This window comes from Callithrix jacchus, chromosome 5 (assembly GCF_049354715.1).
Source record: "Callithrix jacchus isolate 240 chromosome 5, calJac240_pri, whole genome shotgun sequence".
In the NCBI taxonomy this organism is placed as follows: domain Eukaryota; kingdom Metazoa; phylum Chordata; class Mammalia; order Primates; family Cebidae; genus Callithrix; species Callithrix jacchus.
The window spans coordinates 50,986,065-51,130,243 of record NC_133506.1 but is presented as its reverse complement, the minus strand read 5'-3'; the positions used below and the strand labels follow the sequence as shown (position 1 = coordinate 51,130,243).

At 37.8% G+C, this 144,179-nt stretch overlaps 2 long non-coding RNA genes across 2 annotated transcripts; one reads left to right on the top strand and one right to left on the bottom strand.

The window, feature by feature from the left end:
- Positions 1 to 48,697: 48,697 nt before the first annotated feature.
- Positions 48,698 to 96,904, top strand: LOC118154064 (uncharacterized). Its single transcript, XR_013536277.1, has 3 exons — positions 48,698 to 48,925; positions 94,474 to 94,607; positions 95,720 to 96,904. It is a non-coding gene; the product is annotated as an uncharacterized LOC118154064 (long non-coding RNA).
- On the bottom strand, positions 90,744 to 95,041 carry LOC103792960 (uncharacterized). The gene is made up of 3 exons (XR_619902.3): positions 94,838 to 95,041; positions 91,461 to 91,661; positions 90,744 to 90,978 (listed from the first exon to the last, which is right to left on the bottom strand). It is a non-coding gene; the product is annotated as an uncharacterized LOC103792960 (long non-coding RNA).
- Positions 96,905 to 144,179: the final 47,275 nt, after the last annotated feature.

Here is a 144,179-nt window from a genome sequence, read left to right as displayed (position 1 = left end):
TTTTGTTGTTGTTTCTTTTTTTTTTTTTTTTTTACAAATTGAACGTTTGTAACAACTCTGCACTGAGAAAGTCTGTCAGGGCCATTCCAACACTCTGACAGCATACGCTCCTTTTGTGTCACATTTTGGTAATTCTTACAGTATTTTAAGCTTTATGTTCATTATTATATTTGTTATGAGAACTGTGACCAGTGATCTTTGATAATACTATTTTAATTGTTTTGGGCTGCCAGAAAGCATGGCCACAGAAGACAGCAATCCTAATTGATAAATGTGTATGTGTGTTCTGACTCCACTGACTGACTTCACCGCCCCCTTTCCTGGTGTTTCCCTGTTCCCTGAATCTCAACAATACTGAGATCAGGCCAATTAATAATCCTGCAACGGCCTCTGCATGTTCAAGTGAAAGAGTTGCATGTCTCTCACTTTAAATCAAAAGCTAAACATGATTATGCTTAGTGAGGGGGTCATATTGAAAGCTAAGGTAAGTCAAAAACTAGGCCTTGTTTGCCAGTTATCAAAGTTGTGAGTGCAAAGGAAACATTCTTGAAGGAAATTAGGCATAGTACTACAGTGAACACAGGATAAATAAGAAAGAAAAGCAGTATTACCATAGACATGGAGATCATTTTAATGGTTTGTATAGAGGATCAAAATCAGCCACAATATTTTCTTAAGCCAAAGCCTAATCTAGAGCAAAGTCTGAGCTCTCTGCAATTCTATGAAGGCTGAGAGAAGTCAGGAAGCTGCAGAAGAAAAGTTCCAAGCTAGCAGAAGTTGGTTCATGAGGTTTATGGAAAGAAGCTGTTTTCATGATATAAAAGTGTGAGGCAAAGCTGCAAGTGCTGGTATAGAAGTTTCAGCAAATTACCAAAAAACTTTAGCTAAGATCATTGATGAAAGGGGCCACAGTAAGACAACAGATTTTCCAATGTAGATGAAACTTTGTATCAGAAGAAAATGTCTAGAACGTACATAGTTGAAGAGAAGTTAATGCCTGGCCTCAAAGCCTCAAAAGACAGGCTGTCTCTCTCGTTAGGGGTTGATGCAGCTGGTGACTTTAAGTTGAAGCCAATGCATACGTACCATTGTAAAAATCCTAGGTCCCTTAGGAATTATGCTAAATCTACTTTGTTTGTGCTCTCTAAATGGAATGAAAAAGCCTGGATGACATCACATGTGTTTATGACAGTATGGCTTACTGAACATGGATTAAGGCCACTATCGAGCACAGAAGCTCTTTAATTAGGTCCAGTTTGTCCATTTTTGTTTTGTTGCAATTGCTTTTGGAGTTTTTCTCATGAAATCGTTGCCAGGGCCTATGTCCAGAATGGTATTGCCTAGGTTATCTTCCAGGGTTGTTGTAGTTTTAGGTTTCACATTTAAGTATTTAATCCATCTTGAGTTGATTTTTGTATAAGGAAGGGAAGCATCCAGTTTCAATCTTCCGCATATGGCTAGTTATCCCAGCACCATTTGTTAAACAGGAAGAGTTTTCTTTGTCCATTGCTTGTTTTTTCTTGACATTGTCAAAGATCATACAGTTGTAGGTGTGTGACATTATTTCTGGACTCTGTTCTGTTTCATTGGTCTGTATGTCTGCTTTTGTATCGGTGCCATGCGGTTTTCATTACTGTAGCATTATAGTATAATTTGAAGCCAGGTAATACGATGCCTCTAGATTTGTTATTTTACCTTAGGATTACCTTGGCTATCCAGGCACTTTTGTGGTTCTATATAAATTTTTTAAATAGCTTTTTTATTTCTGTGAAAAATATCATTGGTAGTTTGATAGGAATAGCATTGAATCTGTAAATATTGTTTTGAGTAGTATGGTCATTTTAACAATATTGATTCTTCTCCATGAGCATAGAATATTTTTTCATTTGTCTGTGTCACTTTTATTTCTTTCAGCAGTGTTTTTTAATTCTTGTTGTAAGACATCTTTTTTCTCCCTGCTTAGCTGTATTCCTAGGGTGTGTGTGTGTGTGTGTGTGTGTGTGTGTGTGTGTCTGTGTGTCTGTGTGTCTCGTAAATGGAATTATGTTCTTGATTTGGCTCTTAGTTTGGATGCTGTTGTATAGAAATGCTACTGATTTTTGTACATTTATTTTTGTATTCTCAAACCTTGCTGAGAGTGTTTATCAGGTCAATGAGCTTTTGGATAGGGACTAAGGGTTATCTAGGTATAGAATCATATTGTCTGCAGACTGGGATAGGTTGACTTCCTCTCTTTCATTCTGGATGACTTATTTCTTTCTCTTGCCTGATTGTTTGGGCTAGGACTTCAACTACTGTATTGAACAGAAGTGGTGAGAGAGGCCATCCTTGTCTTGTTCCAGTTTTCAAGGGGAAGTATTCTAGCTTCTGCCCATTCAGTATGATGTTTACTGTGGGTATTTTATAGATGGCTTTTGTTGTTTTTGAATATCTTTATTGTATAGTTTGTTGAGGATTTTTAACATGAGGGATGCTGAATTTTACTAGAAGCCTTTTCTGCCACTATTGAGATGTTCACGTGGTTTGGGTTTAGTTCTGTTTATGTGATGAATTGCATTTATTGATATGTGCATGTTGAACCAACCTTGCATCCCAGGAATAAAGCCTGCTTGGTTAAGGTGGTTTAGCTTTTGATGTGCTGTTGGATTCACTTTGCCAGTATTTTATTGAGATTTTTTTTCATCTATGTTCATCAAGGATGTTGATCTGAAGTTTTTTATCATTGTTGTTGTGTCTTTGCCAGGTTTTTTTTAATCAGGGTGATGCAGGCCTCATAGAATTAGTTGAGAGGAGCCTTTCATCCTCAATTTTTTAAATTGTTTCAGGAGGAGTGGTGCCAGCTCTTCTTTGCATATCTATTAGAGTCAGCTCTCAATTCATCTGGTCCTGTGTTTTTTTCTGGTTGATAGGATTGTTATTATCGATTCAATTTGAAATTCATTATTGGTCTGCTCAGGAATTCAATTTCTTCCTGAGTCATTCTTTAGAGGTTGTATGTTTGCAAGAATTTATCCATCTCTTCTAAGTTTTCTATCTTGTGTGCATAAAGGTGTTCATAGTAGTCTTGGAGGGTTTTTCATCTTTTCAGGTCAGACAGTTCCCTTCAGGCTAAAATTTCCTATGGGTTCCTGGCCATGTTTCACTGCAGATATTCCTGCACCAAACCTGCTGGGCTCTGCACAGGCTGGAATCCTTCCTCTAGCATCTCTCTAAGCAGCTCTTCCTGCCAGCTCAAGTGTCCACTGAGGGCATGGGGTCTCTTGTTGCCAGGACTCCAGAGGTCCATAGCAAGAGTGGGCCACTCCCTGCCTGTTCAAGTAATTGTTTCCTCAGGAGTCTCTGGGAACCAGGAGTGAGTCCTGATGCACAGTAGCCCTGTGCTGGATCCGCAGCTTCCTCCCTCTTCAGCGTAATGTCTGTCCTCCCTCTGTTCCCTCTCAATGCCTTCTCCGCAAAGATCTGCTTGGAGTGTGCCACTCTTCCTGGTGTTCTGGTCCCTCTTTGGCAGATGTTCCTCCTGTGTCTATTTGGCCATCTTTCCTATAATCAGGGCACCTATTTTTGCTCAGAAAAACAGATTATTTTCAAAATGTTACTTTTCATTGATAAAGTGCCTTTTCATTCAGGAGCCCTGATGGAGATATGTAAGGAGATTAATGTTGTTTTCATGCCAGCTAAGACAACATCCATTTTGTAAACCATGGATCAAGGACTAATTTTAACTCTAAGTCTTATTATTTAAGACATACATTTCATAAGGCTATAGCTTCCACAGACAGTGATTTCTCTGATGAATCTGGGCAAAATAAACTGAAAACCTTTTGGAAGGGATTCACTAATCTAGCTGCCATGAAGAACATTTATGATTCATAAGAGGAGGTCAACCTATCAACATTAACAGAAATTTGGAAGAAGTTGATTCCAGCCCTCATGAATGACTTCGAGGGGCTTAAGACTTCAGTGGAGGAAACAACTGAAGATGTGTTGGAAATAGCAAAACAACAACAACAACAACAACAACAACAAAATAGAATTAAAAACCCATTAAATTAAAAGTTGATTGAATGAGGAGTTGATCTTTATGAATGAGCAGAGAAAATGGTTTCTTGAGAAGGCATCTACTTCTAGTGAAGATACTATGAACATTGCTGAAATAACAACGAAGCAGCTAGAATCTTACATAAAAGCTGATAAAGCAGTGGCAGGCTTTGTGAGGGTTGACTCTAGTTTTGAAAGAAGTTCTACTGTGGGTAAAATGCTATCAAATGGCATTACCTGCCGCAGAGAAATATTTTATGAAAGGAAGAGTCAATTTACGTGGTAAACTTCATTGTTGTTATTTTAAGAAATTGCCACAGCCACCCTAACCCTTAGCAACCACCACTCTGATCCATCAGCAGCCATCAACAATGAGGCAAGACCCTTTGTCAGCAAAAAGATCATGAGTTGCTAGGGACTGAGATGATCATTAGAATTTTTAAGCAATAAAATATTTTTAAACTATGTACCTTATTTCCCTAGACATAATGTATATATACAGTAGTCTATTGAACACCTAATCGACTATAGTATAATGTAAATGCAACTTTTATATGTACTGGGAAACAAAAAAATCGTCTGACTCCTTTTGTTTCAATGTTTGCCTTACTGCAGTGGTCTGCAATCAAATCCACAATAAAAGTGAACAGTGGTTTGCAGATATTTTTAATCTTCAAAGTGAATCAGAATCAGCAATTAGATGAACAAAACAGAGATGAGGCTCCTAACGGTCTCAGTCACTTTCTGATACAGTAAATTATGTAGACTTGGAGGAACGTGGTATTAGCTATGAAACAGGAGCCTAATCCTTGGGACACCTATGAACTTTACATAGCTTGCCACATGTGTTACAAAAAGTATGGAGCTCGAGGGGGCTTTTGAACACTTGCTAACAATCTTTTTCACAGATCCAAGAGAGGTTTAGTAGGTCATGGAACTAAAAAGACCGTAGCTACCGAATTTCCAGCACAGCATAGTTAGTGGTTAGGCTTATGTCACTAGCACAGTCTCTCTTGCTTACACTCACTCTTTCTGTTTCTCTCACTCGCATTCCCACGTGTTGACTGCAATCTCAGTTGGATTCCTTGGTCAAGGTTGCAAAGCAACTGCAGCAGCTCCAGCCTTTAAATCCCCTCCTGTTCTGGTCCAGAGGTCAAGAGTATCTGCTCTGTCTTGGACGCCTCAGGAAATTCTTGGGCATCTCAACAATCTTGACACAGTGACAGATTCATCTCAAAACCAATTAATATCACCATTGAAATTAGTCTCATGATTGACCAGGCCAAAGGGACATGACACGTTTGGGACCAGGAGTAGAATCAGCTTCATGGAAACTATATAAATCTGGTGGAGGATGGATGGATGTTAAACAAAATTTAGGATGATTTCCTTGGAGTGACTTGAATCTGAGGGAATCCAGGTTTCGAATTTATAGGCACCATCATGTGGAACTTGGGAATTGAGGCTAACGTGAAGCAGGGCAGCAGAGCCCAGTGACAGGCTGATTTCTGAGAGAGGACTTGGAGCTTTGTCTGAAAACTAAACCTCCTTCTACCCATTAGTTTTATGTTTTCTCTTGCTTAAGCCAGTTTGGGTTGTATTTTCTGTCACTGTCCCAATATCATAAAGAAGCTGTACGAATCAGAAGAAGCCCCATGATGCTGAGACACTGGGCAGAATTTTAAATCTTTAAAGTTGCATTTTCCAAAAGCTGTCACAATCAGATGTTTGATCTATAGATCTCTAGATTTTTCACTTATTGGCCCTAGAGAGAAATACACATGCTGATATTGTGGGTAAAATATAAACGCGTATGTGTGTGTGCACACGTGCATATGCGCTCTGTGTGTGCTGTGTGCATTTTTCTTGGGACGGTGCAGACTATTAAGAGAACTGGACAAATTCTAAACTCTGTCTGGTTCAGGTATAAGTGTCCTCTGTAGCCTTGGAGTTTCAGTTCACACTATCCCTCAAGTCCTAGAACACCACCCATTATTTTCTCTTGGGCAGGTTAGAAATTAGTCACCAGCTCTCACCTCTGCTCACATTCTTGATACTCCCTGTATCCTGAATACTCTTTCTTCTTTCTCTCTTTGAACAGTAACTCTCTCCTCCCTATCCCAACATTAACAGAAGTCCTGTTTCAGATTGTCTAAATGTAAAGCCTACTTGTTCTTCAAGGGTCAGCTTACAGGGTACCTCTTCTCAGAAATCCTTCCTCTTCTGCCTAGGATTCAGATAATCTGGAAATATAAACCAATTATTGCTTAATTCTTGAAGAAATTGCAGAATTAATGCACTGTTTTTCAAAGAATGCATATAATTTGTAATACATGAAATGATGCCCTAGGGAATACATAGAGGGATTGTTTGAATTATAGTATTTATTTTAATCTGTTAAAAGTATCTATTAATATATTACTCACCTGTGGCTTCTGACAATTATTGCTTGGGATAAGGGTAAATTTCAAAACTGATTCAATTTAAAAATAATCTATAATCAAAGGCAATTTAGCATATAAAAATGACAAAAATTTCAAAAGTGGTGCACCAGTGGCTTATTTTAATGCATGAAGAACATGTGTCCAAGGTTTTAAGTGATAAATTCATCAAAATGTTAGGGTATTAGTAGTAAAGCCAGTTTGGAACCCCAGTCCACTGATATTTCCAATGTTTCCCTCTTGTGTAAATCTTCATCCTCTCATGTATTTCCTCTTTTCTGTAAGACTCCGGTCCTTATAGGTGTATCTCTAGCAATGAACTTCACACTCTAGAGCTTGCTAAGTTTGTCATCCTCATTGTTTCACATAGATCTCACAACCGCCTCAACAATCCTGTGAAATGAGCACTATAGTCACCTTTATTCTACACCCTTGCTGCTCAGAGTCAGCTTCCTACAATTGTAGCATCAGCATCACCTGGGAATTAGTGAGGAATGCCAAGCTTCTGGGCTTACGCCAGATCTATGGAGTCAGAAACTACACTTTAACAAGAACCCTGTGTGAATCATTTATACACTAAAGTTTGAGAAGCACCTCAGGTGCTTTGTGGAAAATGAAGCTAACTGAGTTACGCAGGAAGAGGCTTCTATTAGGTCTAGCAAAGAACCAGGCACAAAACATGAGGGTACATTGGTTTAAAAGAAAACAGGGATAAATTTTAAAAATTGATCAGTAAATGAATTTGAGTGACTTGAAGCCATTCAGTCTTTTGAGTCTCACCTCCTTGTATGGTGTCTGAGGATGAAAAAATGAGAAATTTGCTGGGTATTTAGAGTTCTACTTCTGTTTCTGTCATGTGCAAAGTAGATGCCACAGTGGACCCAGGCAATCATTATCAAAATCAGAGTTTGCGTGGTTCAGCACTGATTAACTGGGACAATATTATAAGTGTTATGTTGTAAACCTGAACTCTTCTGTGGGAGCTACGTTAATTGATTTATTCAGATAGCATTTTCAGTTGGACTAATTGAGTAATTAAGAATTTGATTGCTAATTATCTGCACTGGGGAATAAGTACAGACAAAAGCCTGGGGTGAGAAAGTGGAGGGTTTTGTTGGACTCAACTACAGCTGGGGAAGATCTGGGTTTCTGTTGCTGTGAAATAGTTTAACTGCTGCTGCAGAGGGTACAAGAAGGATGATTGAATAAGAGCCCCTTTGGAAATCATTCTTTCTCTGGCAAACTCGTGCTGTTTTTGGTAATTTGAATTAACTACTATTATTTTTTGGATCTTTTAAAAAAAGATATTTGTCTTCATACATGTGAAATTATTTCTGAAAATTTAAAGCACTCAAATTGACCATAAATATTAAAATCTGATAATAGCAAGTATTGAATTTGCTTATATTATTCATCAAGTACTAAGTACCTTCATGTATTAGTAACTCATTTAATCTCCTCAACAACGGAATGAGATAGATCGCTTTTAACATTATTAGTTAGAAAGGTAATTTATTGAGATTTGGAACTATCACATAGCTTGTTCAAGGATACACAGATACTAAGTAGTGGCCACAGTTTAAATCACGTTGTCTGACTCTGTAACCCACGTTGTCAGAACGTTAAAGCTGTTGCTCCACTGTCTCCTGGCCTCCATTATTTCTGAAAATAAATGTGTGGATACATAAATCATTGTTTCCCTGTATGCAATGTATCACTTTTCTCTGGCTGCTTTCAAGGTTCTCTTTTTTTGTCATCAGTTTAACTACGATGTGTCTATATGTTGTTTTATTTGTATCAGTCTTCCTTTGTGTTTGTTGAGTTTCCTGTCTATAAATTGACTTATCTCACCAAATTCGGGAAATACTTGACCTCTTCTTTATTCTTTCTTTTCTTACTCCCTCACTTCTTCCTTTTGTTTTTGTTCTATTATCTCTCTACTTCTTCATTTTCTAAAACTCTAATTATATACAAATTAGACCTCTTCCTATTTTCCCACAGGTCTCTGAAACTCTTATCATTTATTATTTAACTTTTTTTCTGTGTTATTCAGATTGAATAATTCTATAGATGTATCTTCACATTTGCTATTTTTTATTTTTATTTTTTTATTTCTTTGAGACGGAGTCTCACTCTGTTGCCCAGGTGGGAGAGCAGTGGCACGATCTTGGCTCACTGCAATCTCCGCCTTGTGGGTTCAAGTTATTCTCCTGTCTCAGCCTCCCAAGTAGTTGGGATTACAGGTGCCCACCATCATGCCTGGCTAATTTTTCTATTTTCAGTAGAGATGAGGTTTCACCATGGTGGTCAGGCTGGTCTCAAACTTCTGACCTCAAATGTTCTGCCTGCCTTGGCCTCCCAAATTGCTGGGATTATAGGGGGCCACTGCACCCAATCATTGCTGGTTCTTTTTTTTTTTTTTTTTTTTTTTTGCTTCCTTCTTTATGTCATTAAGCTCATACAGTGAATTTATTATTTTAGGTGTCATGTTTTAAAATTTTAGAATTTTTATTTTAATAGTGTCTATCTGCTAAGATTTTCATTCCTTCTATTGCAAGAATATTTTTAAGTTTTTCAGATTAGTTTTCAGAGTTATTAAAAAATCTCTATCTGCTAATTCCAATACTAGATCAATTTGGGATTAGTCTCCATTTATTGCCTTTTCCATTGAGGGTAACTCATATTTTCTTGTTTCTTGAAATATTGAATAATATTTTATACTTGACATTGTAAAAAGTATGCTATAGAAACTTTAGATTTTCTTGTGTTCCATTTAAGGGTCCTGAGGCACAGTACTGGGAGATAACAAGTATGTGTTATTTTAAGCCATTCATTTTATGGTAATTTGTAATACAGCATTGAAGACTAATGGCTACAAAGCAAATATTTTTTTCTACAGAATCCATACAGACTTTACCAAAGAGGCATATACAGCCTTGTTAAGGACTCAAACCTCCCACCTAGGAAACAAGGAAGGACAGTCTCATCATGTCATATTGGCAAAAATATCCACTGATTGTGAATGTTCAGCAAAAAAAAAGAGATGCATGTGGGCTTGAGCAATATAATATGATATGGAAAAAAGCCATTTTATCCCACACAACCTCATTCATCATTGTTGACTGTTTACAAATTATTGTGAAATGCTTTACATAAATAAAATCGTTTTGCTTGTCTGCTTGTTAACTACCTCAACACAAAAAAAGAATAAAAACGTTGTGGATAATGTTTACCACATTTGACAGGCATATTTGTGACATGCTGACTTAGATAGAGGGTGTGGCATGCTCACAAAATATATTTTGTGGGATGTGGGGTAGGAGGCATCTCAAGGTTCTAACAGTCATTCTTCAGAGCAAATTCAGCCATGGTCTACTAAGATTTCACCTCTTGAAGCACGATCTACAAAGTAGATGCATCAGCCATACGTAGCCCCTAGTTAGAAATACAAAATGGTGAGCTCTACTCAAAACTACTGAATCAGAACCTGCATTTCAGCCTGATCCCTGGGCAATCTGTGTTCCTAATACATTTTGAGAAGCCTAACACCAAGAGCCCCTGTGATTCCTATAGGGGAATAGTTACTATATACAAGGTGCACTGGGCACCTTAATAGTGGTTTTAAACATAAGCCCCTAGTTGAAAATTTTGAGGTCGGGGACCCTGGTTAGACTTTTTCATTTGCTGTTGAGCTGCTTCTCTTATGGGTGTCATTATGTGCAGTGTGTGCTAGGAGGAGAGGGAGACCAAAGGTGAATAAATCTCTCTAGCAATCAAGAGGAAGTTAATTTGTATAAAATATAGCAAACCAAATCCAGTAGCACATCAAAAAGCTTATCCACCATGATCAAATCAGCTTCATCCCTGGGATGCAAGCCTGGTTGGACATATGGAAATCAATAAATATAATCCATCACATAGAGAACCAATGACAAAATCCACATGATTATCACAATAGATGCAGAAAAGGCTTTTGATAAAATTCAACACTCATTCATGCTAAAAAACTCTCAATAAACTAGGTACTGATGGAAGGTGTCTCAAAATAATAAGAGCTATTTATGACAAACAAACTCATAGCCAATATCATACTGAATGGACAAAAATTGTAAGCATTCCCTTTGAAAACTGGCATGAAACGAGGATGCCCTCTCTCACCACTCCTATTCAACATACTATTGGAGGTTCTGGCCAGGGAAATCAGCCAAAAAAAGAAAGAAAGGGTGTTCAAACAGGATGAGAGGAAGTCAAATTGTCTCTATTTGCAAATGACATGATTGTATATTTAGAAAACCCCATTGTCTCAGCCCGAGATCTCCTTAAGCTGAGAAGCAACTTCAGCAAAGTCTCAGGATACAAAATCAATGTGCAAAAATGACAAGCATTCCTATACACCAAAACCAGACAAACAGCCAAATCATGAGTGAACTCCTGGAATTCACAATTGCTACAAAGAGAATAAAATATCTAGGAATACAACTTACACGGAATATGAAGGACCTCTTCAAGTGTAACTACAAACCACTGCTCAAGGAAATAAGAGGGGACACAAACCAATGAAAAAGCATTCCATGCTCATGGACAGGAACAATCAATATTGTAAAATGGCCATAGTGCCCAAAGTAATGTACATATTGAATGCTATTCCCATTAAACTACCATTGACAGTCTTCACAGAATCAGAACGAAAATACTTTAAATTTCATATGGAACCATAAAAGAGCCTGCACAACCAAGACAATCCTAAGCAAATGGAACAAAGCTGGAGGCATCACTCTACCTGACTTCAAACTATACTTACTACAAGACTATAGTAACCTCAACAGCATGGTACTGGTACGAAAACAGATATATAGACCAATGGAACACAACAGAGGCCTCAGAAGTAACACCACACATCTACAACCATCTGATCTTTGACAAACCTGACAAAAACAAGCAATGGGGAAAGGATTCCCTATTTAATTAATGGTGTTGGGAAAACTGGCTAGCCATATGCAGAAAACTTAAACTGGACCCCTTCCTTACACCTGATAAAAAAAATTAAGTCAAGATGGATTCAAGACTTAAATGTAAGACCTAAAACCATAAAAGCCCTAGAAGAAAACATAGGCCATACCATTCAAGACATAGGCATGGGCAACGACTTCATGACTAAAACATCAAAAGCAATTGCAACAAATGCCAAAATTGATCAGTGAGATCTAATTCAACTAAAGAGCTTCTGCACAGCAAAAACAACTATCATCAGAGTGAACAGGTAACCTATAGAATGGGAGAAAATTTTTGAAATCCATCCATCTGACAAAGGGCTGATATCCAGAATCTATAAAGAAGCTAAACAAATTTATAAGAAAAAAAACAAACCTATGAAAGAGTGGGCAAAGGATATGAACAGACGCTTATCTAAGAAGACATTCATGCAGCCAACAAACATACGAAAAAAAAGCTCATCACTGGTCATTAGAGAAATGCAAATCAAAACCTCAATGAGGTACCATCTCATGCCAGTTAGAATGCTGATCATTAAAACGTCAGGAGAAAATAGATGCTGGAGAGGATGTGGCAAAATAGGAATGCTTTTACACTGTTGGTGGGAGTGTAAATTAGTTCAAACATTGCAGAAGACAATGTAGATATTCCTCAAGCATCTAGAACCAGAAATACCATTTGACCCAGCAATTCCATAACTGGGTAGATACCCAAAGGACTGTAAATCATTTTACTATAAAAACACATGTACACATATATTTATTGCAGCACTGTTTACAATAACAAAGACTTGGAATCAACCCAAATGTCCATAAATGATAAACTGGATAAAGAAAATATGGCACATATACACCATGGAATACTATGACATAAGCTCATCCTTTTTTATGTCTGCATTTTCAGGGACATAGATGAAGCTGGAAACCATTATTCTTAGCAGACTAACCCAAGAACAGAAAACCAAACACTAAATGTTCTCATTCATAAGTGGGAGTTGAACAATGAGAACACATGGACACAGGGAAGGGAATATTGCACACTGGACATGTCAGGGGCTGGGGGTCTAGGAGAGAGATAGAATTAGGAGAAACCCCTAATATAGAGGAACGTTGATGGGTGCAGCAAACCACCACGGCATGTGTATACCTATGTAACAAACCTGCAAGTTCTGCACGTGTACCCTAGAACTTAAAGTATAATAAAAGAAAAAATATATATATAGCACTTCCTGATAGACAAGCCTTTGGTTAGCACCAAGTGAATTTTTGTACCTCTTCCTCTGACCCTGAGACATTAACCACCATCTAGGTTCCTAATTCAGGAAGCCTGGGATACACAGAGACACTCAGCTCTCACTCAAACAAACTAAACCTCAATTCTGGGCATGAGCCTTGGGTATGGGTACTGGGATTTAGTACTAGGTGTTTGAGAGAAGAGTATCTTACTCTAAGGTAGAGTTCTGCAACTCCAACTAATGGGTCAAATCTGGCCCACCGGCTGTTTTGGTAAATAAACTTTATTAGAAGATAGCCATGTTCATTCATGTAAATATGGCCTATTTCTGCTTTCGTGCTACAACATCATGGACTGCAGGGCTAAACTATTTACTATCCAGTGCTTAAAATGTTCACCAACCCTGTTCAAAGGCAAGCTCATATAATGACTGGTAAGAATTATCCACAAAACCACCAAACACAAGAAAATAACTATTTGCCTCCTTGATTCTAACATGTAATGCATTGAGGATTTTAGCAAGTTCCCATATTGAGATTGAACTATGTATTTTTTCAAGGACTTCTGGTTATATAGCCTTTTGCATGAAGAAAAAAAAACTGTGATGTTTCATCTAGCCACTAATCACAAGAATTCAGCTACTTGTTTTAGAGAAAGCATTTCCTTCCAAAAACAAAAATAGACCATTTTATAAGCTATGTTGGGTTTTGTCCATTTTTTAATAAGAAAAAGAAAAGACCACATGTTTTATTAAAATAGAGTACAATCGCCTCTTGAAATCATACAACCTCAGAATATAGACAAAAACATCATCTAATATGTGATTCCCCAAAAGAGGTCCCTGCATTAGCAGTATCAGCACCACCTAGGAAAGTGAAAATTTTCAAGCCTCATGCTAGATCTAATGAATCAGAAATGCTGGGGGTGGGGTCCAGAAATATGTGTTTTAATAAGCCCTCCAAGTAATACTTGTGATGCAAATAAGGTTTGAGAATCAGTTATCTAATAATTATCAAAATTAGTTACCTAATAACTACTCATGATTACATGTTTTAAATACTTAATCACTATATTTCCATATGTATTTTATTAAAAAATAGTTCCTGTGCTGACACATACCAGGTATTCTGATTTGTTCCAAAAATTTTTAAAGTGTCACTAACAATTAGAAAAACTTTGCAGAGTTCAATAAAAATCTAAGCAAGTGTAGCCATAGAAAAGATACCAGGATTTATTGATTTGAGTTTCTGTTTATCTTTTATGATCCAATTTTTATTCTGCTAATTCTTATTAACACTGTAATTATAAAATTATTAATACACTTAAAAGTTAATTTTGAACCAAATATTTTAAAGCAACAATTTGGCCAACTGAAAACCTAAAAATATGTAATTGTTTATGAAATTTGTTATTTTTGGCGAACATTTTGCAGGCAATAAAAATATTCACTCTGATTTATGGCTGACTTTTAGCTTATTGGAAAATCATTATGCCCTAAACACTGGAATCACAATAGATTGTATCCCTGCCCTTAATCACTTTTCTTGCATTAAGATTTCTAAGTCATCCCTATTATTCAGCCTGTGTTTGTGAAAGGTTAAGACATCTGGTTGATTTTGCTTAAACAAGGACAAAACAAACAAAACAAAAATAAAGCACAACAAACTGAAGCCAGCAATTTGCTGTTGTGTAGACCAAGATAATAGCAAGCTGATCGTTCTCGTCATTTTTAAATTGCCACAATCTCATGTGTAGGATATCTATTGAGTCAGGCATTCTTAAAAGAAGGGCAACTTCAAATTGCATTTCTTCAATAATGTGATATTGGCCACTGTTTCCTAAACCTATTGGCCATTTGAAGAAATGTCTGTTCAAGTCCTTCCTTTTTCAATCAGGCTGGTGGCTGTTGCTATCAAATTGTACAAGTTCCTTAAACATTTTAGAAATTAACCCCTTTGCACATATATAAGTTGAAAATATTTTCTCCCGTTCTGTAGACTGCTTTTTTACTCTATTGATTATTTTCTTTGCTGTATAGAAACCTTTTAAGTGTGATGTGGTCCCATTTGTCTGTATTTGCTTTCATTGCCTGTGCTTTTACTGTCATATCCATCAATTAATAGCCAAGACCAACGTCATGAAGCTTTCATCCTATGTTTTCTTCTAGGAGATTTATGGTCTCAGGTTTTAATCAATTTTGAATTGATTTTTTTGTGTATAGCATAAAATAAAATTTCAATTGCGTGTGTGTGTGTGTGTGTGTATTTCCTGTTTTCCAACACCATTTGTAGAAAAGATTATCCTTTCCCCATATACATGCCACTCTTGTTTAAAATCAGTGACTGTGTACATGTATGTGTGCCTCTGAACTCTCTTCTATTCCACTGGTCTATTTGTCTGCTTTTATGCTAGTACTATACTATTTTAATTAGGATAGATGTGTAATTTCTAAATAAAAGCCAGTAAGTATGATTTCAGCTTTGCTCTTCTCTCAAGATTGTTTTAGCTATTTTGTCTTTTATAGTTCCATATTGTTTTTAGAATTGTTTTTGTCTAGTTCGTTAAAAATGCCATTAGCATCATGAAGGAAATAGCATTGAATCTGTAGGGTGCTTTGGGAAGAGTGGATATTTTCACAATATCAATTATTTCAATCCATGAACATGACATTCAATTTATTCATGTTTTGTTAAATTTTTTCATCAATGAAAGTATGTTTTTTACCTCCTTCATTATGTGTATTCCTATGTATCTTATTCTTTGTGATGCTATTATAAATGGCATTGTGCTTTTTTTTTTTGATATTTTACTATTAGCATATAGAAGTGCAATTGATTTTTGTGTGTTGATTTTGTATCCCGAAAGTCCTGAATTCACTTATTAGTTCTGAGAGTTTTTTGTGACATGTTTAGGGTTCTCTACATTTATCTACCAACAGTGATTATTTTCTTTCTCTCCTGATTTTGATGCTTTTTCTTGTCTAATTGCTCTGCTGGAACTTCCAGTGCTATGTTGAATAGAAATGATGAGCGTGAACATCCTTGTTTTGCTTCTGATCTTAGAGAAAAAACATTTTGTTTTCTCTACAGTGAGAATGATGTTAGCTGTGGGATTTTCATGTATGGCCTTTATTATGTTGATATAGAGTCCTTTTATACCTACTGTGCTGAGCATTATATTAAAAGGATGTTTAATTTAGTCAAATGCTTCCTTTGCATTTATTGTGATGATCATGTGACTTTTACACTTTATTTGTTAAAGTGGTGTGTCACATTTATCACTTTGCATATGTTAAACCATTTTAGGGACAAATCCCACTTGGTAACGGTATATAATTCTTTCATTGAACTGTTGAATTTGGTTTGCTAGGATTTTGTTGAAGCTTTTTACATTCTATGCTTATCAGGGATATTAATTAGCCTTTAATTTACTTGTACTGTTTTTGTGTAGCTTTGGTATTAGGGCATTACTGGCCTTATAAAATGAGTTTGTAAGTGTTCCCTTCTCATACGGTACCACCTCAGACCTGTGAGGATGACCACTATATAAAAAAATAAGAAGAGTTGGCAAGGTTGTGGAAAAAAATTAAAGCCCTTGTACAGTGTTGGTAGGAATGTAAAATGGTATAGCTGCCACAGGAAAACAGTATTGAGGCTCCTCAAAAAAATTAAAAACAGAACTACCATATGAGCCAGTCACCTCACCTCTGGTTATGTATCCGAAGGACCTGAAGTTAGAGTCGCAAAGTAGAACCTGGGCTCTCGTGTTTATTGCAGCACTATTCCCAATCACCAAGACATGGAAGCAACCTAAATGCCTCTCTACAGATAAATGAATAAAGAGAAAAAGAAAACTTGATGTGCACATACAATGAATATTATTTAGCCTTAAAACAAAACCAAGAAATCTTACCATTTGCAAGAACATGGATGAACCCGGAAGACATTATGCTAAGTGAAATGCCTGTCCCAGAGGAAAAATTACTTCATGATTTTATTTGCATAAACTGTATTAAATAGTTGAACTTACAGAAGCAGAAAATAGAATGGTGGTTTCCAGAAAATGAGGGAGAGGGAGAAATAGGAAATAGTTAAATAGTATCAAGTTAAAACCATACAAAGAAAGTTCTAAAGATCCGCTGAACACAGTGTCTGCAATTAACAATGTAGTATTGTACACTTAAAAAACCATGACTGGGTGTGGTGGCTCACACCTATAATCCCAGCGTTTGGGAGGCAAAGGCAGGTGGATCATGAGGCCAAGAGATCGAGACCATCCTGGCTGACATGGTGAAATCCCATCTCTACTAAAAATCCAAAAATTAGCTGAGCGTGGTGGCATATGCTTATATTCCTAGCTACTCCGGAGGTTGAGGCAGGAGAATCGCTTGAACCTGGGAGGAGGAGGTTGCAGTGATCTGAGATAGCACCACTGCATTCCAACCTGGTGACAGATTGATATTCCGTTCCCCCCCTTCCCAAAAACACACTGTACTCATAAAATTAAGACTAAAAAGAGGTAAAAACATTTAAGAGAGTATAGTAGATTTCATGCTAAATGTTCTTACCACAAAAAAATATAAAGGAACACATAAAAAATTAGAAGGTAATGGATGGTTTATTATTTTATGATGCTGGTATCATAGGTGTATGCATACGTCCAAACTCATCAAATTTTATACATCACACGCATGCAGTTTTTAAATGTCTCTTATACCTCAGTAAAGCTGTAAATATAACAATTTAAAGTCAGAATTTTAATTTTTGAATGTTAGGCCATTTTCCTTAGTCAAATTGTTGGTGATCAGATTTTTTTCCTTCTTATTAAATTTCAGTCCTTGAGGGTGGGGCCCACACTTTTTAAATAAACAAATCTTGATTGCCAATTAATGTTTATTGTGGTTAATGAATCCTGATGTCAGCAATGTCTCAGACGCATTAGATTGGAACATAGTGGATGTGATGAGAACCACCCAACACGTGAGGTGAGCAGGAGGGTTCTGCTTCCTCTTTTGGTCACTTCCCAGACATTACATCATCTCTAGCTCCAATAGTCTCAGATAATACTCAGCTCAGGATGCCTCTGGTTATTCAGCCTTTCCATTGAGTGTGAGCCATCTATCTAGGTAACACTCCTGGTTAGGATGCAAGACAACCCACGGTCCTTCTCTTTCACTGGGATGCCACTCGTGTTGTGTATTGAGCATTCATGCACTTTTGTTGTGGCAAACCCAGGGATCAAAGGCCATTCCTTCACAGCAACTGTAAGGCCAAGTGGCTAACTGCATAGACAGGATCCTTTCACATTTCTCAGGCCTAGTTGCAACAACTGCCTCCTTTGTCCCACAAGATCCAAAACACAAGAAGTCTCCACCTCTTTCACTAGGATTAAGGTGAGGGAAAAGTACTCCATGCCTTCCTAGCTGGGGTGAAAGGGCTCACAGCATACCTATGGCTCTCCCAAAATCCTCCTCTCCTCTCCAACTCTTCTGTCTCAGCCCCTCAACCTTTAGTTAAAACTGGATCAGGATACACAAAAGCGATTCCCAACTACCTGCTTTGTAAGTTTGGATTTTGGAATATCACTTTGGAATAGAAAAGTACTTTCCATATTGTCTCATTGCCTCAGCCAAACTGGAGGAGAGAAAAAGCCCATTTTACTGTATTTTTATAGAGAGAAAAGTATTACTTATTTTCTTCGGCAGCTCATATCTTCTTTTTTTTTTTTTTTGCCTATGGATTCTTTTCTATCTTTACCTGAGGCCTATTCATTAAAATTCACCTCTTTTATCAAAGTGGTTCAAAGGAGTTTTCTTTGCAAAGGTAGTACCTTCCTTATGAGAGATTTGAGGCCACCTACATGAATGCAACAAACCTCACTGGCTATTCTGAATTTCCTACCTTAGAGCCAAGTGGTTTTGGATAATTAACCTCTCCCAAAATCTCCTTTCCCTTTGAGCAAATGCTAACAGTGACCTTTTAAGGAATGTTTTGAGAATTAGTCATGCAGGTCATAAAGACTCCAATGGGCACAATAATGACAGTTTCTGCTATTTTACTAAGATAATTTCTCTGTTATTCCTCTTGTTTCTCAACTTCTCCCACTGACACTGGGGGCCAGAACATCCTTTGTTGTCCTGTGCACTAAGGGATGTGGACAGTATCCTTAGCCTCTCCCAACCAACACCAGTAACGCCTCTTCCTACTCATTTGTGACAACCAAAAATGTGTTCAGACACTGTCAAATGTTCCTTGAGGGGAAAATCATTCCTGATTGAAAGCCACTGCTTTAAAAAGAGAAATTCCAGCAATTTTAATGTGTATATATACATGTTTGCATGTGTGTAAGTATGTGTGTTTATGGGTTGTCAAAAAAAGGTGATTTCTAATTTTGTCTTTTTATTTATTTTAATTAAATTTTTTTAAATTGCATTTTAGGTTTTGGGGTACATGTGCAGAACATGCAAGACATTTGCATAGGTACACACATGGCAGTGTGTTTTGCTGCCTTCCTCCGCTTCACCCACATTTGGCATTTCTCCCCAGGCTATCCCTCCCCAGCTCCGGCCCCCCCGCACTGTCCCTCCCCTCTTCCCCCCAATAGACCCCAGTGTGTAGTGCTCCCCTCCCTGTGTCCATGTGTTCTCATTGTTCATCACCTGCCTATGAGTGAGAATATGCGGTATTTCATTTTCTGTTCTTGTGTCAGTTTGCTGAGAATGATGTTCTCCAGATTCATCCATGTCCCTACAAACAACACAAAATCATCATTTTTGATTGCTGCCTAATATTCCATGGTGTACATGTGCCACATTTTCCCAATCCAGTCTATCATCGATGGGCATTTGGGTTGGTTCCAGGTCTTTGCTAATGTAAACACTGCTGCAATGAACATTCGTGTGCATGTGTCCTTATAGTAGAACAATTTATAGTCCTTTGGATATATACCCAGTAATGGGATTGCTGGGACAATTGGAATTTCTATTTCTAAGGCCTTGAGGAATCGCCACACTGTCTTCCACAATGGTTGAACTAATTTACACTCCCACCAACAGTGTAAAAGTGTTCCTTTTTCTCCACATCCTCTCCAGCATCTGTTGTCTCCAGATTTTTTAATGATCGCCATTCTAACTGGCGTGAGATGGTATCTCAATGTGGTTTTGATTTGCATCTCTCTAATGACCAGTGACGATGAGCATTTTTTCAATAGCATTGATTCTGTAAATTACTTTGGGCAGTATAGCCATTTTCATGATATTAATTCTTCCTAACCATGAACATGGAATGTTTCTCCATCTGTTTGTGTCCTCTCTGATTTCGTTGAGCAGTGGTTTGTAGTTTTCCTTGAAGAGGTCCCTTACGTTCCTTGTGAGTTGTATTCCTAGGTATTTTATTCTTTTTGTAGCAATTGTGAATGGCAGTTCATTCTTGATTTGGCTCTCTTTAAGTCTGTTATTGGTGTAGAGGAATGCTTGTGATTTTTGCACATTGATTTTATATTCTGAGACTTTGCTGAAGTTGGTTATCAGTTTCAGGAGTTTTTGGGCTGAGGCGATGGGGTCTTCTAGGTATACTATCATGTCGTCTGCAAATAGAGACAATTTGGCTTCCACCTTTCCTATTTGAATGCCCTTTATTTCTTTTTCTTGCCTGATTGCTCTGGCTAGAACTTCCAGTACTATATTGAATAGGAGTGGTGAGAGAGGGCATCCTTGTCTAGTGCCAGATTTCAAAGGGAATGCTTCCAGTTTTTGCCCATTCAGTATGATATTGGCTGTTGGTTTTTTGTAAATAGCTTTTATTACTTTGAGATACGTTCCGTCAATACCGAGTTTATTGAGGGTTTTTAGCATAAAGGGCTGTTGAATTTTGTCAAATGCCTTCTCTGCATCAATGGAGATAATCATGTGGTTTTTGTTTTTGGTTCTGTTTATGATGTGGTGAATTACGTTGATAGACTTGCGTATGTTGAACCAGCCTTGCATCCCCGGGATGAATCGTACTTGATTATGATGGATAAGTTTTTTGATGTTCTGTTGCAATCGGCTTGCCAGTATTTTATTGAAGATTTTTGCATCTATGTTCATCATGAATATTGGCCTGAAGTTTTCTTTTCTTGTTGGGTCTCTGCCCGGTTTTGGTAACAGGATGATGTTGGTCTCATAAAATGATTTGGGAGGGATTCCTTCTTTTTGGATTATTTGGAATAGTTTCAGAAGGAATGGTACCAGCTCCTCTTTGTGTGTCTGGTAGAATTCGGCTGTGAACCTGTCTGGACCTGGGCTTTTTTTGTGTGGTAGGCTTTTAATTGCTGCCTCGACTTCAGACCTTGTTATTGGTCTATTCATAGTTTTGGCTTCCTCCTGGTTTAGGCTTGGGAGGACACAGGTGTCCAGGAATTTATCCATTTCTTCCAGGTTTACTAGTTTATGTGCATAGAGTTGTTTGTAATATTCTCTGATGATGGTTTAAATTGCTGTGGAATCTGTGGTGATTTCCTTTTTATTGGTTTTTATTGCATCTATTTGGTTGTTCTCTTTTTTTTTTATCAGTCTGGCTAGTGGTCTGTTTATTTTGTTGATCTTCTCAGAAAATCAGCTCTTGGATTTATTGATTTTTCGAAGGGTTTTTCCTGTCTCTATCTCCTTTACTTCTCCTCTGATCTTTGTTATTTCTTGTCTTCTGCTTGGTTTTGAGTTTTTTTTTTATCTTTCTCCTCTAGCTCTTTCAATTTTGATGATAGGGTGTCAATTTTGGATCTCTCCACTCTTCTCACATGGGCACTTATTGCTGTATTTTCCTCTAGAGACTGCTTTAAATGTGTCCCAGAGATTCTGGTATGTTGTTTCTTCATTCTCGTTGGTTTCAAGGAACTTCTTTATTTCTGACTTCATTTCATGTTTATCCAGTCAACATTCAAGAGCCAGTTGTTTAGTTTCCATGAAGTTGTGCAATTCTGGGTTAGTTTCTGAATTCTGAGTTCTAACTTGATTGCACTATGGTCTGAGAGACTGTTTGTTATGATTTCAGTTGTTTTGCATTTGCTGAGGAGTGATTTACTTCCAATTATGTGGCCAATTTTAGAGTAGGTGTGATGTGGTGCTGAGAATGTATATTCTGTGGATTTGGGATGGAGAGTTCTGTAAATGTCTATCCGGTTTGCTTTTTCCAGGTCTGAGTTCAAGCCCTGGATATCCTTGTTGATTTTCTGTCTGGTTGATCTGTCTAATATTGACAGTGGAGTGTTAAAGTCTCCCACTATTATTGTGTGGGAGTCTAAGTCTCTTTGTAAGTCATTAAGAACTTACCTTATATATCTGGGTGCTCCTGTATTGGGTCCATATATATTTAGGATCGTTAGCTCTTCTTGTTGTATTGATCCTTTTACCATTATGTAATGACCTTCTTTGTCTCTTTTGATCTTTGTTGCTTTAAAGTCTATTTTATAAGAGATGAGAATTGCAACTCCTGCTTTTTATTGCTCTCCATTTGCTTGGTAAATCTTCCTCCATCCCATTATTTCGAGCCTTTGTGTATCCTTGCATGTGAGATGGGTTTCCTGGAAAGAGCACACTGATGGGTTTTGATTTTTTTCCCAATTTGCCAGTCTATGTCTTTTGAATGGTGCATTTAGCCCATTTACATTTCGGGTTAATATTGTTATGTGTGAATTTGATACTGCCATTTTGATGCTAGCTGGCTGTTTTGCCCGTTAGTTGGTGCAGATTATTCTTTTTTTTTGATGCTCTTTAGCATTTGGTATGTTTTTGGAATGGCTGGTACTGGTTGTTCCTTTCTATGTGTAGTGCCTCTTTCAGGAGCTCTTGTAAAGCAGGCCTGGTGGTGACAAAATCTCTGAGTACTTGCTTGTTCGCAAAGGATTTTATTTTTCCTTCAGTTATGAAGCTCAGTTTGTCTGGATATGTAATTCTCGGTTGAAAGTTCTTTTCTTTAAGGATGTTGAATATTGGCCCCCACTCTCTTCTGGCTTGTAGAGTTTCTTCCAAGAGATCTGCTGTGAGTCTGATGGGCTTTCCTTTGTGGGTGACCCGACCTTTCTCTCTGGCTGCCCTTAGTATTTCCTCCTTCATTTCAACCCTAGTGAATTTGACGATTGTGTGCCTTGGGGTTGCTCTTCTTGTGGAATATCTTTGTGGTGTTCTCTGTATTTCCTGGATTTGAGTGTTGGCCTGCCTTGCTAGGTTGGGGAAATTTTCCTGGATAATATCTTGAAGAGTACTTTCCAGCTTGAATTCGTTCTCTTCATCCCCTTCTGGTACACCTATCAAATGTAGGTTAGGTCTCTTCACATAGTCCCACATTTCTTGGAGACTTTGTTCATTCCTTTTTGCGCTTTTTTCTCTAATCTTGGTTTCTCATTTGATTTCATTGAGTTGATCTTCAACTTCTGATATTCTTTCTTCTGCTTGGCCAATTTAGCTGTTGAAACTTGTGCATGCTTCATGAAGTTCTCGTGTTGTGTTTTTCAGCTCCTTTAATTCATTCATATTCCTCTCTAAGTTATTCATTCTTGTTATCATTTTTTCAATCTTTTTTCAAGGTTGTTAGTTTTTTTGCATTGATTTAGAACATGTTCTTTTACCTCACAGAAGTTTCTCATTACCCACCTTCTGAAGTCTGATTCCATCATTTCGTCACAGTCATTCTCCGTCCAGCTTTGTTCCCTTGCTGGTGAGGAGTTTTGGTCCTTTGTAGGAGGCCAGGTGTCCTGGTTTCAGGTGTTTTCCTCTTTTTGCACTGGTTTCTTCCCATCTATGTGGATTTATCCACCTGTCGTCTGAGTAGTTGCTGACATTTTGATTGGGTCTCTGAGTGGATGCCCAGATTGTTGATGATGAGGTATTTCTGTTATTTGGTTTTTCTTGTTCCAGTCCAGCCCCTCTGCTGTATGACTGCTGAGGTCCACTCCAGGCCCTGCTTGTCTGGGGTACACCTGTAGCAGCTACAGAACAATGAGGGATGCTACCAGTTTCTTCTTCTGCTATCTTTGTCCCAGAATGAAGCCTGCCTACTATTAGTCTGATCAGTCCTTTTTGAGGTGACTCTGTATATACAGGCATCAGGGAGCTGCTTGAGGAGACAGTCTGTACTTTATAGGAGCTCAAGTGCTTAGCTGTGAGCTCTGTTGTTCATTCAGGGCTGTTAGGCTGCTACGTTTATGTCTGCTGCAGCAGAACTCTTAAAACCCCTTTTTTTCTAGATGCTCTGTCTCGGGGAGTTGGGGCTTTCTTTATGAGTGACCGTTGCACTATCCTGCCCAATTAGGAGGCAGTCTAGTCACTATTTGCCTGCCGAGGCTCTGCCCTGCTGATGTGGAGTCCGCCCTGTTGCTGCGGGCTCTGCCCTTCAGTTGTGGGCTCCGCCCTGCTGCCACAGGCTCCACCCTGCAGCGTAGTCTCTCTGTTATGGTGGGTTGCCTCGGCAATGGCAGGCTGTGTTAGCAATGGGAGTGTACCTCAGTAGGGGTGGATTGCCTCGGTAATGGCGGACGCCCCTCCCCCACTGAGCTGCAACGTCCTGGGTTCATGTATGCCCGGAGTGAAACTCTCCACCCAGAGCATTTTGAGTGGCCGTTTTGTTTGTCCCTGTGGGGGTGAAACCCACCGAGCCTTCTCACCTGGCTCCCTGCCTCAGATCGCCTTTTTTTTTTTTTTTTTTTTTTAAGTTTAACGGATGGCTCTCTCCCAGGTGTTTCAGTCGCCTGCTGTTAGGGCACCAGGATCTGTGTGATTTCCCCTGCAGCGAGTCACTGCGCTGTCTCAAATGCCACTTCCCAGGAATCTCCTGGTCTGGCTCACTGTCCAAGTCCCGTTTAATCAGATGGATATGCTAATCTGCCCTCCCAAATCTCAGATTGCTGGTTCAGCAGGGCACCCAGGCCAGTGTGTTTTGTGTGGATTGTTGTGGAGTGCCACTGCATTGCGGCGCCAGCCGAAGCAGCTGCAACAGCCAAGACTGCTGCGCTTGCGTCCCATGTCTGTCCTACACCTGGGAATTTCCCGTTCTGTGGGCAACAAAGATCCGTCTGGAAATGTGGCTTTGACTCACCCTCTGAGCGTTCACTGAGAGCTGTGATCCTGAGTTGTTCTTACTGCACCATCTTCAATTTTGTTTTTTTAAATTATCTTCAACAAATGTAATAGGATTCATGCCTTGTAAATCCTCTTTTTATTTCACATTTTCTTTTATGAAAGGCTGCGTGGGCCTTACTTAGTTTCTTAACCTCATGGTGCTGTCTCTGCAGGGACACTGATCACATGCCCTTTCTCCACCAAAGAGCACCATATTTCATGTTCAGCTCTATTCCCATTACTGACTGACAATATGCTCTTGAATTTCAACACAGGGCAGCAGCTGATGGGGTCAGAAAGTTTCCAAGGTGATTTAAATAAAACTTTGTAGGTCCCAGATTGTTTTATATGCCTCAATATATCCATCATCTAGAAGTCATTTTAATCAAGAAGAAAACTGGACATATCTCAAATTCTACAACCCAACACCATATGGTAGGACCTCTGAAGTGCATCCTAGTTCTAAAATTCCCAGTATTTATAGTCATAACCACAGGTTCCCTAACCCTTGCTCTCTCCTGTAGCACCTTCCTGTCTCCCACTTTGCTGGACCCCAAGAAACCTAAAATACTCAAAAATATCCTCTGTGTCAAAGAGGCAGAAATGATCTAGAAGGCAGGGAATTTCTTCAATTCAAAGCCAGAGTTTTTTCTTTTCTTGAGACAGATTCTGGCTCTGTGGCCCAGGCTGGAGTGCAATGTCATGATCCCCACTTGCAACCTCTGCCTCCCAGGTTCAAGTAAATCTCCTGCCTCAGCCTCCTGAGTAGCTGGGACTACAGGTGCATGCCATCATGCCTGGCGAATTGTTGTATTTTTAGTAGAGTTGGGATTTTGTCATGTTGGTCAGGCTGGTCTTGAACTCCTGATCTCAAGTGATCCTCTTACCTTGGCCTCCCAAATTGCTTGGATTACAGTCATGAGCCACCGCAACCAGTCTTAAAGCCAGATCTTTTCCTTTTGATGTTATAGCACAATTTGAAAATATTTTTCTTTGTACCTATCTCTAAATTTTATATTTCCTTTGAGTTCCTCAACTCAAATTTTTCCTCCTGCCTTCTAGGGTGGATTACTCTCTCCCGCCTTGTCTCTTCCTCCTCCCTCTCTCCCCTTCCCTCCTGCTTTTCCTCTCAGTGTCTCTCTGTCTTTCTCCTGCTCTCCAAGCACACGTTCATAAGCTTTCCACCATTTTTTGTCCTTGTTACCTGTGACAGGCACTGTGGACTCTGGCTCTAAATTAAACATCGTGCTGCAGATGTTGTAGCTTATGAGGTTTAGGGCAACAATTTATCTTTTCTTCCCCCCCCCACCCCCCGGTGTTGTCAGTGCTGCCCTCCAATTCTCCATCTTTCAAAATTAGGGACAGAGAGGATGAGCAGCTGCTTTTCCTGCTGCTCTGAATAATTCATGCCAGTTTAGCTTAGCTTAGTAATATCATTGGCCTTGTTTAATACCAAGGGGAAGGAAGAGCCTCTTGAGGTTTCTCAAAGTGTTAATTTTTAAAGAATAAAATGTTTTTCACCTCCAGGTTTTTCAACATTTTGCTCCAAAAATAAAATAAAATTGTCAATGGAACATGAGTTCTTTCCAAAACTTTTCCTGAATATGAAATTAATTGAGCGTGTTACTTATCTTTCATTTGGGAATTATGTTATCCAGTCCATAATATGTATTAGATATTTTCTATGCTACAGGTTCTCTGTTGGGCACTGGAGGGGCAATAAAAATAAGTGGATCCTACCCTAAATGAATTCATGCACTAGGGGAGGAGGTAGATGGATATCAAGATTACCTCTTAAAAGACTGTGCACCTCCCGGTAAAACAGGGGCACTTACATATTAATTTATTCTACAAATACTTATAATCAAAAGCTATGTACCAGACACCCCTAGATGCTGAGAAAGCAGCAATGAGTGAGCAGGAAAGACACAATATTTTCCTCTATTGATCTATAGTCAAGTGCAGGATTCAGATATTAATCAAATATTCACATGCACATAAAATCACAATCTGTGATAAATTCAATGAAAGAGAGTTTTCTAGTATATTTCTGGATGTTCACATACATCCATTTATCCTTCATTCATTTAGGCAGTGTTTACTAATTTCCTTCTCTGTGCTAGGTACTTGGATTTTATACTCAGCTAAGTTAGGTGTGTTTTCTGTTCTCATGGAACTGCAGTTTAGTGAAAGAGTGAGTAATCAAAAATGCAAAGATACAGTGCTTAAATATTTACAATTGAGATTCGCTGTGGATCTAGATTACAAATAGGCAATATGCTAGGATTTTTACATGAATTATCTTATTTAGTGCTTCTAACTACACCTGTGCTATGATTGATTTTTTTTTTCACTCATGCAAAAACTGAGTCTGAGAGTCAGAGGATGTTTTCAAGACACAATCTGACCAAGCCCCATGCAGGCACCACTATCCATGGCTTTCTACTACTTAAGGATAAAGTTCAATCTATCACCTGCTTAGAAGGCCCAGTATGAGCTGCCCTTGTGTTCAAAGACACTGGCAGGATGAGGAAGAGACTACTGACCATATATGCAAGGCATAGATTGAAAGCAAAGACCTATTTCTGATGCTAAATGAATTCCCTGTCATACATAATTCTGTGCCTCTTAAAAAAAATGCCTGTTCAGTCCTAAAATCTCACAAAGCTTCAGCTTCACTCTAGTTTACTATGACTTAATTCTGTGCCAGGCTATAAGGGTCAATTTTATTTATTATTTTACACCTCTAAACAGTCATGGCACAGTAACCAACCTGGACAATAATTGGGAATAGTTACAAAACCACCCCACAGGAAGTAAATTGACAAGGTATTTCTATATATACATCCAGAGGAGATATCTTGACCCGTCTCAGAAGCAATCGGATAATATTCGCAAAACTACGAAATTAGAATGAAGCCTGATATGTCCAATCTGTATCACCCTCAGGCAATTTTCATTGAAAAGAATAATTATACTTTTCATAAGTTAACCAGCCTCCAAGCTTGGAAGAACAGGGCTTGCAAGAACCGGCTGCAAGTCTTCCAGAATTGCCAGGGGGCTGCACCTGTGAGATGATAATTGTATCCTAACACTCTATATGTCCACCTCAGTCATCAGAAAGTTTCTCTTGTGCATTATGTTCTAATAAATATGTATTTTAATGAATTAATCATAGCATTGCTTTAGGACTTGAATGCATTCGTTTTACTGAACATTCTGTGTAAAATACGTGGTATATAGGCACTAAAAATGTCCATTCTTCCTTTCTTTGCAAAACTATTAAAGGTAATAGTTTTGCACCATTTCTAATCAGATGTGCCTTTTTTTCCATTTAATAGTAAAGAGTGATTATTTAATGAATGACTAAAACTCTTTGCCCATGCAATTTACCTAGATAAATGGCTATATTTGGGTACATAGGGAAGCTGAGTAACCAGGTAGTCATTAGCATCATTTTCTACCAATAGACTCATTAAGTTTAATGGGGCAAATAGGTAACCAAACTGAAGGTCACACTGCTCCAGCCTGTTGTTTTGTGCAGGGATGTGACCACTGCATGACCAGATAATTTTCAAGGGAATCTAATTATGTAGATATATATGGAATGTCTGAGTATTGTTAAAGATTGGTCAGAAAATACATTTAAAGTAACACACCAACCTTCTGCATCTGGCTAAAATGTAATAGAAACTGGATTTATCATACCCCTTGAAACAATAACAAAAAACCCAGACAGATACAATACTTAATACAATGTTTTATAAAACATTAGGAATACTTAATGAAAAATAGTGATTTCTGAAAAGCAGGAACATAGGAGAAAATCCATGAAAGAAAAAGTAATACATTTGACTTCAAAATTAAAACTTCTGTTTTTCAAAAGACTACATGAAGAGAATCAAAAGACTGGCACCTATCTGATAAAGTACATGTGTTCAAAATATATAAAGAACTCTCCAAACTCAGTAAGAAAAGAAATAATCCAATAAAAATAGACAAAAGATTTGAACAGACTTCATCAGAGAAGATATACGAATGGCAAATTAGCACATCGAATAATATTCAGTATTATTAGTCATCAGAGAAATGCAAACTAAAACCCCAATGAGTACCACCACTATTACAATAGTTGAAATTTAAAAATTGACAATACCAAACAATAATAAGTATGTGAAGGAATTAGAACACTAATAAAATGATTAGAGATTAAAAGGTTGGGAGCACTTTGGAAACACAGTTTAGCAGTGTCTTAAAAGCCTAAATACACCTACCATATGATCTAGCCATTCTGTTCCTAAGTATTTACTTAAGAGAGAAGAAAGTATATGTGCACACAAACATTTGTACACAAATATTCAGAGAAACAATTTGCAGTAGTCAAGTAAAAGAAATAACCCAAATATCCATCAATAGGTATGGTAAACAAATTGTGGTATATCCATGCAATGATATGCTACTCAGTAATAAACAGAAATGAACAATTAATACCTGCTGAAACATGGTGGATCACAACATAATTACATTCTGTGAAAGAAAACAAAAAAATTATACATTCGATATGATGCAATTTTTATAAACCTTTAAAGAGAACTAACATACAGTAATAGGAAATACATTGGGTGTTGCTTACAGATGGCAGTAGAGCATAGAGAGGCAAGAGAGAGGTAATAGACACATGAGGATATATTTAGAGGTGATGGATATGTTCACTATCCCGATTGTGGTGATGATTTTGCAAGCATACACATACACAAAATTCTATCAAGTTATGCTTTTATGTCTGGCATTGAATGTTAATTACACCTCAATAAAAAATGTTGTAAAACAGCATGAGAAAAAAAACGAAACAGCATTCTGGTAAACAGTGATCCCTGGGGCTATGAGTTTGCAAATTCTGACATTTATGTATATGACTTGCTTTTGGGGAAATACACATGGCCACAGATACATATACTAAAATGAAAAATGAAATGCTTGCTAATTGAAGGCTCTTTGGTTTTATTCTTTCGAGCAGTACACAGATGTCATTTCTAACTGTTTTTTGAATGGTCCAGACCAAGGTTCCTCTTTGTGAGTGGTGTGATGGCTCCCTTTCAAGGTTCATGATTAAAATCCAAAATCTCTCAATAACAAACAAGAGCATGTCAGGCAGACCTCGTTTTGCTTTTGATGTTCACATATAATTCCTATTCATATAAATAGGAATTACAGGTTTAATAGTGCACCGAATCTCTGCTCATGCAGTCCCTTTTTTTTAACATGACTTTTCCCTGTAGAAGAGATTCCTTCATTGACGTTGTGTTTTTGTTCATAAAGAGTGCAGAAGATATCTTTCTGAAAGATTTCACAATACTTAAAAAAATATGAACTCTTTCCTCAGAGTGTTTATAAATGTATGAGATAGAATAAAAAATTAAGTAAGTGGTAGAAACTTATTTAAAACTATAATCTACAGATTGAACAAACTGGACTTAGCAGAGTGTGAAAAGAAAATTTTATTCTTTTTATCTTCTGCTCCTTCAAACTCCTTTTCTGTGCTATCCCCTTTTCTATCCTGAATTCAGTATCTTGCAAAACATAACTTTTTCTGTTCCCTCAGTTAGAAGAAGAGTAATTTTGGTAAATAAAAAGTTCCATTCATGCTATACTAAACCACCAGTCCTTCAGCAATCTTAATTCCCCTCTCTCTCTTTCTCTCTCTCGACTTGTAAACTGGGTTTTCCTTTTTTCTTTTTAGTGTCCCTTCCTCCTTACCAGCTGCTACTCTACGTATGGTTCCTATAGGGTTGGGTACATGGAGAAGAGAGGAGCAATAAGGAAACCAGAGATCTTACCAGAATGCAACTAATGTAATTGGCTTTGGACCATCTCTACCAAGTGGAGGGCCAATGTCTAGAGTATTCTTAAGTCTCTTAGGGGGCGTCCTTCTGGAGTGTCCAAACTCGTTCACTTGACAAGAACAATGCCTTCTCTCTCAGCAACTGGACTTTTTCCTCTCTGATGACATCACAAGAGCCCTGGTCCTCTTGTCTGGGTCTCTTGTAAGAGAGTCCTGGAACATCTCCTTTCAGGCATAGCAGGCAATGTGTGGTCCACGGGAAGCACACACTCTCACTCTGCACTTAATGAAGGGACAGTGAGCTTGCAATGCAGCTTGCACTCAGTGCTATTTTACCCTCTCCTTCCTCTTTAGATTTCTTCCACTGAACCTCAGACACCAACTCCTATGTTCCCCAAACTCGAGGAGGGCATAGGTCTAGTTCCCAAAATGGTACTTTTAAGAAAATCTTTATCTCAGTTGGCTGAAGGTAAAAAAAAAAAAAAAAAAAAGATGCACCTTATTTTATTTTCCCATTGTGGAATAGTTATAAAACATATAGCACAACTACTGTTCTCCCTCCGATAGACCGATTTACTGGCCCTTCATGCAGCTGGACTCTTAAACAACGAGTAGTGAGGAATGAACTACTTCTGGCAGAACCTCCAGGGTCACGATGTTTTGGCAAACCCTGCACAGCTTGTCATAAAAACGCCTCTTGTCCTGTTCTAAGCTTTGGAAAAGAACCAAAAGGCAGCAGGAGGCAACCTTAGAAGTCATATTTAGGTGCACAACTTTCCACAGGAAAAAGCTACAAAAAGGAACGATAGTTACAACGAGCTCATGTCTTTATAACTCTTTGCTCTACTTTCCAGTCACCCTGTGATGAGATTATACTCCAGCTTCCAAACTCAAAATTCGTTTCATGAAAATCTAGCTTTTAAGACGTTTTGAACCTTTCCTTACATTCCCATTGATGAAAATCTGTAAAAACTGGCCTAGAGTAACTTAAGCTTCGTATTTCAATGAACGTAATCTCATCTTAAGTTGTCAACAATATCCAAGGGAAGCATTTCCATCATCTCAGATTTTCTCTGCTAAAATATCCAAATGTTGAAGAGGAGAGTAGTTTGGCAGGACTGTGCTGTTTTTGTTTTATTTAAATTAAATAATTGGACAAATTACCATTTCTTAAAAGACTTGGGGAACTTAGTCTAGATCGTTTTCACTTCCTGTTAAATAAGGAACACTTTCAAAGAACATGGGCTAGACTGGGTACTTGCTGAGCTGCCACTTTATACTACCTGTGCTAGACCATTCTTGCACTGCTACAAAGAGATACCCAAGACTGGGTAATTTATAAAGAAAAGAAGTTTAACTGGCTCATGGTACCATAGGCTGTACAGAAAGAAGGGCTTGAGAAGCCTCAGGAAACTTACAATCATGACAGAAGGCAAATGGGAAGCAGGTACATCTCACATGACTAGAACAGGAGAAAGAGAGGGGAACAGTGCCACACACTTTTAAACAACCAGAGCTTCTGAGAACTATATCATGAGATGTATGTAATGTAATCTCATTACATAGCAGTACACAGATGGCGCTAAACCATTAGAAATTTCCCCCACAATCCAATCGCCTTCCACCAGGCCCCGCCTCCATCATTGGGGATTACAATTGAACATGAGATTTAGGTGCAGACACAGAGTCGAACCATATCACCACCTGATTATATACTTGTGATATGGTTTGACTGTGTCTCCACCCAAATCCCATCTTGAATTATAGTTCCCATAATCCCCACATCATGGGAGGGATTTGGTGGGAGGTAATTGAATCATGGGGCAGTGATTTCCATGTTGTTCTTGTGATAGCAAGTTCCTTTGTCATCTGATTGTTTTATTAAGAGCTTTTTGTCCTTTGCTTGGCATTCATTCTCTCTCCTGCCACCCTATGAAGAGGTGCCTTATGCCATAATTGTAAGTTTTCTGAGGTCTCCCCAACCATGCAGAACTGTGAGTCAATTAAACCTCTTTTCTTATTAATTACCCAGTCTTAGGCAGTTCTTTATAGCAGCATGACAACTGACTCATACAGTAAATTGGTACCAGGAGTGATGTAACCCAGTTCCAAAGTCACTTCCACATTCTTGTGGAAAGTCAGTTCCACAAGACTTTGGAAGTGGGTAACAAGCAGGGGTTGGAACAATTTGGAGGACTCAGAAAAAGACAGCAAAATGTGGGCAAGTTTGGAACTTTCTACAGACTTGTTGAATGGTTTTGACCAAAATGCTGATACTGATATCAACAATGACATCCGACTGAGGTGGTCTGAGATGGAGATGAAGAACTTGTTGGGAACTGGAATAAGGTGACTCTCGCTATGCTTTAACAAAGAGACCAGAGACATTTTGCCCCTGTCCTAGAGATCTGTGGAACTTTGAACTTGAGATGTAAGGTATCTGGCAGATGAAATATCTAAGTGGCAAGGGGTTAAAAAAAAAAAAAAAGCAGAGCATAAAAGTTTAAAAAATGTGCAGCCAGATGATGGATAGAAAGGAAAAGCTCATTTTCTGGGGAGAAATTAAGCCCACTACAGAAATTTGCATAAGTAATGAGAAGCCAAATGTTAGTCACCAAGATAATGAGGAAAATGTCTCCAGGACATGTCAGAGACCTTCAGCATCTCCCATCACAGGCCTGGAGGTGTAGGAGGGAAAAATAGTTTTATGTGTCAGGCCTAGGCCCCCCACCCCCACTGCTCTATGCAGCCTTGAAACATGGTGCCCTGTGTTCTGATGGCTTAAGCTGCATCAGCATGACCTGGATATGATACATGGAGTCAAAGGAGCTCATTTTGGAGCTTTAAGATTTGACTGTCCCACTGGATTTTGGACTTGCATGGGGCCTGTAGAACCTTTGTTTGGCTAATTTCTCCCATTTGGAGAGAAATGGGTGCATTTACCCAATGCCTATACCCCAGTTGTTTCTAGGAAGTAACTAACTTGCTTTCAATTTTATAGGCCCATAGGTGAAAGGGACTTGCCTTGTCTCAGAGGAATCTTTGGACTTGGACTTTTGGGTTAATGCTGAAATGAGCTAAGACTTTGGGGCACTGTTAGAAAGGCATGACTGTTTTGAAATGTGATGAGATTTGGGAGGGGCCAGGGTGGAATAATATGGTTTGGCTGTGTCTCCACCCAAATCTCATCTTGAATTGTTTGCATAATCCCCACGTGATAGGATAGGGACCTGATGGGAGGTAACTAAATCATGGGAGCAGTTACCCTCATACTGTTCTTGTGATAGGAAGTTCTCATGAGATCTTACAGTTTTAGAAGGGGCTTTCCTCCCTTTGCTCAGCACTCATTCCCTTGTTGTGCTGTGAAGAGGTGTCATCCACCACAACTCTAAGTTTCCTGAGGCCTCCAAGCCATGTGGAACTGTGAGTCAATTACACCTCTTTTTTTAAAAAATAAATAAATAAATAAATAAATTACCCAGTCTTGGGCAGTTCTTTATAGCAGTGTGAGAACAGAATACCCCTTTTTATATTCTTAAATGACATATTCAGTTTCCCTATTAAACAAAACAATGAGCATAAATATAAAAGGGCAACTCTCTCCCATCACTGTCAGATCTTAATATCTGTCACCTCTCAAAGAGAAATACTGTGAATGACTTAGCTAGTATCTGTCCAGACTTTATTTATACACACACAGACAGGTACAGACCTATACATACATGCATAAACAAACATGCACTGGCACGCACAAAAATATAAACACACACAGTGCTTGCTATTTTAAATAAAGGACTATGTTAATTTTGCAGTTGGCTATCTGGTTTTTGTTTTGTTGTGTTCTTTCCCCCTCACTTCATAAATCATGGCCCTCTTTTGGAATAGGTGTGTATCATCTGTGTTCCTCTTTAATATGGCTCATCTCGCTAATATTTATTATTTACTAATTCTATTCTTGACTTTGGGGCAGTTTGTACATTTATACAATGCTGCAATAAAGGTCAATAAGATTTAAAATATGTATGTGACATGTCCTTTTTTTAGGGTTATCATCACCTTTAATTTTGAAACTTTAAAAAAATATAAAATTGAAACAATAATCAGGAATGATGATGAATTCAAGAGTGAAGAAAAGGGATTGCATCAGAGGAGGAGGTTTTTTGTAGTATCTTTGGTTATGATCAGGCAAGAGAAACAGAATGACTTATACCAAAATGCTCTCCCAAGTGGGATAGCATGTTTGCCCTTTGCTCAGACTTATTTGGAGACATTGCATTGTAGGTACCAGATGGCCTGTAATACTTTGGATTTATTTTATCATTTTAAAAGGTTAGAAAGAATCAGACATTCAGGCTGTTCCTCTGCTGGACATGAAGGATGTTATAAATTTTCCATGGTCCCAATGAGGGCCAACTGACCTTCGGTCCCTCCGCAAGTCCTAGAGAGATTATCTTTGTCCTTGGTAGAGAGCGAGTTTGCCTTCTGCCTATGCTCATTTTGGGAAATATGCTCTTTATTAATCCAGACACAGTTCTCAAGCAAATGGAATGAGCAAAAAGGGACCACCAGATTAATGACAATAAGAATCTTCTGTGTATATAGATAAGATAAAGGGGATTACATTATCTACATGTATACATTCAATATTCATTTTTTCATATAAATAGGTCTATTTAATAAGTAACGGCACTGTAGTCCATTAAGTTTTGGGGCTAATACATCCCTCCTCCCTCTGAATCTTGTTTAAATAAAAACATTTGGTTGGATAATATGACCAATGTACCTTAGGGTAGCAATTTATGGTACTCTCTTATCAGAAATTGCTTCCAAATGCCTCATATCCACATTAGAAATTCTGCAGGCAACAATTTTCCTAAATCTCACAAATGGAGCTACATGGCATATTGCTTCAATTGACTTTATCAAGGAGCAAATAAAGAATACATAGATAAAAAAGAGGAAAACCAAATAGAATATGTGTATCAATTTTTACAAGGTTGTTTATTACATAGAATTTTACAATAAGCATTTTTAATTAGCCTATTTTAAGCAACATTTTACTTGTTAATATTATCTCAAGAGTATTGGCTAGAGCTATGCTTTTAAAAATAAATGTATACAAATATTATGTAGATGCCTTTGGATTTTGTTCCTTCTTAATTCCCATAAATCCCTTTTATGAGGCTGCATCAGGCTCAACGTTTGGTTATTAGTTAAATTCACTTCCTCAGGTTAAAAAGGACAGTTCTGAGTCAATTGGCAAATTTAGAATATGGATTGCTTTGAGATTATAGTTTTGTATTAATGTTAAATGTCTTAAATATGATATTATGTACTGGTGATGCTCCACATGGCACCATTCTTAGCAAATACACACTGAAGGATCTAGAACAGAAGGGTCAAGATAACTGTAACTCTCAATTGTTTCACAACAACATTGAGATAGAAACATACAGAAAAGGGCAAAGTGTTAGCAATTGGCTAAGTAAAGCGTAAGAAATATGGGAGTCCATTATACCATTTTTGCAACTTTTCTGTAGATTTGACAAGTTTTCAAAATAAGCAGTTAAGAAACAAAATCACTTCCTAGGAGAAGCCGTCCCAGCTAGGGCTTATGTTGGGACATAATGCCATTGCTGCTCCATGTACTCTAAGAACCTTACACAACACTGTCATGATGTTTATTCATAACTTTATCTGCTCTACCTTCTGGATGTAATGGAGGCAGACTATTTTAATCATGACTACATCCTAATTGTCTAGAATGATGAAAGATGCTACAAGAATATTTTTGAAAAATCTGAATAAATGGCAAATTCATGTCAGTTACCCAACATGTTTCTGAGATTTCTGTCCTTACAAGGACTGTACATTCTCAGGAAATGCAGACACTTCAATGTGGACATACAAGATGTTTAACTTCAACACAGATACACATAGCACTAAACCATGTGTATAAACATGGCCGAGAGCATGGTGCATCATGGAATCCAATTTTTAAATTCACCTACTATTTTGCATTATCCATGCTATTGATTTCATTCATTGGCAAAAGAAAAATAGTAATTATCTAAATTTTCTTTAATAGGTGCATTAAAAGCCAGCATTAAAAGTATCATTGGTATAACCATTGGAACACTGAGGCAGTGTTACTGTTTACATATTTTATAAAAAATTTTAGAAAAATTATACATGTTCAGAAAAGATTTTTTAATTGTACTTTAGGTTCTGGGGTACATGTGCAGATCATGCAGGATTGTTGCATAGGTACACACATGGCAATGTGGTTTGCTGCCTCCATCCCCCCGTCACCTACATCTGGCATTTTGCCCCATGAAGGTGGGGCAAATTATCCCTCCCCACCTCCCCTTGCCCTCTACTGTCCCTTCCTTGCCCCCTCAACAGACCCCAGTGTGTGATGCTTCCCTCACTGTGTCCATCTGTTCTCATTGTTCATCACTGGCCTATGAATGAGAACATGCGGTGTTTGATTTTCTGTTCTTATGTCAGTTTGCTGAGAATGATGGTTTCCAGATTCATCCAAATCCCTACAAAGGACACAAAATCATCATTTTTTATGGCTGCATAGTATTCCATGCTGTGTATGTGCCACATTTTCTTTGTCTAGTCTATTGTCCATGGGCATTTGGGTTGGTTCCAGGTCTTTGCTATTGTAAACAGTGCCTCAATGAACATACATATGCATGTGTCTTTATAACAGAATGGTTTATAATCCTTTAAGTATATACCCAGTAATTGTATTGCTGGCTCAAATGGAATTTCTATTTCTAGGTCCTTGAGGAAGCGCCACACTATCTTCCACAATGGTTGAAGTAGTTTATATTCCCATCAACAGTGTAAAAGTGTTCCTATTTCTCCACATCCTCTCCAGCATCTGTTGTCTCCAGATTTTTTAATGATTGCCATTCTAACTGGCATGAGGTGGTATCTCAATGTGGTTTTGATTTATATTTCTCTAATAATCAGTGATGATGAGCATTTTTTCATGTTTATTGGCCTCATATATGTCTTTTGAAAAGTGTCTGTTCATATCCTTCTCCCACTTTTGGACGGGTTTAGTTTTTTCTTGTAAATCTGTTTTAGTTATTTGTAGATTCTAGATATCAGCCCTTTGTCAGATGGGTAGATTGCAAACATTTTTTCCCATTCTGTTGGTTGCTGCTTCACTCTAATGATTGTTTATTTTGCTGTACAGAAGCTCTGGAGTTTAATTAGGTCCCATTTGTCTATTTTGGCTTTTGTTGCCAATGCTTCTGGTGTTTTAGTCATGAAGTCCTTGCCTATGCCTATGTCCTGAATGGTTTCAGAAAAGATATCTGCTCAAAACAGGCATATGTGTGAAACATTATTTCTCTTTGTCTGATACATATTGAGGAAAGACTAGCAGCATGCCATTTCTCTGCCTTTTTAACAGAAAACTTGTGGCCAGTGTTTATTCTCTTTCTTCCTAACCTTAACTAATTTTCCAGCATGAATTATACAATTGAATCCGATTTGTGTTTATTTTACTATTTTGAATATTTCTTTCTTTCCTTTGGACAAGTAATATTTATTTTTCACCAAAGAATAATAATGCAAATGTTAATGTCCAATGTCAGTTATCAAGCCAACTTTATGTAACACATGGTATACATACTTTTATGCGTTGGAGTGTTTTGATTTTTGTTGGGCAAAACAGGCATCTGGCACATCAAAGAAAATAATCCCAGTAAATTGAAAGGATCCCTCAACCTAAAAATAATGAGCTTCATGTATGTAGCTCATTTTTTAGTTAATTACCCTTAATTTATTCAGCTGAAATGCCTCACAGTTTTCTATGATTAAAGGGCACAATGTTTGATTTGTCATTGAATTAGTGTGATATTGATACAAATGAGGTATAAAGTATCTTCATGATTGCTTCCTGAATAATGTGAATGGATTTTCTTTTGTTACTTGCTCAATAAAGAATGAAATATACCTAATCTTTGGGTTTTGAAACAAATCTTTTGCAGTTTAAAAATGAAGGAAAGGTGGAATTAATCAGCAAGGAATGTATTTCCACAAAGAAATTAATAAGCTTCCACTGGTAATGAAGGTTATTTATTGCAATGCAAAATGAATAATGGTAGACAATTCCATTTCCATTTTAAACCTGATAGAAATATTTTGGAGACTAATGCAAGAGCATTGCTTAAGACTAGGAGTGAAGATCAACCTGGGCAACATAGAGAGACCCTATCTCTACCAAAATAAATAAAGTAGCAAGGTTTGGTGGCTCGTGCCTGTAGCCCTTGCTACTTGGGAGGCTGAGATAGGAAGATTGCTTGAGCCCGGGACTTTGAGGTTGCAGTGAGCTACAATCACAACACTATTCTCCAATCTGGGCAACAAAGTAAGACCTTGTCCCTAACTGCCCCCACCCTACCTCCATGCATAAACCAGACAGAAATAAATCTCCATAAAAATGAAAACCAGTCAGATAAAAGCATACATAAGAGACTCTGTACTGAGCAGTGAGTGACCTAATCTACAGTATCATATTTACCAAATCTACGATTTCCTATAAATGTGTGTATTAGGGGCTATACAAAAAGTTGTTTTACTCTATGATGATTTAAAAAATAAATTAGAAAGAAAAAATATATGTCTTGTTAGGCATGTCTCAGGTAAAAATAACTTACCTTTACTAAAATTTTGCCTATATCCTTAAGCTATAGAGGAACCTATTTGTCAATGACAAGAAGCATACAATTCAGGGCTTATAACATATATGCAATAGATTTTTTTTCCCTATAGAATAAGAAAGACACATTGAAAGGAGAACAGCTGGTAGCCTCTAAATGTTGATGTATTGCCCCTGAAAACACTGAGATGCTTCCATTCTCTCTCTCACTTCAGTGAATTTTCCATGTTTCTAAGAGATGAACTGGTAGCCTTTTGGAGAACATATCTAGAACTTCATACCTGACTACACCAATTCACACCCCTTTATTCCATTACCCCTCTCTCTTTATATCTGACCACGTCTTTGTAACTTTTACTTGATCATGAATCTTTTTGTTTCTGGTTACCTTTACTCACCTTGTCATAGAAAATCTAAGTTAACAGTGTCCAATAAAAACATGAGCCACAGATGTCATTTAAATTTTCTAGTAGTTGCATATTTTAAAAAAGTAAAATGAAGAAACTAACATTAACAATATATTTTATTTAACCTAATATATCCCAAATATTGTCATTCTATTATATATTCTGAAAATTAATTAATGATATTATGCTTTTCTTTGATACTAAGTCTTTTTTTTTTTTTTTTGAGACGAAGTGTCACTGTCACCTAGGCTGGTTGCAGTGAGGCATGATCTCTGTTCACTGCAACCTCCACCTCCGGGGTTCAAGCGATTCTCCTGCTTCAGCATCCCAAGTAGCTGGAACTACAGGAGCATGCCACAACGCCTGGCTAATGTTTCCATATTTAGTAGACATAGGGTTTTGTCATGTTGACCAGGCTGATCTCAAACTCCTGGCCTTAAGTAATCTGCCTGCCTAGACCTCCCAAAATGTTGGGATTACAGGCGTAAGCCACTCAGCCCAGCGAGATGCTAAGTCTTTGAAATCTGATGTGTACATTATGCTTACAATGCATCTCAAAACTAAGGAGCCACATTCAAGAAATCAAAAGTCCCATGTGGCCTGTGGACACACTGGACAGCACAGCTCAAACAGAAATCCAGAGAGGGCTGGAATTGACTTCAACTTAGGGACTTGTAATTGCCTTCCATCAACCACACAGAACCTGTTAACAGAGGCACTTAACACATAGGCCATAGATTTCAAATCCTGAAAATAAACAGCTCCGGATAGATTATATTAAGCATTTGCTCTAACTCTAAGACTATGATACCATTATATAATGAAGACACTTTTACTTTCTGGCTTCCTTGGGGTTGCTCTGAAAAACCATTCCCCATGGTTAAGTAAATAACATTCCTGCTGTGACCCACCAGCTACACAGATGTGTCCTGTAAAGAGCAGCATTCTTGCAAATCAGAGCCTGCAACTAGGTGGGCCTGCCCCAGCGGTCTTTTTTTTTTTTCCCATAAATTAGAAGTTTATATTTGAGGTCATTAAGTTTTGTTTTCATTTTTTATAGCATCTTAATAAACATGACTTGTCTCTTGCAAATACAAAGGTTTTGAACTGTATTCAGTTTCACATGCCTTGGATTCTGCTGAGGGTCTCCACAGAACTAAAAAAGTACATTTTTGCCTGTCATTTGTCTACAATTGAAGTGAATTTTTTCTCAAAGTATCTTCCAAATACTGAAAATCCAGTCATGTTTCTGTGATTATGTTGGATGTAGAAATTTCATTGTACTTACTTAAGATAGAACTTAACCATACCGCATGCTTTTTAAATATTTGGAGTCTCTGCTAATTTACAAATAGTCATTGAAAATTCAGCTAGCACAACTCTCACAAATGGTATCAATGTTATCTTGGTAAGTGCACAGAATTCATTTCATTTAGTCTTCAGTGAGGAAAGAGAGGTTTAGAAAGAGCCAATAATTTGCTCAAAATCACCAAGTCATTTACTGATGAATTTAAGGCTGGAATGGACATTTTATTTCTGAAGAAGTAGAGGAATTTCTGAGCCACTATATTATTGCACTCTACGGCACCTTTGATTAGGCGATTCAGGCATGTGAATAGCCAGGCTCAGGTTTGTTTCCTTTTTAGATCAGTGGTTCTCAAACCTGGCCTTATACTAGAATCACCTAAGGGGCTTTTAAAAAAAATACTGACCCCTCCCAAGGCATCCAGACCTACCGAATTAGAATCTCTAAGGTTAATTTGGTCTTGCATGAGGCCTGGAGCTGAGTATTATTTCAAATCTCCCCGAATTTCTAATATTGCAAATCAAAGCTGGGAACTACTTTAGTCCAATGTAAAAAGGAAAACTTAGCCTAAGGAATGGATATTTTTATTCTGCTCATTAAATGTATAGGCCTGCACAGATAATGGGAAGTAGATGACAAAAAGAATTGTGTGAATATGAATGTGTTAACAGAGGCACTTAACATATAGTTATTTTAATATATACTCATTTTTTAAACTAAAAGTCTAAAAGTATGAGGATTCTCTGTGCATGTGTGTGCATGTGTGCATGTATTGAAAATTTCAGTTTAAGTATTTGGTTTGTCTACAGACATAACCAACTTCAAATACTTGGTGGTAACTCTATGCTTAATTCCCGCCCAATTCTTCCAACTCTTCTCCTAAGCAAGTTTCATCATTCACTTCACACCTTTAATTAGGAATTGCATTTACCCATGAAGAACTAAAAATCTGACTAACACATATTTTTAAGTAAATTTGCTGTGCATTTTTTTCCCCCCTCACATAACAAGAAGCCCAGAGTTAGCTCAGATTCCTTTACACTCTGCTTTATGCTACTTGCCTCATGGTCACAGATGACCATGCTCCTAACTGATAAAAAAAGGAACCACTCTTCAAGATGGTGGGGTAGGAGCAGCTTGGGGTTGCGGCTCTCAGTGAAGGCTCAGAGGGTGAGTTCAAGCCGTATTTTCAGATGGATCTTTGTTGCTCACAGAATGGGGGGGATTCCCAGGTGGAGGAGAGACACAGAGCGCCGCCATGGCTGTTTTGGCCGGCACTGCCGTTGCAGCCAGCGCAGCAGCGCAGTGGCACTCCGCACAAGGCGCACTGGTCTGGATGCCCTGTTAAACCTGCAATCTGAGATTTGGGAGGGCAGATTAGCATATCCATCTGATTGAATGGGACTTGGACAGTGACCCAGACCAGGAGATTCCTGGCAGGCAACATCTGAGCCAGCGCAGTGGGTCACTGCATGGGAAATCGCACGGATTCTGGTCCCCAATCAGCAGGCGACTGAAATACCTGGGAGAGAGTCAACCTTTCAACTTAGGAAAGGGAAAAAGGGGGGCCCTGAGGTGGCGAGCCAGGTGACCAGGCTCGGCAGTTCCCACCCCCACAGAGACAAGCAGGGCAGCGATTCCATATGCCCAGGGTTGAGAGTTTCACTGTGGATGCAACTGAGCCCGGGATGGTGCAGCTCTCTGGGGGAGGGGTGTCCCCCATTGCCTAGGCAATCTGCCCCTATGGAAGTATACTCCCATTGCTGTCGCAGCCTGCTGTTGCCAAGGCAACCTGCCATAACAGAGAGACTCTGCCAATACAGAGGCTACAGAGTGGAGCACACGACAGCAGGGTGGAGCCCTCAGCAAGAGGGTGAAGCCCAAGGCAACAGAGCAGAGTCTGCCACAGTAGGGTGGAGTCAATGCCAACAGGGCAGGCAAATAGTGACTAGACTGCCCCCTAGCTGGGCAGGAAACTGCAATGGATACTCATAAAGAAAGCCCTAACACCCGAGAGAGAGCATCTGAGGGGGGAAAAAAAGGGTTTTATGAGTTCTGCTGCAGCAGACTTAAAAGTATCTGCCAAACAGTCCTCAATGAACAACGGAGCTCACAGCTCAGCACTCAAGCTCCTATAAAGTACCAACCGTCTCCTCAAGCAGCTCCCTGACCCCTGAATATCCAAAGAGTCACCTCAAAAAGGAATGATCAGAATGACATTTGGTGGGCATCATTCTGGGACAAAGATAGCAGAAGAAGAAACTGGTAGCATCCCTCACTGTTCTGCCGCTGCTACAGGTGTACCCCAGACAAGCAGGGCCTGGAGTGGACCTCAGCAGTCATACAGCAGAGGGGTTAGACTGTTAGAAGGAAAACTAAGAAACAGAAATACTTCACCATCAACAATCTGGGCGTACACTCAGAGAACCAACTGAAAAGTCAGCAACTACTCAGACCACAGGAGGATAAACCCACAAAGATGGGAAGAAACCAGCGCAAAAAGGATGAAAACACCCGAAACCAAAACACCTCGCCTCCTACAAAGGACCAAAACTCCTCTCCAGCAAGGGAACAAAGCTGGACAGAGAATGAGTGTGATGAAATGACGGAATCAGACTTCAGAAGGTGGATAATGAGAAACTTCCATGAGCTAAAAGAACATGTTCTAAATCAATACAAAGAAACTAAGAACCTTGAAAAAAGATTTGAAAAAAGATTCAAGGAAATAACAAGAATGGATAACTTAGAGAGGAATATAAACAAATTGAAGGAGCTTAAAAACACAGCATGAGAACTTCGTGAAGCATGCACAAGCTTCAACAGCCGAATTGACCAAGCAGAAGAAAGAATATCAGAAGTCAAAGATCAACTCAATGAAATAAAACAAGAAACCAAGATTAGAGAAAAAAGTGCAAAAAGGAATGAACAAAGTCTCCAAGAAATGTGGGACCATGTGAAAAGACCTAACCTACATTTGATAGGTGTACCAGAATGTGATGAAGAGAATGAATCCAAGCTGGAAAATACTCTTCAGGATATTATCCAGGAAAATTTCCCCAACCTAGCAAGGCAGGCCAATATTAAAGTCCAGGAAATACAGAGACCATCACAAAGATATTATGCAAGAAGAGCAACCCCAAGGAACATAATCATCATATTCACCAGGGTTGAAAGGAAAATAAAATACTAAGGGCAGCCAGAGAGAAAGGTCAGGTCACGCACAAAGGGAAGCCCATCAGACTCACAGCAGATCTCTCGGGGAGAAACTCTACAAGCCAGGAGAGAGTGGGGGCCAATATTCAACATCCTTAAAGAAAAGAACTTTCAACCCAGAATTTCAAATCCAGCCAAACTGAGCTTCAGAAGTAAAGGAAAAATAAAATCCTTTGCAAACAAGCAAGTACTCAGAGATTTTGTCACCACCAGGTCTGCTTTACAAGAGCTCCTGAAAGAAGCACTACACATAGAAAGGAACAACTAGTACCAGCCATTCCAAAAACATACCAAATGCTAAAGAGCATCAAAAAATAAAAGAATAATCTGCACTAACTAACAGGCAAAATAGCCAGCCAGCATGAAAATGGCAGTATCAAATTCACACATAACAATATTAACCCGAAACATAAATAGGCTAAATGCACCAATCAAAAGACACAGACTGGCAAATTGGATAAAAAGCCAAAACCTATTGGTGTGTTGTATCCAGGAAACCCATCTCACATGCAAGGATACACAAAGGCTCAAAATAATGGAATGGAGGAAGATCTACCAAGCAAATGGAGAGCAATAAAAAGCAGGAGTTGCAATTCTCATCTCTGATAAAATAGACTTTAAAGCAACAAAGATCAAAAGAGACAAAGAAGGTCATTACATAGGGGTAAAAGGATCGATACAACAAGAAGAGCTAACGATCCTAAATATATATGGACCCAATACAGGAGCACCCAGATATATAAGGCAAGTTCTTAACAATCTACAGAGAGACAGACTCCCACACAATAATAATGGGAGACTTTAACACTCCACTGTCAATATTAGACAGATCAACCAGACAGAAAATTAACAAGGAAATCCAGGACTTGAACTCAGACCTGGAACAAGCAAATCTGATAGACATTTACAGAACTCTCCACCCCAAATCCACAAAATATACATACTTCTCAGCACCACATCACACCTACTCTAAAATTGAGCACATAATTGGAATTAAAGAACTCCTCAGCAAATGCAAAGCAACTGAAATCATAACGAACAGTCTCTCAGACCATAGTGCTATCAAGTTAGAACTAAGAATTCAGAAACTAACTCAGAACCACACAGTTTCATGGAAACTGAACAACTGGCTCTTGAATGTTGAATGGATAAACAATGAAACGAAGGCAGAAATAAAGAAGTTCTTTGAAACCAATGAGAATGAAGAAACAACATACAAGAATCTCTGACACATTTAAAGTAGTCTCCAGAGGAAAATATATAGCAATAAGTGCCCATATGAGAAGAGTAGGGAGATCCAAAATTGACACCCTATCATCAAAATTGAAAGAGCTAGAGGAGCAAGATCAAAAAAACTGAAAACCTAGCAGAAGGCAAGAAATAACTAAGATCAGTGCAGAACTGAAGGAGATAGAGACATGAAAAATCCTTCAAAAAAAAAAATCAATAAATCCAAGAGCTGGTTTTTTGAAAAGATCAACAAAATAGACAGACCACTAGCCAGAATGATAAGAAAGAAGAGAGAACAACCAAACAGATGCAATAAAAAATGATAAAGGGGAAATCACCATAGATTCCACAGAAATTCAAACCATCATCAGAAAATATTACAAACAACTCTATGCACATAAACTAGTAAACCTGGAAGAAACTGATAAATTCCTGGACACCTGTGTCCTCCCGAGCCCAAACCAGGAGGAGGCCAAAACTATGAATAGACCAATAACAAGGTCAGAAGTTGAGGCAGCAATTAAGAGCCTACCACACAAAAAAAGCCCAGGTCCAGATGGGTTCACAGCTGAATTCTACCAGACACACAAAGAGGAGCTAGTACCATTCCTTCTGAAACTATTCCAAATAATCCAAAAAGAGAGAATTCTTCCCAAATCATTTTATGAGACCAACATCATCCTGATACCAAAACCCAGCAGAGACTCAACAAGAAAAGAAAACTTCAGGCCAATATCCATGATCAATATAGATGCAAAAATCTTCAATAAAATACTGGCAAGCTGATTGCAACAGCACATCAAAAACCTTATCCATCATGATCAAGTAGGATTTATCCTGGGGATGCAAGGCTGGTTCAACATATGGAAGTCTATAAATGTAATTCACCACATATACAGAAAAAACAAAAACCACATGATTATCTGAATTGATGCAGAGAAGGCATTTGACAAAATTCAACAGCCCTTTATGCTAAAACCCTCAATAAACTCGGTATTGATGGAACATATCTCAAAGTAATAAAAGCTATTTACGCCAAACCAATAGCCAATATCATAATAAATGGGCAAAAACTGGAAGCATTCCCTTTGAAATCTGGCACTAGACAAGGATGCCCTCTCTCACCACTCCTATTCAATATAGTACTGGAAGTTCTAGCCAGAGCAATCAGGCAAGAAAAAGAAATAAAGGGTATTCAAATAGGAAAGGTGGAAGCCAAATTGTCTCTATTTGCAGACGACATGATAGTATACCTAGAAGACCCCATTGCCTCAGCCCAAAAACTCCTGAAACTGAGAAGCAACTTCAGCAAAGTCTCAGAATATAAAATCAATGTGCAAAAATCACAAGCATTCCTCTACACCAATAACAGACTTAAAGAAAGCCAAATCAAGAATGAACTGCCATTCACAATTGCTACAGAAAGAATAAAATACCTAGGAATACAACTTACAAGAAACATAAGAGATCTCTTCAAGGAAAACTACAAACCACTGCTCAATGAAATAAGAGAGGACACAAACAGATGGAGAAACATTCCATGTTCAGGTTAGGAAGAATCAATATCATTAAAATGGCTATACTGCCCAAAGTAATTTACAGATTCAACGCTATCCCCATCAAGCTACCATTGACTTTCTTCACAGAACTGAAAAAAACCACCATGAACTTCATATGGAACCAAAAGAGAGCCTGCATAGCCAAGTCAATTCTAAGCAAAAAGAACACAGCGGGAGGCATCTCGCTACTGGACTTCAAACTATACTACAAGGCTACAGTAATCAAAACAGCATGGTACTGGTACCAAAACAGAGACATAGACCAATGGAACAGCACAGAGGCATTGGAGGCAACACAACATATCTACAACCATACAGTCTTTGATAAACCTGACAAAAACAAGCAATGTGGAAAGGACTCCCTGTTTAATAAATGGTGTTGGGATAACTGGCTAACCATATGCAGAAAGCAGAAACTGGACCCCTTCCTGACACCTTACACTAAAATTAACTCCAGATGGATTAAAGACTTAAATATAAGACCTGGCACCATAAAAACCCTAGAAGAAAATCTAGGCAAAACCATTCAGACATAGGAGTAGGCAAGGACTTCATGAACAAAACACCAAAAGCATTGGCAGCAAAAGCCAAAATAGACAAATGGGACCTAATGAAACTCCACAGCTTCTGCACGGCAAAAGAAACAGTCACTAGAGTGAATCGGCAACCAACAGAATGGGAAAAATTTTTTGCAGTGCACCCATCTGACAAAGGGCTGATATCCAGAATTTACAAAGAACTCAAACAAATTTACTTTACACTGTTGGTGGGAGTGTAAATTAGTTCAACCATTGTGGAAGACAGTGTGGCGATTCCTCAAGGCCTTAGAAATAGAAATTCCATTTGACCCAGCAATCCCATTACTGGGTATATATCCAAAAAACTATAAATCATTCTACTGTAAGGACACATGCACACGAATGTTCATTGCAGCACTGTTTACAATAGCAAAGACCTGGAACCAACCCAAATGCTCATCCACAATAGACTGGATAGGGAAAATGTGGCACATATACACCATGGAATATTATGCAGCAATCAAAAAGGATGAGTTTGTGCCCTTTGTAGGGACATGGATGAATTTGGAGAACATCATTCTCAGCAAACTGACACAAGAACAGAAAATGAAATACTGCATATTCTTGCTCATAGGCAGGTGATAAAAAAAGAGAACACATGGACACAAGGAAGGGAGTACTACACACTGGGTTCTACTGCGGGAAATAGGGGAGGGACAGTCGTGGGGGGAAGGGGGAGGGATAGCCTGGGGAGAAATGCCAAATGTGGATGAAGGGGAAGACTGCAGCAAAACACACTGCCATGTGTGTACCTATGCAACTGTCTTGCATGATCTGCCCATGTACCCCAAAACCTAAAATGCAATTAAAAAAAAAAAAGGAACCACTGAGGGTGGAAGAAACAATGTTTCCATCTCCTCCTATCTGATTGGTCTGATCTGTACTACATGCCATGCCTAGTTGAAAGAGATTCTGGGAAATGTAGTTCTTTTAAGAGGGCTATAATTCCACTGTCACCACTAGCAACCCACTGCTCCCAAACAACAATAACTGTAGTGTCATTGCCAAGGAAAATAAAGAAATTGGATATAAAGAAGACAACAGTATATTCCATCCCCTCATTTTGGTACTGTCATTTTCTTCCACTACATGTCAGCACTTGACATTTCGTAGTGGTATATTCATTTATTTACTTCTAAGTCTCCTTCTTTATTGTCTCTATATTACTCTTTGTCCCCATAGGTTCTATGTCTGTTTTACTCACCAATGTCTACACATCACCTGGCATACTTCTTAGTGTCTAGAAGAAACCTGACAAATACTGGCTCATTAAAATGAAGTGAATGATATTGCCGAGAAGGAAAAGTAGGTAAGAACAAGGGGAAACAATATTTTTCTTATATTATTTAGGTATACTCTATTCTATTTAGTTAATTTTTTAAAATCAAAATATCTTTAGTGTGTTAATGCCACCTTCCTTAAAACAGAGTTTTTATTGTGTTTACTTTTGATATAAGTTTTGGAATAAATTCTCAAATCTTGAATTACAAGGAAGATCTTGTATATAAATTAGGTAAAGTGTTTTTTACAGAGTTCACATAAAATTGATTACATTAAAAATTTCATAAAATAGCATAAAATTTAATGAAATATTTAAAATGCATACTCTATAGTACCACTGAAGTGAAGTCTACATAAGCCAAAAATATAAATCAGTCATATTGCAACTAATGTTAAATATATTGACTTGCATCACTCTAGAAACTTGTAGATGCTTCATCAGGGTATACAACTTAATTCCACATAAAGCCAAACATCACAAAAATCTTTATACATAGCTCTGCTGTTTAGTCAGGCTGTCTGAAACCTGTTGTGTGGATCACCTCTTTCTGCTCTCTCCTACACGCTCTCAGCATTCCCTCCACTCTAATCTCTCTCTTGACCCTTTTCCAATTGCAGGTCAACAGCGAATGCCTTAAAAGCTGGTAGGGATGTTGCTCATGCATGCTCAACAAAGACATGGGTAAAAAACAGACTTGGGGGTAAATCAGGAAAGGAATTATACTCATGCTTATTGGAAAGATGAGTTTTAGCTTAGTTTGCAGAGAGTATTGAAAAAAATCACTCTACCACATTGTGTATTTTAGCAGCAATTTTACACAGGATTCTTTTCTCTTCCATCAATTATTAAACAAAGAGAGCTTCAGCTGAGACGCAGCCAATGCTTGCTGGCCATCCTGCAAAATCCTCTATTTTCCCTTTTACCCAAATGACCTTGGATAGAGCAAATAGCCTCTCTGAGCACCAGTTGCATTCCTGATACAGTACTAAAGCTTAGAGTTCAGGTTTGTGGTGATGGTTGAATGAGGTAATAGAGGAGATGGACATTGTTTATTGTAAAACAAATACTCTTATGATGGGTCATGCTACTCTCATGTTTAAAACCCTCCAAAGGCTTCCCATTGCTCTTCACATAAAATCCACATTTTTACTGACCCCTCTGCAAATCTGATTCAATCATCTCCTGTTCAACCCAGCACACTTAACTTGTTCTTGTTCCGTCAGCCTCATCTGATCACAGTTCTTCTTTACATAGGTTTTACCCCCAAATTATCCTATCTCCTATGTCATAATTTAAACCTCAATCCTAAGTCTTTTCAGAGAAGAATTCCCTGACCATCTTTACTAACAGATCTTCTTATCCAATTTTCTGCCGAGACCCTCCCTAACCAAACACCTTGGTTAACATTCTTCATAGCACTATATGAAAAACTTTTGTTTGCCAAATGCTTATGGTCTATTTATCTGCCTGACATGAAAGATCCCCAAAGGTAAAGACATTGTCTACCTGGAACAGTGCATTGCAAATAGTAAATATTTAGGATAAAGTACATTAAATGAGTACAATTTGGGCACAATGAACATACAACCAGTCTAGTTTACTACACTCACAATCTCAGTGAGCTAAAGAGTTCTGCCAGAGAACTTTGAATGATGCCTGAATAGTTTTCAAGTAAATACTGCTTACCTATATAAAGCCTGAGATAAATGAAACCTGGATGTCGGCTGTGATTGCATTCATTCATTCATTCATTCATTCATTCATTCATTCATTCATGATTCTTTTGTTTTTGTAAAGTGCCAGTTGCTAGACTGGGCACAGAGACATGATGGTGAGTTCACACTGGCTTGAATATTCCATTCCATGCTTTGTGGACATGTTGAAGACTCAACATTTTGTATACATTCTGCATTGGGTACGGAATGAGACAGAGTAACCCCCTGCTTCTGGAATTCCAATTTCTAGATATGAGTCATTTTTTTTTTTTGCCCACAACCCATGCCCACAGTCAGGATATTCACTTTCTTAATGACCATTCATAAAAACTCCCACAGGTCCAACAGATTCATTAGTAAAATAGATTTTGTGATAGGGTTGGAGTTACTTGATGGGAAGAGAAGAAGTTTCAACAAAGCAAGAAAACTTAAAACTGAATATGCTTATGCTTCAAAAATCCTCATCCACCCCACACTGGCTCCCATTCTGCAGTTTCCCACACCATTGGAAAATCTTTTTTTTTTTTTTAATTTCCCTTCCTTTCTAGACCTTCTGATCTCTCTTTTCTTCAGCTTTGGGGGAAATTCTCCATAATGTCTTGAGCAAAGCATATCTCACCTGTTGCTTGAGAACCACTAGACAGTTTCTCAATATTTCACCAACAAGGTACATGGTTTTAAAAATAACTTTACGAATAAAGTAATATAGGCTGGGTGTGGTGGCTGATGCCTGTAATCTCAGCACTTTGCAAGTACCCACAATGTGGATGGGTCACTTGAGGTCAAGAGTTTGAGGCCTGCCTGGCCAAGGTGGTGAAACCCCATCCCTACTAAATACAAAGATTAGCTGGGTGTGGTGGTGTGCCTGTAGTCCCAGCTACTCTGGAGGCTGAGGCAGGAGAATCCCTTGAACCTGGCAGCAGGAGGTTGCAGTGACCTGAGATCATGCTACTGCCTTTCAGCTTGGGTAACAGAGTGAGACTCTGTTTAAAAAAATAAACAAGTAAACAAAGCAATATTCCCTCTAAGAGGCATTCAGTGCCCTCAGTTACCCTGCTTATAGTGTTTCCTCGTATTATCCTCATGTACACCTTATGAGAGAATGAATGGCCAGGAAAAAAACTAGTAGCAAAGATATCAGGACAGAAGATTACTAATGATACACTTAATGGGAATGTTTTACACTAATAAAAGCAATTAAAACATAACAATGGCAAAGTGAACACTTCCTATGTGCCGGACACTGCTTTAGGCTGGATACATGTATTACGTTATTTGATCCTTGGATTTGCCTCATCTGGTAGGTACTATATTATCCCTGTTTTACGGATGAAAATGAGGCACAGATGGGTTAAATAACTTGCCCAGGATTACAAATCCCTACAGATGTTTTTGTTCGTCACTGCTCTAAGATTATGGTTTTCAAAAGCAGAGGGTCAGAGGAATTATTCTGATTCTCAGTGAACTGAAATTGTTTCTGCAAACACTGGTGTCTTTCCTGAAGAGAAAGGAATAGAAGTCCAGGCACAGAATCTGATGCAGAGTTTCAAGGTCATTTTAACAATTAGAGGCCAGTGTCTACCACTGCTTAGTACACGGTAGACAGTTAGATTATGTCAACCACTTTAAAAGCTTAATCACATTTTAACCCCCAACAGGTTTCTAAGGCCAATGCTATTATACCTTATTTCATAAATGAATCTCTGACAGCTTACAACCCTTAGGTCACAAATCTGGTGAGTGGCAGAACCTGACATCCACTCCAGGTGACAAGAATTTCTAATCACTGTCCTGCATGCTTCCCTCAATGCCTGGCTCTAAGTTTACCTGGGACAGAGTTCAGACATTTGATTCTTTGCTGGTATACCACTCCTTCCTAAGGTTATGTCCACCGAGCATCTCACCCCTTCCTTTGAGTTACTGGCATACATTTCATGTGATTTTATTTCTCTTTTATTAAAAAAGTGAAAGCAATTTAAAAGAAAAGGCAGGTATTGATAAAATCATTCTTATTAAGCAATATGCTTCCCATTTCACTGCATTTCAGAATCACATAATAATAACAAACTCATGCAGGCTAGATGCAATAACTTGTTGAGACTTTAACTCTGACTTCAGATTTAGAACAGTATGGTGTCTTGGCAGATTTGTAACAAATCTTTTCTGTAAAATAATTTTTAGAAATGTCATTTTACTTTAGAAGCTTAATATCAGTTCTATTAGTTCATTTTCATATTGTTATAAAGAAACTGCCTAAGACTGGATACTCTATAAAGGAAAAAGTTGTAATTGACTCACAGTTCATCATGGTTGAGGAGGCCTCAGGAAACGCAGTATCATGGAGGAAGGCAAAGGGGAAGCTAGATACCCTTTTCACAGGGTGGCAGGAAGGCTATGTGTTGAGTGAAGGGGGAAGAGCCCATTATAAAATCATCAGATCTCGTGAGAACTCACTCACTATTACGAGAAGGGCATAGGAGAGACCACCCCCATGATTCAATTATCTCCACCTGGTCTCTCCCTTGAGGTGTGGGAATTATGAGGATCATGGGGATTAAATTCAAGATGAGATTTGGGTGAGGATACAAAGCCAGTGATAGTCTGTTAAATCTAAATTAATGCAAAGTATCAATATTTGGTGATGATAATAATGAGGGGCTTTCCATTTACTTGGGTTCAGGTGTGCTGGTTTTATATGCTTTTCTCTTCTGAGTGTCCTGATATATTCCAACCAGCCATACATCAGATATATTTGAGCACAGGCAGTGGGTAGTCTTATAAAAGAGGATATAATCTTCAAAAAGAAGACATAAATTTTACTACCGGTGGCTCTTTTGAACAATTTCACAATGGTTACTTGAAAAATGCTTTCTTGCTGTGGGTGATTGCACTAAGGCTTCAAGTTACAGGTGCTGGACCACGTCTTACAAATTAAGAGGCACACGGCAAATGTTTCCTTTTTGGAGTTGTTTGCACATGAATTGTTCTTAGAAAATTGACTTTGGAGCCACAACATTTAGTGTTCTGAATACCTACTGCCACATAATAAACCATCTTGAATCTCAGTGCTTTATAACAACCATTTATTATTAATCTTCATAATTCTCTAGATGGACTGGGCTCAGCTGGGGCGTTTCCACCCAGATTCTCCCATGCAGTTGCCATTAGATGGTGACCAGAACAGGAGTCATCTCTAAGATTCACCACTTAATTGGGATGGAGGTACCCAATGACTCACAAATGTGTCCAGAGCTGCAGCTATGGGGAGCTCAAATGAGGCTGTTAACTGAGCACTTACACCTGGTTTCTCTGTGGGTTTGGTGCTTCTTACTGCAAGGAATTTCAATCCCTTGAGAGAATGTGCTTAGACTATATGTTCAAAGGGATTCTAGGAGAAGTTTCAGGGCTTGTTAGGTCTTGTCTTCAAAAGATGCAGATTAACACATCTTCCACATTCTGTTGGTCAATCAATTAAATACGTAAACAAAGAAACAAACAGACAAATAACGTGTGGTCATTTTTCCCCTCTGCACTGAGGTCTGCAACAGCAACATACCATTGCCCTTGTGCTTGAGCCTATGGAAATATGGCATTATTACCCTCGAGATAGAATCTAGCCTCATAATCCTTCCAAGCGAACGGTTTCAGAAATTTTAGATTAGTGAAGGAAAATAAGATGAAGCCTCTTTGGAGTCTCACATTTATAGTTGAGGCAAAAAAGCTTCTGATTCATTTTTTACTTTTAAAATAAACTTTTTGTTATAGATTAGAATTCGATTTATTAAAATTTACAGATCTTACAGGGAGTTCCCAAATGCCTGTAACACCCAGTTCTTACAGTTCATATTGTACAGACGTTTGTCACATTAAATAATTAATATTGATTAGTATTATTAACTAAAACCCATGCCTTATATAGATTTCCTTAGCTTTTACCTAATGTCCCTTTGTTGTTGTTTTTCCAGGATTGCATCCAGGATTCTTCATGTTATTTGGTTATCATGTCTCTTTAGACTCCTCTTGGCTGTGATAGTTTCTCAAACTTTCCTTGCTTTTGAAAACTCTGGCAGTTTTGATGTTTACTGGTCAAATACTTCTTATGAATATCCCCTCAATTGAATTCATGTGATGCTTTACTCATGATTGGATTGGGGTTATAGTTTATTGAAAAGAAGACTCTGGAAGCGAAGCACCCTTCTCATCACATTATGTCAAGGATTTATGTTATATATATATATGTATATATATTTTTTGCCATGAAGTCTTGCTTTGTTGTCCAAGCTGGAGTGTAGTTGTGCGATGATCTTGACTCATTGCAACTTCCACCTCAAAGGTTCAAGTGATTCTCCTCCCTCAGCCTCCTGAGTAGCTGAGATTGCAGGCCAGCACCACCACACCCAGCTAATTTTTGTATTTTTAGTAGAGATGGGGTTTCACCATGTTGGCCAGGGTGGTCTCAAACTCTTGACTTCAGGTGATCTGCCCACCTCATCCTCCCAAAGTGCTGGGATTAGCAGGCGTGAGTCACCATGCCCAGGCAAGGATTCGTACTATCAGCATGACTTATTACTGCTGTTAATTTTGATTGCCAGGCTGAGGCAGTGTTTGTCAGATTTCTTCACTGTGAAGTCTTTCTTTGTTTCCTCCTTTCCATAGTGAACTCTTGGGAAGGAAGTCACTATGTCCAGCTCACACTTAAAGCATGGGGAGTTAAATTTTTACCTTCTAATTATTTAGAATTCTGCTGCATAGAAGATTTTCCTATTCTCCCTTATTTTTTTGATCATTTATTTGTATCAGCATATATCATGCATATTGACTTTATACTTTAGATTGTGATCCAGTACGACTTTGTTTTGATGCTTGTTTTTTGGTTTTGGTCATTCAGAGCTCTTTCAGGTGACTGTTATGTCTCCTTGACTTATCCCATTAATGTGGGTTTTTTAGTTGTTTGTCTATTTTTCTTTATGGCACCACAAGGCTCTCCGGGATCATTTTGTGTATTCTCTGTTCTAGTCCTAGAATCAACCATTTTTTCCATTAACCCCTGAGTCCTTTTACCAGGGAATGGAATTACAGACCAAATTCTGGGCCCTAGATGTGCTCATTGCTGCAAGGGTTTTGTTGTCTAGGCCCTCTCAGTAGATACAGCAAGGAGATACATGTGTATATACTAATCTGTGCCTATAAATATTTCTACATGTAATCATCTATATCTTTGTTTGGCGAAACATGAGTTCACACTAATGACTCCCACTCTAATCTATTACCACACGGACATTCTAGTCTGTAACTTCCCACTCCAACAATGAGAAGCCCATCTGCCATCCATTTACTTAATCATTCAGCTCCAGACACATAGATAGAGGATCCAGAACTGTTAACTCTTTCCTCTGTGGAAACATCCTTACCAACTAGAGAGCTTATTGGAAGTTCTTTTTGCCTTTAATCTTATAGATTCTACTCATTTCCAGGGTTACTTAGATCAGCACCTTTTTCTCTCACTTCAGGGAATTTGCTTTACATATTTGCCATATAGTTATATTTATTCGTCACAGTCTTATTCCATCCTGAGAGTCCCTGATCTCTTAAATACTTTATTTTCAGTTTGCATAAATTAGTGCTGACTCTTAGTACTATAAAGTTCTATGGATTTTTGGCAAACACATAGTATAATGTATTCAGCATTATAGCATCACACAGAATAGTTTCACCTCCTTATAAAAAGAAAGTCAACTATGCTTCACCAATTTTATCATTTCTCCTTTCAGTCCCAAGAACTTCTGCTGTGTTTATCTTCTACTGATCTGTTTTGCTTTTTGCAGAATATTACATAAATGAAATTATACAGGTTGTGATATTTTCAGACTGATTGCCTTACAAATTTTGAAAGTAAAAATTAAGGAAAAAGTTAACAAAGAGAGTAAATTACCCTTTAAAAATGCATGCAGTAAAAATGATGAATTTTTAGGGAAAAAATACCTTTGATTTTCCAATTAAGTATACTATAAATGCAGACTGTAGTTAAATAACAAGAGTATAGAAAATGATAGTAGAGAAAGGATAAACATATAGATCAATAAAAGAGATTAGAAAATCCAGAAATTGACTCACAAATTATGGTTAATTGACTCTTAAAAGTACAAAGTAAAATAAATCAGACTAGATCATGCACTTGAATATGAAACCTAGAAACACAGCATTCCTAAAAAAAAAAAAAGAAGAAGAAGAAAAGAAAAGAAAATCTCTGTGACCTTGAGGTTTCAGCAAAGATTTATGAGGCATGACACCAAAGACGTGATTCATAGACTAATTTAAAAAAGGGTAAATTAGACTTCACCAAAATTAACTAGATTTTTCTTCAAAAGAAAAGAGAATGAGAAGGTAAGGCATGGATTAGGAGAAAATATTCACAAAACTCATAACTGATGAAGTCTTTTATGCAAAATGTATAAAGAACTTTCAAAACCCAATAATGAGAAAGCAAATAATTTGGTTAGGAAACGGGCAAGATACTTGAACAGAGATTTCACCAAGAAAATATAAGGATGGCAAATAAGCACATGGAAAGCTACTCAGCATCATTAGTGATAAGAAAAATGCAAATTAAGTTCACAATATATAATATATACTTCATACCTAATACAATGGAAGAAAAGAAAAAAAAAAGACCACCTACCTGACACTTCTGAGATGTGAATGACACTCAGCTGTGAAAGAGGTGCAGAGCAATTAGAACACTTACTCTTCACAAGTAGAACTATAAAAGGGTACAGCCACATCCACTCTGAAAAACATTTTGGCTATTGGCTTCAAAAAAAATTTTCTTTATAGTGTTAAATATACACTTGTCTTTTGATCTAGCAATTTCCATCTTAAGTGTTTATCAAAGTGAGATAGAAACCTATGTTCACACAAAAACCTATTCAGAAATGTTTGTTAGTTTTCTTCATAATTTCTAAAATCTGAAAATTATCTCTCAACTGCAGAATGGGTAGAAAATGTGGTACCTCTATGCAACAGAATATTTTCCAGTAATAAAAATAAGCAAATGACTGATATATGCAACAACTTGGATGAATATTAAATGCATTGTGTGCTAGGTGAAAGAAGCTAGACTTAAATGGCTACATATGTATGTTTCTGTTTATACAATATTCTTGTAAAAGATGAACTGAAGGGATGGAAAACAGAATAGGGTTTGCCAAGGGTTGATAGTGGAGTAAAGAACTCACCAAAAAAGAGAAACACAGGGGAATTTTTGAAGTTTGAAATGATGAGAATTTCCTGTATCTTTGCTCTAGTGGTAGATACATGATTCTGTGCATTTGCCAAAACCATAGAACTGTACCCTGCAAAAAATGAATCTTACTTTATATATCTTAAAATAAAAACCACCAACAACAAAAGTGTCACAGAGGCTAAATAACAGATTATTAGAAAGACACACAGCTCCAGTTTTCCATTCCCTCAGTTCCAAGTACTATGTTAAGTAACTTTCAAGGCCGCACCCATTTCGGGCCAGTGATGGGTAAGGTGAGTCTGGGGAAAGAGCTAGTATTTAGGCTGGAGGTCTTAAAAAGATCTTAGGCCAACTTGCTCTGCAAATCAACCTGAATCTACTCAGGCTGTGAACACTGAATTGTTCTTGTTGTTTTCCTAGTTCAGAAATGTTCACTCCACTGCCCTCTATGTTTGTGGCAATCTCCTGTCTTTATCCAAGTCAGGACTTGTCCCTTGAGGCAGTGGTCCCCAACATTTTTGGTACCAAGGACTGGTTTCATGGAGACCAATTTTTCCTTGGACCAAGGGGTTGGGAGGATGGTTTTGGAATGATTCAAATGCACTACCTTTTTTGTGCACTTTATTTCTATTATTATTACATTATAATATATAATGGAATAATTATATAGTTCACCACAAGGTAAAATCAGTGGGAGCTCTAAGCTTGTTTTCCTGCAACTAAATGGTCCCAGCTGGGGGTGATGGGAGACAGTGACAGATCGTTGGGCATTAGACTCTCATAAAGAAAACACAACAGAGATCCCTGGCATGTGTAGTTTGCAACAGGGTTTGTGTTCCTATGAGAATCGAATGCTGAGGCTAAACTGACAGGAGGCAGAGCTCAGGCGGTAATGCGAGTGATAAGGAGTGACTGTCAATACAGATGAAGCTTTGGTTTCTTGCCCACCACTCACCCCCTGCTATGTGGCTTAGTTCCTAATAGGCCACAAACTGGTATCAGTCCATGGCCTGGGGGTTGGGGAACCCTGCCTTGAGCCTCCTGTTTATGGCTGGATACCAAATGGGAGGGCTCAAAGTATTTTAAGAAACACCCCCTTTAGCCCCCCTCCTTTGCCTTGTTGTTGGGATGCTGGTGGAAGTTTGTCAAACAGGGACACAGAAATAACTGAATTTTCTAAGTACATCTGAGATTAAAAACTTATGGGCATATACTTCTGAAAGTAAGTACCTTCCTGTCAGATGCTGCTTAGGCATCATTTGTCAGAAGGATGAATGACCATAATAACAATTAGCATATACTGTAGTCCACACCCTTCTCCCACACTAGGAACTCATAAGCCCCAGAAATTTCATTCCAGAGTTATGGGAAAAGGAGATATTCCTTTCTACCCACAAAAGAGCCATGTGGGAAGGTGTCATGAGATAGGCTTTTCTGGTATCTATGTTCTACTGAGGAAATTCGAATCTGCTATAAAGAGAATTTTAAACATCTCAAGCTTCCTTCCCCTGATTTTCAAGAAACCCTGTAAACAGCTTCTGAAGTTCTTTCATTCCATGTCAGTGCACACCAGCATGGCTTGTTGCCCTACACTTGGAAGAAAAAGTTGCAGGTTTTCATATCTTATGCAAGGTCAGTATGTCACAGACACTGTCCACACATACAAATATGAAATTGTGTACAGTGTTTGCCATGGCTGTGAACTGCAGGGGTAGAGTGAAAGCTGAGATGGAGACAAAGTGAAATTGCTCTTTCAAGAGAGTGCAGAAATGCCCAGGAACACAGAGAGGCACCCAGCATCTCCTAATTGTATCCAGTCTGTACTGGTGATGCCACCTCCCAAGGTTTCCTCCAGCTGAGTCCGTCCCTGAATGAACAATGAGGACGTTTCCTTTATATATTTTTTCTCCTGTCAATGTTGCGGATTCATTTTGACAGAAACATGGCAGGGTGATATTGTCCAAAAGGTGATTTGACAGTGATACACAGACTTTCTCTGTAGCTTGTTATCCACTAAAATGATTTAAGGGAAAAAGGAAAAATACGGTGATTTGTAGTTGAAAGAAACCAAATAGTAAATTAATGTCTCTTCAGAAGGGTGTAGTAGAAAAACTACTAGAAAAAACACAAGAATATGGTCTCTAGTCTTGCCTGTTTTTCTTACTTGCCCCATGAACTTGGATAGTCCGCTTAACCTCAAGGAACCTCCATTTCCATATGCAGTAGATAGTAACAGTGTATTGCCTTATGCAAAAGACGATGCAGAAAGAATCTAAGGGGAAGACAAATAAACATTTATTTTCAGGCAGCGTTGCATCTGTTTCTTTCCCTAATGGCAACCTGGTTTTATTTAAGGGGAAACACGCTACTCCTTTGTTGGAAAGTGGGCTCTTATCTGCAAGTGTTAGGGTAGCCAAAGGGAGTTCTGAAGAGTCCCTGCACCCCATTCTTCCTTTTCTGGTAATATCAAGGTGGGCATGTGACTCAAGCTACAGGGATTAGATGCTCCTCCCTGGAATGCATAATGACCAGAAAATCTGGAAGTGATAGAAGGTCTTCCCAAATGTGGTTGCCAATGCAGTTGACTTTCTGGATGAGAACAGGCCTGTGATTCTGTCATTCTGGTTTTCTACAGACAGCTTCATTCTTTCCGTATAGTCTAAAAAATTCCCTTCAGCTTCACATAGCCAGAGTGAGATTATGTACTTTGTTATGAAACAATTGTTGTTTGTAAAGAGGTTATTCTTCAAACTCTCTTAAAATATAAAAGACCAGATAAAAGTAGCTCTAATATTGTTTTTGAAATGCATGCTTTTCTACATGTTTCTGAATATAATAATTAATATTTTATTAAAACTACTATGTCCTTCTACACTCAAACCATTACATCTACATGAGAAAGAAGTTTAATTACTAGACAAGAATGCACACCAATTATTGTTATACATTTTGTAAGTTTTTCCAAAGAGTGATGGCTAATATTGGAATTAACATTTAAAGTTCTTATTCCACGATAATGATTTGAAACTCAATTCTTCATCATGGTCTTATATAGTCTTCATTCTTTTGTCGATTCTTTTGTTTAAAAGACAGATAACACACTGTCATAATATTAGCAATTTGGATTAAAATAAGTCATCAGTCATTTCAGAATTTTTAAATGATTATGCACTTGGTAGAGAGTTGAAAGTTTGAGTGTAAAAGATCACAAATACTTACCTCTGTAGAGACATAAAGATCATGATCGGAGTTAATAGCTTTCGATTTTGGCTTGCTGTTCATTCTTTCAACCATGTCCACATATTTTCTATGAGATACCAGTACTTTGAGGTTTTGTAAACAATATTATTCATATTTGCTAAATTTTTTAAAACTAAAAGTTTAGAAAAATCTCACTAAAAGCTTATCAGCACTGCATTCTTTGATTTGGGAAATTATTCCTCAAGTTTAGCATAATGAATGCTATTGAGATCTCTACCCTGGCACAAGAAATTCTTTCTAAAAAATATTTTTCCCAGGCCAAGAAGAAGCTGTGATTGCATTCACACAACCTCCTACCCTTCAATAGCTCTTTTTGTTTGTATCTACATGTCTATATGTCTGTATCTATATATCTATATTTGTATCTACATATACTATATCTATGACTATCTGTACTATATACACATAGGTATATCTACATAGATATACATTCATAACTACTCTACAACAGTATATATGTATGTATGTATGTATCTATTACCTATTTACCCATCATGTTTCTGTTTGCACTCAAAAAGTCTGGATAAATTCTCATTAAAGATTAATACCAAAGAATAGGATACGGCATGAGCAAGTCACTGAGTGTAGGTGTGTCGGGCTGGGGATACTATAAAAAGAGAGACAGTTATCTTTTAGAGCAGTTGTAACAGAAGTGCAAGAATTGAAAATCGAGTGACATAGGCCATAGAATTTGATGGTTGCCAATTTCCAACCAAGTTGTCTCCCAAATAAACTGCTATATGCAATATACTTCAAGATTAGTAGAGCAGGGATTTATTTATTTAGTGATGGTTAATGATTTATCTCACCTGGAATGTTGGGGAACCAGGTAATAATTATAATTATCAGTATCTGCCCACATAAGAGTCCAGCACTGTGTTAGATACTTTATATGCATCATTTTATTTAATTATTACAGCAATTTTGTCTTAGTTTCACCTTACGTGGCTGAGAAGATTGAGTCGAAGAAGGGTAAAGAAAGGTATTCAGAGTGATAGAGGTAAGAAGGAAAAAAGCCTAGGTTCAAACATAGATTCTTTGATGCCAAAACTCAGGTTCTTAATCATTTATTGTACTAAGCTGATCCAAATATTAGTATCATTTTGTTATTTTTATTTATTTCATTTTATTTCTATTTTTCCCAGTGATTGCTATTATTTACCATTAGTGTACATGACATTTTTTTTCCAGAATAAATTTGAAGGGTATTTTAAAATCTTTTTATTTCTTCAATTTCTGAAGGAATTATCACATTCTATGTACACAACAGCTTTCATCCCTGGATTATAAAACAATTTACAGATAGGTACCACTAATCCCCAAGATCTCACTGAGGGATGGGTAAAGAGTCTGCTCAATCAGATAATTGATATTTATTGAATGTCTTCTATTTGTCCTTTACACTACACATTATATCATTTCATTTAATTTTCAGCATGAATCTGAATGGTAGACCATATAATCTCTATTTTACAGACCAGAAAGTTGAGATTCAAGGGTTTCAATAATTATTCTACATAATAGGTCAGTTTCTAATGCCACAGTTTGCTTTCCATCTTCTGACACAGAAAATATTATTTTCCAAATCACAGAGTGGTCAATCCATAAGTAACATTAACTTCTTTATTTAAAGTAAATACTGTTCTCATTAGCTTTCGTATGTTATCACTTAGTTTTCATAATAATTAACAGTGTGGCATCCTTGGTTAACTTGCCTTGATTCTGTCTCTTAATCTACCACTCGTTAGCTGTATGACATTAAACTTCTCTTGAGTTTCCTCTTTTAAAAAATGGGATAACAATAACATCTACTTCATGATGTTGTGAGGATGAAATGAGACAGTATATATAAGTTGCTTGTAAGCCTACCTAGTATATATCATATAAATCCTCAGTAAAGATTAGGCAATGATATCATCATAACAATGTCATTTAAAAACTAACATCGAACACGTGAGCATGCATTCACTGACTTCTATATACAACATAAAATCTAGTTTGATTGTTGGCAAAAAGACCCCAAATATGTTACTTGGCTTATTTCCTTTTAAAATGTTAATTATAACTCAGATCCAGGACCTAGACAGGTGTGTATTTAGCTAAACTAAAAACTTGGCCTTTTTTTCTTCATTAAAAGGGAATGCAAATATAGAAATTACAACAAATATTTATAAATTAATCCTCCTTATCTGACAACTACCTTTTGCAATATTATTTGTAAAAGCCAGAAAACAAAATAGAGATAAAAATGGTTATAATACAGAAAAAAGGGTTAAAAAGATGACTATATAGAAAGACATCCTTAGAGGACTTACATCTGTCTGCGTTGTTTTTTCTTTTTTTGCTGTCAAATGCAGAAAAAAATCAGTTGACTTTCTCATGTCATAATTGGGGAAGAACAGCATTGCATTACTGATGAAGTGTAAAGAGCTAGCATCTCAGCAGGTCATGCAAATTTTGAAAGACTGGAGTTTGGAAGTTTAAGAGTTATGGTAGCATCATGAATCAAGAGCTGAGAGGTCATGTGACTCACCTGTTGTCCAGGGGCTGTTCATTACATCGGTCACAAGTTCTCCCTTTATCCTGGCCTATGAAATGCAGTATTACTGGGTCTTGATTGCATTTCTAACCTTATTCTCTATTACTCATCATTCCCTGCTTTAGATAGGATAATTTAGGCTGTTCTACTTTAGAAAATAGCTCCACCATCTCAGCAGCTTAACAGAGAAGTTGGTCTCTTGTTCATATAGTTTCATTCTTGGATGGGTGACTCTCAGATAGCTGTTTTCCACCTGAGGTATGAATCATCTGAACATCAAACCTATCCCATTCACTCCTACAGGAAAAGAGAGAGCAACTCAAGAACCACAAATAGCTCTTTATTGCTCCATTGAGGAAGAACATATTTTATTGTTATTTGCATGTACAGAAAAGCCATACATCTCTAAATACAAAGAAACACGAGGATGTAATCTCTGAATGTACCCAGAAGAAAAGGAGAAATGGATACTGGTGGGCATCAGGCCTGTTCTTCCTCTGCTTTAGTCACATTGGTCTTTCTACTCTTAGAATTCTCCACGCTTATTTCTATTTTAGAATCTCTATACTAGCTCTTCTATAGTGCAAATAAATCAGAACATTCCGTCAACAGAGAACAACCAGAGAAAGTGCTCCAATCCTGGAAGAATGCTCTGACTTATGTTCTTCACACTGGAATTCCTTATACACTATTTCAGGCAGGGGAACATCTAGATTCTACCTGAATTACTCCTGGGAATTCTCACTTCACATTATGAGCAGCATCACTGCATTTACTGTGAGTGTGAGTATTTATTGAATGTGCACTGGTTTATGACCATTATATTAATATAATCTTAAACCAGTGTACACTCAATAAATACTAGAGTATTCCACTGTAATAGAATTTTACTTTCATAATGCCATTGTGTTATGAATAGTACTGTTATCACTTAGAAAATAAAGAACCAAGAACAGGTGGCTTACGTTTGTAGTCCCAGTTATTCCAGAGGCTGAGGCATGAGTATCACTTGAAAACAGAAGGCAAAAGTTGCAGTGAGCCAAGACCATGCCATTGCACTTCAGCCTGGGTGATAGCATGAGACTCTGTTTCCACAGAAAATAAAGAACCAATGACTCAGATAAATTTAACAATTTTACCCATATCACACAGTTGGTGGTTCACATATCAAAATTAAGTTCTTAGCTAAAATTATCTAATAGTTTTGAGAAAATGACCAATTCAGATTTTGGAAATCTCTAGTTGTTAGAAGGATATTTCTTTTTTTATTAAGTCAAATTTTTCCTCCCTATACCTTTCCATCACCATTTTTTTCTGTTAATCAGAGCCACTCATAATATTTATTTCTCTGAAAGCTGCTACAAAATTTGAACATACTTTCAATAATGTGATATTATTTCTAGACTATTCTCTATTTGTGATGTAGACAGGCTTGTTAACATCCCTTTTAAAATGTGATACAGGGTTGGCAATGGATTTTTGCAATACTTTTACAGGACCGTGTCCAAAGGGTACCTTATTATTACTGACTTATATACCATGTTCCAGTTTTGAAGACTGTTTCCTTTAGCTTAGTTAGTAAATGAGTCTTTCAAATAACTTCTAGTTGAGCTTCATCTAAAATCCTATAGCTTATGAAAAACAATCCGATTCTTGCATAATTTTTTCTTTCTTTGCTGAACAATCCTACACCTTTATCCCTATTGAATCCTAAGAAGGAAAAAACATAGAACATAATTTTATCTATCTACCTTTACTATTAGGAAGGGCCCAACTTCATGCCACAAACACCAACAACTATTTGTCAGAATAAATTACATCATGATCAAATGAAAGAAGCACACAGAATTGGCGTGGCTGTGAAGACCCAGAGGAGAATGTGTTGACAGAACCCCACAATGGCTTCCATAAAGGATAAATCTAGACCTGCACTTCTAAAATCAACACCTAGCCTAAGACAGAAACAGCCTTCACAAGTGAAATGGATCTCATTGAAAATAACATCTTTAAAAAGTTAAATATTATTCTTAGTTACATCCAAGAAGATGCTGTGCTATTACAACAAGGCAGAATGATAAGAAACAAGGAGTGAGAATAGGGTGTTTGGAGAATAAAAAAAAGTTAGTTTTTGAATTAAAATATCAGGAAAGGCAATGAATCATATTCTTGTACAATTTATAATGAAAAGAAAAAATATTATAATAGTTTATTTAATTCTAGCTAGAAATTTTGAGGGGAAAATAAGATATGGTGAGATGAAGGACAGATCCGGAGACCCAACATTTATATAATTTCCAGAGGGTGGAAGTAACTCTAAAGATCAGCAAGCATTTTTTATAAAAATCCTGATGGTAAATACTTAGGGCTCCTCTAAGTAAAACATTTTAGGATGCCCAGTTCACTACAGGGCAGGCTTGTTCAAACCTGCAACTTGTCAGCAAAAACCTCCCAGTCAACCCAGTTAAATAAAAACCCAACTCCCCATACCTTATTCCTGGCCCCTGCTCATTACAACTGTGATTACAAATACTTGAGTAATTCTTCCTTCCTTGTCTCTTCTCTAGAATGCAAGCTCCTTGATAGTATTAATTTTGGTGTTTTATTTTTCTACTGCTAAATCTTTGATACTTGCATCAATCAATTTTCATTCTGCTATAAAGAACTACCCAAGACTGGGTAATGTATAAAAGAAAGAAGTTTAATTGACTTACAGTTCTGCAGGGATAGGGAGGCCTCAGGAAACTTACAGTCATGGCTGAAGAGAAACCAAACACATCCATATTCACATGACGGCAGGAAGGAGAAATGCTGAGCAAATTTGGTATAAAACCATCAGATCTCATGAGAATTCACTCATTATCACAAGAATAGCATGAGAGTAACTGTCCCCATGACTTAATCACCTCCCACCGGGTTTCTGCCAGGAAAAGTGAGTATTATGGGATCTACAATTCAAGATGAGATGTGGGTGGGGATACAGCCAAACCATATCAATACTTAAAACTATGCTTTGCACTTAGTAAGTGTTCAAGAAAGACTTATTGAATAAATGAACAAAAGAATAAGGAACTAAAACCCAAGTAGTATTTTTGCTTTAGAATCCCTGTGAAGGATTATAAAAATTCAATTACCTGAACTCTATCACCAACTGCAAAATTAAAATCTAAGAGTGGAACCCAGGAATATTCATGTTTTAAACCTCTCCTGCCTCTTGAGTAGAATACACTGTGTGAACCACTGCAGAAAGGGAGAAAGGATTGTAGTCTTTACAGAGAGACTCCAAAAAGATGGAAGTTTTTAAAATGTTCTGTGATATTGTCTTTGTCCTCAGCAGAGAAAAAAGATTGACAATTTGCTCCTCAGGGTTCGGATCTTGTGAAAATCAGTCTTTTATTTGTTTTGTTGAAAATCCATCCCTGTTATATTGCAGGGGTCAGGAAGAGCAATACTGGTTGAGATGGTGAAGGATGGGAAAATTAAATCAGTTTACGGAAATTCAAAGAAGTTTGTAGTGACTCATGAGTGTTACTTATTTAAATCAAAGCATTTACCATGACAGTGGAAGATTAAATGGAACGATAACTAAGAAATTTTTAAATTATCTTGCTCGTTGAGGGTATCAACAGCAAATGGGTTTTTAGCCCTGACAAGATCAATTGTATTCCCAACAAAGCTGAGTAGTCGATTACTTAAGGGGATCTATTTGTTACAGCTTTTCGTTTGCAATCTTAAAGTATTCCTGAACAGTGTTTGTTTTGTAATTTTCCCCATCCTTTTTTTGTGTGAAATTACGTCTTGTGAGAAATAAATTGTTTCAATAATCAAGATAACTTAAGAGATGGGTAACTGAGCCTAACTAAAAGACTCTTGGTCACATTTCCTTAGCTCACAGGTATTGAATTTATTTTAATAGAGAACTTCAGAGTCAAATGTTTAATAGAGGAAGATTCTGGAGATTTTTCCATAAGCCCCACTTCTAGCCTAGTATACAGGGATAAAATAACTTTAAGAGAATGTGGAAAATAACGTGCATCACTGGTTTTCCAAAATGTGGTGTGTGTGTGTGTTTATGTTCTTAGTATAGATATATTACACAGGTACACATATACATATTTATGACAATGCATTTCATCTATATGTGCTTAGCAGCTAATTTAAAAATAATAATTAAATTGAGTTAAAGGGCTAATTGAAATCTTTCTGGCCCTTTTGTTGCTTGCTGCCTTGAAATGAGCAGAAAGGAGATGTGAATCCTTTTTCTACTCTGGACTCAATCTTGGATTCTTGTCATGGTATTCATCTGATGTTTCTAATGTTCTAATATTTAAAGATACATTGATTCTAATGTTTAAAGATAAGTTGTTTACTTGTTTGCTTTGGTTCAGAAACACAAGTCTTCTAACGTTCAGTGAAAGAAATAGAAATTGTTTCAAAACTGGAGGAAAAACTCAATGTGCTGGATATTCCATGATAAATTTCCAAAGGTAATTTTGATTATGGAAGAAATTCATCTTATCTACTGACTAGAACTTAACCTTTCCTCTACACACACACACACACACACACACATGCGCACACACACACGGGAATCAAAATCAGCTGTGCCTTTCAGTTCCGGTTCATTCTTTCCAACAATATTCACAGGGAATATTCTTTATTTGTAAGCATATCTGGGAATTCTGCAGGGCTAAAGCTCAATCTTCCAATTTCATGAATATTTAGAAAAAAGTTGATATTTAGGAGGAAAGATAAAGAAAATCATAATAAAGAGGTATTGGTTTATTTTCATTATGATTTTCCCTATGCTCGGATCTAACCATTTATCAAGTTTCAGAATACGAATGTGCCAACAAAAGCTAGTTTTACTTCCAAGATTGGAAGCGTGTTGGAGCATGGGGACCATATAGAAACACTTTTCTAGAGACTAGGAGGCCAATGAATCCCCAGTTGCTGAGAGAGATTTCTTTGAAGAGTCCTGTCAAATGGATCATTAAAAAGCAGCCAGAAAATGTTCTGACCTCTTGGTGATTATTATTCAGAGGAAGAATCTTGTTTAGCTTCAGAGCAGAAACACTCACTTTTTCATTGTAACTATTTAAAAAATATATTTTTCTAAACATGTTGACCTTCCTTTCAAAGTAAAGGTACTTCTGGTGGCTTTCGAGGACATGGGACTCTGATACATATTTTACATCATGGCTATATATGGAATTGAGCTTAATTTGATACAAGAAAATCAGAGACTCACCCGAAACTATTTTAGGTTCTTCCCATTTGCTTTTTGAATGTCCTCGTAAATGGAGATACAATTCTGCTGAAAGGTCACTGATGTTTAAATCCACTGCAAGTCCATCCTGCCTCCCAGCTGTTCCCAACACACTGGAGCTCTAATGTGATGTGGAAGTGGCCCACATTCTTCTGCTGTCAGGCAGTGCCAGCATCACAGCTGGAGCCCTTATACAGCCCAAATCAACCTTGAAACCCTGCTTCTGATGGTTCAGGAAGTTGGTATGCCATCTTTATTGGTTGATTTTCAGAATGATTTCTATTTTCTTTTCAATAATTACTGAGACGTTTCTAACAATTTTCTTGCTTCCAACAGTAAGCATTCTCATAAATTGGCTTTTCAAATAGGGTCTTAAATATTACATTTGGCCTGGAATTGGTGTCTGGTTCCCATGCTCAAGCTTAGGGTCTTTTGCCAAGCTCAACACTGTCACATTACAAGAGTGATCAGTCAGAAATAGAGCTTCAAGTCAGCAATGTATGTAAACCAAAGGAAGCAGATACTTTATTCTACTGTAAAGTGTCCTTTAGGTTTATTCTAACTTATTTTGTTAAGAATGACCTTTGCAAGAAAAAAAAGAGAATTTTAAAATAAAAGAAAACAAAAGTTTTTGGTCTAAAATGTTTGGTACTATTATGAAATGAGTAAAGCAAGTGCACTGATGAAAGAAATGTGGATTTCCAAAACAAGCAGAGGTCTTAGTTCTTAAGGTACGAAAACTGGCTCTAACTTACCCTTTTAGAAAGAATGTAGGAAAGATCACATATTCTAAATGAAGTCTCCAAAAGCTGAATCATGGCCAAGCCAGGTGATCAGTGACTCCTCTCCCCAAAGTGCAACTACAGAGATGAATAAACAAACACAATCAACCATTAATGTGCTATAAGAATTACAAACACCATACAATTTGAGAAGTGTTCATTTGTGAAAATCTGCTGAACTCAATAAGAAGAGAGGGAATAGGTGGCATGCTAGGTTGGCCTTGCTCGCACCTGACTCCAGCTTGGTAGAAATGAAGGGTTTGTTGTGGTGTTACAGGTAATGAGAACTGGAAGCTTCTCTGTCCTAGGCAAAGGGGCTCACTTGATTTAGACCAGTGGACTTGGCCACCATCAGCAGCCTTGGTGGTAGAGCTGATTATTCTGGAGTTGGTCAAGTGGGGAGAGCCAACTGATACACTAGCCTAAAGGTGCACAGTTAGAATAACATATTCTATGCTGAAGCTACATACATGCGCACTAGAGTCAAGAGGGCCCAAACCAGCTACGCACTCCTGTTTAGCCTTGAGGGTGCACACATTTGCATAAGAGATGAGAATGAACCCAGAAGAAAGTAAAACTAGGGAAGGGTTGAAAACCTTCTGAACTTAAATTCACTGGAAACAATGGAAGGAAGCCTCTTGACTCAAGGCGGTGAGCACAACCTCTGCGCTGTTATGGACTGATACAGTGCAGACACAGGGTTGACACTTAGGAATTTAGGATTAATAGTAAAACTGAAAACTTTGAGAAATGAGCAAAGACATCAACAGACATGCATCATAGAGAGATAAATTTCACAGATTCACCCAGAGAAGTTATGGAAAAAAAGAAAGGGAGAGGATTAACAGAGAAAGGATGAATGGAACTTGTCCCTATGGGCAGTCAACAAGCATGGCCCTGCAGTGTACAATCAAAATAAATCTAGCATAGAAGGGCAGGACGGGAGGGAAGTTGCCCAGAGAAAACGCCACAATCCTTTTCCCAATTTCTGCAACAAAGTCAATATTCAGATGAAAGTTCTTCAACTAAAGGAGAGGCCAGGTTCCCAGAAGGAAGAACCCTACAATACCATATGATAATGATTTTTCCAGGGGAATCTCTTGCCATTTGCTTCTGTAAACATATGCTGGGCAGGGCAGAGGGAAATACCTAAATTTTTAAGGGCTCTTGGAATTGCCTCAGTTAAAATGGTTCATTCATCCTTCTTGGTGTAGTCCATTTGCAATGACTGGTCAACAGAGAAATATAAAAGCCGCCTCACCCCAACTCACAACAGCCTTCAGAGTTTCCAGTGCTGTTGGCTGTGGCCTTCGTGATGTCTGTATTACAGTCTCTCCTCTTCTGCGCAGCCCAGTTTGCTTACTCTTCCGGGAGTACATTGCAGCAAGTTTCCCGCATGCTAATAACCTCCATCTCAGAGGCTGTCTGCCCCCGAACCAAGTGAGATAAGACACTCAAAAACACTTTGTAAACTACAGCACTCTATATACTTGTAAATTATTATATTTCTGAGCTAAGTTGTTTTATGTTGTTTTCTTAGCCCCTTATTAAACAGAAATCTATCCTGAACATGAAAACGGCTGCTAGGAAGACTTTAGGATTCAACTACTTAAGAAATCCTTCTTAGGGTAAATAGAACTATGGAAAGACTATCTTTTAAAATCCGGGAATGAAAGAATAGTCATCAATTGTGCATCTCATTAACATTTTATGTGAAAAATTAATGCCCACACATCCCCCAGTCTTTATTGCCACTATAAAGAAGGCTATGCAGACCCAGAAATGGTGTTCCTTGGTGATTAACTGAGTATTGCATCCTGCTAATCACTCACACTTGTACATTATGAGACCTAAGGCCTTTTTTCTTTGGAGTACTAGTAAAAAAGCAATATACAAAATAAATGAAATAAGCTAGGGTGTCATTTACTTTTTCATATTAAATGAGCCAGTGATTAGAAAAAAGAAAACTAGTTAATATTCTGTTCCTCCGAGATTTAGAGTGTGGGAATGTTTATGAAAATATGCCTTTGACAAAAATAGGGGTAAATGAGCAATTGAGCTTTTGCTGAAACCCCGAATTCCTCAGTGGACTACAAAAGAATAGGCTTTTATGCTTTGTTTCCCCGGAGGTTTATCAGTTGGGTTCTACATCTGAAAATAAAAATGACAACACTACTTAGACTAGAAATATAGGGGAACAAAACATCACTGATGGCATGTTGTCTATAAAACAACTCAGGCTAAATATTTAATATTTTTGAACAAATTAATTGTCTAGTTCTGAATTGGGGATGATCAGTTGCCCCGAATAATGTGTGTATATGAAATCCAATAAAGAATCAATCAAAGTATGTCTTAACTTTGGCATCTACTGAGATATAACCTCAAAAGTCTCAAGTCCTGGCAGGTATAAAAACCAAATAAAGAAACAACAGCAGCCAAAAAAAAAAAAAAAATGTGAATCAGACTGATTATGTAAGCAAAGCAACAGCGGTTGGTGAAGTTTGTGGCTATTTAACTCTTAGAGCATTAGAATTCCATCTTTATATAAAATCATACAAGCAAATAAACCACAATGGTAGCCAAAAGGTCAGGGCAACTGTTTGCTGCTTGTTTTATATTATGCTCCAATTTTTCACTTAAAAATACAATTTTAGTTTTATTTTGTAGGGGTATGGGGAAGACACTTTGTTAGTTGTTCACACATCTTTCAAACTGTGGCAAATGATTTTTAGTATTGGTGGATGGTATTTTATTACCCCCCAACATACTTTTGAAATGCATGGAACATGGTAGGTTTTTATATTTTAGATGTGATTTTTGTTCTTATGCTAATTGCCAACTTTCCATTTCATTATTTTTAAAACCTGGACAGTTTATATAACCTCTCTATACTTCATTGTCTCTTAGCCCAGAACACAGAGAACATAGACTTGGGAGGGTGATTTCATTCGTGGGAGAAGTCCTGAGTGATATGGATAGGGCTCAGAAACTCCTTAGAGCCAAGGTGGCCCAAACCCGAGGTCGAGGATACCTATTCTTTGAATGTGTGCTGATGCCTGTGCTGTGTTAGTACCCTGCTCGGTTTACCTGCTGCTTCTGCTACCACAGTGTAACACCCAGTGCATGCAGTGAACCTGGAAAGAGGGTTAACAGCTGCAGAAAGGGTAGTTAACAGCTGTAGAAATACACAATTAACTGGGAGCAAAATGTAGAAAATACAGCATTAACTAACATTGATTAGTTAGCTATGGAAGTTACCTTTAAAGTATCAACCTCATTTACATAACAGAGATAGGTAGGTCATATCGGGACCCCATTTTATAGATGAAAACATCTGGAAACATAAAGCTTAAGGAGTTTCTCCAGTGCCGTAGATTTAGTTTAAAAATGAAGCCAGGGCCTGGCGCTGTGGCTCATGCCTGTAATCCCAGCACTTTTTGGGAACAAAGTGAGCGGATCATGAGGTCAGGAGTTCAAGACCAGCTTGGCTAATATGGTGAAACCCCCTCTCTTCTAATAATACAAAAATTAGCTGGGCATGCTGGCACACGCTTGTAGTTCCAGCTTCTTGGGAGGCTGAGGCAGGATAATTGCTTGAACCTGGAAGGCAGAGGTTGCAGTGAGCCAAGATTGTGCCACAGCACTCCAACCTGGGTGACAGAGTGAGACTTCATTTCAAAACAGAAGAAAAAGAAAATGAAGCCAGGATCCAAACACAGGCATTCTGACTCCACGGCTTATGTTCTTAACCAATCTAAACAACACACATTTTTATGAGATTGCAGAGGAGTCACTAGCTTTCTACAGTCATTAGAAGGGATACAAAAGATAAATACTGACCTCAGAAAGTAAGAGTATTTAGAGAAAACCAGAGAGTAGTTTTTGTTTTTTATCATTTTTCTCATCTTTTTCTATCTTCCTAGATATATTCCTAATATCTACCTCTGTCATCTCAAAATTAGAGCATTTGAAACTGCAGCCACATGCATCCTTAAATCTTCTTGACTCTGCCCTTCCTTGTCCTAGCATTCCCCTGAACTCAACAGTGACCTTAATAATAACCTATGTTTGATTAAGCACATACACTTAACAAGGCATTGTGCTAAATATTTTCTAAATATTAACATACTTAACTCTATGTTAATGCCTCTTAATCTTTGTATTCCTTTCTCTTCCTATATATGAACATCAGTCCAAGTCTCATTTGCTGCCTGTGATTCAGCAATCTCCTTTTTAGTCTTTTTTTCCAAATCTGCCTTCTGGCTCTATCCTCTCTGTTGGGTACAACCTGTGTATTTGTGATCATCTGCTCCCCAAGTTCATCTAAATGTCAGGCTGGCAGATACTACATTTGTTTTATCAAAATTAAACTTGTCTTCTTCTCACAAATTGTTCCTTCTAATGCCTTTCAAATGGCCATTAATGGAACTTCCATCCTTCCCTTCTGCCACCTGGAATCATCCTTTACACGTTCTTCTAAGTCATGCCTCCATGCGACTGACTCTCAAGTCCCACGGAGTCATAACTCTTTCAACACTCTTCTCAGTCATCTCCTCCTCTTCATTACCCTTGTTATTGCCCTAGCTCAGGCTCTAACAATTCTACAAAAGGGTCTCCCTTTTAACCTTTTAATCTTTATTATCAAATTAAATTTTCTAAAGTTCAGCCTATGTTCTCAAATGCTTATGTAATGTTGATAGCTTTACACACATTAAGATACAATTAAAAACTCACCATGGATTTAAAAATGGACCAAATTTCTTACTTCAACATTTGAATTCAACTCATCCCTCACTTCCTTATTGTTTACTATTCTTTTTATTGTTTTTAATCATGTATTTCATTTTCTAATAAAATTTAATAACAGTTCTTCAAATAAGCCCTGCCATTTTTTCCCAATGTTCTCTTGTTTGTCCTATGTTTTCTACCTGGATGCACCTTTCCTTACTGAAATACTGGCCGTCTTTCCAGCTTCCTTTCATGTGTCTTCTATGAAATCTTTTCTGATTGCCTGAAAAGAGGTACTCTGTCTTTAAAACTCCATAGCATTTTAATTGTTTTCAAAAGGCCGCTAGTGCTTTTTTAAACATGTGTTATATTTATTTGTGTACATGTTTTATTTCTATACCAAACTGTATGAAATTCTATAGTAATAGGCATCATTTCCTATACATTTGTATCTTTGAACCAGTCAGAGTCCTGGCTTGATGGGATAGTCTGCACTCTCGAAATGAGAGTGCTTGGAAAGGTGTTGGCAGGGTACAGAAAAGCCACAGGGAAGGTGGGTGGCATTACCCTGGCTAATCACAGCAAAGCTGTTACCACCTCCAGGTTTTAGGAATCAAAAGAAAGGAGTGGACCCTGGACCTGGCATTAAGAGGTCCTCTGACCTTTAGTGCAGAGGCCACCCAGCCTGAGGCAGTCCTGCAGGGCAGCTCCAGCTGAAGTCCAGGCTGCACCTTCACCTCCTCCATTCTAATCTCCTGCCGGGGCTCTCAGTGGCCAAAGGCAACCTGAAACCAAAGGTCAAAGGAGCCTATTGACTCCGTGCCCTTCTCCTGGGAGGATAAATTGTGCTGAGAAAGGTATAAAGGGAATCTGGAGGGTCAAACTGAAGAGTTGTAAAACAATCATGAAGATCAAACATTTACTGAATATTTGTCCAATACTCCTTAGAGTTGTAAATGGAACATTTGCAACTCATTTCCAATTAATGACATTTTGAGGTTGAAATATTTTTAAAGTTGTATGATTCAGTTAACCTCCTTTAACAAGAATAATTTTTGCCTTCTCCTCAATGCAACCATAAAGAAATAGACTTATTCTTTCTCTTTCCAATATGTGTACTCTCATGATGTTTCTTAAGAATAAAATACTTTTCAATATTGAACTGATGCTGACATGGAGACTATTTTTTCCCCAGGTTTATTGAGGTGCAGTTGACAGTTAAAAATTGTATCTATTGGTATAGCCATTATGAACAATAGTATGGAGGCCCCTTGAAAAAATTAAAAAATAGAACTCCCTTAGGATTCAGCAATCCTACTTTGGATATATGTTGAAAGGAGATAAAATTAGTATCTTAAAGGTATATCTAAACTCCCATATTTATTTTGACATTATTTAAAATAGCTCGAATTGTTTTCAAATGTATGTTTTAAGAATGACAATTTTCTGAAAGAAAAGGCCCACTGAAAAAAGAGAGTTTCACTGATCTCTTGCCAAAGGTTATAAAAAATCAAGATTTATTTTCCTTTTTAACTTGCTAGTTACTTTGAACTTTCACTATGGCTGTCTATTTTTGTAGACTCCAAAATGTGTAAGTCAAAGAAAGAGCAATGGGACATCTGAGGTGCAAGAATTCAGTTCGTTATTCAGTGAAGATTTATTCCTGAGCTTCTAATACTATGATTCATGAACACATCTTTGTTTAGAAGCTATGTCTTTAAATAAAGAAAAGTCCCACACACATACACAAAAGCAAATACCACAACATAATGATATTTATATATACTATACATTATTTGCTATATATGATATGTAAATAAACATGTATTTAGGTAGATAATATATAAATGTATATTTATATAAGCTAAATGTATAAATAAATATAAACAAATATATGTTTATATAAACACAAAGTAATTCAAAGGAACATCCTCATATGAAGAGTATATGATGTGATTAAACTGTGAAAACATACTTAATGTTTTATATAATTACCACTATGACGAGGACTGATTGATTTCCTAGCCTCTAATCCAAGTTTGATTTTAGCTGCTCTTCAAAGACATTATTTTTCCTGTTATTATTATTTTGAATGGCATTTATGTCGTCTGGTCTTTATCACTGCCACTAGCTACTAATATGATCTTATAAATAAGAAAGCAATAAATGCCATGTGTTCTATATGTATAAATGATGCTAGTTGTGGGGTGTAGGTTATGACAGAATTCATGGTTCATTTTTAGATTTCTAGGCTGATACATTTTGTAAAAACAAAAATAAAACGAAACATTTCTAACTTTGATTGCTACTCTGAGGGTTCTAGTTTATCAAGGATTAAGTTGTGTTAGAACATTTTTATATCTCTTCTCTTTCCTTTATATAGAAGAACTGCAAACTCTTTCAATACCATCTAGGCAAAGTAAATTAAATAGTGATTTGATTGTCTTTGTCCTTGAAATGCTTATTCCTTATAGCAGATAGGTGGGTGACCATCAAACCAGCAGGATTTTCTTCCATAGTATAGAATTATGTTAGAAGAGTCTGACTAGACTGAGCATGGACTGCATTTCCCAGGCCTTCTTGGATCTAAGAGGTGTCTTACGACCACTTCCTGCCAATAAAACATGAATAGAAGTGAAACATGTAACTTCCAGGCCACAGCAGGCAAGCAGAAGATCGGCTTTCTTCAAAACCTTGAAGGAAGGCAGAGCCACAAGAGAGAAGGAACCTGGATCCCTGAATGACCAAGGGAAACCATCCATTGAGCAGGAACTTCTGTAATACACTATGGCATGAGAGACTAACATTTTTCTTTTGTATTATGCCTCTGAGATGATAATAAAAGTATTATGATATTGAAATATATTATATATACCATTTGTATATATTATACATATATATATACACAAAAGATCATTGTTGCTTTTAATTCTACCTAATTCATTGACATGAAACTGAAGGCAGTAGAGACTACAGAAAATTGTCTTAGCACCCATTACCTTAAAGAGCTCTCTCCTGATTCTTAATTACAGCTAGAATGTGAATAGCTTGTAAGTGAGAGAGCAAGAAAGCCTATCAATTTAGTATTTAAGCATCATATTAATTATCGTTTGAAGAAATGTGTGATTGTACAAATTGCTCAATGATGATTACAAAAGAGTTTGCATTTGCAAACAAATGTCTGTGCAATTTTCCTGGTAAGTACCACTTACAGAATTAGAAAATTGTAGCCCTTGAAATCAGACAAGCAATTCATACAGTAATTTCTGTCTTTGCTTTAAAAGTGTTCTGCATTGTGACTATGTCCACTTCTAACAGCTGCGTTACTTAGTCTCCAAAATTTGTTCATGTGAGCATCACCTCTGTGTCGATCTTACCTCTGTTTGACTTGTACTGTTACTTTACTTGATATTGTCCCTAGAAAAAATTCTCTTATAAATTAATATAAAATATCTCTTTTGACCCTACTGCTGCTATCAATGATTGCCCCCACATATTTGCCCCCTTGTACTCTAAACTCCTTAGGATATTTGTTTTTACACTCTGTCTCCAATTCATCTCTGGCCATTCTTTTTTAAACCTACTTCCATATGACGTTTTTCTTTATCATTTCACAAACCATTACATCTCTTCCTGGTCATCAGCAACTTTATATTTATAAATCCAAGGGTCAGTTTTTAGTCTTCTTCTTACATGACCTACCAGCTGTATTTGACCAGTGGATGAATATTTCCTCCTGGAAATACTTTATTCACTTGGCTTCTGAATCCTCACACTCTATAATCTGCTCTGACCCTCTGGTCACTCAGTCTGATTCTTCCTTCCCAGTTCTTCCTCTTCACCTTAACCTCTTCATGTCCAAGTGCCTCAGATCTGAGTCTCTAGTCCTTTTCTTTATCTATACTCTTTCCCTTCATAATCTCATCCAGTTTCACAGCTTTAAATTCTATTTATTTCCAGCAACTCCCAAATTTATTACCACCTGCAAACTCTGGACTCCAACTGCTCGTTTGACATCTTGAGACATTTAGATATCTAAATAGATAAGTGAGACTTAACACATCCCAAACAAAACTCATGATCTACCTACACCTCTGCATAATCTGCTCTACCCACAGCTTGTCGCATCCTAGATGATTGCACTGCTCCAGTTGCTCAGGCCTAGAACCTTGAAAGTTTCCTTGATTTATCTTTTTCTCTCACAATCTCATACCTTCCACCCCGTCTGTCAAAAAATTCATGTTGATTCTACCTTATAAATATACCCAGCATCTGACCCAGCATCTCACCATCTCCATCACTACCACTCTTTGGAGTTGTCATCATCTTTTACCTGGTTTACTATAATAGCTTTATAATCCTTTAAAATATGTGTAAAGCCAAGTCAGTCCTGTGTTCAAACTGAAATGGCCCCTATCAGACTCAGAGAGAAAAACTGAGTCCTTCGATAGCCCGTTTGGACTCTAAATGCCTTTGTCCTCAACTGCTCTCTTTTCTCTTGTTCTGTCTTTTAGTCACTCTGACCTCTCTGCTGCTTCTCAAATATACTAGATATTTATGAATGCAGGGCTTTTGCACTGGCTGTTAGCTCTACTTGGAATATTTCTCCTCAACATATCCACATGACTAACTTAACCTCTTTTATGTCTTGGCTAAAATAACGTTTAAAAAAAATCTTGAAGCTCAACCTGACCATTTAAAATTTTCCCTCTTTACTTTCCCTGTTACATTTTTATTTTTTGTAACACTTTTCAATCTGAAATATACTATACAGTTTACTTATGTGTTATGTCCATTCTGCATTGACTATAGCCCTTGTTGAATACAAACTCCACACGGGTAGGAATCCTTGCAATTCTTACTAACTTGTGCAAGTTCAGCAGCTGAAATCATGTCTAGGAGAAGGCAGGTGCTCAACAGATATTTTTTGCATGAATTAAATACGGGAATGAAGCAAGTCTATATGTTATGTAATCTACTCATTCTTCCAAGACATTGAACGTAACTGAGCATTCAGTTCACATGCTTTTCAAAAGAGTAGGAGTGGGCTATCTAAATATTTTGGTAATTTCTCAGTAGATTATGTGAGTGGTTTGTGGTGTATATAGTTATTTAATCATAGTAATATAGTCTAATAGTTATCAAATATTGACAAATTCAAAAACGTAGATAGGTTAATAATTTGCCTAAAGTAATGAATCTTTTAAAATAAGCTGACTAAAACTGCCTCTACAATCCCAATGCACTGCTTTTCAAACTGTTTGTGATGGAAGATCATTTTTGTTAAAATCTCAATTCATCACAGAACAATACTTTTGTGAAGTATAACAAAAATAAATTTATTTCCAGAAAAATAAAAATTTAAAAAGGCACAAACAGCACAACCTCCATTTATCTAGCATTGCATTCCACAGAATTGTCAAATCGCTATGAACATTTCTAAATGCTTACTTTCTATTTCTGTGCTTTTCTGATCACGAACAGTAATGAAGAGTCAACATGCTAGTATGGGTCCTAGAACCACACTTGGTGTACACCATCCTGAACTGTAATACTTCCCCATCCTGTCCCATTCTCTGTTTCTATAAGGCTTCACACTTTATACATGTGAATACTCTGTCACTACTACCTTGACCTATTTCTATCGACATTAAATCAACTGCCTTGGGCTGGGAGCAGTGACTCATGCCTGTAATCTCAGCACTTTGGGAGGCTGAAGTAGGAGATTGCTTGAGCTCAAGAGTTTCAGCCTGAGCAACAAAGTGAGACCCTGTCTCTAAAAATAAATAAATAAATAAATAAATAAATACTACTTAATTTATGCAAACAATGTAGCTGCTGGAAACATAAAGAGCTAACAGAAACTTTTACAAATGTGTTCCCAAGGGCCAAGATGACTTCTTCTTATGCTGACCTCAACCATTCTAAAAAACCTCCAGCACTGTTAGACGGCTATGTGCCAGCAACCTTACCGACTGAAGGGGCACTAGATGGACAGAGCTTTTTCCATCTTCTCGGTCACTCCACTTTTCAAGACGCTTAACAAATTGGCAGCAGAAGCAGCTGTGGTTTTCCTGTCAGACTTGTATCCAGGAGAGCGAGCACATTTCAGTGTAAATGAGTGTGTCCAATGGTCGTCCAGGAAACAGTTTTGCAATCTGTGTTTAATCAAATTCATTGAGTTTTCACAGCATTACAAGCAGTTCATTACTGTCATTTTCCCCACAGATGACTCTATTCCTCAGCACCACTTACCCACTTAACACCTCCTGGCAATGGTCAGTGCCAGCCATCTGCCTCTGTGGTGCCAAAAGTAATAACTTCTGGTGCAGAACATGAACATTATGTTATTATATTTAATCTTTCCTCTGTGTGTTATCATTCAGCGTAACCACCCTTCTGGATTATAGAGAATTAGACAGAAAATAATATTGCTTCCATATTGTTTTCTGCTCCTGGGTTCTGTGGTTTGCTGCCAACAACCCGACACTCTGGACTCAAGGCAAACCGTTAGCGGGTGTTTCGATGCCCGTGCACTGCTCAAGGCCTCGCTGAACTGGATTATGTGGAGTGGAAGTGGCGCTGTCTGCTGCTGAACCTCGCTGCACTGGTTTGTGAGGTTTTTAGCAAGAAACACCATTTAGAGCATGGCTTATCCAAGGTATTATTTTTATTCTCTCCAAAACATGGAGTGTTTACGTTCCATCCCTAAATTCCCATGTGTAAGGAAGTGTGGGGTGGATTGCACATGCTGAACATAAGTCCTGATGATTCCACTGTGAAATTTTGGGCAGACGAGCTGTGGCTGATGACATCAAAAAAACCACTCAAGTCAGTGGAGAAAAACAAACAAAAAAAACCCACAAAATGTTTATGTAGCATTTTGCAAGACACAGGTAGTTGCTTGACCTAGGATTTTTACCTTTCAACTTGTGCTGCAGGTGTTGTATGGAATTCTGTTCCCCAGAATTTGGCACAGAGGCATCCCTGAGTCTGAAAAGTGACTCTTCATTCATCCATCAAATATTTATTAAGTGTCCATTATGTTTTTATTGTCAGCATTTCAAAATGCCTGCTGTGGATTCAACGGGACATTAGGTTCATGCGTTTATGAAAAGAAATTATTATATGGTCAATCAAATTTGTAAAAACAAAACAAAAACCCAAACCAAACCAAAAATGAGTTAAAGATAACCGTGCTTTTTATAGCAGGATTTCTCAAACTGACAGTGGGCATTAACAATCTCCAAGTAAGGAATTTAAAGCATCACATTATCAACAGAATGTTGTTTAATAGAATGTTCCTGTTCTTTTCCATTTTCCTACAGTATACCTCATATCCTTCCTATTTCTCAGAATACATTTTGATAACTATCTTTACGCTGTACTGCTCATTGAATATCTATGTGACTCTCCTTCAAAACATTTTCTTTAGCCTTGTGGTTTGACAGGATGTTGTGATGAGCTTTTGCCAATGGTTTTAAGCAAACTGAAGCATCACAGAATGAGTGTGACTTCTACAGGCTGTGTATTCCCTTGTAGCAGTGACCATGGAAGGCACATGACAAGATGTTGGTGTCCAAAGAAAGGAAGGGTCTGGATTTCTGAGTCAGTACTTGAAGAGAGAGGCCTTGAAAAAAGAACAGTGATAGAGTCAAATTTGCATGAGTAAGAATGAAACTCTTCTGGTTAAGCCACCGAGATGTTAGCGTATTGCAGCACAGCACAGGCTACATTTACTACTACATTCATAAGAAAGCTACTGTGGCTAATGTTTCTTATCGGTGGCATGGGTTATATCAACAAAAAGTAGTGACCGCAATTATCTTTGCGATCATTACATGTCCTTAATTTGTATTAAGATTTTACCAACTCATCATTACTTAATAAGTATGCAGAAGAAGTTTAAGAAGGTGGGAAGAAAATCAATACAAAAAGTGGTGTTTTATACTAAAAGCTTTCCAGCAGGTGACGCATATGAAAGAGAATGTGCCAGAGCCCAGGAGTGCTCCTGTGTATGAAACAAAAATAAATCATTGACTTAGATAGAATTTTTTTCACTTAATTTATAAGTCTGAATAAAAACATATATTCCCTTCACCTTCAAGGGAAGGCTTTGGTCCTAAAGGAATCTTCTGAAGAAAGAAGTCATTTTATCAGAAACTTAAGTGTCTTCATTACTACATCAACAACATTTATTATGTCATTTGGTTGCCGGGACACTCTTTTGAGCTCCATGAGAATTTACATAATTTGTCCTCTAAAATTTTATGGTCACAAGAAGCAGCATTTAACATACTCCCTCTCCTCCCCACCTCCACACATATGATAAATGATATTCACATGAGTAATGCATTTGCACGTTCAAATTCAGGGTTATGCACCATTTCCAGCAGAAAGTTGATCATTTTTCTCTTTCTCTCCCACTCAGGAGAGCTTATTAGAATGCAAACAAGTAAGAGGAATATTCAAAGCATAGCCTTGACATATCCTATGTGTTTAAAGAAATACTTTATAAACTTTGAGATTTTAATTTGATAAGTAAAAAGTTACTTGGGCCTTGCACAACTGATGACCATTACATAATGATCATGATGGTGATGGTGCTGATAACGGTGATGATGGTGATGACGGTGATGATGGTGATAACGGTGATGATGGTGATGATGGTGATGGTGCTGATAACAGTGATGATGGTGATGATGATGATAGTTAATATTCATGGAGTGTTTACTATATACATAGGACTATTTCAGATATAGATATATAACCACATATATATTACATATATATATGAAACATATATGTATAGTATTTATATCAATTTGCTTAATCCTTAGTCCTCACCATAACCATCGAAAAGAACATTATTTTCCCCTATTTTGCCTCCCTGAGGTACAGAAAAGCAAGTAATTTGCATAAAAGTAGGCAGCTGATAATTAGCAAAACTGAGATTAAGCCATCTACCAGGATTACTTCAAAGCCCACATCCTTTTTATCGACACTATAAAATGTTATCACATAATATCATAAATGAGTACTAAGTGATTTGATCACCATTCAGCATCCATAGACTGCTCTTAGTTTACTACTTGATACTGGGAACTAAACTTTTCCAGTTTCTGGAGGGATTTGGAAGATTTATTATAAAGTCCTTTGTGACCTCAAAAAGCTGTCTTAAGAAACAAGGACTTACTATTTCAATCCCATTGAGGGAATGACAGAGAAGAAAATAGCACACAGGTTATTCTTTCATTTTGTATATGAGAATAGCTTTGGAAATCTGTTTCAGGATACAAAAACATGTCTCTACCTCTTACTCTGCAATGGCTCTATTTTCATTTAATCATTCATTCGCAATTATTAATTAAGTACTCAGTCGGCTTGATTCTGGGCTTGATACCATTCTAAGGCCTGTGCAGACAGCAGGAGACAAGATAGACCATGTCCTTTCCCTTCTGATACTTATATTCCAGTGAGATGAGATGGGTAACACACAAAGGCACAAGTTCATTAGAACAGAAAATTACCTAAAGAAATCAAGATAGGTCAAGCCTGTAATTACAGCACTTTGGGAAGCTGAGGCGGGTGGATCACGAGGTCAAGAGATCGAGACCATCCTGGTCAACATGGTGAAACCCCGTCTCTACTAAAAATACAAAAATTAGCTGCGTTTGGTGGTGCGTGCCTGTAATCCCAGCTACTCAGGAGGCTGAGGCAGCAGAATTGCCTGAACCCAGGAGGCAGAGGTTGCGGTGAGCAAAGATTGTGCCATTGCACTCCAGTCTGGGTAACAAGAGTGAAACTCCATCTCAAAAAAAAAAAAAAAAAAAAAAAAGAAAGAAATCAAGATAGGATAGTGTGAGTAACAGTAACTGTGGGCAAAGTAAAAGAAAACCACAAGTCACTAAAGAAAAATGGAAGAAAGCTTTGGGCATAATGTTAAAGGGAAGTATAGAAAACGATGCTCTATCTATATTGTTATTTTATGACATGAAATTGAAGACGCACATAAATTGAAAATATAAGTGTTTTCAGAATGACATTTGTAGATAATTTTCTTCATATATTGATACTATTTCAAGCTAGTTTTTACAATAGAACAATAAATTTAAGGTGCTTTTATTCCAAAATGAAATAGAAAGCTTTAATAAACTTTTAATAAAGAAAAATTAGGAAAATATAAAAATGAACAATAACATGTAATGTTGATATGGACTACTGAGTTGTCATAAAATATGAGAACCATAATGATGATCAAGCAACTAGGAATGTCTGTAATATACAGTCAGAGAACACAGACTACAAAATTATTTATGGTAGTGATTATCATAACCACACAATATTTTACATGCATAAAACAAGGAGGCTAACCACAGACCTCGGAGGTGGTTGAATAGTTAGGGAAATTGGATCTTAGACTATATTTTCTCACTTTTGTGATTTACAAACTAATTTTAAACTGTTCAAATGATGTTTAAACAAAGGAAGAACTTGAATGATTTTGAAATATCCTTACCTACTTCATTGAGAGGAAACAAACATTTTCCTAATTTGAATTTCATATGAAGTGTTATTCTACAAAAGTTTTAATATATGTTGCTCTTGCAGGTAGGCATACTCAATTTCACATAAATTCATTTTCAATTCAGTAGTTAATCATTGCTAGAGACACACATACTGTAGGTAGGCTATTTAATTCATCAGAGTTGATCTCTTCAAGGTTAGTTACAAGTGGTACTTGACTTTGTTTTTTCTGTTTATATTTTGTCCGTGTTGAAGTTACTCCCCTATAAATCTAATTTACAAGTTTTCTCCTCACTGCAGTGTCTGGAAAGGTGGCTATTTGTCTCTCCTAAACTTGTGATGGCTACACTTTTAAAATGTCTTCTAATTTTAGCATCCCTTTCCTTTTTCATTTCGTCATGTGTACTAAGTTTTTATACTAAGTCACTTGTGTTTTACCATCACCACTAACCAGTGGGTTTTCCGTGTTAGAGTGGGTTTTATTTATAGAATAGGAAACTTTCTATTCTCAGAAGCAGTTATTCATCAGCATGTGATCTGAGAGGCTTTTTTGTTTTTGAGACAGGGCCTCTCTTACTACTCAGACTGGAGTGCCTCCTGAGTAGCTGAGACCACAGGCATGTGCCACCATACCTGTTTTTTTTTTTTTTTTTAAGATACAGGGTCGGACTTTCTATGTTGCTCAGGCTGGTCTCAGACTCCTAGGCTTAAGCCGTCTGCCTGTCTCAGCTTCCTAAAGTGCTATGCTTACAGGTGTGAGCCACTACACATGGCCCAATATGATAAGTTTTAATGGGGTAGGCATGGGTCAGATCAGTGGTAGGTATGGATCAGATAAGGGGTCAACAAGCTATGGCACCCGGGCAAAAATCCCACTTGCCCCCTATTTTTGATGAACTAAGAAGGGATCACCCACATGAACACATGCAATTGATATGATAGGGAACAGTAACTTTGAACCTAATTAAGCAAAATGTTATCCCCCCCAAAAAATTATATTTCTGTAATTATTAGGTGTATATTATAAAAATTTTGCTTTAATACCTTAATAAGTTTAATGACAAAATTCATATTTTCATATTTTCTCAATTTTTTTGGCCCAAATCTGTTATATCTGTTTTGATAAAAGTACCTAATAATAGCTTTGATTTTGCCTTTTGGTTCATAAAGCTTGAAATATTTACTTGCTGTCCCTACAGAAAAAAACGTGTTTACCCTTGTGTTCTATCGTGCCAACTGCTGCGGGGAAACACTTCTTTAATTTAATTCTGTAACTCTTTTTTAAGAATTTTCAGGCCAGACGCCGTGGTTCAAGCCTGTAATCCCAACACTTTGGGAGGCCGAGGCGGGTGGATCACGAGGTCATAAGGTCGAGACCATCCTGGTCAACATGGTGAAACCCCGTCTCTACTAAAGATACAAAAAATTAGCTGGGCATGGTGGCACGTGCCTGTAATCCCAGCTACTCAGGAGGCTGAGGCAGGAGAATTGCCTGAACCCAGGAGGCGGAGGTTGCGGTGAGCCGAGATCGCGCCATTGCACTCCAGCCTGGGTAACAAGAGTGAAACTCCGTCTCAAAAAAAAAAAAAAAGAATTTTCATCATCCTAAGATGTTTTTATTTCTTAATAATATCAGGTCCAATTTTTTTTTCAATAAATGTACTCATTGTATGCCTACGTATGATATTGTTATTAGAAAATGATAGAAAAATCGTCCCTCAGAGAGTGATGATGTTGAAATTCTGAAGGTATTTCTAGTTCTGTCTTCTTTCTTTCCTTTCCCTCTTAATTCGTAAATTCTTTCTTTATTAGTGAGAAACTTGGTTCTCATTATCTACAATCTATTTACTTATTTACTAAATCCTAGTACATACATAACAGTATTTCTGAATTGCTTACTCATACTTTTGTGAGAAACATTTACAAGCTAAAGCCCAGCATGTTTCAACATTTCTTTTTGCCTTAAGCCTTATGACAGCCAGTCACAGTTCTGTTTTCTAACATTACTTCAGTGACTTATTTTCTTCCTCCCCCTTCAATGAGGTGATATTCATTTGTCAGACAGTTACTTTCCTTTATTCCTATTTGTATTCTGTGCTTGGTTCCTGTCATATCCTCTTGGTTTTTCTTGTATGTTTAGTTACATTTTTTTGCTTATGTGTTTATTTGTGTGTGTTTTTTTCATGATCAAGATTCTAGGAGTCAAAACAATATCATAAGTTATGCTTAGAGAAGTGCCTCCTCCCCATATTCCTCCTACCCTGTTCTCATTTGCTTTTCCATCGTTTTCCCACACACCCCATGGAGATAACCAATCTATCTAAGTTCTTATTTATCCAGCCTGCATTTCTTTTGCACACATGAGCAGATGAATGTATATTTTCTTATAGCCCCTTTTTTTTTCTACATGAAGGAGAATAGATACTTTTCTGAATTTTGCTGTTTTCACCTGACAGTATATTCTGGAAATTACTCCAAGCCAGTTGGTAGAACTCTGCCTCATTCTTCTTACTGCTGCACAATACTCCACTTTGTGGATGTGCCATTGTTTATTCAAATGCTCTCCTATGGATGGGCATTTAGGTTGTTTCCAAATTTTTGCAATTATGAACAAGACTGAATAACCCAGTGTATATGTGTTTTCATATTGCTGGGAATGCACCTTCAGGGTAGATTTTCAGAAGGGGAAATGCAATGCAAAAGTTGCAGACACATGTAGTTTTGTTAGATTTTGCCAAATTCTTCTCTTGAGGGGTTGCACCGGTAGGCATTCCCATCAGCAAAGTGTGACAATTCTTGTCTCCGCATAGCCTTGGCAACAGAGTATATTGACACACAGTTTAATTTTTGCCAGTCTGATAGGTGATAAATTGTATGTCAGAATTTTTATTTACATTTCTCAAACTATGAGTGATTGGTCCTTCATATGTTTCAGGAACATTTTTGTATCTTTGTGTGTTTGTATAATTGTTCCTGTCATCCCTCATGTTTTAAAAATCAGCTTTTTAATTCTCTTTGCACCTTAAATTTTAAGAATTCTTCATATATATATATATATATATATATATTCTATATACGTGCTTTGTCTGTATTAGTGCTTTGATTGTACTATATGTTGTACATATTTTCCCCCAGTTTTCAGTTGTCTTTTGACCTCAGTTTTGTTTTGTTTGCATTTTTATGTAGTTATTCTTTTTCATTAGTAAAATGTATCCATCTTTTCCTGTATTGTCTTTGTATGTGCAGTCAAAATTACAAAGCCTTTCTCTGCACCATGGTTAAAGTAGAGTTTGGTTTTGTTTTATTCTAGTACTTGTATAGTCTCACTTTAAAATAATTGGATTCTATTTGGAGTTTATTCTTGTATATAGTGTGAAATATGAACCTAATTTTACTTTTTCTCAAGTGGCTATCCAGTTGCCCCAACATCATTTATTAAAAGTTTCTTCTTTACCTCAATGCTTTGAGATGCTACCTTTATTATATAATAAATTTGCATCGGTACTTGGGACTATTCATGGGCCTTCTTTTATATTCCACTGGTCTTTTAGTCAATTAATGTACCTGAACCATGCTGATTTAAATATAGTGGCTTTACAGTATGTTTCAATGTCTTCTAAGGCTACTCCACCTAGAGTCCTACTCTAGAGCTACTCTCTTTCAGGAAAGAAAGAACACCTTTCTTTTCTGGTTTTTTTTTTCTGGTTATTCCTAATATTTATTTTCCCTTATGAACTTTAGTGTCAATTTGTTTAACTCTGTAAAATAACTCACAAATAAGTAACTTCGGAAAAAGTTTAGGAGGAAATAAAGAAGGGCAGAAAAAGATGAAGACTTAAAGACAGGGAAGCCTTCCTCCTCAAGATTCTTATAACCCAGCTAGGAACATATCTCATCTGCTAGTATAGACTCAAAATTGGACTCCTACTCCATGCCTCCCTATGCTACAGCAGGCACCGAAAATAGAGCAGTAAAATGAACACAGAGGGCGTTTCTCACCCTGAAGAGGTGGACACATGTCTTGGCTTTATTAAGCACAATTTGATAAATGGTCTACAGGCTTTTTTCTTTTTGCTAAATATTCCCAGGAGAGAAAATAGAGAATTTTGAAATATGTCATAAAGTTTAAAACAGATCTTCATGTGTGGAGCTTGTCAAGTCGTGCATCTCTAAGTCAGTCTCGACATCTTCCTCTTTCACTGCCAACACCTGATCAATCACTCTCGTCTGTATATTTCATTTTCATTATATCTCTCTAGTCCACCCACCTCTTTCCAGCTCACTGTCACTTTTGTAGACCAGGTCTTCAGGCCAACATAATATTTTATCTGAATTACTGTACTTATGTCCTAAGTTATCTCTCTCCCTTCCTCTTCCTGTCTCCCCTCAGCCAGAATAATCTTTACAATCCTGAGTCAGATTCTGTCTCTCACTAGCCTCACACTCTTCAGTGGCTTCTGACTGTTGTTGGGCGAATGTTCAAACTCTTTATCACGCTTTACAAGGCTCTGCATCATCTGCCTCTGCCCGCCTCGTGGCGCCATTTTCCTTGTCACTGTGCTATCGCCACTCCGTCTTCCCTCCGATTTTTTGGAACTACCTGCTTCTTTCTGTGGGTTATTCCAATGCCTGTAACCTCCTCTGAGTTCTACCCTTCTGCCTGGTAAACTCCTACTGATCCCTTCATCCAGATTGAAACATTCCCTTTTGGAGGAAGCCTTTTCTGTGTTCCCAACCTTCATTCAGGTTTCTTACTCCTCACATTCATTGAACTGTGTATTTCTTGAGATCACAGAGAAACAACTCTAACATTCATTGATTGAAGGAAGAAGAAAAGGAACAAAGAAAGAAACCATTGAACTCAAAACTGAAACTTTCCAACATTTGAGCAGTACAATGTGATCAGTGTTTTGGGTGATAGTGTTGATGGGGTATTTGCTATGGAAAATTGAATAAAGTTTACTTACTTGGAGATAGACTCATTTAGATTTATGAATTTAAAATGTATACCTTTTTATGCCATCTTCTATAATTACTGTGGTTTGGATTACAACTTGCCATTTGAGATTTTTATTTCAAGCACTCAAATAACAAAAGGCGACCATTTCTTACATTATCTCCAACACTGCCAGGTGTTCTTCCATCATCAAATTGTTAAAGAAAACACACAAAACATATGCTTTCCATTGCTCCTTGCATAATCTGGAGCTATAGAAATGTAGGATGCTCATACTCTCAGCAGAAAGGAGTGAGCATGAAATATTCATAAGCTTATAGTGTTTGTGATTATTAAGTAAAGGCCAATTCTGGTGAGTTTGTCATTTTTTTCAAAAACATGTAGTTATTTATTAAGCAGCTGAAAATTTGCTATATGATAGTTCTCATTATAATACGAACTGAGACACATTCCCCAAGAGGTACATTGAAGGCTCTTGAAAATAAAGGACAGAAAAGCCTTAGGAAATACAAATGCATTCAGCCAACCAATTCCCAGCATCTTTAAGGTTTTCAAAAGGTACTCATCATGATATTTATTTTAACTTCCAGTACAAAAGTAGGGCATAAGGCTTTGGGATTTGGAGACCTCAGAAGCAGAGCTAAGTCTTCCTCTTCACTTACTAGTTGTGATATTGGTCAAGTTACTAAACTTCGCTTAGCATCAATTTTCTCTTTCTAATCTGCAAAGTGGCAGCAGTAATTCTATGAGGCTCCTAGGATGGTTGCCCACAGTGTTGAGGTAATGCAATGCCAAGTGTTTATCTCAGTGTCTTCCACATAACACATCTTTGATATTTCATTTTTATTGATTATGGTATGTAATATTTCTCTTGAAAAGTGGTATTAATTTTATACAAATGGAAACCAAGTTGGTCAAGTCCTGGGTCAACAACCTGCTAAGGTCACAATTAGTGAAAACTGTGTAGATTTAGATTCTAAAGAGCAGAAGTTCAGAGATGGCTCTGTGACATCTTTCATTTGAAACTTTGGGTAAGTCACTGGATCTTATATCCCTGATCTATAAAATGAGGATGATATTTGCTTTGATTGCATGAAGTTAATGAGATCTTATGAATCAACATATTTTATGCATTGTGATAATATCTTTAAATGGCAGCTTTTTCTATTTCTTTAACAAATATTTAGTGAGCACCTGCACTTTGATGGAGCCACTTTGGTTTGACTGTAAGAAAAGAGATGCATTAAATATCTTGTTTCAGTAAGTCCTATTCATATCTCCCTACTAGTCAGAAGAGAATAAGCATTTGGTGCTTTAAAAGCCTATAAATCTACTACTATAAATTGATTAATTTATTTTACAAATACGTGCAGTAACTATGGGTTCAAAAACGTGATGAAATATTCAAAAATTGAAACATTGCACTCAATGGCAAACTGTAGGATGAATTCTAAGATATTATTCACAGTGAATAAAATAAATCAGTATACTATATCCACACAAAGGAATGTTATGCAGCTCTTAAAAAGAGTAAGACATACCTGCATGAGAGGCATCATTTTCATACTGCGAGGTAATGCTGCAGAGTTGTGTGGGGCACAGAGTCTAGACTGCTTGGGTTCGAATCGCACTCCGCTGCCTTCAGTGTAACTTTGATCAAGTCACTTCCGCATTATACCACCCTTTCCCTGTGTCTCCAACTGGCTGATACTTGCATCTCTCCCAGAAGATGTAGGGATCATCTGAAAAGAATTTAGAAAAGTGCCAGGTTCAGACACATACTCTATATGGGTGTGTTTGCTGCTGTTGTTATTATTATTGAAGTGGATATCTCAAAGATTTATTAAGTAAAAATCAAGATGCATAAATACTGTCCACATGCTACTATTCATGTATAAAAGTATATGTTAGAGGATGGAAAATAAATGTTTAAATGAACAACACTCATCTCTGGAAGAATCTAGAAGTTCACATATTGCTATCTTTTTGGAGGGTAAATGGAAAACTGGGTGGCATGAGAGGGGAGGAAAGAGAAGTATCTCTAATTTGAAAAGAATTTTAACCTGTTTAAAATATTCACCATATTCACATATCACCTGTTTAAAACAATCAAGGACAATAAAATAAGTAAATAATCAGTGATTTTATATTTTTAACCTTTTTGCTATCTAGGCCACACATGAGCCTAGTATTTGCCGTGTGTGTGTGTGTGTGTGTGTGTGTGTGTGTGTGTGTGTGTGATTGTTGCGTGCTAGCAGGACCTCAGTCCTCCAGGGTTAATTTTCACCATGGTAAATCAGGGTAAAAGCCTCTAAGCACTGTTTAGATCCTCGACAAACTTTGAATACTTCTAGAAATTAAATACCCTGAAATGAATTGGAGCATCTCAGAGCCCAGAAAGCATGAGTCATGGAGAATGGACTCCTCCAGCAACTCACAATCCGAGGCTCCTCAGCACTCAGGATGGCTGTATGTGGGAGGCCCCAGAGATTCGCCCGAAATAGGGTCAGTTGGAATGTGTCTCAATAAATTTACAAGCATGTTTTATTAAAAGGAGTTGCTTCTTTAAGACTTCAGCCATTATTAAAACTAAGAAGAAAGTTTTGAAAAAAAATTAAAACTACCCTCTTTACCCTCCTCGAATAGAACATCAATTTATGTAAATTGTTTTTTATAAGTAGCCTCAGAGTCATTTAAAGCATTTTACTTAATCCATGTGGGCAAAGCCTCAAGGTTTCCAGCTTTTGTGCTTCTGCGGGAAGAGAGCTTCTCAGAGTTGTGTGGTTTTCAGAAGGTGCTTACAAGGTTTTCCAAGAGGAATTGTCCATAGCAAGCAATCCAGAGCCAGGGACCTCAGTCATTGCAGCAGGAGGCTTATCTGTAGGTTTCTCTGGCAGGCTTAGCTGTACTTTTATTAGCAAGACAGGCGATCTTGGGAGTCCATGTCTCAAAGCAACACAGCCTTCTCTCTACCATTTACTGATAACATGCGCCTCTTGACCATGAAGGAGAAAGACACTGCCCAGGTTCTGCTTTCAGGGGAAATACACGTGTCTGGAAGAAGGAATTGAGGGTCCTTCTCCTTTTTTTTTTTAAATTGTACTTTGGGCTCTAGGGTACACGTGCACATTCTGCATCCTGCCGGATTGTTGTGTAGGTACATACATGCCATGATGATTTGCTGTCTCCATCCCCCACCCTGCCCCTGTCGCCTACATCAGGCATTCTTCCTGGTGTTATCCCCCTCCCCATTCTCCCCACCTCCCATGCTGTCCCTTTTCTTCCATCTACCCCCGCACCTACCCCAATGAGTGTTGTTCCCTTCCCTGTGCCCAAGTGTTCTCATTGTTCATCACCTGCCTGTGAGTGAAAACATGCAGCGTTTGGTTTTCTGTTCCTGTCTCAGTTTGCTGAGAATGATGATTTCTAGATTCATCCATGTCTCTACAAAGGACACAAACTCATTATTTTTTATGGCTGCATAGTATTCTACGGTGTACATGTGCCACCTTTTCCTTGTCCAGTCTATCATTGATGGGCATTTGGGATGGTTCCAGGTCTTTGCTATTGTAAACAGTGCTGCAAAGAACATACGTCTGCATGTGTCTCTCTTTAGGGACATACAGGAGAGGCAGCAAACCCTTGTCCTTTGCAGGAATACACGCGAGTCTCTTGCTGTGCCCACTAGTCCAGTGACTCCCTCACTGTCTTAGTTCTGGACACAGAGAGCTTGGTCGTGATCATGGCTCTGCCTCTTACTAGCTATATGGATTTCAGCACACTATTTAACCTTTCTAGGCCATAGTTTTCAAATCTGTATAGTGGGAATAAATAAATTCATTCAGCCAATATCTGAGCTGATACTCTTTGCGTGATTTAGACTTTTTCAGTACAGGAAATAGTGACAGAGGTACAAAAGAGAGTCTGTTCAGGGAGCCTGTGTTCTAGACTGTAATAAAATATTTGTTCTTAGGTTAATGATTATAATGGGATATTTCTCCTGAGGTTACTGAGGGTGATGAACCATTCCTCTTAGGGTTACTGACAATGGTGGAGTATTCTTCCTAAGGTTATTACATATTTCTCATAAGATTATTGAGGGTGTGAAAGGACAATGTCTACTCACAAAATTAATTCTGGAGACTTGAAGAAATGTAGGTCAAGCTGTCGGCAGGGCTGTCCCAGATTAGGCAGTGAGAACGAACACTGCCCACCTCAGACTAATTTTCAGTTTCTCAAGGAGGCCCCAACTGGTTCAAATTCTTCTATTCTATGCTTTCAGAAAATCCTGGTACCTCTTCTTGAGAATCTTCCTACATTTGTAATTTTACATTAACTTGGGTAATTATTCAATTTATTTCTGATTCTCCCACCAGACCTTAAGTTTTATCAGGACAGGGTTGATGGCTTTTTATTACTGTTATTTGTCTCTATTTTCTCCCAATGGTAGTTGCCCAGTGAAGGCCTGGGAGATTTACATACTTGTATTTTTAATGAATAAATGAACATATTCAGCAAAATGTGCCCTCTCTTTCTCTCTCAATTTCATTTCAGATAGCCAGAATATATATTTCTCTTGCTTATCCCAGCCAGGATCGAAATATGCAAATATGCTGCTTTTCTCCAGGATAACTCACTGTGAGTCAATTGCAGGATGGGCACAATACAATGGAGCCCAAATTTCTCAGGTGAGCATCAGCATTTTCTCTGACCTGGAACCATTGCCTCATTTGCATTGTTAACTGTATTACGAATATGTTCAACTCCATACCTGGCATTTGATGCCTTAATAGGCTCTCTAAGAGGTTTTGTGATGGAGAAATAGTCTTCCAAATACTCTTGGTGGCCCCCTACATGCGCTTTTATAATGTCTACCTGGCAGGTGCACTGGCCATACAATGAATTCAGCAGTAATTACCTCTGAAATCCAAAACCACATACTGTTTCGGACCTGGGAGGTATTTAGCTGAATGCCCATATTAGCTTGAAGCTCAGACTGAAGAAAAAAGAAAACACCTGCTTTTCACATTTTAACAGCATTTGTGAAAATCTGTGGGCATCCTCTGCGTGCCATGGCAGGGCACAGCTCAGACTTGCTACCCCTGCCTTCTGTACTTCTTTTCTCTGGGTTATTTTGTCTTCTCTGGAATCTTCTCACATTCCATTTTCATTGTGACTCCAAACAGCATTTTCATTTTGGATGTATGGCAGCCCAAGGTCGTGTCAGAGAATAAAATCAAATTAACAGAGGGTCAAACATTCAGGACGACCAAGCCCAGGCATGAATGTGAAATCGTTAACACAAGGGCAACCTCTTAAGGTTTATGGAAACATAAGAAAGACAAATGCAGATGAGGACAGGCTAAGGGACTGGCTGACCACACCACGAGTGACCTTAAGGGAAATTCTGGGCACAGTAGGCATTTTGAGTTCTGTTTGAATGATTCTGTAGGGTGATGAATCATCCTGGTTTTCTCAAGACATGAATTCCTGTGCTAAAACTGGGAAAATCCCAAGGAAACTAGGTCAGGTTGGTCACCTTACATTAGCATACACTGACTTTGGGATTTTCTGACATCCCAGACTCATCCTGCTTGCACCGTGTGATAACCATGATCTCAGGCAAGATTACATTCGCTTCTCTTCTATTCTTTCCAGCCGTATGAGTTCAAAGCACACATCATATTGTATCTCTTGTGGACAGTGCACTTGGAGACGGAAAGGATGGGTGAGGGAAGAAAGAACTGTTGCATTTTGAAATATCCAACATATTCTTTCTTTCCTTTTATTCTCTTTTCAGGCAAAGAAATGTAATATGGACATCTAAGAGCTTTCAGAATATAATTTCAAAGGCAGGACTGATTCTCTGAAAAGCCATCCAATGTGCTGTCTGACAGCTGTTCCTGCCCAGAAAATGAACAGGATACCTACAACACAGTGACTACCATGTCATCAGGGCCATGAAATGTACAGAGTTGACCAGGGAGCAACAAAAACGTAACTCAAAACAGAAAGCCATGCAGCCTAGGGCAGTGGTCGCTGGAGGATGTATGTATACATATTATTCTTGCAATTAGAAAAAATTTCAAGTCATCAAGGACAGAAAAGAAAAACTGGGGAAAACAAAGAATTGAAATCAACATATAAGAGACAAGGCTACAGTTGCTACATTTATGATCTTAGAAGGAAAAAAAAGTCTTTAAGGGAAAAAAGTGGATCAGAGTTCAGAAATCCCTCCAGGGCATGAGCAAAATGAAGTGAAAGACTCCTATGTAGGATGATAATACCATGCCTGAAGCTAGAAAAATTCTAGACTTGATATAACAGAATTACCATGCAGTTGAAAAAAAAATTCCCAGGGTCAGATCATACAGATGGGTGCCCCACACCACTCCAGGAATTCAAAACGAAGAGGACATTCTACAGGAGGCCGGACAGGGAAATGGCTCTGCTGCAAAAGTAAGTAAGATTTCTGTGCTGGCCACTCCAGTGGCTCAGGGCACACCTCTAACTATTCGTTTCTTTTTCATTGGCCCTCAGCAGCATCACAATAGGAACTGGAAAAGCTAAACTGGACCTGCATTCAAGACCGAAGACCCTCATCCACAAAAACCTAGCTTTGTTCCCTCAGGCTGCATTGGGCGGTAAATTGGGGGACCACTTCAACAACAACAACAGACAGGCAAAATCTCACATGCTTTCTGAGGAAATAGATGTAAGAAAACCAGGAACAAAATATTCATAAAATGTTTGTATCTTAGCAATTGCAAATAAAAATTAAGGTGCATTTAAAATGCCACCTTAAGATGGATGTGTGTCCTGGGTCGGATGAGTGTATGCATGCACTGAACCTTGTATTATATAATGTCTAGGCTGCATGGTTCTACTGGAATATTCTGCCATACCCATATTTGACATTCAACAGATATGTACTGAACACCTGCTGTATATATGGAATGATTCTAAGCCATGGGGTTAGAACAGTGAATATAGCAGACAAAATTTCTGCCTTCATGAAACTTACATTCTTATTAGCAAGACAGAAAAAATATATAATATACATCCTATATAAGTACTCTAGAGACAATAAAGAATATAGGAGGGTAGATTAAACCACTTGTGATAGGAGCAATATTTGAGACAGGCCACTCAGGCAAACCCTCTCTGGGAGAAATTGAGCCATAACACATATACCATCATATATAAATACTATCTAGGACACAGGGAATAGCCAGGGCAAAAGCCCCGTGCTTATTATATTCAAGGACTACTGGGAGGTCAAAGAAATGATAGACACTTGCACCAGCATGCTATCCACGGAGTGCTGAGAAGTGTTTAGTAATAAGTGAAATACGTTTTGAAGGCAAAGTTGACATAGCATGACTTCTTTCTTTCTAACTCAAAAACACAACAAACCAGATTTCCCTGCTCACATGGACATTTATGACAGGCTCTCTAAATTGGGTCCCCTTAGGCTATTAACTAAAAGGAGCATGGTGCTTAAAAAAGAGAAAGTAGAGAATTAGCTTATAATGTGATACCTTTAGTACTTAACTCATTGCTGTAACCATTCTTTCACTAATTCCGTTTGAAAGCACTTGCTTCGCATCTAATACAGCTTTAGCATTTGCTGGCCTTGGAGGAGAAAAATGAGGAAGGCACAATCACTGTATCCAAGGGCACAATCACTGTATCCAAGGACACAATCTTGCTGATGAAGACAGACAGACTAACAGATGATTACAAAACAGTATGGTAAAGGCAGCCATCATCATTTATGTGCATGCTTCACATGATTTGAAGATAGAGGGTCAGCTAGGGGACTCTTTCACAGGAAGTGAGACTTTGGATCAAATAACATCAATTAGAAAGAGAATATGGTCTGGCAAACTCAGGGAGGAAACCAGAATGGGAAGAAGGAGAGGAGTGAGGGAATTCTAGCAGAAAGATATCTGATTAGAAGCATGAATGGGTTGTGGGGAGGGCATAGCACATACAGGGGATATTGAGTTTGGTGCTGCTAATAAAGTGGTGTTTCTCATAATTCCCCAATGACTATGTGCCTTGCTAAATACATAGATTTTCAGATCCCTCTCTGGGAGATGCTGATTCAGTAGTTTCAGGGTGGGAAGTGGGTGTGTGCATCTTCACATGTACCAGAGGAATTGTGATCACTAAGGTTTGAGGTTCAACATATTAAAGGATAAAGAGTTGGGGGTGAGTGTGCAAATGGAAAGAGGAACAGGATTAGAAGAGCCATACATAGAATGCATCATGGAAAAGAAGCAGGGACTTTATTCTATATGTCAACAATGAAATTCCTGAAACATTAAAAAGAAGAAGAAAGGGAAGAAAGGAGAAAGAGATACATGTAAGGCAGAAGAAATGGAGAATTCAGATTAGAGGACTAACACAGGGTAATTGTATTTTCTTTTGGCAAGGAAGAAATGAGCTAGAAATAGCACTGCCCCCAAACACACACATACACACACATTCACATACACTATCATTTTTAATTATTTCACAGTAAAAATAGAACACTTAATAATTAAAGAGTCAAAAGACATGATATGACAACAATAAAAATATTGTATGTGTTTTCTGTTGCTGACATAACAAATTACCATAAACTTGGTGGTTTAAAGCAGCACAACTTTATTATCTTATAGTACTGGCGGCCATAGGTCAGACACGAGTCTCCCTTACCTAAAACCAAGGTGTTGGCAGGGCTGCATTCCATTCTGAAAGCTCTAGAAGGCACTTTGTTCCTAGCCTTTTCCAGCTTGAAGAGGCTGCTGCCATGCCATGGTTGATGGTACCTTCTCCCATGGGAAGCCAGCAAGGGTGGGATAAGTCCTTTTCACATCACATCGCTCTGATCCTCTTTCCAAACTGGGAGAGGGTCTCCACTTTAAAGGATTCATGTAACCCCATGTGAATAATCCAAGATAAATTCCCTGCCTCCATGGCTTTAACTTAGTCCCATCTGCAAAGTCCCTTTGCCATGGAAGATAATGGAATAATCAAGTACAGCTTCTGGCGACTAGGAAGTGGGCACTAGGTGTGTGTGTTGGCGGTGGGGGGGGGGAAGCATTATTTGGCAGAGCATAAATATGTTAGATTGGGGGAAAAAAATCTATCTTCGTGGAAACCCCTTTCCATTCTCCTTCATTTCCTCACTTCACTTTGGACTTGCACTGGCCCCTTTAGTAACCAGGGGCCATCAGCCTCCAGGGAAGGGTTGTAAGCTCAGAGTCACAGGATCTCATCTCTTTAAGCCAAGAAGAGGATTCTCCAAGTATCTAGTTAACTCACACCCTATGTAATTATTTAGAAGTGACTGGATTTCTTTTAAAATTCCCAATTAAGGATGAGTTCATGTCATTTGCAGGGTCATGCATGAAGCTGAAAACCATCATTCTGAGCAAACTGACACGAGAATAGAAAACCAAACACCACATGTTCTCACTCTTAAGTGGGTGTTGAACAATGAGAACATATGGACACAGGGAGGGGAACATCACACACTGGACCCTGTCAGGAGGTTGGGTGCTAGGGAAGGGATAGCAGGGGGTCGGGGGACTGCAGAGGGATAACATTAGGAGAAAACAGATGACAGGGGGATGGATGCAGCAAACCACCAAGGCATGTTTGTACCTATGTAACAAACCTCAATGAACAAACCTACATGTGCAGACATGCACCCCAGAACTTATAGTGTAATATTAAAAAAAAAGAATAAAGCCTTTAAATTAAAAAAATTCTAAAAAAACAAATTCCTAATTAAACTTGGCAAATTTCTTCAGTGTTATTTTACACTCAATGTAAGTTGAAGTTTTTAACGATGAACCTTTCAGTAGCTTTGCCATAGACAGTCTATGGAGTTCACATTTGTAACAAGCAGTGATTTTGCAGGTAAGGGTCTTCTTCCTTCACCTATGCATAGGGGATTTTACCTTTTCAAGAGGACGACATGGCAAGTTTGTTGATGTAGACAAATAAACCCAGTTAGCACAAAAGCTGGCCTGTGCAAGCATATTAGTCACTTCTTCCAAGAAAAAAATAAATAAATAACGTCTCACTGCATAATAAATGAATCTAAAGGAAGTGAAAGAAGCTTCATTTAGAGTCAAGAAAGAGCACAGATACTTGACAATATTTAATAGTTGACAGAAATGACTGAACTCAGCACAAAGCCTGGTGCCTCTCAATCGCTCCAGAGTTTGCAAACTTTGTTGCAATCCTTTATGACAGACGCAGTTTAATACAGTATTTACCTTTATAGTTCCCTTTGACTTTGTTTCTAAATAATTCTCCCCCAACTCCTTATTTCTTTTAGACTCCACAAAAATTTCAGAAAGAGAGAGTGCAAGTTAAAGAGAACATCTGTTTGTCCAAGCTATTACTAGGGGTTAGCTGTTTTGGATTCAGCCAAAGAAAAGATACACAGAAATGAAGGTCTATGTTCTGTGTTTCCTCATTTTTTTCTGTTCTAGTATTTGTCTTCAAACGAATGACAGAAGTCTTTTCTATCTTTCTGCATAGATCCTGCAGAATGAACTACTTAATGTTTTCTCCTCATGGAAAATGTAACTTTTAAAAACAAAAAGTGGGAATACAAGAAAAAATTATTATTTACACTGCTGCTACTTGCGATTCAGCACCGTAACAGTTAATTTTATGTCGGTTTGACTAAGCTAAGGAATGCCAAGATAACTTATCAAATATTGTTTCTGGGTGTGACCATGAGGATGTTTTCAAAAGAGATTAATATTTGAATCAGTAGACTGAGTGAATTTAAAAAATAAAGTATAAAAAATGTGTAGGCCATTGCTTTTTCTAAATCAATAATGCTCATGATAAAAAATTCATTTAAAAATTAGAATATAAAATTTGAAAACAGCTCCAAATTCAGTCAGAAATAGCATAATTAACATGGCGTAAACAGCGTTCCAAGCATCTTCCTATTAACCGACATGGATAGATGGTTGAATGGGTTAATGGTTGATGATTGGAAGAAAAAAGAAATATTCTAGGGAAATGTTATGTTTTGAAGTGATTTTTAAATATAAAATGTTGAATATTTTGTCAAATTTAACAGAATAAATGCAATAGAAATATAAAGTTATTTAAATGAAAAGAAATCATTCTACCCTCCAAAAATGTTTCTCTCATTTTCCCAAAATTTAGAAAAAATAATACATGACATTAAGAATTTATAGTCTTTTTTACCTACAGTTTTACAGCTGTGATTTATTCAATTGTATAAATAAGAAATCTAACACTTCTTTCAATTCCCTCTGAAACTTTCTAACTTATTCATTCACTACAGATTTTTTTTTTACTTTTTCAGTTTCATTATTTTATATTATTGAAATATAATTTTCATACTTATTGATTATTAACCTGTTATTTATATTTAAATCAGTAAACACAGATATATATTTATTATTGACCATCAATCAGTTCCTTTGACAATCCTGTTTGAAGCGTTTTATTTAGATTAAAATATAAAATGGCTCGATGGTATTGCCAAGTTCCATCTAGCCATTTCACATTTTAATCTAAAGAAAAGTTTTAGCTTTTTCAAGAAGGAATTTTGAATAACTCAATTGTCTGTAATATTCTTGTCTAACATCTTCCTTCAAAATGTTACTAACATCTGTTTTCTTTCTAACAATCTACAACACCTGTTACTACTACGTCTTGGCTGGTTGCTAATGCCGCTCTCTTCCATTACACTTGGGACTGACTGATTCTAAAATGCATCTTTCTTCAAGGTCCCGTTTATTCTTGTTCCGCTTAGAGTCTATACCGTATTATGATTAATTCATGAAATTATTCATTTGACAAGCTATGAGGTGTGTACCCCATGCCACACACTCTGTGAAGCAGTAGGCTTTCAGAGATAGAAATGACCTTGATCAGGCTCTTAATGAGACATCATCACCTGGTGAGGATGACACTCAAGTAAAATGGAAATGAAATTATATTAATAAAGAATATTATGTTATTGGGCCTATAATAGAGATATCTAGAGGGTGCTGGGAGAAAACAGGGTTTAGTTTCATACCTGTTTTTTCCTTCCTTTTTTAAAAATTATAATTTAAGTTCTGGGGTACATGTGCAGAACGTGCAGCTTTGTTACATAGGTATACACGTGCCATGGTGGTTTGCTGCATCCATCACCTTGTCATCTACATTAGATATTTCTCCTAATGCTATCCTTCCCTTAGCCCCACACCCTCAACAGGCCCAGTGTGTGATGTTCCCCTCCCTGTGTTCTCATTGTTCAACCCCCACTTATGAGTGTGAATATGCTACATTTGATTCTCTGTTATTGTGTCAGTTTGTTGAGAACAATGGTTTCCTGCTTTATCTATGTCTCTGCAAAGGACATGAACTCATCCTTTTTTATGGCTGCATAGTATTCCATGGTGTATATGTGCCACATTTTCTTTATCCGGTCTATTATTGATGGGCATTTGGGTTGGTTCCAAGTCTTTGCTATTGTGAATAGTGTCACAATAAACATAGGTGTGCGTGTGTCTTGATTTATAATCCTTTGGGTATATACCCAGTAATGGGATTGCTGGATCAAATGGTATTTCTATTTCTAGACCCTTGAGGAATCGCCACATTGTCTTCCACAATGGTTGAACGAATTTACACTCCCACCACCTGATTTTTCTTATAATCTTTTACAATCTCACATAAAAAAAATTTTTTTTGTGTTCTGGGTTAGATGGTTCTTTGTTATGAAGGGCTCTTCTGTTCATTGTAGAATATTTAGAGGCTACTATGGCTTCTACCCACTGAAAGACCATAGTACCCCATGTCCCCAGGGGTGCAAATCACCACAGAGAAGGACAGTGCCTTAAATCAACCCTCCCTTTGAATCATCTATTTTGTTTGGTTAATTGCCTTACCAAGTGGGGACATCTGGTGGTAAGTTTAATTTTATTTTTTTGAGTCACTTATTCACACTGTATTATTCACCTGAAATGCGAGGAAGGTAAGATTAATGGATTTATTATCTTTAAGCATGTATTCTGCTGTCACTCTAAGAAATGTCATTGTTCTAAGTTGACAGTGAGGGAGTCCAAATTTTCTGATTATACGCTGTGCTGTTCAGCAAATCAACAGCACAAATGTCAGTCTAGAGTTTTGAGATATTGTATGTATTATTTTTTTTAATCTTTATTCTGTTTCTATAATTAAATACATCACAGTTAATTTTTTTAAAAAACATACCCCAGAGAGTTCACTGATTCTAAAAGGGTGCAAGGTCAGGGTGCTGGCAAACAGATAAACTGCAGTGGATAGATCGAATTCAAGCATCCACATTCTTGACACCTACAAAATAATTTTAGCAAAATATAGCCTGTGAGGTTTCACTCTTACATGTGTGGATGGAAAGTAGAAACAATTTCTCTAAGTGTTTAAATGAAGAACAACATTTTGACAAATTGGTGCATTCACATCCTGTGTTTTACAGGAGTTATTATTTTAACCTCATTTTCCCCCTTATAAAAGTACTCAAATTGCTTGTGATTTTATTTTGCAGCTAAGCATATAAATCTGTAAGTATGTTTGTTGGACTAGACATTACGAAAAAGTGAGGGTGTATTTATTTCACTGACTTTAATTTCATAAAGTAGAATCAGAAGAAATTATCCAAGGCTAAATAGTGAATTTACTTAACACTGTTTAGAACAGTGTTCTGCGTGCTTTACAATACTAATTCATGTGATTCTTCTATCAACCCCCAGAGATAATGCTTATTTTTATTCTCATTTTTCAGATGAGGAAAGAAAAAGATAGGGAGGTTGAGTAACCTGTCCAATGTCACATGGCTAGTGTGATTAATCAGGACCTCAGCCAGTCACTCTGACCCCAGATGGGTCTCTGCTATTTATCACTTAATGCTATTTCTCAACAAAAAGAAGATGAAGTTTACATATAAGGGATAAATCAACTGGGAAACACACATACACACACACCTATATATATATACACATATATTTATATAAGACTGCTCTTGCTATACCTTTTTAATGTCTAGGTACACAAACACCATTGTGTAACAATTGTCAACAGTATTCAATACAGTAACATGCTGGACAGGTTTGTATCCTGGGAGAAATGGGCCATATACCATATAGCCTAGGTGTGCAGTAGGCTATTAATCTACATTTCTTTCTGTAAATACACACTATGTATTTACACACTAGGTTCAAACAAGGATAAAATTGCCTAATGACATGACACCTTTCTTAGAATTTATCCCCATCACTAAGCGACAAATGACTGTAATTAGTCCAGCTTGGAGAAAGTCGGAAAAGGTCACTTCCACTTCAGGCATGTGATCAAGAGTAATCTGGGAGCATCCAAAATTCTTAAAAGTACATGCCCATGTTAATTCTTTTGCTAATGAGGTTAATGCTACAACTCGGACTCAGGACAAGTTTTTCAGCCTTATTATTGAGTCAAGGCAATGCGTCTTCCATGCTTTTTACAGTAGACAAATAATTTTGTAGCAGACAGATCTTCCTATACATCATTAGCCCCTGGCAGCAATGAAAAATACAGCTAATAAGGTCAATAAATATCAGTTGATTTGAATTAATTTATTTGCACACATGATGTGTTAAGATTCAAGATAGTGTAGTTGTCTAATTAAACTTTTCTGTTTCTGGTAAGTATAGATTTGCACACAGTTGCAAATACCCCTAAGAATAATAGGGGCATTCCCCTGTAACATTTACCCAGTTTCCTGTAAGGTGACATATTGCAGAACTGTAGTCCATCATAACCAAAATATTGACATTGATACAGTCAAGATACAGAACAATTCTATCACAATATTGCCATTTAATAGCTACATCCACTTCCCTCCCACAAATATAACCCTTCACAACTCCTGGCAACCACTAATCTGCTATCTATTTGTATAATTATACACTTTCTAGAATGCCATGCAAATGGAATCATACAGTATAGCCTTTTAGAACTGTCATTTTTTCACTCAACATATTCCTGTAGAGATTCATGTAGGTGGTTGTGTATATCAAGAGCCCATTTTTATGTAATGACGAGTAATATATAAGGGATCCATCAGTTTGTTCAACCATTCACCTGTTAAAGAACATCTGGGTTATTTTTAACTGGGACTACTATGAATAAAGCTACTAGAAGCATTATGTACAGGTTCTGATCTGATCACATTTTATTTTCTCTGGGATAAATGCTCATTCATGCAATTTCTGCTCATGTGGTGGTTGCATATTCTGTTATTTAAGAAATTCCAATAGCAATATATGAGTGATCTAGTTTCTCTGTATCTTTGCCAGTATTGGGTTTTGTCACTGTAAAATAATAATTAATCACTCGGTGTATAATTTATCACATTGTGATTTTAATTTCTATTTTTATAATAAAAGCAATTATTTCTGTGTTTATTTGTCATTTGTATATCTTATTTGGTAAAAAGCATCACTGTGTTTTTTGGTCAATTTTCTAAGTTATTTTTTAACACTGAGTTTTGAACATTCAGTATATATTCTCCATCATTTGTCAGATGTGTGAACTGCAAATATTTTATCTTGGTCTGTAGCTTGTCTTTCCATTCTCTTAAGAGAGAATTTTGCAGAACGAGAGTGTTTAATTTTCTTGAGGTCCAATTATTGATTTTTCTCTTTTATAAACTGCTTTTAGTGTCAAGTCTATAGCCTTTTTGCCTAACTCTAGATGTTGAAAATGTTGTTTTTCTACAAATTTCATAGTTTCAGGTTATACATTTAAGCCTATAAACTATTTTAATTTTGCAAAGTATGTGACAAGTCTAAGCTCATTTTTTACTTGTTGATACCCAGTTAGCTCAGCATCATATATTGAAAAGGCTCTCCTTCTTCCACTGAATTGGTTTTTTAACTTTTGTTCAAAATTGCTTCACATATGTATGTGGGCCCATTGTTGGACTCCATTCCATTGATCTGTGTGTCCATTCTCTGTCAATACCATATAGTCTTGATTACTCTAGCTATGTAATTCTTAAAATTGAGCATACTAATTTATCTCACCTTATTTTTTGTTTTCAAGATTGTTTTAGTTATTTTAAATTACTTTCTTTTTTATATTCATTTTAGAATAATATTGTCTAAATATACAAAAAAGTCTTGCAGGGATATTTGTAGAAATTGTATTAAATCTGTGTACAGATTTGGATGGCACTGACATCTTTACTATTGTATTAGTCTGTTTGCACACCACTGACAAAGATATACCCAAGATGGGGCAATTTACAATAGAAAGAGGTTTGATGAATTTGCAGTTCCACATGGGTAGAGAGGACTCACAATCACTGTGAAAGGTAAAAGGCACGTCTCACATGGCGGTGGACAAGAGAAGAAATGAAAGCCAAAAAAAGGGGTTTTGTCTTATAAAAACATCAGATCTCATGAGGCTTATTCACTACCATTCCTTCACAGTATGAAGGAAACCATCTCCTTGATTCAATTATCTCCTACAGTGCCACTCCCACAACAAGTAGAAATTATGGGAGCTACAATTCAGGATGAGATTTGGGTGGGGCACAGACAAACCATATCAACTATGTTGAATCTTCTAATATGTGCATGAAATTTGTCTCTCCATCTTAATCTTGAATCGCATTTTTCAGCAGATCACTCCTACACATGTTTTGTTAGTATTTGATTTTTGAGCAATTAAAATGACATTGTATTTAACATTTCAGTGTACAAATGTACATTACATATATAAAGAAACACAAAGCCAGGTGCAGTGCCTCATGCCTATAATCCCAGCACTTTGAGAGGTTGAGGTGGGCAGATCACCTGAAATCGGGAGTTTGAGACCAGCCTGACCAACATGGTGAAACCCATCTCTACTATAAACATGGGTAGAGAGCACCTGTAATCTCAGCTACTTGGAAGGCTGAGGCAGGAGAATCACTTGAACCTGGGAGGTGGAGGTTATAGTGAACTGAGATCATGCTAAATGCAGCCTGGGCAACAGAGCAAGACTCCATCTCAAAGAAAAGAAACACAACTGATTTTTCTGGTATGTTTATATTACATCCTGTGACCTTGCTAAACTCACCGATATGTTATAGAAAGTTTTTTTTCCCTCATTTTTGTAGACACCTTATGATTTTTCCATTTAAACCATTATTTTATCTGAAAATATAGAATACTAATTACTTCTTGCTTTCTCATATGTATGCTTTATATTTCCTATTCTTGCCTTTTTGATTGGCTAGAGCTTATAGCACTGTATTGAATTAGCAGAGTTAAAGCTGGCATCATTGTCTTCTTCCTAGTCTTAGAGAAAACATTAAGTTATTCATTAATTTAATCACTAAGTTTTTCATTATCATTATAATAACTGTAAGTTTTCTAAAGCTTTCTATCAACCTGAGGAGGTTCCCCTTTATTCCTATTTTTGAGAGAGATTTTGTCATAAGCATCTTTGAATTTTCTCAAATACCTTTTCTGCCTCAATTGATATGATCACAAGGCTTTTCTTCTTCAGGCTACCAATATGTTGAATTACATTGATTAATTTCAGAAAATTGAACTAGCTCTGCAATCCTGAAATAAGCCTTAGTAGATCATTGTGCATAATTATTTTTATATATTGCTGAATTATGTTTGTAAATATTTTGTTCAAGATTTTTGCATTTATATTAATGAAGGGTATGGGTCTGTAGTTTTATTACCTTTATTGCCTTTTATGTAAGTCTGTTTATGTTATCAGGGTAATACAAACTTAATAAAATATTTGGGAAATTAATCCCACCTCTTGTGTATTCTCGAAGTGATAGTGCAAAACTGGTGTTAATTCTTTTTATAGCATTTTGTAAAGTTCTTCAGCAAATTGAAGTAAATCTGAAGATGTATTTTTTAAAGGATTTAAATTATGAATTCAATTTTTAATAGTTACACAACTATCCAAATTATCTATTTCATATTGAGTGAGATGTAATAGTAATAATTTGTATTTTTCAAGAAACTGGTTCATTTTATCTAAGTTATCATATTTATGTGTGGAATACATCACAGTATCCCCTTACAATTCTTTAATGTCATCAGGGTTAGTTTATTGGATCTATAGTGATCATAGGTTTTTTTTTTTTAGTAGTGTGTTTTTCGATTTCCAACTATTTGATGATTTTCCTGTTATATATTTGTTATTGATTTCTAGTTTGATTTCATTGTGGTCAATAAATTTACTCTATATAGTATCAGTGCTATTAAATTTGTTGAGACTTGTTTTATGTCTTTTTTTTTTTTCTTTTGCCAAAGACTCATCTTCTCCCTTTAGCTACTATTTTTTTTTTTAATTTTTTATTGGATTATAGGTTTTGGGGTACATGAGCAGAGCATGCAAGACAGTTGCGTAGGTACACACATGGCAGTGTGCTTTCTTTTCTTCTCCCCTTCACCCACATTTGGCATTTCTCCCCAGGCTATCCCTCCCCACCTCCCCCTCCCACTGGCCCTCCCCTTTTCCCCCCAATAGACCCCAGTGTTTAGTACTCCCCTTTCTGTGTCCATGTGTTCTCATTTTTCATCACCCACCTATGAGTGAGAATATGCGGTGTTTCATTTTCTGTTCTTGTGTCAGTTTGCCGAGGATGACGTTCTCCAGATTCATCCATGTCCCTACAAACGACACAAACTCATCATTTCTGATTGCTGCATAATATTCCATGGTGTATATGTGCCACATTTTTCCAATCCAGTCTATTATCAATGGGCATTTGGGTTGATTCCAGGTCTTTGCTATTGTAAACAGTGCTGCAATGAACATTCGTGTACATGTGTCCTTATAGTAGAACGATTTATAGTCTTTTGGATATATACCCAGTAATGGGATTGCTGGGTCAAATGGAATTTCTATTTCTAAGGCCTTGAGGAATCGCCACACCGTCTTCCACAATGGTTGAACTAATTTACACTCCCACCAACAGTGTAAAAGTGTTCCTTTTTCTCCACATCCTCTCCAGCATCTGTTGTCTCCAGATTTTTTAATGATCGCCATTCTAACTGGCGTGAGATGGTATCTCAATGTGGTTTTGATTTGCATCTCTCTGATGATCAGTGATGATGAGCATTTTTTCATATGATTGTTGGCCTCATATATGTCTTCTTTTGTAAAGTGTCTGTTCATATCCTTTGCCCACTTTTGAATGGGCTTGTTTGTTTTTTTCCTGTAAATCTGTTTCAGTTCTTTGTAAATTCTGGATATCAGCCCTTTGTCAGATGGGTAAACTGCAAAAATTTTTTCCCATTCTGTTGGTTGCCGATCCACTCTAGTGACTGTTTCTTTTGCCGTGCAGGAGCTGTGGAGTTTCATTAGGTCCCATTTGTCTATTTTGGCTTTTGTTGCCAATGCTTTTGGTGTTCTGTTCATGAAGTCCTTGCCTACTCCTATGTCCTGGATAGTTTTGCCTAGATTTTCTTCTAGGGTTTTTATGGTGCCAGGTCTTATATTTAAGTCTTTAATCCATCTGGAGTTAATTTTAGTGTAAGGTGTCAGGAAGGGGTCCAGTTTCTGCTTTCTGCACATGGCTAGCCAGTTTTCCCAACACCATTTGTTAAACATGGAATCCTTTCCCCATTGCTTGTTTTTGTCAGGTTTATCAAAGATTGTATAGTTGTATGTATGTTGTGTTGCCTCCGGTGCCTCTGTTTTGTTCCATTGGTCTATATCTCTGTTTTGGTACCAGTACCATGCTGTTTTGATTACTGTAGCCTTGTAGTATAGTTTGAAATCCGGTAGTGTGATGCCCCCCGCTGTGTTCTTTTTGCTTAGAATTGACTTGGCTATGCGGGCTCTCTTTTGGTTCCATATGAAGTTCATGGTGGTTTTTTCCAGTTCTGTGAAGAAAGTCGATGGTAGCTGGATGGGGATAGCGTTGATTCTGTAAATTACTTTGGGCAGTATAGCCATTTTCACAATATTGATTCTTCCTAACCATGAACATGGAATGTTTCTCCATCTGTTTGTGTCCTCTCTGATTTCGTTGAGCAGTGGTTTGTAGTTCTCCTTGAAGAGGTCTCTTACGTTCCTTGTGAGTTGTATTCCAAGGTATTTTATTCTTTTTGTAGCAATTGCGAATGGCAGTTCGCTCTTGATTTGGCTTTCTTTAAGTCTGTTATTGGTGTAGACGAATGCTTGTGATTTTTGCACATTGATTTTATATCCTGAGACTTTGCTGAAGTTGCTTATCAGTTTCAGGAGTTTTTGGGCTGAGGCGATGGGGTCTTCTAGGTATACAATCATGTCGTCTGCAAATAGAGACAATTTGGCTTCCACCTTTCCTATTTGAATACCCTTTATTTCTTTTTCTTGCCTGATTGCTCTGGCTAGAACTTCCAGTACTATATTGAATAGGAGTGGTGAGAGAGGGCATCCTTGTCTAGTGCCAGATTTCAAAGGGAATGCTTCCAGTTTTTGCCCATTCAGTATGATATTGGCTGTTGGTTTGTCGTAAATAACTTTTATTACTTTGAGATACGTTCCATCGATACCGAGTTTATTGAGGGTTTTTAGCATAAAGGGCTGTTGAATTTTGTCAAATGCCTTCTCTGCGTCAATTGAGATAATCATGAGGTTTTTGTTTTTGGTTCTGTATATGTGGTGAATTACATTGATAGACTTGCGTATGTTGAACCAGCCTTGCATCCCGGGATGAATCCTACTTGATCATGATGAATAAGTTTTATGATTTGCTCTTGCAACCGGCTTGCCAATATTTTATTGAAGATTTTTGCATCTATGTTCATCATGGATATTGGCCTGAAGTTTTCTTTTCTCGTTGGGTCTCTGCCGGGTTTTGGTATCAGAATGATGTTGTTCTCATAAAATGATTTGGGAAGGATTCCCTCTTTTTGGATTGTTTGAAATAGTTTTAGAAGAAATGGTGCCAGCTCTTCCTTGTGTGTCTGGTAGAATTTGGCTGTGAACCCGTCTGGACCTGGGCTTTTTTTGTGTGGTAGGCTCTTAATTGCTGCCTCAACTTCAGACCTTGTTATTGGTCTATTCATAGTTTCAGCTTCCTCCTGGTTTAGGCTTGGGAGGACACAGGAATCCAGGAATTTGTCCATTTCTTCCAGGTTTACTAGTTTATGTGCATAGAGTTGTTTGTAATATTCTCTGATGATGGTTTGAATTTCTGTGGAATCTGTGGTGATTTCCCCTTTATCATTTTTTATTGCATCTATTTGGTTGTTCTCTCTTTTCTTTTTAATCAATCTGGCTAGTGGTCTGTATTTTGTTGATCTTTTCAAAAAACCAGCTCTTGGATTTATTGATTTTTTGAAGGGTTTTTCGTGTCTCAATCTCCTTCAGCTCAGCTCTGATCTTAGTAATTTCTTGTCTTCTGCTGGGTTTTGAGTTTTTTTGATCTTGCTCCTCTAGCTCTTTCAATTTTGATGATAGGGTGTCAATTTTGGATCTCTCCATTCTCCTCATATGGGCACTTATTGCTATATACTTTCCTCTAGAGACTGCTTTAAATGTGTCCCAGAGGTTCTGGCACGTTGTGTCTTCATTCTCATTGGTTTTGAAGAACTTCTTTATTTCTGCCTTCATTTCATTGTTTACCCAGTCAACATTTAAGAGCCAGTTGTTCAGTTTCCATGAAGCTGTGCGGTTCTGGGTCTGTTTCTGAATTCTGAGTTCTAACTTGATTGCACTATGGTCTGAGAGGCTGTTTGTTATGATTTCAGTTGTTTTGCATTTGTTGAGCAGTGCTTTACTTCCAATTATGTGGTCAGTTTTAGAGTAGGTGTGATGTGGTGCTGAGAAGAATGTGTATTCTGTGGATTTGGGGTGGAGAGTTCTGTAAATGTCTATCAGGTTTGCTTGCTCCAGGTCTGAGTTCAAGCCCTGGATATCCTTGTTGATTTTTTGTCTGGTAGATCTGTCTAGTATTGACAGTGGAGTGTTAAAGTCTCCCACTATTATTGTGTGGGAGTCTAAGTCCTTTTGTAAGTCCTTAAGAACTTGCCTTATGTATCTCGGTGCTCCTGCATTGGGTCCATATATGTTTAGGATTGTTAGCTCTTCTTGTTGTATCGATCCTTTTACCATTATGTAATGTCCTTCTTTGTCTCTTTTGATCTTTGTTGCTTTAAAGTCTATTTTATCAGAGATGAGAATTGCAACTCCTGCTTTTTTTTGCTTTCCATTTGCTTGGTAAATCTTCCTCCATCCCTTTATTTTGAGCCTTTGTGTATCCTTGCATGTGAGATGGGTTTCCTGGATACAGCACACTGATGGGTTTTGGCTTTTTATCCAATTTGCCAGTCTGTGTCTTTTGATTGGTGCATTTAGTCCATTTACATTTAGGGTTAATATTGTTATGTGTGAATTTGATACTGCCATTTTGATGCTAAGTGGCTGTTTTGCCTGTTAGTTGTTGTAGATTCTTCATTATGTTGATGCTCTTTAGCATTCAGTGTGATTTTGGAATGGCTGGTACTGGTTGATCCTTTCTATGTGTAGTGCCTCTTTTAGGAGCTCTTGTAAAGCAGGCCTGGTGGTGACAAAATCTCTGAGTACTTGCTTGTTCACAAAGGATTTTATTTTTCCTTCACTTCTGAAGCTCAGTTTGGCTGGATATGAAATTCTGGGTTGAAAGTTCTTTTCTTTAAGAATGTTGAATATTGGCCCCCACTCTCTTCTGGCTTGTAGTGTTTCTGCCGAGAGATCTGCTGTGAGTCTGATGGGTTTCCCTTTGTGGGTGACCCGACCTTTCTCTCTGGCTGCCCTTAGTATTTTCTCCTTTATTTCAACCCTATTGAATCTGACGATTATGTGCCTTGGGGTTGCTCTTCTTGAGGAATATCTTTGTGGTGTTCTCTGAATTTCCTGCAATTGAGTGTTGGCCTGTCTTGCTAGGTGGGGGAAATTTTCCTGGATGATGTCCTGAAGAGTATTTTCCAGCTTGGATTCATTCTCTTCATCCCCTTCTGGTACACCTATCAAACGTAGGTTAGGTCTTTTCACATAGTCCCACATTTCTTGGAGACTTTGTTCATTCCTTTTTGCGTTTTTTTCTGTAATCTTGGTTTTTCATTTTATTTCATTGAGTTGGTCTTCGACTTCAGATATTCTTTCTTCTGCTTGGTCAATTCGGCTATTGAAACTTGTGCATGCTTCGCGAAGTTCTCGTATTGTGTTTCTCAGCTCCTTTAATTCATTCATATTCCTCTCTAAGTTATCCATTCTTGTTATCATTTCCTCAAATCTTTTTTCAAATCTTTTCTCAAGGTTCTTAGTTTCTTTGCATTGATTTAATACATGATCTTTTAGCTCACCAAAGTTTCTCATTATCCATCTTCTGAAGTCTAATTCCGTCATTTCGTCACAGTCATTCTCCGTCCAGCTTTGTTCCCTTGCTGGTGAGGAGTTTTGGATTTTTCTAGGAGGCAAGGTGTTCTGGTTTCGGGTGTTTTCCTCCTTTTTGCGCTGGTTTCTTCCCATCTTTGTGGATTTGTCCGCTGGTCGTCTGTGTAGTTGCTGACTTTTCGATTGGGTCTCTGAGTGGACACCCTGAATGGTGATGATGAAGTATTTCTGTTGCTTGGTTTTCCTTCTACCGGTCTAGCCCCTTCGCTGTACGAGCGCTGAGGTCCGCTCCAGACCCTGCTTGTCTGGGGTGCACCTCTAGCAGCTGTGGCACAGCGAGGGATGCTACCAGTTTCTTTTTCTGCTATCTTTGTCCCAGGATGGTGCCTGCCTAATGTCAGTCTTTTGGATATAGAGGGGTCAGGGAGCTGCTTGAGGAGACAGTTTGTACTTTATAGGGGTTTATTTTCTGAGCTGTGAGCTGTGTTGTTCATTCAGGGCTGTTAGGCTGCTATGTTTGATTCTGCTGCAACAGAGCTCATTAAGAAAAACTCTTTTTTTTCTCAAATGCTCTGTGTTGAGGGGTTTGGGCTTTATTTTTGGATGTCCGTTGAGGTCCTGCCCAGCTAGGATGCAGACTAACCACTGTTTGCCTGCCGAGGCTCCGCCCTGCTGTTGTGAGGCTCACCCTGGCTCAGCTGTTCTGCCGTTCTCCGCCACGCCCTGCGGTGGAGTCTCTCTGTTGTAGCGGGTTGCCTCGGCAACGGCAGGCTGCGTCAGCAGTGGGCGTTTATCTCAGTAGGGACGGGTTGCCTCGGCAACAGCTGGCTGCGTCAGCAATGGGCGTGTATCTCAGTTGGGGCGGGTTGCCTCGGTAATGGTGGCCGCCCCTCCCCCACAGAGCGTCTCGGGCCGTCTGCACGGGGCTTGTTTGAAATCGTGGTTTTGTTCGTCCCACTGGGTCAATCCTAACGCTCTGTTCCTGCAATCCCCTGGGCTGGCCCACTGTCCAAGTCTAGCTCAGTCTCAAGTCCAGCCCTCACGTCTCCGGTTGCCGGTTCAACGGGGCACCCGGACAAGTGCGCCCTGTGGGGAGCACTGGGTAGGGCCGGCTGCCGCCACCCCGGCTGCCGGCTTTGCCAGGTGGAATATCTGCCTGGCGTCCCGCGTCTCCTCTTCATTTGGGAATTTCCCCGTTTCGTGGGCAACAAAGATCAGTCTGGAAATGCAGCTCAGACTCACCTCTCCGCCGACACAACGAGAACTCCAATCCTGGGTTGTTCTCACAGCGCCATCTTGAGTCCCTTTTTCGAGACTTGTTTTATGTTTACAAACATAAAGGAATATGTTAGGTATCTTGGGACATGTTAGGTAGCACTTCAAAAGAATGTGTATTCTTCCGTTTGGGGATTAAGTGTTCTACAAATGACAATTAGATCCTGTTTCTTGGTGGTATGATTGAATTCTTCTATATCCTTGCTGATTTTCTGTCTAGTTGTTTTATTAATTATTCAGGTAAGGCTGCTGAAACCTCCAACTATAATTGTAAATTCATCTCATTTTTCCTTTCAGTTACATCTTTTTATGTTTTGTGTATTTTACAAGTTTATTGTCTAGGTGCATACACCTTTAAGATTGCTATGTCTGGGGAGCTGAGAGGAGAAGGTGGAGAAAGATGGTTAAATAGAATCCTTCAGCAATCATCCTCCTCCCTGCAAGAACACCAAATTGACCAATTATCCACACAAGTAAGTGCCTCCATAAGAACTAAAAATCAGATGAGTGATCACAATACCTGTTTTTAACATCATATCATGCAAGGAGATGCTGAGATGGTAAGAAAGACAGTTTTGGATCACCTGCCCCACCCTTCCTGCATCTCCGAGCAGTGGCTATGTGGCACAGAGAGAGAATCTGTGTGCTTGGGGAAGGGAGAGCAAAGATTTGTGAGATTTTCCATTGGAACGCAGTGCTGTCCTGGCTAGGTAGAAAGCAGCACAGAGCAAACTTCAGCCTATATCTACAGAGGGAGCATTTTGACCAAGCTTAGACAGAGGGGAATTGTTCAGCCCAGTGGTCAGAATATTGAGTCCCTCCTAGCTCCAACACCATGAGCTAAAGCACTCTGAGGTTCTAAATAAATGTGAAAGGCAATTTAGACCACAGGGACTGCAAATCCTGGGTAGGTCCTGGTGCTGGCTATGCTGGGCTCGCAGCCAGTGGACTTGGGGTGCTAATGCCCTAGTGAGACAATAGCTGGGTTGGCCATGGGAGTGTTTGTGTTACCCTCCCCAACCCCTGGCAGTGTGGCTCATGGCTCTAGGAGAAAATACTTCCCTCTGTGTGGTGTAAGAAGAGAAAAGAGTAATGAGGAATTTGTCTTGCAACTTGGATAACAGCTCAGCCATAGTAAAATAGGCCAAGCAGAGTCCCAAGGCCCCCATTCTAGGCTGTAGGTCTTAGATGACATTTCTAGATACACCCTGGGCCAGAAGAAAGCCTTCTAGTTTGAAATGAAGCAATGAGACCTGGCAGGATTTAACAGCTATCAACTGAAGAGCTCTTGAGTTTTAGATAAACAGCTATAGCCAGGTAGTGCTTGCTGTGGGTCCTGGGTGAGACTCAGAGATGTGCAAGCTTAAACTTGACACATTCCCAGACGTAATAGCCATAGGGAAAGACTTTTTCTGTTTAAGGCAAGGAGAAGGAAGAGCAGAGGGGACTTTGTCCGGAAGCTTGGGTGCCAGCTCAACCACAGTGGAGTAGAGCACCAAGTAGGCTCCTAGGGTCTCCAATAAGGCATTGGCTCATAGACAGCATTTCGTCACTTACCCTAGGCCAGAGGGAGCCCGCTATCCTGAAGGAAGAGACTCATGCCTGGCAGCATTAATTACAAGCAAACTGAAGAATGTTTGGGCCTTGAGTAAACGTGGGCAATAGCCAGGCAGTGCTCGCCACTGGCCCGGGGCAGTGGTGATCAGACATAGAGACTCCTTTTTGAGGAAAAGAGAAAGGAGAATGGGAAGGACTTTGTCTTGCAGCTTGGGTGCCAGCTGAGTTGCAGTAGAATAGGGCAACAGGTAAATACTTCACGTTCCCAACTTCATGGCCTGGAAATCAAATGGCATCTGTGGACCTGCCTGGATTATCAGGTAGAGAAAATTGCTGCCCTGAAGAGAAGGACAGAAGCCTGGTGCATTCACCACCTGCTGACTGAAGAGCCCCTGGGCCTTGAGTGAATTTCAGCAATGTCCAGGCAGTGGTTGCCATGGGCCTTGGGTAAGACCCAGTGCTGTGCTGGCTTTAGGTCTGACTCAGTACATTCCCAGTGATGGTGTCCACAAGGGTGCTTGTGTCACCCCTCTTCCAGCTCCAGTGCCCCTATCTCCAGGCAGCTCAGCATAGAGAGAGATATTCCATTTCTTGGGAGGAAAGTAAGGAATGAGAACAAGAATCTCTGCCTGATAATCCATGGAATTATCTTGGATCTTACTCAAGCCTAAGCCTACCAAGGCAGTACATCTCTGACTCTGTAAGAGTCATATTGTTACAGACTCCCTAGTGCAGATGTTGCTACAGTGACCAAAGACCTAGATCGAAACACTCAATTCCTTTGAATACTTGGAAAGCCTTCCCAAAAAGGATACATGCAAACAAACCCAGACTATGAAGATTAAACCTCTAACTATCCAATGTGCAGTTGCTGAAACACATCCACAAGCATCAAAATCATTCAGGAAAGCATGATCTTACAAATCAAACTAAGTAGGGCACCAGTGACCAATCCCAGAGTGACAGAGATATGTGACCTTTCAGACAGAGAATTCAACATAGTTGCTTCAAGGAAGTTCAACGAAATTCAAAATTACACAGAGAAGTAATACAAAATTGCATCAGATTAATTCAAGAAAGTGATTGAAATAATTTTTAAAAATCAAGAAGCTCTGAAACCAACAATTTCAAAGGATAAACTGAAGAGTCCCTCAGCAGAATTGAAGGAGCAGAAAAAATACAGGCTTGAATACAGGCTGTTTGAATACATCTGCTTGAATACAGGCTGTTTGAAAATACACAGAGGAGACAACAAATGAATAAAGCACGCATACAGTATCTAGTGAATAGCCTCAAAAGAGCAAATTTAGATTATTGGCCTTAAAGAGGAAGTAGAGAAAGAGAGAGATTGAGTTAGAAAGTTCATTCAAAGAGAAAATGACAGAGAACTATCCAAATCTGGAGAAAGACATCAATGTTCAAGTACAGGAGGGATATAGAACACCAAGCAAACTTAACCAAAAGAAAACTACTTCAAGACATTTAGTCATCAAACTCCCAAAGGCCGAAGATAAAGAAAGCACCTTAAAAGAAGCAAGAGAAAATAAACAAATAATATACAAAGGTGCTCCATTACATTTGGTAGTAGACCTCTCAGCAGTAACCTTACAGAATCACAAAAAAGTACAACAACTTTTTAAAGACCTACACAATATAATAAGATATAAATAGAAATCACAAAATATGAAAAATATGAGGGGATGAAGTTAATATGTACAGTTTTTATTAGTTTTCCATTTGTTAGTTTTTGCAATTAGTGTAAAGTTGTCATCAGTTTAAAGTAATGAGATGTTATTTACAAGTTTCATAGTAATATCAAATAGAAAAGTTTACAACAGATACACAAAGAATGAAAGCTAAAGAGACTGACTCAAGATGGCGCAGTGAGAACAACCCAGGATTGAAGCTCTCAGTGAATGTGCGGAGGGTGAGTCAGGGCTGCATTTCCAGACGGATCTTTGTTGCCCACAGAACGGGGAAATTCCCAGGTATAAAAGAGACATGGGACGCCAGGGCAGAGGTTTTGGCTGGTGCAGCCAGCAGCAGGCACGCAGCGCAGCGGCGCACCACAGTGCTCCCCACAAAGCACACTGGTCCAGGTGCCCTGTTGAACTGGCAATCTGAGACTTGAGAGGGCAGATTGGCATATCCATCTGATTGAACAAGCCTTGGACAATGAGCCAGGCCAGGAGATTCCAGGGAAACAGCATTTGGGCCAGCACAGTGGGACAAAAAAAACGGTGATTCCAAATGCTCCAGCTGGAGAGTTTCACTGCGGGCACAGCTGAACCCAGAATGGTGCAGCTCGGTGGGGGAGGGGTGTCCACCATTACCGATGCAATCCGCCCCTACTGAGGTAAACTCCCATTGCTGATGCAGCCTGCTGTTGCCAAGGCAACCCGCCACAACAGAGAGACTCTGCCTCAGGGCGTAGCCCGTGGCAGCAGGGTGGAGACCTCAGCAGCAGGGCAGAGCCTGCATCAATAGGGCAGACTTCACACCAGAAGGGCGGAGCCTTGGCAGCCAAATAGTGAATAGACTGCCTCCTAGCTGGGCATGACAGCACAATGGACACTCATAAGAAAGCCCCAAACCCCGAGACAGAGCATCTGAGAAAAAAAGGGTTTTTTTTAATGAGTTCTGCTGCAGCAGAATTAAATGTAGCAGCCTAACAGCCCTGAATGAACAACAGAGCTCACAGCTCAGCACTTGAGCTCCTATAAAGTACAGACTGTCTCCTCAAGCAGCTCCCTGACCCCTCTATATCCAGAAGACTGACAATTGGCAGGCATCATTCTGGGACACAGATAGCAGAAGAAGAAACTGGTAGCATCCCTTATTGTTCCGCAGCTGCTATAGGTGCACCCCAGACAAGCAGGGCCTGGAGTAGACCTCAGCAGTTGTACAGTGGAGTGGCTAGACTGCTAGAAGGAAAACCAAGTTACAGAAATACTTCATCATCAACAATCTGGGCGTCCACTCAGAGACCCAATCAAAAAGTCAGCAACTACTCAGACGACAGGTGGATAAATCCACAAAGATGGGAAGAAACCAGCACAAAAAGGAGGAAAACACCCAAAATCAGAACACCTCGTCTCTTACAAAGGACCAAAACTCCTCACCAGCAAGGGAACAAAGCTGGATGGAGAATGACTGTGACGAAATGACAGACTTAGACTTCAGAAGGTGGATAATAAGAAACTTTTGTGAGCTAAAAGAACATGTTTTAAATCAATGCAAAGAAACTAAGAACCTTGAAAAAAGATTTGAAAAAAGATTCGAGGAAATGATAACAAGAATGGATAACTTAGAGAGGAATATGAATGAATTGAAGGAGCTGAAAAACACAATACAAGAACTTCATGAAGCATGCACAAGTTTCAACAGCTGGATTGACCAAGCAGAAGAAAGAATATCAGAAGTCGAAGATCAACTCAATGAAATAAAATGAGAAACCAAGAATAGAGAAAAAAGCACAAAAAGAAATGAACAAAGTCTCAAAGAATTGTGGGACTATGTGAAGAGACGTAACCTACGTTTGATAGGTGTACCAGAATGTGACGAAGAGAATGAAAACAAGCTGGAAAATATTCTTCAGGATATAATCCAGAAAAATTTCCACCACCTAGCAAGGCAGGCCAACACTCAAATGCAGGAAATACAGAGAACATGACAAAGATATTCCACAAGAAGAGCAACCCCAAGGCACATAATCGTCAGATTCACCAGGGTTGAAATGAAGGAGAAAATACTAAGGGCAGTCAGAGAGAAAGGTCGAGTCACCCACAAAGGGAAGCCCATCAGACTCACAGCAGATCTCTCAGCAGAAACACTACAAGCCAGAAGAGAGTGGGGGCCAATATTCCACATCCTTAAAGAAAAGAACTTTCAACCAAGAATTTCATATCCAGCCAAACTGAGCTTCATAAGTGAAGGAAAAATAAAATCATTGTGAACAAGCAGGTACTCAGAGATTTTGTCACCACCAGGCCTGCTTTACAAGAGCTCCTGAAAGAGGCACTACACATAGAAAGGAACAACCAGTACCAGCCATTCCAAAATCACACTAAATGCTAAAGAGCATCAACAAAATGAAGAATCTACATCAACTAACGGGCAAAACAGCTAGCTAGCATCAAAATGGCAGTATCAAATCCACACATAACAATATTAACCCTAAATGTAAATGGGCTAAATGCACCAATCAAAAGACACAGACTGGCAAATTGGATAAAAAATCAAAACCCATCAGGGTGCTGTATCCAGGAAACCAATCTCACATGCAAGGATACACAAAGGCTCAAAATAAAGGGATAGAGGAAGATTTACCAAGCAAATGGAGAGAAAAAAAAGCAGGAGTTGTAATTCTCATCTCTAATAAAATAGACCTTAAAGCAACAAAGATCAAAAGAGACAAAGAAGGCCATTACATAATGGTCAAAGGATCAATATAACAAGAAGAGCTAACGATCCTAAACATATATGGACCCAATACAGGAGCACCCAGATACATAAGGCAAGTTCTTAATGACTTACAAAAAGACATAGACTCTCACACAATAATAGTGGGAGACTTTAACACTCCACTGTCAATATTAGACAGGTCAACAAGAGCGAAAAATCAACAAGGATATCCAGGGCTTGAACTCAGACCTGGAACAAGCAAACCTTATAGACATTTACAGAACTCTCCACCCCAAATCCACAGAATATACATTCTTCTCAGCACCACATCACACCTACTCTAAAATTGACCACATAATTGGAAGTAAAGCACTCCTCAGCAAATGCAAAACAACTGAAATCATAACAAACAGTCTCTCAGACCATAGTGCAATCAAGTTAGAACTCAGAATTCAGAAACCAACCCAGAACTGCACAGCTTCATGGAAACTGAACAACCGGCTCTTGAATGTTGACTGGATAAACAATGAAATGAAGACAGAAATAAAGAAGTTCTTCGAAACCAATGAGAATGAAGACACAACATGCCAGAATCTCTGGGACACATTTAAAGCAGTCTCTAGAGGAAAATATATAGCAATAAGTGCCCATATGAGGAGAATGGAGAGATCCAAAATTGACACCCTATCATCAAAATTGAAAAAGCTAGAGGAGCAAGATCAAAACAACTCAAAACCCAGCAGAAGACAAGAAATAACTAAGATCAGAGCTGAACTGAAGGAGATAGAGACACGAAAACCCTTCAAAAAATCAATAAATCCAAGAGCTGGTTTTTTGAAAAGATCAACAAAATAGACAAACCACTAGCAACACTGATAAAAAAGAAAAGAGAGAACAACCAAATAGATGCAATAAAAAATGAGAAAGGGGAAATCACCACAGATTCCACAGAAATTCAAACCATCATCAGAGAATTCTGATGATGCACATAAACTCTATGCACATAAACTAGTAAACCTGGAAGAAATGGATAAATTCCTGGACTCCTGTGTCTTCCCAAGCCTAAACCAGGAGGAAGCTGAAACTATGAATAGACCAATAACAAGGTCAGAAGTCGAGGTAGGAATTAAGACCTACCACACAAAAAAAGCCCAGGTCCAGATGGGTTCACAGCTGAATTCTACCAGACACACAAAGAGGAGCTGGTACCATTCCTTCTGAAACTATTTTAAATAATCTGAAAAGAGGGAATCCTTCCCAGATAATTTTATGAGACCAGCATCATCCTGATACCAAAACCCAGCAGAGACCCAACAAGAAAAAAAAACTTCAGGCCAATATTTATGATGAACATAGATGCAAAAATCTTCAATAAAATACTGGCAAACTGATTGCAACAGCACATCAAAAAGCTTATCCATCACATCAAGTAGGCTTCATCCCAGGGATGCAAGGCTGGTTCAACATAGGCAAGTCCATCAATGTAATTCACCACATATACAGAACCAAAAACAAAAACCACATGATTATCTCCATTGATGCAGAGAAGGCATTCGACAAAATTCAACAGCCCTTTATGCTAAAAACCCTCAATAAACTCAGTATCGATGGAACGTATCTCAAAGTAATAAAAGCTATTTACGACAAACCAACAGCCAATATCATACTGAATGGGTAAAAACTGGAAGCATTCCCTTTGAAATCTGGCACTAGACAAGGATGCCCTCTCTCACCACTCCTATTCAATATAGTTCTGGAAGTTCTAGCCAGAGCATTCAGGCAAGAACAAGGAATAAAGGGCATTCAAATAGGAAAAGTGGAAGCCAAATTGTCTCTATTTGCAGATGACATGATAGTATACCTAGAAGACCCAAAAACTCCTGAAACTGATAAGCAACTTTAGCAAAGTCTCAGGATATAAAATCAATGTGCAAAAATCACAAGCATTCGTCTACACCAATAACAGACTTAAAGAGAGCCACATCAAGAACGAACTGCCATTCACAATTGCTACAAAAAGAATAAAATACCTTGGAATACAACTCACAAGGAACGTAAGGGACCCCTTCAAGGAAAACTACAAACCACTGCTCAATGAAATAAGAGAGGACACAAACAGATGGAGAAACATTCCATGTTCATGGTTAGGAAGAATCAATATCGTGAAAATGGCTATACTGCCCAAAGTAATTTACAGATTCAACGCTATCCCCATCAAGCTACCATTGATTTTCTTCACAGAACTGGAAAAGAACACCATGAACTTCATATGGAACCAAAAGAGAGCCTGCATAGCCAAGTCAATTCTAAGCAAAAAGAACACAGTCGGGGCATCACACTACTGGATTTCAAACTATACTACAAGGCTATACAGTAATCAAAACAGCATGGTACTGGTACCAAAACAGAGACATAGACCGATGGAACAAAACAGAGGCATCGGAGGCAACACAACATATCTACAACCATACAATCTTTGATAAACCTGACAAAAACAAGCAATGGGGAAAGGATTCCCTGTTTAATAAATGGTGTTGGGAAAACTGGCTAGCCATGTGCAGAAAGCAGAAACTCGACCCCTTCCTGACACCTTACACTAAAATTAACTCCAGATGGATTAAAGACTTAAACTTAAGACCTGGCACCATAAAAACCCTAGAAGAAAATCTAGGCAAAACCATGCAGGACATAGGAGTAGGCAAAGACTTCATGAACAGAACACCAAAAGCATTGGCAACAAAAGCCAAAATAGACAAATGGGACCTAATCAAACTCCACAGCTTCTGCAAAGCAAAAGAAACAGTCACTAGAGTGAATCGGCAACCAACAGAATGGGGAAAAATTTTTGCAGTTTACCCATCTGACAAAGGGCTGATATCCAGAATTTACAAAGAATTCAAACAGATTTACAGGAAAAAATCAAACAAGCACATTCAAAAATGGGCAAAGAATATGAACAGACACTTTACAAAAGAAGACATATATGAGGCCAACAATCATATTAAAAATGCTCATCATCCCTGGTCATCATAGAGATGCAAATCAAAACCACATTTAGATACCATCTCATGCCAGTTAGAATGGAAATCATTAAAAAATCTGGAGACAATAGATGCTGGAGAGGATGTGGAGAAAAAGGAACACTGTTGGTGGGAATGTAAATTAGTTCAACCATTGTGGAAGACAGTGTGGCGATTTCTCAAGGCCTTAGAAATAGAAATCCCATTTGACCCAGCAATCCCATTACTGGGTATATATCCAAAGGACTATAAATCATTCTACTATAAAGACACATGCACACGAATGTTCATTGCAGCACTGTTTACAATAGCAAAGACCTGGAATCAACCCACATGCCCATTGATGATAGACTGAATTGGAAAAATGTGGCACATATACACCATGGAATATTATGCAGCAATCAGAAATAATGAGTTCATGTCGTTTGTAGGGACATGGATGAATCTGGAGAACATCATCCTCAGCAAACTGACACAAGAACAGAAAATGAAATACTGCATATTCTCACTCATAGGCGGGTGATGAAAAATGAGAACACATGGACACAGGGAGGAAAATACTAAACACTGGGGTCTACTGGGGGGAAAAGGGGAGGGCCTGCGGGGGGGGGGGAGCTGGGGAGGGATAGCCTGGGGAGAAATGCCAAATGTGGGCGAAGGGGAGAAAGGAAGCAAAACACACTGCCATGTGTGTACCTATGCAACTGTCTTGCATGTTCTGCACATATACCCCAAAACCTAAAATGCAATAAAAAATTAAAAAAAAACAGAATGAAAGCTAAAAATGACAACATACCACCAGAGAAAATAACCTTCACATAAAAAGAAAGGAAGAAATGACAGGAGGAAGAAAAGATCACAATACAGCTAGAAAACAAATAACGAAATAGCAGGAGTATGCCCTTATTTATAATAATATTGAATGCAAATGAACTTAACTCTCCAATCAAAAGACAGAGTGGCTGGATATATATATATATATATACTTTTCTTGACCACAATGGAATAAAACTAGAAATCAATAACAAGAGGAATTTTCGGAATTATATAAATGTGGAAATTAAACAATACACTTCTGAATGACCATTGGGCCAATAAAAAAATTAAGAAGAAAATTGAGAATGATTTTGAAACAAATGTTATTAGAAACACAATAAATGAAAACCTCTGGTATACAACAAGAACATTCCAAGGAGGAAAATTTAGAGCTGTAAACACCTACATCAAAAAAGTTGAAAAACTTCAAATAAACAAGCTAACAATGCATCTTAAATCAACAGAGAAGCAAAAGCAAACCAAACTCATAATTAGTAGAAGAAAAGAAATAAGGAAGATCAGGGGAGAAATAAATAAAATTGAAATGAAGAAAACAATGAAAAGATAAACAAAATTGACAAAACTTTAGCTAGAGTAACTAAAAACAGAGAGAAAACCCAAATAAAATGAGAGATGAAAAAGGAGACATTAGAAATGATACTGCAGAAATTCAAAGGATCATTTGAAATTACTATGAGTAATTACATGTCAATAAACTGGAAAATCTAGAAGAAATGGATACATTTCCGGACAAATAAAACCTGCCAAGATTGAACCATGAACAAATCCAAAGTCTGAACAGATCAATAACAAGTTCTAAGATTGAAGCCATAATAAAACGTCTCCAAGCAAAGAAAAGCCTGGAATCCAGTGGCTTCACTGTTAAGTTTTACTAAACATTAAAAGAACAACTAATACCAACTCTACTTACAATATCCCATAAAATATAGGAGGAGGTGATACTTCCAGACCTATGCTACAAAACCAATATGATCCTGATACCAAAACCAGATAGAGATCAATCAATCAATCATCAATCTATATGGCAATATCACTGATGAATATTGAAGTGAAAATTCTCATCAAAATACTTGCAAACCAACCACAAGAAGACACTAAAAAGATTGGTCATCATGACCAACTGGGATTTATCTCAGGGATGCAAGGATGGTTAAACATATGCCAATCAATCAATGAGATACATCATATAAACAGAGTGAAGGACAAAAACTACGTGTCATTTCAATTGATGCTGAAAAAATTCAACATCCCTTAAATCACTTAATAAAATTCAACATCTCTTTGTGATTAAAACCCTCAGAAAAGTGGATATAGAAGGAATATTCATCAAGACAACTAGAGCCATAAATGACTGATCCACTGCTAGTATCATACTGAAGTGGGAAAAACTGAAAGTCTGTGCTCTAAGATGTGAAGAAAGGGAAAGATACTCACTGTCACCACTGTTATTCAACATAGTGCTGTAATTCCAAACTACAGCAATAATGTAAGAAAAGAGATAACAAGTGTTAAAATCAGAAAGGAAGGCATCAAATTATTCTTTTTTTTGCATATGATATCATTTTGTATTTGGAAAAATAGAATGATTCCATCTAAAACTATTAGAACTGATAAAAAAATTCAGTGAAGTTGCAGGATACAAATCAACATACAAAAATCAGTTGTATTTCTATATGCCAACAACAATTCAGAAAGGAAATCAGAAAACAAATCCCATTTACAATAGCTACAAATAATACAAATAAGAAATAAACCTAACCAAAGAAGTGAAAGGTCTATACAATAAAAACTATAAAACCTTGATAAAAGAAATTGAAGAGAAGACACAAAAAATGGAAGTATATTCTATCTTTACGGATGAGAAGAATCAAAATTGTTAAAATGTTCATACTATCCAAAGCAATCTGGAGATTCAATATAATCTACATCAAAATACCAATGACATTCTTCATAGAAAAAGAAAAACAATCCTAAATTTTATATTGAAGCACAGAGGACCCTGAATAGCCAAAGCTATCCTGAAATAAAGAATAAAATAGTAGGAATCACATTATCTGACTTCAAATTACAGTACAGAGTAATAGTAACCAAAATAGCATGGTACTGGCATTAAAATAGACACATGGACCAATGGAACAGAATGGTGAACCTACCAAAAAATCCAGACATCTAGAGTGAACCCATTTTCAATAAAGGTGTCAAAGATATACAGTGGGGAAAGAATAGTCTCTTCAATAAATGGCTGGGAAAACTAGATATACATATGCAGCAGAATGAAACTATACTCCTGTGTCTCACTATGCACAAAATTCAAATTGAAATTGATGAAATACTTAAATCTAAGACCTTGAGCTATGAAACTTCTAAAAGAAAACATTGGGAAAATTCTCTAAGACACTGAGCAAGGATTTCTTGAGTAAAACCCCCAAAGCACAGGCAACCAATGTAAAAATGGATATATCAGATCACATTAAATTGAAATGATTTTGAAGAGTGAAGCAAACAAAGAACAAAGAGACAACCCATAGAATGAGAGAAAATGTTTACAAACTTTCCATTTGACAAGGGATTAATAACTAGAATATGTAAGGAACTCAATTCTATAGGAAAAAATATAATAATATGATTAAAAGTGGACAAAATATCTGAATAGACATTTCTCAAAAGAAGACATACAAATGGCAAACATGTATGAAAAGCTGCTCAACATCATTGAGGATCAGATGATGTGGTTTATCTCTGTGTCCCCACCCAGATATCATCTCAAATTGTGATCCCCACATGTCAGTGGATGGGAACTTGGTGGGAGGTTACTGGATATTGCGGAAGGTTCCCACATGCTTTTCTCATGGTGACGGCTGAGTTCTCAGGAGAACTTATGGTTTAAGCGTGTGGCACTTTCTGGTTCACTCTTTTCTCTCTCCTGCTGCCATAGAAGAAATATCTTAGTTTCCCTACACATTCTGCCATGATTACAAGATTCCTGAGGCCTCTCCAGCCACATGGAACTGTGAGTCAATTAAACCTCTTTTGTTTATAAATTACCTAGTCTAAGGTAATATCTTCATAGCAGCGTTAGAATGGATGAATACATCGGAGGAATGCAAATCAAAACTACAATGGGATATAATCTTATTTCAGTTAAAATGGATTTTATCCAAAAAATAAGAAATAGCAAATTCTGGAAAGGATGTTAAGAAAAAAAAAAGAACACTGTTGGTAGAAACGTAAATTAGTACAATCACTTTGATAAAGAATATGAAGATTCCTCAAAAAACTAAAATAGAGCTACCATATGATCTAGCAATCTCACTGCTAGGTACATACCTGAGAGAAAGGAAATCAGTATATTGGAGATATACCAGCACTCCCATGCTGACTGCATTACTATTCACAATAACCAAGATTTGGAAGCAACCTAAGTATTCATCATAGATGAATAAATAACGAAAATGTGGTACATATACACAATGGAGTACTATTCAGCCATAAAACGAATGAGAGAGCCTGCCATTTGCAACAACACGGATAGGGATGGTTAATGGCTATAAAAATACAGTTAGCTAGTAATGAATAGGAGTGAGTATTTGATATTACAACAGAGTGATTACAGTCAACAATAATTTATTGTACATTGTAAGATAACTAAAAAGGTATAGTTGGAATATTTGTAATACAAAGAAATAAATGCTTGAAGTGATAGGCAGCCCCCCCAAAAAAATTGCTATTGCTATGTCTTCTTGGTGGATTAACTCTTTTATTACTGTAATATCCATCTGTATCTCTAATAAATTTTTTACTCTTGTATTAGCTCATTGTCACATTGCTATAAAGAACTACCAGAGACTGAGTAATTTATAAAGAAGAGAGGCTTAACTGACTCACAGTTCCACGGGCTGTACAGGAAACATGGCCGGGAAAGACCTCGGCAAACTTACAATTATGGTGTAAAGGGAAGCTGGCACATCTTACATGGCTAGAGCAGGAGGAAGAGAGTGAAGGATGAGTTCCCACAACATCTGGTTGTTTAAACCTGTGTAGCAGTTTTAAACAACCAGATGTTGTGGGAACTCACTATCATAACAGCAAGGGGAAATCTGCCCCCATGATCCAATACTTTTCACCATGCCCTTCCTCCAACATTGGGGATTACAATTTGACATGAGATTTGGGTGAGAACACAAATCCAAACCATGTCATCCCTGATCTCTTTTCTGATATTAATATAGCCACTCCTGCTTTCCTTTTGATTAATGTTTGCACAAACATTTTCCACCCATTTATATTCAACTTGTTTGTATCACTTTACCTCAAATGAATTTCTTATAGACAGTATGCAGTTGGCCCAAATTATTTAACCTACCTTGTCAATGACTTCTCATTTGTACATCTAGACCATTTTTCTTTAATGCAATTATTGATATGTTAGGGCTTAAATCTGGCACTTTATAATTATTTTATTCTTTTTGTTGTTTGGTTCTGTTTTCTTCTTGATTCCCTGGGTTTACTTGAACATTTGTTGGAATTCCATTTTGATTTATGTATGGTGTTTTTCGGTATAGTTTTGTGTATAACTTTAGTGGAGATTTTAGGTGTCAAATTATATATACATAATTTTATCATAGTCTACTGGTGCTGTCATTCAAGGAAATCCATTCAAGAAAATTATTTAAAAAAAACTTACATGCTTTTGTGTTCCCTTTTCTAACCCATTGATAATATTACTACCTAACATAGTTTCTTTTTTTAAATTTTATTTTATTAGCTGGAGCTAATTTTTTGTATTTTTAGTAGAGACAGGCTTTCACCATGTTGACCAGGATGGTCTCGATCTCTTGACCTCGTGATCCACTTGCCTCAGCCTCCCAAAGTGCTGGGATTACAGGCGTGAGCCACCACGCCCGGCCCATAGTTTCTGATATACATTTAGAACCGTGTCAGACAGTGTTATAATTTTTACTTTCACTATCACTCATAATTAAGACAACCCAAAGGAGAAGGAAGTCTACTGTATTTATCTGTATCCATGCTTCTACTTACTACATTCTTTCTTCTTGGTATTCTAAGATCTCTTATTTTGTCATTTTGTTTCTGTTTAGAAACTTCCTTTAGTCCTTATTCTAGAGTAGATGTGCTGGTGACAAACTGTCTTTGTTTTCTTTCATCTGAGAATGTCTTAATGTTCTCTTCATTCCTTAAGGATATTTTTGCTAGATAGAGGATTCTGTGTTGACAGTTCTTTTCTTTCAGCCCTTGAACGATGTTGTGTGACTTCCTGTGATCTCCATGGTTTCTGATGAAAAATCAGCAGTCATTTACATTGCTTTTCCTCCTCTTGATAAGGTGTCATTTCTCTCTACGTTAAAAAAAGTCTTCAGTTTTTATATCACTATAGTCTTTGAACGGATTTCTGGTCTTGGGCTTTGCTCAACTTTTTGTAGGCAAGTTGAATCTGTAAGTTGCATTTTGCAAAATTGGGGTATTTCCAGTGATTATTTGAGTACTTTTTCAGCCCTTTCCTCTCTCTTCTCTCCTGTGACTCCTTTGAGAGTTTTGACCTATTATGTAGTCTTATAAGTCCACAAGGCTTCATTCTCCCCAGTCTCTACCTTAATTTATTTTCTCTCTTTTGTTCAGATTGTGTAATTTCACTGTTTGCTTGCTATCCAGGCTTCTGGTTTCTTCATTAGTCCCATACATTCTACTGTTGAACTCAGTGGAGCTATATGTTTTTCTGTTTCTGAGCTTAGGCATTCTATTTTTTATGTGTCCCAAGTATATTTGTAATGGCTCATTGAAGCATTTTTATGATGGCTGACTTTAAATACTCTTCAGATAATTTTACCATCTCTGTCATTTTTGTGTTGGCATCTGTTAATTGCCATTTTTTCATTTAGTTTGAGATCTTCCTGGCTTGTTTGTATGACTAATAATTTTTTATTGAAAATTGGATCTTTTGATTATGAGTCTCTCTCTATTATTTAAGTCTATTGACTTGGCTGTTTTTTTTTTAACTTTTGTTTTTGCTGTGTTTTGTTTTCTGACACCACTATGGCAGGGGAAAGGGGCTTCTGTCTCGTCACAGCCAGATGGGGGTAGAAGTCCATGTTCCCCATTCAGACTTCATTAATATATAAGTAGGAGGACTCCTCATATTGATTTGCAGAGTCAGAGATTCTAGTTTCCCACTAAAACTACACTGCGAGTTTACTTGGCTGAGAGGGTTTGGAGTGTCACAGGACTGCTTCCCATGTGCCATTCAATTAACACTATGTTGGAGGATGGGGAACAGTTTTATTTGCTGAAGGTTGGTAAAAGTCCAAACCTTCCACTAGGCACACTGTCACCACTCCAGCTGGGAGGAGAAACACCTTTGCTGCCGGGTGAAGGCAGAGATCCAGGACCCACATCTGGTCTCCTCTGAACCATGGGGGTGGGGCCATTACCAGCATCTGGTGGAGATGAAAGTCCTGCCTTCTACATGTTTTCATGTTTTCTATGGCATCACTGTGTCAAGGAATTGTACCTAGTTGCAGGCTATCAAAACTAGGTATCCAGAGATATCCAGGATTCCCACCCAGTCTTTTCTTATCTAGATGGGAGAAAGGCCACAGTTTCTTCTATGTTACTTAGCTTGTCTAGGGCACTTTTTGTCTAGAAGTTTTCTCTCTTGCTAGGCTGCTTCTTACCTAGTCCTTTGGCTAGAGAGAGAAAACAGGTTTCTGTTGTCGTGTGTGTGTGTGTGTGTGTGTGTGTGTATGTGTGGTGTGATCTTTTCCACATCACCATCTTCTTCAGCTCCATGTCTTGGATATATGAGGCAGAAAGGAAACTCGGGAATTTCACCATTGTGTCACCACTTGAATCCCCAGGTCCAAGCTTATCTGCATCCTTTTTAACTTTCAGAGCCTTCTTGTATTTGTTTTATATATAATATCCAGGGGGTTTCAGTTGGATTAAAAGGTGGAATGGAAAAAATATGCCTATTCTATCGTCCCAGAGTCAGCAGTCCAAGCAAAATTTCGAGTGTAGAAATGTACTCTCAATTTTGATATGATGCATCATGGATGCCTGATCAACAGCTATTCTCCATATTCTTGATAAGAGAGCTCCAGTTTAGTTGAGGTGTCTAGGAGTAATGTATTCAGCCTCAGGGGATGCAGAGATATTGGGACTTAAAAAAAGTCTTTTAGAAAGCTCCCAAAAAGAGATTCAGCTCTGAGAAAAAGAGAGAAGACTTGAAGACAAGTCTGCATTTCTCTCACTGCTTTGAGACACTGTCTTGTAAAAGATGCATGGCTTGGAGATGCAGTAGGCATTTGGGAACAAGAGAAAAAAAAATCTCATATGTTCTCAAGATGTCAAAGTTAAACGATTGAAAGATCTTGGGTATTAAATGGCATTGTAACAGAATATTATTGTATCTATTTCTTCCAGACTCCTTATAAAGTGAGATAATAAAATGTTATTATTTTATGAGCAATTCTATTTATAAGCAGAATCATCATACCTTATATATTTATATGTGCAGTAAGTTTGAGAAATATATGTCTTTATATGTCAGATTAGACCACTAAGGAATGGTCTCTGAAAGGTAATTAAAATAAAATTTTCAAGTTCTATAAACTGGAGAAAGGGAGAGGAGAAGAAGGAAGATAAGGTGGGGAGGGGACATGTATTCAGTTTCATGCACAGTGCCTAGACTTTTAAAATCGATATATATTTTTAAAATTTAGAATAGTTTTTATGGATAGAAAATTTATACAGATAATATAGAGAAATCCATATATTCTACATCCAGTTTCCTCTGTTGTTGACCTCTTACATTACCATGGCATATTTATAATAGTAATGAACTAATATTTTTAGATTATTATCAACTAAACTCTATACAATTTCCATGCTTCATTTGGATTTTGTTAGTATTTACATGAGGTCCTTTGTTGTATGAGATCCCATCTAGGAAACACATTATATTTAATCATCATGTCCCTTTAGGCTCCTCTTGACTGTGACAATTTCTCACTTTTCTTGTATTTGGTAATCTTGACAGTTTTGAGGAGTACTGGCTGGGTATTTTATAGAATACTATCTCTTTGGGTTGGTTTGATGTTCTTCTAAAAATTAGACTGGAAGTACGGATTTTTGGGGGGAGAAGACTGTATTAATCTGTTTTTCATTGATATAAAGGATACCAGAGGCTGGATAACGTGTAAAGAAAATGAGTTTGTTTGGCTCACGGTTTTGCAGGCCATATGAGCCTGCATGTCCTTGGCTTCTGGTGAGGCCTCAGGAAGCTTTTACTCATGGTGGAAGAGAAGGGGAGCTGGTGTGTCACATGGTAAGAGAGGAAGCAAGAGAGAGAGCATGGAAATCCAACTCTTTTTAACAATCAGCTCTCATATGAACTCATTACCACAGGGAGGGCACCAAGCCATTCATGATGAATCCACACCCATAACCCAAACACCTCTCACTAGGTCCCACCTCCAACACTAGGAATCACATTTCAACATGAGATTTGGAGGGTACAAACATTTAAACTACATCAGACTGAAGAGGTTAAATATCATTCTTATCGGATCATATCAGGGGTGCATACTATCTACATGATCTTTCATGGATGATATTGATGTTGACCTTGATTACCTGGCTGAAGTAGTGTTTGTCAGGATTTTCCATTTTAAAATTACTTTTTATTTTCCTGCCTTTTATACTATACTCTTTTGGGGGGAAAAATGTCATTGTAGATGATCCACAGTTAAGAGGGAGAGTGTTAGGTTACAACTCCTTGGTGGTTGGGGAGTGGTGCAGCTTCATAAATCATTTGGAATTTTGTGCATATGCCAATCATTTTTAACTCCAATGTCTCATTTAATCCTCAGCATAACCCTATTATTATTGTCATTTTAACATGTGAGAAAACGTAGACACTGATAAGTTACTCACCCATGCTTACAAATCGAGTAGGATTCATATGGAACTCTGGGACCCCACTTGCCATTATATCACATCACCATGCCCAAGTGAGTTATACCTTGGAGCAGCTGGCTCAGGTCTTTATCTCCATTTACTCTGATTTATGCCAGATGAAAGGTTCCCTCCCCCACAGCAAACACACACCTAGAAATGGCAGGGATTAAAGTACACTATGCATCTCCTGATTAATCCAAGGTTGGCATGTTTATCATGTCATGTCACTGGAACATCTCAAGATATTATATATCTCTATAGTAGTCCAACCCTATGCTGTACAACTCAGTGTTATAATTAACTTAGGGTAGAACTGAAGTTATCTGAATGACTTTGGTTGGTTTGGGTATTGTAGGTTTAGAGTTTGAGTTCTAAATATGACAGTGAAAACCGTAGGTGGTTTCCACTGATGCCTTATGAGGCTCTGAGTGCTTAGTTTTTCAGACTTCCCTGTTTTAATGGACAAGAAATGCTCCTCTGCTTATTTCACTCTCTAGTATGACTCTGAGGTCTGAGATATATATATATTTCACCAGATGGTCAATACATGACTACAAGATCCAATTTCTTTTGGCAAGCAGACAGGACTTCTTCACCTTTAATTTTCAGATTCATTGTACTCACCTGATGTCCTCCCTCATTCTCATAAACATTAATCTCTATATAATATTTGTGTTCACACTGAGGTAGGGCATCTCTTAAGTGGAAAGTGTAGAGGCTATAAATAGCATAATAATCATATTATTATGGCTAAAGTGACATGAAATGTCAATCTTCATTTGAAATATGCTTAATTCCTCAAAGTTATGGTTAGATCATCATTTTAATATCTTGAGTACAATTCTTATTTGTTACTACTCATCGAGGGCTGTTATGTACACAACACTGTTGTTGATTTTACTTTTCAAAGGTCTTTTACAAGCCTCTTTTTGTTTACCACAACAGCCCTGTAAAACATGAAACAGGATTAGCAAGAGTTTGTCAAATCTAAGTGAATATCCAGATCACCTGGAAACTTTAAAATGTTGCTCTATTGGTCCCACTTTCTAGAGAGTCTAATTTCATGTGCTTTGTGCATATGTTATTTCTTTTCCAGGCATAATTCTTCCCTCTTTTCACTCATTTGCCTCTTTTTTTGTCTCATTCTTGACATCTCTATTCACCTTTCACGTCCTTCAGAAATGCGCTCTTCTGTGTGGGCTGTTGCTATCGTATGCTCTCCTTTGAAATATTTTATTATTACTCATATTTTAATATAACAAGCCTTTATGTTTGTCACTCCTAAATCCTGCATGGCTATTCGATTTTTGTTTCCCAGTTCCTAGCACAGTATCTGGGAGTTACTAGGTGCTTAGTAAACATGTGCTTAAAAATATGCTGAATGAATTAATAAATTAATGAGTGAATAATAGGTCTAAAACAAGGTTTGGGTAGCTGCATTTCTTTTTAACAGCTCCACACAAGTGACTCTGAATTGATATTTCCTGTGTTTGAAATAGGAGAAGAAAAAACAAGGTGCACAGGAGAGAAGCACTGGGGTCTAAGTTATACAGTGAGGGAGGAGCACAGGTGGAGACACCGTTCAGATTCAGCTGCCTCTCCTAGAATCCGTTACTGGATTGTTCTCTGTCTCATCCCATGCAGCTTTCTTCTGCTCCTCCAGCCAAAGGAGGAGAGCTCTTCCATGCTCTTGGAGAATGCTTTACCTGTTTTCATTAAATACTTATCACATTACGTGAGGTTAGTGAGCTGCAAACCTCACTAGTCAGGGAACCCCAAGAGAATAAGGAGCAGGTACATTACCCATTTCTGTATCCTGTACAACCAGCAACGGTGCCTGGTATGAAATATATCCTTAGGCAATATTTATGGGCAGATAGCCAGATAAGTGAATATCAGCAATAAATATAGCAAGTTGCAAAAGTAAAAAAAATCACTTTATAATAGGTAAATATTTTGAACATTTTTTAAGTGATCACTTGTTTCTATGAGAATTGAAATTCACTGGAAATAAAGATGTAGAACAAAACGCTGAAATGTGCCCATTATAGGCAATCACGTATTTATGTGCCTAGCAATCTACCAGTTTTCAGTCTTCATCAGTTCAATTAGAAATGCACAATGCCTTTTCAAAGGCAGAATGAATGGGCTATGTGAACATACTTCACAAGCAGATAACGTGTCGAGATGGTACAAATGTGGTGTTCTCAATATGACTTCACAGGCACTTCAACCTGATCTTTTGAAGTTATGCTGGCTTACTATGGAAAACCCCTGAGTGAGTCACACTCTCCAAGGTCTCTGTGAGCTCAAATTAGGTTCTGTTTCAGGCGAGCAGGTGATTCTCTTCCTAGAGAATCTACCAGAGCACTGCCAAATGGCCATGGATGTCACAAGTATTGTCCATTACGAGTAAGATGGATAGTTTGCATTCAAAGGGCACTTACTGACATGATCTCAGTTAATTCTCCTAACAGATTTACGAAGCAAGTACTATAGTCAAATATCATTATATCATAGAGAAGAAATTGTGGTTCAGATAATTTAAGGATCTTGCCCATAATCATAAGCTAGAAGAGAGAGTGTTGGGTTTTAATCCAGCCAGTCTGATTCCTAAATCCACTAATCTTAATTGCCATGTTAACCTGCTTCTATGAATAATAAACACTATATTAGCAAATGAAAATAAGAGAAAATGAAAGACGCCCCAAATTTATCAGACAGAGAATATTAAACAATATTCTTCATATGTAAGTAATCTAGTAACTAGTAAACAACATATTAAGTAACAGAGATAGGACTAAATCCAAGTCTTACTTTTTTAAAGGTATACCTGCTTCTTTCCCCAATACAGGCTTTATACAAGAATGGCCTAGAGATGATTTTCTCTCTCATACATAATCAAGGTGCCCCATTAACTGATGTGTGGGGCCAATATTAAAGACATGCTCAATGCTCAGGTATTTCCCCTAATCTCAAATCAAGCATGCATTTCCCCCAATCTCCGCATTCCAAATGTTTGCCTACCTTGCACAAATCAGTACAAGCTACAGTTCTCAGTTCCCATGGTTGAAATATTGTGTCAGACTGACAGCCATAAACGCAGTAACTGCCAAATTTATAGAGCAGCAAAGAAGGCCAGTATTCCAATTATCAGTGAACCAAAAAGAGCATCACCAATAAAAAAGATATAGTGAAAGGTGTCTGATGAAGGGAATGGGTGGGGCAGTGGTTAAATGAAGAAATAAACGCCCAAGTGGTTTTGCCCTCTTCTAGCCATATAATATAGGAGGACTACAACATTCGCTGGTTTCCACGACATCAAAAAACAGCCAGGCTTTCTGCCTAGTCTGACCTGACTTTGAGAGGTACTTAGTTCACTGTGTCCTGCTTTGAGACTTTTAGGATAAGCATTGTCAAACAAGCATATTTTGCCCTTTGTCCTTAGAAATAATGACAAAAGTTTTTAAATCTTTATTGGCCAAATCCTCGGCCTTTGGATTCCAGGTATTTTCTTCTTCATGGCAATTATAAAAGACGTACGATGGGGAGACCTTGTGGTCACTTCTTATTCTCAACTTTAGATTAGGGTTGCACCCCAGATAGCTCTTAAATTGGTCTTATTGATAAAGCACTGAGCTACTCATGAAACTGTTTCTGAATCTATTGACATTTGAAAGTAAGTTGACTATGAGGTGATGAGTTCTCTAAGTGTAATACCCTGTGTCACAAGGTATTCGGGCTTATCTGTCCTAGAAAAAATCATTTTCAGTCTTCAAGGACTATTCCATGAGATATCGTGAATCACACCAAGTCTCTCATCTGAATGTTCAGCCTCCCCATCTGTGCTCTACTGGAATCTTTGGCAAGCTCATCTATTTCACACACACACAAAACCCTTAGTTCTCTCAGATAGCTGAGGTTTAAGGGGCAGTCATTATATTTTAACATGAAGAAGTTTTAGGACCAATCAGTAGTAAAACAGATAAGAGATTTTTCCAAGGGATTTGAAAATAGCAAGAGGAAATAATAAGAAGGAAAAATAGTAGAGAGGTAGGGGAAGAGAAAGTATTTCTATTAGTTAAAATTCAGTTAAGCAGTTAATACAGGGGGAAAAATATGAGTAGCTTAGAAAAGATCAGATTTAACAACCACATGGAATCTCAGAATCAGCGTTCCGGGACTGCTCCAATGCTGTATGGTATCAGGTCCTCAGACTCCACTCTCTTGCCTTTTATTCTCCTACTCCATGGTCCTTTATACAACCTTTCCCTATGGTCCAACCCCATGTCGGTTGACTTCTGGCTATCAAATTTTCAGTAAGGTGGAGAAAAGAGGGTGGAAGTTCTTTTTTCTTCCTTGTGACTCCCTTTTAGAAGACTTCTTGGAAATTACACTTACTCCCTTTGTTTATATTACACTTGCCAGAAGTTAACCACATCACTGCACCAGAGGTGCAATGTAGACACTTGAGGCATCCATGTACTCTCACTATATCATTTATCCCTGGGGAAGGAGAGGAGAGCAGATTTTGATAGCAGTTAGCAGGGGTTGTGGGAGAGACTGAGAAAACACAGATATTACTTTTCTACCCAATTGAAACTGTGAAGAAGAAAAGGGAAACAAAAATTTTAAAAAGTCTATTTCTTAAAACACACACACACACAAAAGAGTAGAGATGAGGGAAAAAAGATTATCTTTGTGGCTAGATTCTGACTCCACCATCTGCCTGATTCACAGCTATCTCTCTGCTCTTGGTTCTTTGAGAAATCTCTATTGCCCAAGTAGCAAAGACTCCTCTTCAGATTCAGCTAGCCTGAATGACTTTTGTTGAAATCAGGAGCATAAATCATTCTATTACAAAGATATATACACATATGTGTTCATTGCAGCAGTATTCACAATAGCAAAGACATGAAATCAACCCAAATGTTCATCAATGATAGACTAAATTAAGAAAACTTAGTACATATACACCATGGAATACTATGCAGCCATAAAAAGTAATGAGATCACATCTTTTGCAGGGATGTGGATAAAGTGGAAGCCATTATCCTCACCAACCTAATACAGGAACAGAAAACCAAACACTACATGTTCTCACTTACAAGTGGGAGTTGAATAATGAGAACATAAGGATGCAGTGAGGGAAAAATCACACACTGGGGCCTGTTGGAGGTGGGGCTGGGAGAATGAGAGCATTAGGAGAAATAGCTAAAGCATGCTGAGCTTAATACCTAGGTGATGGGTTGATAAGTGAAACAAACCACCATGGCACACATTCAGGTATGTAACAGACTTGCACATCTTGCACATGTACCCTAGAATTTAAAATAAAAATTAAAAAAGAGAAATCTTCAATATACAGTCTCCTGATCTTAGTGACATTATTTTTTTTCTAATATTGAAGAAAAATGTTGCCATATGACTTCAGAGAAAAGGATTGCTTGGTTCATATGAGTGAGGGGAGGAAGGGATAAGGTTGTAGAAATTATCATGTTGAGCCTGAAGACTTTGCCAGAAAGGTTCTGGCCTATGACCTTGGAGAGATACCTATGCCTTTGGGCAGTCATCATGGCAACTGCCTGAGCCTCACATACGTCCTGTCAGCATTGGCTTGGCAAAGACCTTCTCTCAAGATTCTGGTAGGGCTAGATAGATTTGATGACAATTATACAAGTTCTAGACACTTTTAGAAAATCACAAGTAAAATTTAGGCTTAAAAAAAAAGAGAAATTAAAGTTTGATGTGTTCTGTTTAACCTCTGCTAGTTGCAAACTGCTTTGAACAAGTACCATACTAATACAAACGTGTTCAATATCTGTCGACCATACTTGACTAGGCTCCTTAATAATGAGCACATATTTATTCCTTGTAGTATTACCAGCTATTAGAATAATGCATGTCATACAGTAAGTGCTCAGTAGTTTAAAAATATTGGCATGCTATAGTCATTAAATCAAGACACTTGCCTTAATATACATTATCAAGGGAAAATGTTAATTATGCAAAAATGCTCAGATAGTAAACCAATAGATAAAAATAAATTAAAATATTCATTCAGTAGTTCCTGAATTTATATTTAGTAACAGGCAACAAAAATCCTGTGGAGACCAAAAAAGTATCTGCATAGGAAATGTGAGGTCACATTTATGCCTTATTCCTCAACCAATTAATTTTCTAGCTCTATTCTTAAACACTTATACTTCTAATTCATAGTATTATTTTAAAAGTAAACTTGAACAAGACTTTTAATAGATGGCTTTATGATGGACATTAAGAATTTCTTATTTAATCTTGAGCAACCATGCAAATACGTGCACAATATATTTTATATGTTCAATATTTATGGTGATTTGCATAGCCTCATGTTTATTCATGTTACCATTTACAAAACTCATTTGTTCAGCAAATATTTAAGGCCTTTCTGAGTGGCAGGGACTATGGATATTGTGGGAAATAAGACAAGCCCATATTTACCAAGGCACATTATCCCACAGGGAAGTCAAGCATAAAAATGAATTATAGGTGATAGAATGGTAATGACACTATGATAGAATTTGTTCATAGGTGATCTAAAGAAAAGAGGGTGTCTATTTATTTTATTTTGTCCAGAGACACAATTTGTTCATAGGTGATCTAAAGAAAAGAGGGTGTCTATTTATTTTATTTTGTCCAGAGACACAATTTGTTCATAGGTGATCTAAAGAAAAGAGGGTGTCTATTTATTTTATTTTGTCCAGAGACACAATTTGTTCATAGGTGATCTAAAGAAAAGAGGGTGTCTATTTATTTTATTTTGTCCAGAGACACAATTTGTTCATAGGTGATCTAAAGAAAAGAGGGTGTCTATTTATTTTATTTTGTCCAGAGACACAATTTGTTTATAGGTGATCTAAAGAAAAGAGGGTGTCTATTTATTTTATTTTGTCCAGAGACACAGCCAAGCCCCAACCTAGATGATTAGGTGCTAATGAATGATTTCTTGTGGTGACTATGGAATCGACTTGGAAAGCACAAAACAGATAACCCTTATTTTAGAGCTCTCGGTACTATCAGTGCAGAGTGAATTACCCCAGCAAAAGCAAGATTCAATTGAAGAAAATTATTGTTCAGTGAGCTGTTGCTCAAACTTGACCCACAATCTTGCAGCCAGGATAGGCTGACTTCAGTATCAGACAGAGTTTCCTATACAAAAAAGGACTAAAAAAACCCCTCAGACATGGTGGCTCTTTTCTGTACTCATCCAAAAAGAGAATTTGCCTTTATTTCGAACTGACTTTATATGCCTGGAAAGCACAAGTGAGACTCATGCCACTGAAAATATGTGCAAATTGTTGAGACCATAAAGGTTAATCATTATTCTAGTGCTCACTGAATCAAAATGGACTTTTCAGTGCTGTGCCATATTTGTTTTTAGGCTGTTCTCATAACCCTCTATACACAGTGAAAATCCAGTATCCATTTAAGCCTAACTCTAGTGCCTCTCATTTTTCTTTCCCTTTCTTGATTTTCCAGGGGTAAAGTAGAAAATGTTACTGTATCTTATTATTTACTTTTTTATACAGTGGTATTCTACTGTTAATTCATAATTAATTTTCTCTACACATTGACAAATGCCATACCTTAGTTTGGAAGGATACAGTGGTGGTGACTGAAACAGGTAGTGCCATGGGCCTCATAGAATAACATTTTAGACCACCAATATATTACTTCAGAATTAAATAGTTAAGGTTATATGAACAGTCCATTGGGACAAGGGCAACAATGCAAATAGAATAACGCAATAGAGAGCAATGAATGGGTGGGTAGAGACTGGAGTCAGGTGAAGACTGATTTATAAAGGAGAGTCAGGAAGGGCCTCTCTGGGAAGACAAAATGGATTCTAGTTCACTCACACAAATTTGAGCACTACTGCTAAACTCTACAATTTTTATATCACAAGATTTGGCCAATAGAAGGGACTCAATGATAATTTTTGAAATGAATGCTGTGGGATAGCCCATTTTCTCAGTGGTGTATAGCAGAACTGTGGTGCAAGGCAGAGAATGATGAACCATTCAGGCCTGGAAGTGTCTCCTCTCAAAGCTACAGTACCAATTATTTACTGATTTATATTATGTGTTGAGATTTGAGAGATAAAGGATCAGGACACTACTGTCCCTCTGAGTTGTGAACCAACTGAAAAGTAAAGGGAGGAGTAATGCATATGGAAATTGAAATTTTAGCCTTTTTACTTGTTTTTTTTTTTATAGGAATGGGCTTTAGGTTGGGAAGTTTTGCTTCAATCTGCAACCAGCATCAAGCTCTGTAGTGCTTCCTGAGTCTAATCCTTAGGATGAATCATCCTAAGAAGAGTTTAGGTCTCAGGAGCAAAAGAGACACTTCCCCAGACACCCAAGGTCCCTTTCTTATGACTTCAGGTGTTGTCAGTGGGCACATATAGGGCTGATAGTTTACCCAGGGGCGCTTACAATATGGAAGTAGAAATGTAACCCACACATAGGCAAATTCAGGGAAGAAAAATAAAGCTGAATCACATATGCCCAGATCCAAATGGCACCAATCTAATAATTGTGGAACTGGAGAGTAGGCCAGAGACTACTCCTCTCACTACTACTGAAAAATATGAGTTTTCTACTTAGGGCCAAAATAGAAATGCAGAGAAATAAATAGGGAAAGGTGGAAACTGTTTATCTATGTTGAAGTTCCAGATGTCTTGGGCATTCTTCAGTAACTTCCAGGTATATTTTTCCCTAGGTTTATATTTATAAACTTTGGGTGTGGCATGGGGATGATCTGAAATAAACTATCTGCCACAGACAGAAACAAAACTCTCAGACTTTTAAAAATAATTTTATTTTCTGAGATGGAGTGTCACTCTGTTGCCCAGGATAGAGTGCAATGGCGCGATCTTGGCTCACTGCAGCCTCTGCCTCCCAGGTTCAAGCAATTCTCCTGCCTCAGCCTCCCAAGTAGCTGGGATAACAGGCTCTCACCACCATGCTAACTAATTTGTGTGTGTGTATTGGAGTTTCACCATGTTGGTCATGCTGATCTTGAACTCCTGACCTCAAGTGATTCTCCCACCTCAGCCTCCCAAAGTGCTGGGATTATATGAGCCACTATACATGGCCCAACACTCAGATTTTTATAACTTTTTGGTTTTATTTTTAAAGAATGAAATTCATCCCTTAAAAATAGTAAAACAGAATAATAATGTACTAAATATGTAAAAAAAAAATCTCTACTAAAAATACAAAAATTAGCTGGGCATGGTGGCGCACACGTAGTCCCAGCTACTCGGGAGGCTGAGGCAGGAGAATTGATTGAACCGAATTGAGGCGAAGTTTGTGGTGAGCCAAGATCGCACCATTGCACTACAGCCTGGGTGACAAGAGTGAAACTCTGTCTCAGAAAAACAAAAAAACAAAACAAAACAAAACAGAAAACAAACAAAATAGGAAACAAACAAAACAACAAACTTTGAATAGGAAAGTGAATACTCAGGGTCTTCTCTTTTAGCTCTCCCTTTATTCTTTAACAAAAGCGGTGCTTCTCTTAAGAATTTTAAGACACTCTGAGAAACACCTTGACTCTCCTAAATCTATTTTTAAAAAATCTCACTCATCAACTATTATCTGAATTGCAAGTGAAGTTCTTAATGCATAAGAAATAATGCATAACTAAAATAAAAAAGAAATAAGCCTATCCTCTGCTTACACGTTTGTGCTCATTCCAATTGACATGCTCATTTCATTATCAGCTCTAAGTGTACTCACCAGTTTCTATTGCCTGAACATACCTGTGGCTCCAGGCTTTGCCCAGGATGAGTCAACGTTGAACGCTCTGGAATATCTTTCTCCCTCTAACCTCCTTAAGAAGTTCTGACATATCAGCAGTCCTTGTGAAATCTTGCCCTATGTGCAGCCTTTCTGCTCCCAGCCTTCCTTAATGTAATCACTAATTTCTGTACATCTAAATTCACAATCATCTTACAGTAGATTTCTCAGCTCATATTCTGGTCTTTCCGCACACACAAAAAAATCGATTATTGCTCCTTTAATGTGCTCCTAAAAATCTTTTTAGTCTGGGTTCCCTCCCATCATTCAAATCCAGGGATGCCGTTTTCAGTCACTAAGTTGAAAGTAGCATCCCCATCACTTCATCACATGGCTTGTTTCATGGTCTTTCTAGTGTTTTTATTTTCTGGAAAGCAGATATTAATTTATATGTCAATCTCCCACAAACTCCATGAGAACATGAACCTTGTTTTCCTTGTTCACTGTTTCATCCCCAGCAGCAAGAATAATTCTTGTCACACAGTAGCGCTCAATAAATATGTGTCAGTAAACCTATACATCTCTTAATCATCTTTTTAGGCATGCCTACAGGATGAAAGGAACCTACTGGCATTCATACTTGTTTGTGTGTAGATAAAAATGAAACAGAAGGAATTTGAACTGCATATACATTAATAATAATATTTCAGGGTCAAAGTTCCTCTTTGGTGATCAAAGAGGCCTTGAAAATTGGTCAGTGAGGCACACTTCTCCATGAATCATGCATTTCCTCTCTTAGGCATTTCTGCAAACTAATGACCTTTAAAAATCCACTATTGAGCAACTGTCAATGTCTCAAACATGTGCATCTAGATCCCTGTAACAGAATTTAGAGTGAATTTGTATTTGGCATCAGAAAATAAAATAAAGTAGAATGTTAAGAAAATTGATATTTCCATCATGAAATTTTTTATTAGGTGTGTTTAGCTCAAAGTCTTCTACAAATTCTATTAAAGCTAAAGTTTTATGA